General features: G+C 34.4%; 1 long non-coding RNA gene and 1 pseudogene across 1 annotated transcript; both read left to right on the forward strand.

The window, feature by feature from the left end:
- Positions 1-35,541: 35,541 nt before the first annotated feature.
- LOC145284981 (uncharacterized) lies at positions 35,542-113,432 on the forward strand. Its single transcript, XR_013868917.1, has 2 exons — positions 35,542-35,632; positions 112,996-113,432. It is a non-coding gene; the product is annotated as an uncharacterized LOC145284981 (long non-coding RNA).
- Positions 108,357-108,530, forward strand: LOC145285408 (U2 spliceosomal RNA; annotated as a pseudogene).
- Positions 113,433-144,179: the final 30,747 nt, after the last annotated feature.

The following is a 144,179-nucleotide window of genomic DNA, read 5'->3' on the forward strand; positions in this document are numbered from 1 at the left end:
TCGGCTGGTATCAGCGTTCTCGAAGCGTGCGCTATTGGTTTTCTAGACCCATCCGGCATAATATGTTGAATGCATGCTCCTAAGCCGTAGGAGCTAGCGTCACTAGCGACGACTATTTTTAAGTTTGTGTCAAAGTGCGTTAAGAATAATTCGGATGTTAATGCGCTCTTTATTTTGTCAAAAGCGGTTTGACATTCTTGCGTCCAGTTCCACGGTGTATCCTTTTTAAGCAGATTATTTAAGGGGGCTCGCAAGTTATGCATTCCTTCAATAAAAGATTGGTAATAATTTGCGAGTCCTAAGAAACTCTGCAAGGTTGTTACATTGTCGGGTGCTGGCATATTTTTTATTGCCTCAGATCTGTCTGGGTCTGGACGTCGTCCATGTTTGTTTATTATGTGTCCAAGATACTTAATCTCGCTCATACAAAAGTCACATTTACTTTCTTTTACTTTAAAGCCGAATTCTTGTATTCGAGTAAATACTTGTTTCAAATGTTCCTTATGTTCTTCTAGGGATTTGCTCCTGACAACAATGTCGTCCAGGTATGCACATGCGCACTCAATACCACTTAGCATGGTGTCCATCGCTTGCTGAAAGATGGCAGGCGCTACTTTGATTCCAAAAGGCAATCGGTTGTATTTGTATAATCCCTTATGCGTATTGATGCATAGTATTTTTGAGCAATTCTCCTCGACCGGTATTTGCAAATACGCGTCGCTCAAGTCTATCTTGGAGAAGATATTACCCCCATTCAACTTCGTGAATATTTCCTCTGGGCTTGGTAGGGGGTAATGGTGATCTTTTAATAGGGAGTTGACCCCGGTCGAAAAGTCTGCGCACACTCTAACTTCGTCATTCTTTTTCTTTACGTATACGGTGGGGGCTGCCCACTCGCTGTGTTCTATTTTTGATAGAATTCCCGTCTGTTCCAATCTATTTAATTCTTTATCAATCTTTTCCAACCCAGCGAACGGAACATTTCGCTTTTTTCTAAAAATTGGGCTGGCGTTTTCTTGAGGTTCAAACGAGGCCTTGAATTTATTGCAGCGACCTAAGTTAGTCGTGAATGCCTCAGGAAATAATTCTTTTAAATTTCTTTTATATTTACTGTTGTTGGAGAAGAACATTCTAATTTTTTACAGAATGTATTGATTGGCTTATCCCATAGTCCGAATTTCTCAATTAAATCTATTCCAAACAGATTTTCACTATTTTTTAGTACGAATATTTTTAATTTCTTCGAAATCCCTTTCAATTTTATCGGGAGGACAACTTCTCCTTCAAATTTTATACCACCACCAGTTACCGTCCGGGCTGCTTTACTAGTTTTCATCATGGCCGGTTTTCCGAACTTTTTCCATGTATTCAGGTTTATTATAGAAACATCGGAGCCGGAGTCGAGTTGTAACTTTATTGATGTTTTAAATATTTCCACTTTTACGTATTTTCGCCGATCTTTGTCTAATTTTGTATTTGATTTTGTTTGCTGTACTCTCTTTCTGCGTCACATCACGTGACCTCCTTGTTTACCTTAAATACCCTCTTCATATGAAGAGTCGAGTTCGTCTAACAACTCGCTACACTTCGACGTCTCGTCTCTGACATAAACTGTTCTCCTGTGAATTATTGTTGAAACCTGCCTTATCCCCGGAAAGGCATCTGACCACATACATACGTGGTGGCAGCGGCCAAAAATTCAAAAGAATTCAGCCTCCCTCAATAATACGTTTTACAAACGGAAGCAAATAAGTGCCCATTGACTAGGGGTCGGTGTACGGAAAGACTTTCTACAAAAAAAAAAAAAAAACACCACATTTCTATTAGTAACATAACATACATACGTATGTTCTTGTCGCACGAATCTTACCTTAAAGCTTAAAGAATTAATTTAATCAGACTGTTTCTTCACTTTTATTTTCTTTCAGATATTGATAGAAAATAACGGATGCCATTTGTTAATTCAAAAGTTTTCTTTACTAAACTTTTAAACTATTGAAAGGACGAAAGTAACAACAAAAAAAAAAAAAAACAATTTTTACTCTCACTCATATTACAGCAAAGATTATTAGAAATTTGAACTTTTATTTTTCGTTTATTTTTTCTAAAAGAAATTGAATTTTTACAATAGTCGATTTAATTATATGTTGTTGTTCTTATAACAACACACCTTTGAGTGAGTAAAAAAAAAAAAAAAAGTCTCCACCCTGATCTTTGATTAAAGTTTTCTACGGCTATTTTTTCAACTTGTTCAATTTCACGGTGATTAATTTGGAAACTTTTAAATTAAAATTAAAATAAAAGGATGTCTGCCTTCAGCACTAAACAAAGAATCCTCACTGAACACGAATCAAGAGGCTCGCTCGAAGCCTGGTGTGAGCAGTTATTATACCATATCTCAAATGAAGATAAATTCGAACGCTATTTGGAGGACCTTAAAACCTGGTGCAGTGTCGCAAGTGGCATCCCCACAGAGGCTTCATAACCGATGAACAAGAGGTTAATGGGAAAAGATTCTCGGCGGAAAAAAAGCCATTAACCTAAAAGTACTACTCGGCTTTATAAGCATCCATGCCCCTGTTGTTAGTAGTACCTTCGTAAAAGAAGAGGCGCACAGTATTGACGAAATCTTTGATAGACTCCGTCAATACTATGATTGTCGTAAATCCGGTACGACCATAATGAACATGTTTAAATTTAAATGTGGCGCCAATGAAACAAGAGAGGCTCTCTGGGAAAGATGCTACTCATTTATGGAAGACAGCTTGATTACAAAATCTTCAGCCATTAAACATTGCGGATCAAAATTAGAAAACGATGAATGCCTAACCCCTACATTACAGAACATCACGGTGATGATCTGGCTTGATGCAATCCATCGAGAACTACCATCCATTGTTAAACAAAGATTCGCGATCACTCTAAGGGACTCCACTCTATATTCTATTAGGGCGGAGATCAGTGATGCTATACCATCCCTATTACAAGAAATAAGGGACAGAGAAGGGAATATAGCATACTCTTCCATCAACAGAAGTAGAAGATCTGGAAACCAGAGAGGTCGCCTGACAAAAAGACCGAAATGATGCCTCTGCGATGCAGCAAACAGACCAGGTGCAGAGACTCACTACTTCCAAAACTGCCCTTTTATGCCAACATCAGATAGAAGATTTCTTCGATCTAAAATTACTGATATTGAAATCTTATCGGAATCTGAAGAAGAAGACGAAGACTTCGAGTACCACGAACCCAACAGTAGGATGGTCCGAGTTAAACAACCTCAGAACCCCAAAATCAACAAGGTAGATATTGTATCATCACCGTGTATGGAAGTAGAAACAAACAAAGAAAACTCGATCATTATACTGGACACCAGTGCGGAAACTAATTCAATTAGGAAAAGCGAGGCGAGACGTCTAAAACTAAATATCCTGCCCACCATCCACAAAGCTAATATGGCGGACGGTGTCTCCCCCATGGAAATAGAAGGGGAAGTACACTTCAATGTTTCGAGAAGGTGTCCAATCACAAATCAAGCCCACTGCTTTCGCTTCGACGGACTTGTAGTTAAGGACCTGAACTGTGCCATTCTGGGTGGCATGTCATTTATGGACAGGAATGACGTTTACCTTCGCGCAAACACCAACCACGTTTACCTCGGTGATTGCTGTGATTTCAAATACTTCAATATAAAAAGACACGCTAATGTTAAAGCAGCAACTATATTGCACGTCCCACGACAGACCTGCCTACTACCTGGTTCCAGCGTTGCCTTATCGATACCACCTGAATACCAGGATAAAATAGTTTCAGTAGAACCTAGATGCAATAACAATCAGGATGAATGGATCCAATGTGAGCTAGTGAAACCGGATCATGATATAATAACGCTCACCAACAAGTCCACCATACCCATACTTATCAAACGCCATGAGCAAGTATGTCAGATACGCCACACGACCCAATTATCACTATCCAGTGATACTTTGAAACCGACTCCAATAATTCTTACCAATGATTCCAAACAAACGGACAGGTCAGCAGAAATTTCTGTGGACCCCTCGAACATCCTTAGCCAGGAAGAAAAGACCATCTTCTTCACGACAAATAAGAAATATAATCAGGTATTTTCACCGGTAATCGGATGCTACAATGGAAGATCAGGAAATTTCCAACACAGGATTAATGTTGCCGTATCTCTACCACCACAAAGAAAGGGACGCATTCCATTATATAACCGGACAAATCTAGAGCGACTCCAAACCAAGATTGATGAACTATACGAACAAGGTGTCTTCGTACGCCCAGAAGACATAAACATCACAGCGGAATATGTAAACCCTTCATTCCTTGTTACCAAACCTTCAGGAGGCTTTCGGTTAGTGACTGCATTCACTGAACTGAGCCAGTACACCAAACCACAACCTGCTCTCATGCCCAAAGTAGATGACATCATAAGACATATTGCTCAGTTTAAATTCTTAATTAAAACTGACTTAAGTCAAGCATACTTTCAAATACCCTTGGCCAAATCATCAATGAAATATGTCGGCATCTGTACACCATTCCGTGGTATATATGTTTATACCAGAGCGATGATGGGTCTTCCAGGCTCTGAATCAGCTTTAGAACAATTAATGTCCAAAGTCCTAGGCGATCTAATGATAAAAGGATCGGTGGTAAAATTGGCTGATGACCTATATGTCGGGGCCAACACACCCCGGGAACTTAACAACGTATGGGAAGAAGTATTACAAACACTACATAAGAATAACTTGAAGTTATCCCCATCTAAAACGGTTTGCTGTCCAACATCGACAGAAATTCTGGGTTGGCGATGGACCAATGGAACCCTCAAAGCTACAAGTCATCGTCTAAATACCTTGGCTGCCTGCAATCTCCCTGAAACCATCAAAGAAATGAGATCATTCATAGGATCTTACAAATTCCTAAGTAAAGTTATACCTAAACATTCAGATTTTTTAGCACCTCTAGATAAAGTCTGCGCAATGGGCTCGTCAAACGACAGAATCAAATGGACATCAGATCTGGAAGACACATTCCTCAAAGTCAAAGAACACCTTAAACAAGCCAAAATCCTAACCTTACCTAGAAGAGAGGACCAACTACAGATAATCACGGACGCAGCTACAACCTCTGCCGGCTTAGCGGCATCCCTTTTCGTATTAAGAGGAAACAAACCCCACCTCGCAGGTCTATTCAACGCTCGTAAAGCATCCAACCAAGCAGGTTGGCTAGCTTGTGAGTTGGAAGCTCTGGGCATAGCGTTGGCTATCAAACACTTCGGCCCATATATAATTCAATCAGAAAACATCACCGAAGTACTCACGGATAGCCGACCCTGTGTACAAGCATATGAAAAACTCCAACGCGGCGCATTCTCGGCAAGCTCCAGAGTCACGACGTTCCTCAGTGTCATATCTCGATATCCTGTCAAATTATCCCATTTACCAGGTAAAAATAATATATCGGATTACGCCAGCCGAAATCCTATCCATTGCGAAGGAAAATGCCAAATCTGTAAATTCATCAGTGCCCTAGAGGAATCCGTGGTTAGAGAAGGCACCGTAAAAGACATACTAGCTGGTCACTGTCCTATCCCATACATGACTCGCAATACGTGGATTCAAGCTCAACAAGACTGTCCAGACTTACAACAAGTATATCGGCTACTACGCGATGGCAGAACTCCATCTAAAAAGAAGAAAGGGTTAACCACAATTAAAAGGTATTTACAACATTGTAAACTCTCATCAGCCCCTGCAGATGGGTTAATCATAGTTATGCGGGAAGAAGCCTTACGGCCTGCTAGACAAAGAATCGTCATTCCCCAAGGGGTATTAGATGGACTTTTGGTCGCTCTACATTTACAACTCCAACACGCCAGTAAACATCAGTTAAAACAAATCTTTAATATGGGATTCTATGCACTGGATACAGATAAAGCCATCAATCGCACCGTAGATAGTTGCCACACTTGCGTATCACTAAAGCAGGTACCAAGTCAGTTCAAAAATCAATCGTCAACAAAACCACCTGACAAAGTTGGGAGCTGGTACGCTAGTGATGTCATCAAACGTGAAGGACAACTGATATTATTAGTTCGAGAAAATGTTTCTTTATTGACACAGGCAACATTATTACTATCGGAGAGCAGTCAATCTCTTAAGGATGGCCTAATCACCACCATATCAAGATTCCGTCCCCCGTCAGGAGATGAAGTAAAAATCAGGGTCGATGGCGCTTCGGGATTTCAAGCCCTACTCACCGATAGTTCACTGGAATCGTTCCTTATCAAAATAGAGGTTTGAGAAATAAAGAACATTAACAAAAACCCTATTAGTGAACGTTCAATATCAGAATTCCATACAGAACTATGCAAATTGAAACCAAATGGTGGCAAAATAACAGACACTGAATTGGCCATAATAATTTCCAATATGAACAGCAAATTCAGAGAAAATGGCTACTCTTCACTAGAAATTTGGACAATGAGAGACCAAATCACAGGCGAAAAACTACCAATAGAATACAAAAGCCTGATTGAAGAGAAACACCGAAATAGATTAAAAAGACATGAATCCTCAGCTAAATATAAGGGCCGAAGCAGAACTACCGAAATAAACACCGATACTAAAGTTGGAGAGATCGTCTATCTATACCAAGATAGAGTTAAAACCAATGCTCGCAACAAATATATGGTGATGGAAGTTGAAGATCAGTATTGTACTGTACAAAAGTTTACAGATAAACAATTTCGGGGAAAAAGATATACAGTGAAGAAGTCTGACATTATCAAAGTTGAACAACACCATAACTACCACACCATTGATCAAAACAATACCGAAAGTGAATACGAAATAGATAGTCCCATACATGTCGAATCCGAATCATCAATAGATGAACAATCGGACTCTTCCAAGCACAGTGACACAGAAAACACACAAGATGACAGTATAGACCATAAAGATCCAACCGAAGAAACCCCCCTGGAAGTAACTCCCGAGGAAATTACTTATACGCGTCGTCCGTCACGGATCCGAAGACGTCCGAAGTTCTTGGAAGAAAATTATATATTATAAATTAGCTCAAACAAGTGCGTAAATTCGGATCATACCCGTACAACACGGAGGAAGAGGAAATAAAAGGACTCCGTCACATCACGTGACCTCCTTGTTTACCTTAAATACCCTCTTCATATGAAGAGTCGAGTTCGTCTAACAACTCGCTACACTTCGACGTCTCGTCTCTGACATAAACTGTTCTCCTGTGAATTATTGTTGAAACCTGCCTTATCCCCGGAAAGGCATCTGACCACATACATACGCTGGTGTAATCGTTATGTCTGCAGCAATCGCTTTTGTGTCCCACCTTCTTACAAATGTAGCATTTTTTCTTCTTATAAGGACAATCTGATTCCCAATGCTTTTCTGCACATCTCTTACAGTTATATCTAGGAAGAGGCTTGTTATATTGTGTACTATATTTATGGTTATTATCTTTGGAATATCCCGTTCCATTGCTTTTCTTTGTAAAGTTCTTGGTTGGTGCGTATGGTTTTCTAACTTTTCTTACATATGCCACTCCGGATTCTTCTATATTTTTTGAATCCTTTTTTAGTGTAATGGCCCTTTCACAGTCCTCTGCTAGTTTCTGGAGGGATAAATCTTGCTCAGATTCCAGCTTAGACAACACTCGTCTGCGTATTTCTGCATTTTGAGCGAAGATTAGACATTTAAAATCTTCTACCGTTAGTTCTGCAAGCTTAAAATTATCGCAGTTTTTATTGACAACTGATGCGTATGTCAAATAATCTTGGTTGTCCATCTTTCTTAGATTCATGCACAGCCATCTTTTATGAAAAAGAGATATATTTGGATTAAATAATTCTTTTAGTAATTTTACAGCTTCCATGAACTCTAATTCCGCAGTTTTTTAGGTAATATGTAATCTACGAATTTGCTGTGTTCTGATGTACCCAATTTTCTGAGTAAGAGGCTCACTTTCTGACTATTTGGCCAATTTTTGCAGTCCAGTTGAAAAACATCCTCGTATCTTGTGTAGTATGCTTCAAAATTCTTCTCTTCCTCAGGCACATAATGAAATGTGTCCATGCTATTAAAAATAGTTGTATGGGAGAAATTAACACTATCAACATTTTCTCGATTACTCTTTAGTAGTTCCAGTGTTTTAGCAAAACGTTCCTCTTGTCTTTCTTCATATTCCAATTGTAGTTTCTTATGCCTTTCTTCCTGTTCCAATTGCAGTTTTTCTGCTTTAATTGTGCCATTTTCTGCTTTTATTCTTGTTCCTGCTGCCATTTCAATAATCTGTCCTCTCTCTTTTCCTCGCGGTCAGCCTGTGCCTGTATTTGTGTTTGCAAAAGCTCGTTTTGTGTAGCTTGTCTGCGTTCATCCCGCTCAGCCTGTGCTTGTAAAAATTGCATGAACATTTTTGATAAGTCTTCCATGTTTTTTTTGTTTTTTTTGGGTTTTTTTTTTGTTTTTTTAGTGTGTAGTTAAAAAGATATTGTACCATGTACCATATACACCGGTTTGGGTTACAACAAAAAAGCAAATTGCTGTAAGCTCCTGTTTTCAATAATAATATCGCTGCTTGCAATAATATATTCTTTTTGCGAGTCACGCTGCAAAAAAAATAAAACAGGTTTGTCTGGAATCACGAAATGGAATTGACTTTCCGTTTTTAGGCACTTACTAATAAGTAACTCTTTCCACAAAATAAAAGTTTGTTTTTTTTTTTAATCGAGTCACAATTGAATAAATGTATGCAGTACATTTAGTTCTTTGAGTTTTTTTCTTTAGTATTTTAGTAATTAAAATATTAAATTGAGATTACCTTTTTTTTCGTGACGTTTTACTGTATTATCCGTTATTCAGTGACAACTTCAAGAAAAAAATCCTTTCCTTGAATTTTAGTTTTAGCTGTGGTATTTCCTTTTAGTACCGACGTCAACCAAAACATTAATTAAAAAGTCCTTTAGTTGTTGTTTTGTTTACGGAGAACAGTAATTAGAATCCACTGGTGAACTTTTTTCGTAGGTTACTTCCTTGCTTTTCGTAATACGGGTCTGACCTGTCGTTTTTTGCGACAGAACAAAGTTCGCTTTTCGTTTGCAAGTTGGTCCTTTAGTAAGATTTGTCGTGTAGCGACAAACAGAAATTCACTTTTACATTCGTTTGCAAGTCGGATTCCCAGAAAACGGCGTAAATTGTCGCTTTTGCCACGTTAGAGTTTGTTTTTTTTCACTTGAGTTGAAACTTCTCTTTAGCGTAAAATCCATTTGCTCGTCAACACTTTGCATTCCTTAAAAAAAATGGTCAACCTTTGCGTTGTACTTCTTTTCTTTTTTTTTTAAATAGTTCTTCGTCAAACTGTTATGTTTGACGCTTCATATCTCGTCGCCAACTGTTGTGGTTGCAAGGTTGAACAATAATTATTAAGGAAATACAATGAAGACGCAAATAACAAGATAACGCTATAATAAGTGTATTAAAGAAAAGGTATATTTACAATATGTACAAATGATGGTGTCGAGTCAGAAAGTCTTGGTGGGAGGACATGTACGCTCTTCGGCGTCACTTCCGGTGGCATTTGAGTAAGACACACAAACGCAAACCTAGGCTTGCCATTTATAGTGTTATGTTATTCGCATATGCAAATAAGTGGTTGCCACCACAACAAATAGATACGTTGGTGTAAAGTAGCAGTCAGTTCTTAGTTACAGTCTTCTAAAGGTTTAGAATGCAATTCTTACTACAGGCGATACTAAGAATAAAGTGAAAATTAAGTAAAAATTCTCCCTGGTCATGGTTGACGAAACGAGAACGATTCACCTGTAAAAAACGAATTCGGTCCAAAATTCCGTATAGATTCATGGGATCGACATAAAGATTCCCGAATGCAATAAGATGCATCTGATAAATGAAAGGGTTTAGCTCGGCCGAACTGCTGTGGGAAAACATCCAAAACGGAAAATACTTGTATTTATAATTTCGGTCGTTTCAATACATGTTATAAATATATTATTTGTTTCAATACACGTTATAAATATATTATATGTTTCAATACACGTTATCAATATTTGATTTGTTTTATTACACGTTATAAATATATTATTTGTTTCAATACACGTTATAAATATATTATTTGTTTCAATGCACGTTATAAATATGTTATTCGTTTCAATACATGTTATAAATATTTTATTTGTTTCAATACACGTTATAAATATATTATTGTTTCAATACGCTTATAAATATTTTATTTCTTTAAATACGCTTATAAATATTTTATTTGTTTTAATACACGTTATAAATATTTGATTTGTTTCAATACCTGTTATAAATATTTGATTTGTTTCAATACATGTTATAAATATTTTATTTGTTTCAATACACGTTATAAATATAGTATTTTTTTCAATACACGTTATAAATATAATATTTGTTTACATACATGTTATAAATATTTTATTTGTTTCAATACACGTTATAAATATATTATTTGGTTCAATACATGTTATAAATATTTTATTTGTTTCAATACACGTTATAAATATATTATTTGTTTCAATACACGTTATAAATACTTTATTTGTTTCAATACACGTTATAAATATTTGCTTTGTTTCAATACACGTTATAAATATTTGATTTGGTTCAGTACATGTTATAAATATTTTATTTGTTTTAATACATGTTATAAATATTTTATTTGTTTCAATACACGTTATAAATATTTCATTTGTTTCAATACATGTTATAAATATTTGATTTGGTTCAGTACATGTTATAAATATTTTATTTGTTTCAATACACGTTATAAATATTTCATTTGTTTCAATACACGTTATAAATATTTGATTTGGTTCAGTACATGTTATAAATATTTTATTTGTTTCAATACACGTTATAAATATATTATGTTTTTCAATACACGTTATAAATATTTGATTTGTTTCAATACATGTTATAAATATTTGATTTGTTTCAATACATGTTATAAATATTTGATTTGTTTCAATACATGTTATAAATATTTGATTTGTTTCAATACATGTTATAAATATTTGATTTGTTTCAATACATTTTACAAATATTTTATTTGTTTCAATACATGTTATAAATAGTCTATTTGTTTCAATACATGTTATAAATATTTTATTTGTTTCAATACATGTTACAAATATTTATTTTGTTTCAATACATGTTATAAATATATTATTTGTTTCAATACATGTTACAAATATTTTGTTTGTTTCAGTACATGTTACAAATATTTTATTTGTTTCAATACATGTTATAAATATATTATTTGTTTCAATACATGTTATAAATATTTAATTTATTTCAATACATGTTATAAATATATTATTTGTTTCAATACATGTTATAAATATTTTATTTGTTTCAATGCATGTTATAAATATTTTATTTGTTTCAATACATGTTACAAATATTTTATTTGTTTCAATACATGTTATAAATATTTTATTTGTTTCAATACACGTTATAAATATTTGATTTGTTTCAATACATGTCACAAATATTTATTTTGTTTCAATTCATGTTATAAATATATTATTTGTTTCAGTATATGTTTCAAATATTGTATTTGTTTCAATACATGTTGTAAATATTTTATTTGTTTCAATACACGTTATAAATATTTTATTTGTTTCAATACACGTTACAAATATTTTATTTGTTTCAATACATGTTATAAATATTTTATTTGTTTCCGTACATGTTACAAATATTTTATTTGTTTCAATACATGTTATAAATATTTTATTTGTTTCAATACATGTTATAAATATTTTATTTGTGTCAATACACGTTATAAATATTTTATTTGTTTCAATACCGGTTATAAATATTTTATTTGTTTCAATACACGTTATAAATATTTGATTTGTTTCAATACACTTTATAAATATTTTATTTGTTTCAATACACGTTATAAATATTTTATTTGTTTCAATACACGTTATAAATATATTATATGTTTCAATACACGTTATCAATATTTGATTTGTTTTATTACACGTTATAAATATATTATTTGTTTCAATACACGTTATAAATATATTATTTGTTTCAATGCACGTTATAAATATGTTATTCGTTTCAATACATGTTATAAATATTTTATTTGTTTCAATACACGTTATAAATATTTGATTTGTTTCAATACACGTTATAAATATATTATTTGTTTCAATACATGTTATAAATATTTGATTTGTTTCAATACACGTTATAAATATATTATTTGTTTCAATACACGTTATAAATATTTTATTTGTTTCGATAAACGTTAAAATATTTTCTTTCTTTCAATAAACGTTATAAATATTTGATTTGTTTTAATACAAGTTATAAATATTTTTTATTTTAATACAAATTTATATTAGCTTATTTGTTTCAATACAAGTTGTACATATTATATCTGTTTCAATAAACGCTATAAATATTTTATTTACTTCAGTAAACGTTATAACTATTTAAATAAACGTGAAAAATATTTAATTTATTTTAAGGCACGTTTTAAAAATGTTATTTAATTAAATACACACATACAAAAATATTTTATTTATTTTAAGGCACGTTATAAAAATGTTATTTAATTAAATACACACATACAAAAATATTTTATTTATTTTAAGGCACGTTATAAAACTGTTATTTAATTAAATACACACATACAAAAATATTTTATTTATTTTAAGGCACGTTACAAAAATGTTGTTTAATTAAATACACACATACAAAAATATTTTATTTTGTTAAATACATGTTATAAATATTTGATTTGTTTCAAAACACGTTATAAATATAGTATTTGTTTCAATACACGTTATAAATATATTATTTGTTTACATACATGTTATAAATATTTGATTCGTCTCAATACACGTTATAAATATAGTATTTTTTTCAATACACGTTATAAATATTTGATTTGTTTCAATACACGTTATAAATATATTATTTGTTTCAATACCGGTTATAAATATTTTATTTGTTTCAATACACCTTATAAATATATTATTTGTTTCAATACACGTTATAAATACTTTATTTGTTTCAATACACGTTATAAATGTTTGCTTTGTTTCAATACCGGTTATAAATATTTTATTTGTTTCAGTACATGTTATAAATATTTTATTTGTTTTAATACATGTTATAAATATTTGATTTGTTTCAATGCACGTCATAAATATTTGATTTGTTTCAATACATGTTATAAATATTTGATTTGTTTTAATACATGTTATAAATATCTTATTTGTTTCAATATGTGTTACAAATGTTTTATTTGTTTCAATACATGTTATAAATATTTTATTTGTTTCAATACATGTTATAAATATTTGATTTGTTTCAATACATGTTACAAATATTTATTTTGTTTCAATTCATGTTATAAATATATTATTTGTTTCAATACATGTTACAAATATTTTATTTGTTTCAATGCATGTTACAAATATTTTTTTTTGTTTCAATATATGTTATAAATATTTTATGTGTTTCAATACATGTTATAAATATTTTATTTGTTTCAATAAATGTTATAAATATTGGATTTGTTTCAATACATGTTATAAATATATTATTTGTTTCAATACGTGTTACAAATATTTTATTTGTTTCAATACATGTTATAAATATTTGATTTGTTTCAATACATGTTACAAATATTTATTCTGTTTCAATACATGTTATAAATATATTATTTGTTTCAATACATGTTATAAATATTTTATTTGTTTCAATGCATGTTATAAATATTGTATTTGTTTCAATACATGTTACAAATATTTTATTTGTTTCAATACATGTTACAAATATTTTATTTGTTTCAATAAACGTTATAAATATTTGATTTGTTTCAATACATGTTAGAAATATTTATTTTGCTTCAATACATGTTATAAATATATTATTTGTGTCAATACATGTTACAAATATTTTATTTGTTTCAATACATATTTTACATATTTTATTTGTTTCAATACACGTTATAAATATTTGATTTGGTTCAATACACGTTATAAATATTTTATTTGTTTAAATACATGTTATAAATATTTGATTTGTTTCAATACACTTTATAAAGATTTTATTTGTTTCAATACACGTTATAAATATATTATTTGTTTCAATACACGTTATAAATATTTTATTTTTTTATTACAGGTTATAAATATTTTATTTGTTATAATACACGTTATAAATATTTTATTTGTTTCAGTACATGTTATAAATATTTTTTTTGTTTCAATACATGTTATAATATATTATTTGTTTCAATACATGTTATAAATATTTTATTTGTTTCAGTACATGTTATAAATATTTTATTTGTTTCAATACACTTTATAAATATTTGATTTATTTCAATGCATGTTATAAATATATTATTTGTTTCAATACATGTTATAAATATTTTATTTGTTTCAATACATATTATAAATATTTTATTTGTTTCAATACACGTTGTAAATATTTTATTTGTTTCAGTACATGTTATAAATATTTTATTTGTTTCAATACACGTTATAAATATTTTATTTGTTTCAATACACGTTATAAATATATTATTTGTTTCAATACACGTTATAAATATTTTATTTGTTTCAATACACTTTATAAATATTTTATTATTTTCAATACACGTTATAAATTATTTATTTGTTTCAATACACGTTATAAATATTTTATTTGTTTCAATACATGTTATAAATATATTATTTGTGTCAATGCACGTTATTAATATTTGATTTGTTTCAATACACGTTATAAATATATTATTTCTTTCAATACATGTTATAAATATTTGATTTGTTTCAATACACGTTATAAATATATTATTTGTTTCAATACACGTTATAAATATTTTATTTGTTTCGATAAACGTTAAAATATTTTCTTTCTTTCAATAAACGTTATAAATATTTGATTTGTTTTAATACAAGTTATAAATATTTTTTATTTTAATACAAATTTATATTATCTTATTTGTTTCAATACAAGTTGTACATATTATATCTGTTTCAATAAACGGTATAAATATTTTATTTACTTCAGTAAACGTTATAACTATTTAATGTGTTTCATTACACATTATTACTATTGTTTTTGTTTAAATGCCCGTGATAAACATTTTATTTATTTTAATACATATCAAAATATTTAAATTGTTTCAACACACATTATAACTATTTTATTTATTTTAATAAACTTTATAAATATTTTATTTGTTTAAATGCACGTGATAATTATTTTATTTATTTTAATAAACGTTAAAATATTTAAATTGTTTCAACACACATTATTACTATGTCATATATTTTAATAAACTTTACAAATATTTTATTTGTTTAAATGCACGTGATAAATATTTTATTTATTTTAATAAGTGTTAAAATATTTAAATTGTTTCAGCACAAAATATAACTATTTCAAGTATTTTAATAAACTTTATAAATATTTTATTTGTTTAAATGCACGTGATAAACATTTGATTTATTTTAATAAACGTTAAAATATTTAAATTGTTTCAACACATATTATAACTATATCATATATTTTAATAAACTTTACAAATATTTTATTTGTTTAAATGCACGTGATAAACTTTTGATTTATTTTAATAAATATTAAAATATTTAAATTGTTTCAACACACATTATAACTATATCATATATTTTAATAAACTTTACAAATATTTTATTTGTTTAAATGCACGTGATAAATATTTTATTTATTTTAATAAACGTTAAAATATTTAAATTGTTTCAACACACATTATAACTATATCATGTATTTTAATAAACTTTATAAATATTTTATTTGTTTAAATGCACGTGATAAACATTTGATTTATTTTAATAAACGTTAAAATATTTAAATTGTTTCAACACACATTATAACTATATCATATATTTTAATAAACTTTATAAATATTTTATTTGTTTAAATTCACGTGATAAACATTTGATTTATTTTAATAAACGTTAAAATATTTAAATTGTTTCAACACACATTATAACTATATCATATATTTTAAATAAACTTTATAAATATTTTATTTGTTTAAATGCACGTTATAAACATTTGATTTATTTTAATAAACGTTAAAATATTTAAATTGTTTCAACACACATTATAACTATATCATATATTTTAATAAACTTTATAAATATTTTATTTGTTTAACTGCACGTGATAATTATTTTATTTATTTTAATAAACGTTAAAATATTTAAATTGTTTCAACACACATTATAACTATATCATATATTTTAATAAACTTTATAAATATTTTATTTGTTTAAATGCACGTGATAAACATTTTATTTATTTTAATAAATATTAAAATATTTAAATTGTTTCAACACACATTATAACTATTTCATGTATTTTAATAAACTTTATAAATATTTTATTAGTTTAAATGCACGTGATAAACATTTGATTTATATATTTTATTTGTTTTAATATACGTTATATATTTTATTTGTTTTAATATACGTTATATATTTTATTTCTTTTAATATACGTTATATATTTTATTTGTTTTAATATACGTTATATATTTTATTTCTTTTAATATACGTTATATATTTTATTTGTTTTAATATACGTTATATATTTTATTTGTTTTAATATACGTTATATATTTTATTTCTTTTAATATACGTTATATATTTTATTTCTTTTAATATACGTTATATATTTTATTTCTTTTAATATACGTTATATATTTTATTTGTTTTAATATACGTTATATATTTTATTTGTTTTAATATACGTTATATATTTTATTTGTTTTAATATACGTTATATATTTTATTTCTTTTAATATACGTTATATATTTTATTTGTTTTAATATACGTTATATATTTTATTTGTTTTAATATACGTTATATATTTTATTTGTTTTAATATACGTTATATATTTTATTTCTTTTAATATACGTTATATATTTTATTTGTTTTAATATACGTTTTATATTTTGTTTGTTTTAATATACGTTATATATTTTATTTGTTTTAATATACGTTATATATTTTATTTGTTTTAATATACGTTATATATTTTATTAGTGTTAATATACGTTATATATTTTATTTGTTTTAATATACGTTATATATTTTATTTGTTTTAATATACGTTATATATTTTATTTGCTTTAATATACGTTATATATTTTATTTGTTTTAATATACGTTATATATTTTATTTGTTTTAATATACGTTATATATTGTATTTGTGTTAATATACGTTATATATTTTATTTGTTTTAATATACGTTATATATTTTATTTGTTTTAATATACGTTATATATTTTATTTGTTGCAATACAGATTATGAATAATATCATTTACTTCACTACATATTAAAACATTTTATTTGTTTCAACACTACTTTCAACACTAAATATTTCATTTATTTCAAGACATATTAAAAAATATGTGATTTGTTTCAATACGAATTATCAATATTTTAATTGTTGCAATACACATTATAAATATTTTGTTTAGTCACAATATACGTCAAAACAATTTTATTTGTAGCAACACACGTTATTATTATTTTTTATTTAAATAAACGTGAAAAATATTTTATTTATTTTAAGGCACGTTATAAAAATGTTATTTAATTAAATACACACATACAAAAATATTTTATTTGGTGAAATACACGTGATAAATATTTTATTTATTTTAACGCACATTAAAATATTTTTGTTTCAATATGCATAAAAATATTTTATTTGTTTAAATATAGATTTAAAATATTATATTTGTTTCAGCACACTTTATAACCATTGAATTTTGTTTCAATGCACAGTATAATTTTTATTTGTTTCAATACGGAATAATGATGCATTTTATGTTACAATGCATATTATAAATAATTTAAATTTGTCTCAATGCACGTTATAAATATCTTGTTTGAATACACGAATGAATATTTTATTTTATTTAATACAAGTTATTAATTTGGGGGGGTTTACACACGTTAAAATGTTTTCTGTGTTTCAATACACGTTTTAAAGATGTTTTCTTTGTTTTAATACACGTTAAAATATTTTATTTGTTTTAACGCTTGAAACGTGACAACATTATGTTATGTTGGAAAATATTCGGAACAAGATGTTTGGCAATTTGCATAACTGAGTTTATTATGATTTATGTTGCTTTGTGCACAAATCAGATAAAATGAGAGGTTCTATATAAAAGAACGTTCAACAGAAGGAACTCTCAAATATTGGAGGAAGATAATTTTGATTAACAAACTAAACTGACTTTCTTAAACTAGGAAAACGCCTGTCAGAATAACTGTTTTTTGTTGATGTTTTTTTAAACACACTAGAAAACCAACTAAGTATCTCTTTGTTCTATTTGGAATCATAATATATATTTAATTGAATGCAATAATTGTTTTTGTTTGGTTTATCACTATTATTAAAAAAAATATGATTGTTCTTAAGCAAAAGTGTTTTTGCCTTTACTGTACATGTTAGAAATAACCTTTCAAATAATTTCTAATAGTAAATAAACGAAATCAAACAAGATGGCGACCGAATTTGACATGAAACAATATATGTTATACCTCAACATCAGAAAATGTGAATTTTAAGAAAAAATAATTAGCACTTGAATAATCAAACATGTGCTATATCTATTGTGATACAAACTTTTACACGTGGCGATGCGTCTTGGTGATAAGATGTATCTTGTTCTGTTTACTGATTATCATATTCTTAATAGGCCATTCGCTTTCGATTACATATTTATAATACTATTCAGTAGAATCACTTGTCCAGCATATTCACACTTATAATCACCATAATACCGCATTTACTTTCTTAACTAAAGCACTTGAAATATTCAGCAGTTCATATGTAAACTTTTGATGAGGAGAGTTGGATTCAAAATTATTTTTATATTGATTGTTATATTCACAGTATTACGGCTGATACAAACTCCGTTTGCATTCAGATTAGATTGTGTGAAGATACAAACGCTCTGGCTTAACACGTATCAAGCATTGATGTTATTGTTTTTTCTCTCCTTTTGCAAAACCCTATCATATTCTTCGGGGCCAAAAACAAAAAGAGCAATATTCTTCTACCAAAACAACCACAAGTAAATATTTGACGATATAAAAACTTAAAGCATAAGTCGAAAAGGGTTGATATGCCGTAAAGTATAATAATCAAACGAAATCTTAAGAGGAAAATTTTTACTTAGAAATCTTTATGTAAAATTTCAGGACCTCTACAAAATTTTATAATGAATCCTTTATTTAATTCACGAGGTAGCTTATTCTTATTCATCAATCATAGGGTGTAATAATTTATTATCGCTTGTAGTACGAATTGAACCTGCAGCCTTAGTAACGTGTCACTCAGTGCTAACTCTTAAGCAAGGTTTTTCAATATTTTATGATCAATTTACGTGAATAATTTTAATGAGAATTTAGGAAAGCATATTCTATATATGTGCGGCATATTATTTCTTACTATAAAACTATCATTAATTGTTCCTCTAGTCCGATTAGAAGGCTCCCAATTTAAAAAGATGCGCTTGAAGAAGTCGGGCGATTACATTGGCAGACGAGTTCTAAATATACCAGCCAAGATGAAAATAATAATCCGTGTAGTGAAGAAGTATTCCAAATTATCAACGCTCATCTCAAAAATGTAATAAAATATAATGAGAGACACTCCCAAATCTATTTTAGGACAGAATGACTACTGTATTCGGTCTTGACCGAAAAACAAGCACATCGATCTGTAGGTGTTTGCGAGATTTTTAAAAGAGGCTAAGTATAAACTGAAGCGCTTGAACTGGAGCAATATCTTTCTAAAATCAAAACAGAATAAAAGGAACATTGTATAACAAAGTGTAGGAAGTTATATATTTTGGATATCTAATAACAAATCAGTGAAGAAAATATATTCTTCATACATGTTAAACACATTAAACATGTTACAAAACGTAACATAATATATTATACTTGTAAAACATGTTATAAATATGTATTTTAAATGAGAAATTTTTAAAATTCTTTTTGTTATTGACATAAGCGCTGATGTCAAAACAAACATGCGAATCCGCCTTTCTGGTGACAGATAAGCGGAATGCGATGTAAAAGATAATTTTCATCTGACAATTTGAGAATTAAATTCACAACAAAAGACCATAACGTCACGATTCGTGACCAGTGGAGTATCTATTCAATTTTACGAAATGTACTTAAACTAATATATTAAACAAACAACATTTAAGTAAATCGCGATATATCCAGACAGTTGGCGAGATGGGTCAGAGGTAAGTAGTTTAGGCCCATTACCGTGGGGTCCCGATTTCAAATCTCGCTATATTCAGCCACTCTGATGAGTCATAGACGACGAAACACGTGTCAGTTGATAATTACATTTTAAAAATAATATATATATATATATATATATATATATATATATATATATATATATATATATATATATATGAATAAAAAATCAATACGAAATATATAAATGTTTACATCTTTTCTGTATTTATTTTCTATGTGCTGACGTGTAGGAACACAAAAAGTCTTTTGAAAAAAAAGATGAATGTTTCTTTTAAAAGCACATATTTTCGACCGATCTTTCGGTCTTCCTCAGTGTGAATGATGGAAACATGAGTGTAGAGTGGGCAGGGTTAGCAGCAGGAGGGGCTCAGTTATAGCCAATAAGGTTAAGATCTATTTGAATATGATCCTTCCAACATTTTTGACTTGGAATGGTCAGCAACTTGTGCGGCCTCTATTCAAAACCAGCTCTTTCATAAAACTTTGAATTGGACACCATCGCATCCCACGAACACCCTCGCATATGTGAACATACATGCATATACACCCGCACACTACCACATATGCTTCTTCAAGTACCCATACATACACAGGGTACGCCCACACACGTTTATAGACGTACGTACATATACACCTTTTCTTTCTATTTTTTTTTTTTACATTTTCACCCCAAACAAGGCACATTGCCACTTTGATATAGGGGGCTATTATTAAAGACATAAGCTACAGGGGTACTATGTGGGGAGTTGGGCAGCAAGATGTCGGTTCACGTTACACTTGAACTTCTGCATGTCAGTACAGTTAAGGAAGGGAATTCCAAAGTTTAGTGGTTCAGGGGAAGAAACTACTGGAGTAGAAGACTCTCTTACATCTACGGATCTCAACTGTGACGGGGTGGGATTTGGCTGCTTGTCGGGTTGGTCGGGGGTTTTCACGTCGAGGGGGTACAAGTACTTGCAGTTTATCGGAGCATTCGTCGTTAAAGTACTTGTAGAACAGGAAGAGGGATGCTACATTTCGTCGATGGGACAGAGGCTGAAGCTTAGATGACAGTTCAGGACCTTTGAACCATGTATAGGAGTAAGAGACTATTAGCAGATGCACTAGCCCAAATATGACAACAATACTCCATACATGGGCGAATGGTGGCCTTATAGAGGACAGGATACTTTCGGGCGTTAGTAGCTTTCTATCACGGTAGAGAGAACCTACCTTTTTCGCAGCGGTCCTTATAATGCTCTCAGTGTAATTCTTCCAATTTATGTTTCCTGTGAACGTTAGGCCGATGAGTTTAAAATATGTACTTTCAGATAAAGAGTCTTTGGCCATTGCTATTGGTGGTAGAGAAGGTTTCTTGTAGTTATTGAAGGAAACAAGTTTAACATTGAATGTGACCATCTATTCTTGTCTCCATTCCACCACAGATTGGAGGTCGTAAGCAGATGTAGGTGATAAGCTAAGTCGAATCTTCTCACCAGAAGCTTGAACTTATAAATTTATTATGGTTCTAGGTGCGAGACGGGGTCAAAGGATACTCTGTTTGTCTGGATTGTCTACACGCATGCGCGCGCACACACACACGAACACACACGCACACACATACACACACACACGTTTATTTATTTTTTAACCGCTTACTGTAGATTCTAGTGTCTTTAGTTAATTGATATACACACATATAATGTTAAAAAAATAATAACTTTCATTTCCTTAATTTCTTCCTATTTTTGTTCAGACATATTAAAATATTCGGACTGTTCTTTTTCTTTCTTTTCCCACACACACGCACACTTTTCAAATATATTAACGTCTATATGACGTTATAAAAAAATAAAAAATAAAAATAAAAATCTCACTCTCTTTCACAACACTATGCTGCCCTTTTTTTTTAATTTCCAACGACTTTTTCCGTTTCTGACATGGAACGGGGTCATACATTTCATTACATCAAAATATATTTTCAAATATTTGTACTGGTGCTTTGTTTTCTTAATTTCATTCATCCAGAGGAAGTCTCGAAATAAAGATGAAATGTTGATGGACACATAACTTGATTTGTTCCATTTTTATTTCTCTCTCTCTCTCTCTCTCTCTCTCTCTCTCTCTCTCTCTCTCTCTCTCTCTCTCTCTCTCTCTCTGTATATATATATATATATATATATATATATATATATATACTTATGAGGGAGTAGATATGAAATACAATTTTAGACAAAATGCAATATAGGCTTATGGAATAATCGTTAAGCTGGTATGACACTAGTAGAAATAAAAACACAAACATCAAGATATTTCGATCGATTTGTTCGACTACATTTATTTTTTAAAATGAACTTCATATAACAGAAATCAACATTTTCTACCATGGAATGTTGAAGATAAACCGAGCAGGGAGGAAGCGGTTATAAAATAAAGGGAAGTAAATGTAGTAGTTCATATATGCTTTTGTTTAGGTAACTTTGAGTTTAACCCAAATAAGTTTTCTCATAGTCACAGCATAGTATTGTGCATATTTCTGGATGTCTCAGAAAAGCGCGTGTTTTGCTTATGTATTTTTTAGTATGTTTTTATTTCTATTTTTTGAAATAAATCGAATATTTCTAAACCAATCTAGAAAAGGATGGAAAAAACATATTTGGTGGTTGCTAATAAACGGGTCAAACAAAGAATACAATTTTTCACTCAATGCATCCTATGAAAACATTATTGCAATATCTTGCCTTACTCCATCATTTTCTCCTGCTCTTTCCCCCTCTTAAATATCCATCATTACCCATCCTAACATACCTAACCGACCATCATCACTCCTTCTCTCAACAGTTCCCCTTCCCGGTTTATCTTCTACGTTTTACTATATAAAATGTTGTCCAGCTCTGTTGCGAGGTTCTGGAAGTTTGCCAGCGCCAACGTTTTTTGCTTTCAATACCATGCCATGAATACCATACCCATAATGTATCTGAGACTACCAATGAATAAATATTTGAAGAAGTACAGAACACTTAAAGTATAAAAACATTTTACTAAAATGGTCGGGTATGCTTACAAGGGACGACATAAGGTACGCAAAAGCTAAGAAAGAAATTCAAACGCTGGGGGCAACGCTTACGTGTGAATATAGCTAAGTTTAACTCAACTTAATTATATAACAAAAAAACGAAACCCATGTAAAATATTTTCTTATGTCAGTGAACAATCTAGTCTAACCGGATATAATAAAACATAATAAACTTTTGAAAAAACGACAGAAGTTATCGACTGTTGACTTTAAATAAGTGTTTTTTTCGAAACTTCTAGAGTAGATGTGATATTGTGTTAACTGCATTACATACTAAGCCCTATTAATTCCTTTTAATTCCAAACTATACATCAAATACGAGGGGCGTGCAATAAGTAATGCCCATGACCCACCTCTAGTTGTCTGATCTAGCTGAAATTTTGCATGTGCAATGATTTATATCTCTACGGGTTATGCGGCAAATTACAACTCTGAACTAATTGTGGTTTATGTTTTACAGGTGTTTGAACTGAGTCAGGTGTGATATGGACCCTGTTGAATGTCGAGCAGTGATCCGGTTTTGTATTTGAAAGGACGCACACCACAGGATACTTTTGATGAAATGAAAAAAAACTTATGGTGATAATGCCTCATCATATGATCTAGTAAAACGCTGGCATCGTGAATTCAAACATGGCCGAAAGTCTGTGGAAACAGCTCCCAGATCTGGTCGCCCCCCCCCCTTCTGCCATTGATGAGGCATTTGTCCGTCAAGTTAAAGCTGCCATTTTGGAAGATCGGCGCATTACTATTCGCCAAATAGTTCAAGATATCAAGATTATTACAGGGTCTGTGGAAACTATCATTCATGACCATTTATATATGCAAAAGGTGTCTGCCAGATGGATTTCCAGGTTGCTCACACCATTCCAAGAGCGAGAACGCGTTGAGTGCTCGAGGATGAATTTGGAGATGTGCCAAGAAGATGAGTCAAAGTTTTTCAAAGGACTGATTACACAGGATGAAACCTGGGTCCATCACTAGGATACAGAGACCAAAGCCCAGTCAATGCAGTGGAAGCACTTGGACTCACCACCTCCAAAGAAGGCAAGGGTTCAGACCTCCGCTGGCAAGGTCATGCTCACAGTCTTCTGTGACCAGAACGGAGTAGTGATGACAGATTTTCTGGCAAAGGGTACCACAATTACAGGAGCCTATTATGTTTCACTTTTGAGGAAATTAAGGGAAGCTATCAAAATAAAGAGGCGGGGCAAGATAAGTAAAGGTACCGGCCTCCTGCAGGACAACGCTCCGATCCACAACTCGCATGTCGCCAAATCAGAAGCACGGGCATGTGGTTATGAAATCCTCTCCCATCCTCCCTACTCTCCTGACCTTGCACCCTCTGACTTTCACCTCTTCCCAGCCATGAAGTTGTTTTTTGAAAGGAAAGCGTTTCCCAGATTTTTTTTTTACATGGAGGTCATCACTTATCAAGGCTCGGAAGCCACTCAGTGATAAGGGTTATTGCGTGTATAGTGATCAATGAGATAGTATTGTAGTAATCATTAGTTTGGAGATTTGATAGTGTCTTACTTAAGAGGGTGGTTTATCAGGAATTCGTTTATGTTGGACTTGAAGACATCCAAGTTGTAGTCAGGTGGGGAAACAGGCAAACGGAAGAGCGTTCCACAGTCGTGCACTGCTCATGGAATCTACGTTTGGATTTAGGCACAGATAAAGAGTGGAGGAAATTATTGACGGGTGTTTCTCGTGAAAGATTAGCGAGGAGGGACGAGAGATTGGAGCTCAGACGGGCACTTGCCATGGAAATAACGATAAAACAAAGACAGGCCCGCAACGTCTCTCATGTGGGAGAGAGGTTGCGGGGAAGAGAAAAGGGCATCCCTCACTAAGCTACGAAGTCTATTTTGTACTCTGTCGAGGCAGGATAGGCTGTTTTTAGCAGCTCCTCTCCAGATGTGGCAGCAGTACGCCATTCTTGGACGTACTTGGCTTTTATACAGATAGAGAATTGCATCAGTAGTGAGATATCTTCTGGGGCGGTAGAAGGATCCCACCATTTTCCCGGCGTCCTTGGCAACAGACCTGATGTACGTGTTCCATTTCAGATCAGGAGTAAAGGTCAAACCCAAAAGCTTGTCAAAACATGGAGCCTCCCAAAGACGAGAGCCATCCATTTCAATTGATGCCAGATGGGGATCAGAGCATTGATGATGTTAAGATAGGAGCTTGGTTTTGGATGCATTAAAAGTAACCAGCCACCTCTTCCCCCACTGTACCATACGCTCAAGATAATAGGAGAGAGAATCAGAGAGAACCTTGTCATTTACGGCCTTTGAAGTAAAAGTGTTGTGTTTTCTAATGTTGAATTTTTGTGCGATTGGTCCACCTTTTACCGTCACAGTCGTTTCTTTATTAATGCGTCATCTCTTATCAATGCAAAAAGCCACTCAAGGATAATGGTTAATAAAAGACGATAATGGTTAAACAATATATATACTCGTACGAGGTGCCTCAATAATTTTCCAGACTTTTTTCATATGGGCACTTTTATTAATAGTACACACATGAAACTCTAGTCCCCGTTGAATTAATTTCTCCGGCTGCAATGCACTTGAAAGATTCCAACAACTGCCATCAGGAGTCCAATGAAAGTCCTCTAGTGTTACCGTGTTAATGACTCTCGTCACAGTCTATTTCATCTCCTCAATTGTCTCATAACGACAGACACTAACGTTTTCCTTGAGCTTAGGGAACAACCAAAAGTCACAGGAAGTAAGGTCTGGACTGTACAGAGGGTTAGGAACTGTCTAGATGCTAACCTTGGTCAAACAGCCTGTGATACGGATGGAGTTGGGGGCTGGTGCATTATCTTGGTGGAAATGCCACTGACTCGAATTGAAGAATTCTGACATTTTTGGACGTAACTCCTTTAAAACCTCACCATGCTCGTGCTGTTAAAAAAGAATCAGAAGTTTCTGAGTGAAGCTTTCATCGCAGGTCAGCAAAACTTTAAGAACTACAGGATCTAAATTGTTCAGCTCGGTCATCTCTCTGCTGTCTCAATAACGTCTTTCTTTTTAATCTTCTCAATAACGTCTTTCTTTCTAATCTTCTCTAAGCACCCTTGAGACAAACTTCGCGCAAATCTTCCGTATCTTCAGTTCCTCGCGAATAATTGTGTGTACAGTTCCTACACTGACATCAAACTGTGCACTTATTGTCTCTATAGACACACGAAGGTCCTTATTCATGAAATTCTTTATTTGGCTAATCAACTTAGGTGTTCATGCTTCCTTACTCTTTCCACACTTTTCATCATCCCTCACAGACTCCCTGCCTTCTTTGAATCTCTTATATCACTCAAAAACTGATGCTCGATTCATGCAAGATGGTCCGAAAGCAGTTTACAGGATTCCATACGTTTCTGTAGCATTTTTTCCAAGTTTAAAATAGAATTTTATTGCATATCGTTCTTCTAACATGTCCTTACGTCCAGATTGCATTTTTGAAATTCAACACTGTTATAATTATGCTTTAGTATGGTGTATTTCAATTCCTGCCCTAGCTGTTCATTTGAACCTGAAATCATAAAAACTGGCCTCATAAGATGTCCAGTAATAACACACTGAATTTGCAATCTTTTAATGCCTGTACAAAAAAATTCTGGAAATTTATTGAAGGCACATTGTACATTGATCGTCAATTTGGTGTGAAATTTTTTATGAGAAGATTAAATACGATGAATTTTTTTAATACGAGGGTCATCTATAATATAAATCTCACCTGTCTTTTTAAATGTATGTATGCATGTATGTATGTTTGTATATCTGCCTAAAACTTTCGACAGAGGCGATGGATTTTCGGAAACTTGGCTAAAAACATCAATTTCTTCATCCTCAACTTGGCACTTTTCTACAGAGAGGGGTCACTTTTTCCGCCGATCTTTTCAAAGATCAGCCTGCCTTTTTGATTGACTTGCCTTAATTTAACCATCGCCACTTCCGGTTTGGTGATGAGCGCAACGGCAAAGACGTCACGTTTTCCTTTTGTTTGGTTGTTTTTTTTTTTGTTTGTTTTTTTTTTGTTTACTCTTTTTCCTCCTTAGCGGTACGGGTTCGAGCCTTCCTACCTACTACAAGTTTATTTTGCTCAACACACACCTCCAAATACCTAGGCTAGTTCAATATATAAGTGAAAGCTTTCATAATAAGGACCTAATACAGATAGACGCTTATTTTTAACATAGTCTCCCAAACTTGTCCCATCTGTGTATAAGCTTCCGTATTCCCTCAGCATGACAATTTTTGGATTGATGTCTCAGCCAGTCGCTTACAACACTTTTAACTTCATCGCGCTTTCAAATCCCATGTCTCTCGTGAACGCTTTCAAGGCACAAAACAAGTGAAAGTCCGAAAGGGCAAGGACTGTGATGTAAGAGAGATAAGTGAGCATTTACTAGCCCGGATCGTTGATGGTCAGCAACGTTTATGCTGCTATGTGAGGCCTTTCATTTCCATGATGTAAGATAACTCCTTTTGACTGATGACTCCTGCGTTTGTTCTTTATGTCTTTTTGACCTGCCTCAACAGTTCACAGTAGATGACACTATTCACGGTACTTCTTTTCTCGAACGGTATAATAATGATTGGTCTTTGATTATGCCAAAAAAAACATGAGTATAACCTTCTTCATGTACTGCTGGGACTAGAACTTCTTCTTCACTGGATAGCCCACATGCTTTCACTTCATGGACTGCAGTTTGAACTTAGGTTCATAGAGCCAAACCCATGTTTATTCACATATTGCCACCTTCTGTAGAAGTTTATGAATTATTCTTATAACGGGACAGACACTGCTGGGACAATTCGAAACTTCCCCGTTTTGCTCGATAGTAAGCATCTTTAGCACCCACCGGTAACTGATCTTTAAGTAGCCAAGGTCATCAGGGACAACCTTGTGTGTTGTCTCAACAGATGATATCAAAATCCTTGCAGTGTCATTCACTATTCTTCTTCTGTCAGACTGAATGAGGCCATTGACTGATTCGATCACCCCAGGAGACCTCACTTCTTTATATTTCTCATGCCTACCTTCATCTTCAATATTGCTCCGTCCTTCTTTACACAATTTAGCTCATTTGTAGACATTTTCGGCTGAAATATGTGGAACCATACATAGGTGACATTGAATTTAAACTTGTTTGCACCCTTCAGACCAAAAACTTGATAACTGACCGCTGCTCAATCCTGGAGCATGCTTCTTGCTCGGACATTTTTGTTAATCGCCAAAACTCTCAAAGTTTTTTCTTGAATCTGCAAAAGAAATTAAATTCACGTGAAAAAGTAAAACAATTTTTTAAAGTAAACTTATATTTGTATAAGAAATCCTTATACTAAAAATTACCTTATTTATTGAATGGCTCTCGTAGTTTCAGTTTTAGCGAGAGAGATGTTGAACAAGGTGGATGTGTATGATACCAAAATATGCACACAAGTAGACCATCAGCCGAGTCTTCATTTACAGGATTTTGGCCTCGTGAAAGCCCATCGTAGATACGCGATATAGCACTACAACCATCCCATATTATACAACTGATGATAGAGCGACCGTTCGAATTGCTACCAAAGACTTAGGGCTCTTGTACTGTCAGTCGGAATACAGCAGCCAAAATGTCAAACAAGTACCCTCAAACCTTTCAGGCAAGAATGGCCTAGTCCAACTACATGAAGATATGTGGCAATCAAGCACCCCCAAAATGCCCAGTTTATGACAAATATTTGTTGACATTTGATTTGAAAACGACTATGTTGTAATTTGCAAGAAACAAGCTCGCCGTAATGTGTTCCCCAACCGGGTCGCATGTGCAAAGAATCTGTGTTCATGGAAATTCCACCTGACGTTAGGTGCATTGATGAAATAACGTTTTCGGGAATTGTGATGGAGAAACAAGTTCTTGTTAATTGGCGATGTTATGTGTATGATAGCAAAACATGCACACACAAATGAACCAAAAGATTGTTTTTATTTTGAATTATTTACTGATATCGTTGAATTTTAATGAGCTAAAATGGATTAATTGTTTGCAGAAGAAGTCTTATTTTTATCATTTAATAACGGCTTCATTGATTATCTTCGTTAATAGGTTGTATAAAATCTCTATGCAACTTACTAAAAAAGATAATCAATGAAGCCGTTATTAAATGATAAATCAAGATAATCAAAGGGTTAGTGGTGGAAAGTGTTTCTGTGTAGAGATGTAGATTAAAGATTAGTCAGGCCTGTGTAAAGAGAAAGAGTTTATGTGTGTGTGTTGAAGTTATGGTCTGTAGAAATGATGTATTATTTGTTTTGTTAATAGTAGAAACATGCGTCACAAAAGATTATAGACAGTACTGTAGGAGGAGAAAGAGAGTTCGTGTGTGTACCGCATTTAAATCCGTGTGTGTTAGCTTGTTTGTATTCACGTCTTAGTCGAACCCCGAGCCCGAAAGCCAGGTGAGTTCTGTTGAGAGCCAAGAGAGAAGTTTGGAGGGGGATTAGGTCTGTTCCACGTGGAGTTGTTATCAGTCCAAGGTATGTGAAGAAATAGAGGGAGTTTGTTACCGGTTTAACCTTTTATAAACTCGATTACGTGACTGGGAGCTGGTTTCTGATTGGACAAGCCAGGAAGGAATTATATTTAAAATCACGAGCCGCGAGAATTCGCTCCTGCTGGTGTTCGTTGCAGTTTCGTTTGCTACAAAAGTTTTGTATTTCAATTACAAAATGTTGATACGCCGTAGAATAGATGCGGCTATTCGACTTTCTTGACTGTGGATATTTCATTGGTTATTCTCTGCTTTGTATTGTTTCCTCTTATTACTTTTAAAGTACTTCCATATCATTACAAAACCACATTGGCCCATATATGGAGGAGTTTCTCACTCTTAGACAGGTTCTAAAATGAGTCTTAAATCTAATAGATCCCGCACTATCAGCCAAGCCTCAGCTTCTGTCCCATCACTGCAATATCGTATCTCTGTGCCTGTTTTACAAGTACGTTAATGGGATGTGCTCTGGTTAACTTATATCACTTGTTTCCCCTCGACGTACATATATTCGATTAACCCGACCAGCAGCAAAATCCCACTGCGTTATTGCCGAGATTCCTAGATGTCGAAAAAACTTTACTCTAATAGTTTTTCTCTCGGACTGCTAGACTTCAGAATTCTCTTTCTGCTTACTTTTTCCCTGGTTGTACTAAAATGCAGAAATTTAAATATAATGCTAACAGACATCCTGTTGCTAAACTCCACACAATCCACTGTTAGCCATGATCCCAAACAGAAGAGCCTTACGTTCCAAATGACAAGATACCTTGTTTGGAGTAAAACATAGTAAAAAGAAAAACACTAATTTCTATCAAACAGTTTAAATTCTTTGATAATCTACATTATTTTACACCGCATTTTATTTATTGTAATCATGTATTGTAATCCTTAAATAAATTATTTTTTATCAAAACATTCTTTACTATTTTCTAATCTAATCATGACCCAAACCTTAACTTAACTGCTAGATACTCGAACGCTTTTTGTTTTTCTTTTAGAATTCGCTTCAGACAAGGCGAAAAGCCAAATAATGTAAGGCGTTAACAAGAACGAAGAATGATTATCGCAAAGACAGGAAATGCCTATTGACCTTAGTCTTGACCAAGTTTATAGGTAGGATGAACATTATAAACAAGAAGAGAGTTCCTACAGTTCTTGAAAAGAAGCTACTGGAATAGGAGTATTATTGCAACAAGTGAATTAGAAAGCAGTGAATTGATGGGAACCACTAGACCAACAAGTCAAACAAGCTCGAACAAAAAAAAAACAGATAAAAACAATTTTAATTATCCTAAAATGCTACGGTAAAAAATATATGCGAAATTTAACTTCCATTCTAATTTTTAAATAATTGTTTTTGTTTTTGGTGTCTTGTTGTTTTTTAGGTTGTTCACACGTGATCGTCTAAAAAAGTACAATCTAATTTTTCTTTAGGTGGTGATTCAGCGGGGGTATATCTGAAAAACAATTTTCTCATTTAAGCAAAGAAAATGTCACATCGTAGAAACAAGCATCCAAAAAGACAACTTATTCGAAGTTGCTCATGTCCAAAAACTATTGCTGAATAAACGAAACAAAACTACATTGTCCAATGGCTCTTTCAGTTTCCCTGCCTTTCTACGTCTGCTGCATGTGACATAATCTGGCATTTTAAATAAAGGTTTTCTGGGTTTTTAATTTTGATGTTAAGTCTTTCTTTTTGTTTTGGCTTTTATCCTATCGAATGAACCGGGATATTTGGAGAGATTTTTCTTATCGTGTTTGCGAGGGTAGTTGTTGTTGTTAAACAAAGCTACATTCCAAAGATTTATTTTTAAAATTTACATTTTTATTAACTTAGACATTTTACACATGATCCAAATTATAAAACCAGAGACAAAAATTCTATTAAATTGTACAAAAAGTGTATAAAAAGTGTATGAAAACATTCAACAATCAAACTTAATAATCGGTTCTACCTCCACTGCTTTTGATGACTTCAAAAGTTCTTTGGGGCATGCTAGAAATAAGGGTTCTCATTAAGGTGCGGGGGATCTTGCCCCAGTTTCTGAAGATGGCTTCACGAAGTTCATTTGTTGTTTAATATTGTTTGCCCTTTCGATAAACCTCTCCTGTTATCTATCCCCAAACATTTTCTATTGGGTTCAAGTCCGGTGAGTATGCAGGATGTCCCAAGAGATGGACTCCATTTTCTTGTAGAAAGCTCAAGGTCCGTCTTGTAGTGTGGATTGCAGCATCATCCTTTTGTGTTGGAATAACCATCCATCCCGACACAAACGCTGACCCTCCGTCATCAAAGATGTTTTTTGTAGCATGCTAACATAACAAACTGCTGTCTGACGACCTTGCACCAACTGGAGATCCATCATTTCTCTGTAAGAAAAGGCACCTCATACCATTACGGACCCTCCACTACTATGACGTGTGGAAAAATGTCAAGGGGCATGTTTTTTTCATGCCAATATCGCTGGAAGCCACCAGAACCAACTAAATTGATTTTTTCTCATCAGAAAACAGGACTTTCTTCCACTTCTCAACGTCCCAGGTTTGGTATTCACGACCAAATCTTTAGCGGTCCACTTTTTGACGTAGAAGCAATCGAGGAATTTGTTTACGCTTTTTATTTACCATGCCTTTTGGTCGTAAGTGTTGTCTGATGGTTATTGAACTGCAATCAGCATCTGTAACCGCCTCAATTCGACTAGAAGAAAGTCCTCTGTCATTCATAACAACCCATCGGCTTCTCCTACTCAATGCAGGAGAAATTTTGTGGGCCTACCAAAGGAGTTTGCTTTTCTATTATTCTCAGTGTTCTTTAGAAAGTTGCAAATAACATTTTTACTGCGATTTACCATAGCTCATATCGCTCGCTGTGACAAACCTTGCTTATGGAATCCTAGAATTCGAGAGCGCTCAACTGCATGGTAACACCTTTACACAGTGATTGCTAATCTCTAACTGAACTAAAAACATTAGAATTACCATAAGTCTAACAATTCATACCCTTGGTATTATAATTTTAATCGTGTGTAAAAAGCCTAATTTAATAAAAATGCAAATTTTTAAATAATTTTTTTTGAATGTGCCTTTTTGTTTGTATTATTAGTAATCTTGTCGGAAGAGTTTAAAATCTATCCTTTAAACAAAGGTTTCTTTTTAAATATTTTAAGTGGTCTTAAATTTTTGATCAGCAGTGTATTTATATATATATATATATATATATATATATATATATATATATATATATATATATATATATATGTGTGTGTGTGTGTGTATATATATAAATATATATATATTTATATAAAATGGGTTAATAAATTCCAACGAAAGAAAGATGTATATTTAAATAAGGGAGTAGTTACCAACAATGTGTATTTTTTAACATTATTTTATTATTCCGTGTCTTGGTTTTTCATTGAGAATTATGTTTGTATCATTGTAATAATGTTTTTAAGTCATTGAAATCGTTTACGTACGTTTCAGACGGTCTGATGTGTCCTCGTCAGAAATTATTTTCAAATATGTAAAAATGGCGATTTTCTAGTTAGTTTGAAGTTTTTCCAAGGGGTGGAGGCTTGTAAGTGTTTATTATACATTGGTATGCTGAATTTTTATTGCTTTTTTTTAACACACATATATACATATATAGAGAGTGAGGGGGAGAGAGAAGGAGATAGATAGATAGATAGATAGATAGATAGATAGATAGATAGATAGATAGATAGATAGAATTTGACAGAGATAAATAGAACATGTGATGCAAACAGAGATATAAAATACATAAATTGTATATTTATCTTTTTTCTTCTTCATTTGTCAAACAGATTTTACACTTTCACGCCAACATTCATAGTCATCCGAGCAGAAAAAAATCAGTTAATGTGAAATGCCTACATGCGTGGCCGAAGCGCACAGGTGTGTAATCGTGTTTTTATATAAATGTTCACTCTCTCTCTCTCTCTCTCTCTCTCTCTCTCTCTCTCTCTCTCTCTCTCTCTCTCTCTCTCTCTCTCTTTCTCTCTCTCTCTCTCTCTCCACCTTTTTCTCTATCTTTATTTCTCAACTTCTGTGAAGAAATATTATGTTTTAACCTTCGTTCTTTACTACATCGAATATCAACACTATGATCTACGCCTTCTGAACTTTTTGGCTTGTGATATTAGCTTCTAATACATACATCTCCTACACTTATTTGATCTGCACACTCATTATTTTATGCATATATTTAACTATATACATGTGTGCGTGCGTGTGCGCATGTAAATACGAGGAGTATTAAAACGAGGCAAATTAAAACTTAGAAACTTTATTGTACATAAACAAAAAATACAAGATAAAGTGAATTATTTCCGTGTTCCATAGAGTTTCAAAAAATGATTAACAAAAATTTTTACAGTCTGTCTATGACATTGTTCGTTAGTTGAAAAGATGTAGTAAACTAATAACAAGCTCGAATCAATGAAGCTGGTTGAAAATTCGTATAATCCATAAATTCAATTGCTGGTATCAGTACATTCATAGACTTGGTGTAAGAATATCCAAATCGGATTAATCTGTAGTTCTTGGAAGAGCTGAAAAATATGCTGCAAAATCTGAGAATATAAATAATTATAAGTTGATGAGGATTTTTTGATTTGTTTGAAAGCTAAAATGGATTTTTTAAATTTGTATAAAGTTTAGGAGTTAAAAGTTTTATTTGGCGTTTACATCGTGTGTAGGTTTACCTGATATTATTTCCATGTTTAAAAGTTTATTTGTGTTTTATCTCGAATGGTCAGCATTTTTATAAGGATAATATTAATCTATAAGTACTAACATTAATATATATATTCATATTTTTAATTTTTTAAATTTCAAATTCTGAATACATACATATATATATTATTATTATTATTATTATTATTATTATTATTATTATTATTATTATTATTATTATGTAAAGACATTCATATCTTGCTACGATGTGCCGACCGTTTCGATCATAATAGATCTCATCAGGCAATTTTAGAGGAGATAAACTTAGCCATTACTGGTGTGGAGCGAAGTTAAGGATCTTATGAATTTAAAATTAATTATAAAAATCTAATCTTATTTGAAGAAGGGGAGGTAAAAAGGATATTTTGGAGGAAAGATCAGAGGGAGTGGAAAAGGGGGCAGAAATATATAGAGGGGGTATGAACTTACTAAGAGAAAGAAATGGAGAAGTGAGGAGTGAGGAAAGTTGACACATAATAGAAGGTGGTGTCAGACAGCAACATTAACGATTTTATAAATCAAGAGATTAACCTGTCTAAACTATAAAAAATCATCTTCAAACACCCTGTTAAAAAATACAGCTATTTTACGGATTCCAAGGAGGATTGTCATTTTCGAGTGATTTCATATGACAAAAATAACGCCTCTGCTATAAAGTTAATTTACTCGCAATTTATATATAAAAAATCTTTGTAACATGCAACCACAATTAATCTTATAGCATTTTAATTAGGTAGTGAAGTCCTAATTTTGACAGCTTTTCTTCATAAGACTCGGTGGCGGCCAACAGTAGATGACTGTTACAAAAGCGTTCACAACTAGAAATGGATTTGATGTGAGTTGTTTTGTTTTTATTTCGAATTTTATCTGCTACATCGCTATGCATTTCTTTGTGGCGGAATTTTCATTTTATTTCTCATGAATCTATGAAGAAAATATGCAGTATTGACATTCATATATCGATTGTTCCCCATGGACGAAACATCTGTAAATGTACCGAGGTGTTTTTACAAAAAAGATTAGTAAGATGAATAAAATATTGGACTTGGAATCCAACAACTTTATATATATATATATATATATATATATATATATATATATATATATATATATATAAAACATACTGACAATAAATTATATATATATATATAAGTTTTGTCAGTGTGTTCAGTATTTACTTCGACAGTGCTCGATATGTAACGAGAGCTAAGTAGAAAAACTTACTATACATAAAAAATATATATGCATGCATGTATGTACACGGAGTAATCTGGGGCAATTCCATATAATACTTTTGGTTTTGTTGAATTCTGACTTTATTTAACAGCATAGAATAGATATAGTATATATAGTCATGACTGGAAAAGAGAAATGCGCAGAGATAAAGTTCAACTGTTAATTGTCTCTGACAAAAGACGAACTGCACAAGCCTTAGTTCATAGCAGAGGAGAAACTTTCAAAAATATTTTTTCTGACTTTGGAAGGAAACCATTCACCACGCCATCATTGAGTAATCACTGTTTCTTTGTAGCTTTGTGATCTCAGTGTCTGGCTCTGAGGTGTAAGCATCTGGCTGTCCTCCACGTACTGTTAGCTTCCTCTTACCGGTATTTTGAGTCTTTCTTCCCTTACCTTGATCTCGCCCTCGAGACCCTGTCCTTGTTTACTGCTTCCTCTTCTTCGTCTTTTTGAAGTTGCTGCAGGTCAAGCTCTCTCCATACTGACTTTAATAGCCTTTTGTCTGTTGGCATAATTTTCTTCTTTCAGGCCTAGCCGGCAGCATGGGTGTCAACTTTTTCATGAAGAAGTCCTTTATAGTCTTCTGCATTGGACAGAGTCATTGTATATCTTTGCAGAAGTGAGGGTGGATCATCTGTTGATGTGGAAAGCTCATCTGCACGTAATGTTGAAAGCACAGATAGCACATAGGTGCTTGATGTCTGGCTGGATGTAGGCGCCAGGCAGTCTGATGTTAGTCGGGGTGCAAGTCAATCACACAGTACTGCAGAGTCGTACACATAAGGTTATTCTGTGTGGGACCCTACGGCATTACCCAACAACATTTGAACCCAGTCTTGATGTCTGTTAAGAAGCAGGTTGATTGCCATAAGGACTTAGGAGAAAAAGTTATTTATATTGATAGGCATGCCTAGATTCTGCCAGGGAAACCGAACAATGACAAAATATAAAATAATAACAGATTCACTAGTAGTAAATGGCAGGAAAAAGCTAAAATATGTAAAAGGAAAAAACCTTTCATGTTAAATACCTGTTAGTTTGTGTGCTGGAATACTCCAGATTTGTGGAATTTTCCCAAACAGATGTTCATCTGACAAAGCATGAATTCAACATAAGGGCATCCCTAGACTCTTTTTAGCTTTCTTTTACGTTTATATATACATATATATATATATATATAACTCACAGTAAATAACTAACTTAGAACAGTAGATATATATATATATATATATATATATATATATATATAACTCACAGTAAATAACTTAGAACAGTAGATATATATATATATATATATATATATATATATATATATATATAACTCACAGTAAATAACTTAGAACAGTAGATATATATATATATATATATAACTCACAGTAAATAACTTAGAACAGTAGATATATATATATATATAACTCACAGTAAATAACTTAGAACAGTAGATATATATATATATATATATATATATATATATATATAACTCACAGTAAATAACTTAGAACAGTAGATATATATATATATATATAACTCACAGTAAATAACTTAGAACAGTAGATATATATGTATATATAACTCACAGTAAATAACTTAGAACAGTAGATATATATATATATATATATATATATATAACTCACAGTAAATAACTTAGAACAGTAGATATATATATATATATATATATATATATATATATATATAACTCACAGTAAATAACTTAGAACAGTAGATATATATATATATATATATATAATTTAAAGGAGATTAGAATAATAGTCTAAAGAGCTAAGTGTATTTTAATGTAATAGTGAAATTACTAGTTTAATTAAAATACAGGAAATGCTCGTTGTAATTTAGATATATAATAAGCTCGATAGTTAAATGTCCTAGAGCTAATTCAATATTAAGTAATGTGATTTATAATTTAAAAGTTTTAAAATTTTTAAAATTTAAAAATCAAAATTTAATTAAATTAAAAATCAGTTTCATAAGAAGGAACAACAACAAAGTCAATTATCTGTACGATCGTTTCGGAAATCCGTGCTTTTTATTTGTGGTATACATGAAGTCACGTAGAATAATTATACATAGTTTTTTTATAATATTCTACGTGACTTCATGTATACCACAAATAAAAAGCACGGATTTCCGAAACGATCGTACAGATAATTGACTTTGTTGTTGTTCCTTCTTATGAAACTGATTTTTAATTTAATTAAATTTTGATTTTTAAATTTTAAAAATTTTAAAACTTTTAAATTATAAATCACATTACTTAATATATATATATATATATATATATATATATATATATATATATATATATAACAGTAAATAACTTAGAACAGTAGAGAGGACATGAACACAAATATAAGAAAGACTTAAAAGTGCAATTGTTGTGCTTACCTTAGAATTGCTCATGATTATTGTTGGATCAATCTGATAGAATAGATAGCAGCATTTCTTGTACTTTGAGGGGAAATCACCAGCAACCCCATCTCCTTCTTGAGAAGAGTTCTCTAAAGTAATGAATAACTTTCCTAAAACTGAATAGATCTTCAGCTTCAAACGTATGGAATTGCCGCTAGTATGGAATCGCCCCAGGTTACCTTTGCACAGAAAGAAATTAATGAAAAAAGAATAAAATTAAATTTCTTTTCCTTCTTGATTTCTTTTAGTTTTTTATGAAAAAGGAAGTCAAAATTAAGACTATAAAAAACAATTTTTATTAAGAGCGAACCTCAGTCGTCAGGTCTGTAAAAAAAACGTGGAATAATCAAGAAATGTTTTCTAATACATTTTTTTTTTTACTTATGTGTTCATTTGTCTCTTTGAAGTTCGTTTGTTTAATATATCGGTTTGCAATATCACTTTGTCATTCTGTCAGACTCAAATTTTAAATCTACATATCTATAAAAGTGAAAGTGTGTGTGTGTGTGTGTGTGTGTGTGTGTGTGTGTGTGTGTGTGTGTGTGTGTGTGTGTGTGTGTGTGTGTGTACATTTCCCTACGAAATAACTCTGTCAATTTTTAGTCTACAGACTCGAAATTATACAGGGTACTGAGATTTGGAAAAATCTATGTGATCGGTTTTTAGCCAGAAATTTGGCGATTAAGGGGTCAAAGTTCAACGATTTGAGCTTTGAGAACTCTAGCAAACTTCTCCGACAATTTTGGGTCTACACCCTTGAAATTTTAGATATAGGTTCCGTGGACATGGATCTAACTTAATAACTTGATTTGAGGCCAAAAAAATAAATTTTCAGGGATCATAATAGGGGTCAAAGTTTAAAAAATTACCCCTTTTTTTTTGCTCAGCATACACCTCCAAACACCCGGGCAACGCCGGGCACCCATGCTAGTATATATATATATATATATATATATATATATATATATATATATATATATATATATATATATATATATAACTCACAGTAAATAACTTAGAACAGTAGAGAGGACATGAACACAAATATAAGAAAGACTTAAAAGTGCAATTGTTGTGCTTACCTTAGAATTGCTCATGATTATTGTTGGATCAATCTGATAGAATAGATAGCAGCATTTCTTGTACTTTGAGGGGAAATCACCAGCAACCCCATCTCCTTCTTGAGAAGAGTTCTCTAAAGTAATGAATAACTTTCCTAAAACTGAATAGATCTTCAGCTTCAAACGTATGGAATTGCCGCTAGTATGGAATCGCCCCAGGTTACCATATATATATATATATATATATATATATATATATATATATATATAAAATATAATATAATATAATATAAAGCTAAACGTCTGTGTGTGTGCGCGTGTGTGTGTGTGTGTGTGTGTGTGTGGTCACGAATAGGCTCCTATATGATTGACTATTAAAAAAAAAACTGATTAAATATAATGATAGAAGATGTATCGAGGATCAGGAATGGGTATGTTTGATCTGGCAGAACGGTGGTTCATTAAAATTGTGGGGTCTGCGTTCGTATGGAAATAAAAAATGAAAAAAAAAACGTTTACAAGTGTTTTTGATATAGATGTACATAAGAATACTTTCATAAGTGTGTTTCAACTTAAATACGGATGGTATAATAAAATTGTGGGGTCTGCGTTCGCGCCTGTACTCCATGGAAATATGGCACAAACTTTTACAAAGACTTTTCATATCTATCTGTGTAAGTATACTTTGATAATTATGTTTCAGTTTGAAGATACATGGTATAATAAAATTATGGGGTGTTCGTTCGCGTCTGACCTCCATAGAATGTAAATATGTGACAAAGTTTAACAAGGTTTTTTAAAAGGGGTGAGGGTCCACAATAAAACTTTAACTTTAATCTTAATTCACGTTAGCTTTTATTTATTTATTTTTAATTGAATCATATTGTGTCGAATAAATTCACCTCATAAATTTACGTTCTTATTAAAGTGAAAGCAAAAAAAAAGTCGGAACTTTAGACAATTCTCGACACAAATTTTGCATAACTCTGTTTTTTCCTTCTCCACTTGCACGTAGCACTCTTTCGAAAATAGATAAATAATAAAAATAAGAACGTTACTTGTTATCGTGTCAAAAGAAGGAAAAAATCCTGCTCACGTGATTACCTGTCTTTTTAAAACATTTACATAACCTTTTTATTTTTATTTATGTATCTGTTTAAGCTTTTTTTGTCAGTGTACTAGAAGGAATTCAGTTTATTACAACCCTTTCTGCGTGTTCTTTACATTACAATAGTACAACCCTGAATCCGATGGCGCATTACTACATCGTTCAATACTGTAAGACTGAAACGAAGTTGTTCTGCTTGAAAAGGGCGTCATTTTCTTCTTATTCATATTTATATCGATTCTTTGCTTTATAAAACTAAAGTAATTATGCGTTTACTTTTTTAATATCCAATTTTGCTGTTTCGGATTATTTTACTAAAGTAAGTAAATCTTCATTATTTTTCAAAACTGTTTTTGTTTCTTTGTTTTTCGATATTTCGTCGATATTATTTAGTAAGAGTGTTTAGCAGAAAAGCCAACAAACGACTACCCTAAAAAATAAATATACAAGAAATTAATGTTACCATAGTCAATAAAAGTCTAGTAAATGTTTTTTTTTGTTTTGAAATAGTTTTTAATGCTCTTTACTTGAAATAATTAAAACGAAATTTGAGGCGATAATTACTTAAATGAATTTTTATATGAACTGCACATGCTATAATCGAATATTCCTTAAGCACAAAATAACGGAAAACATTAAAATATGTTTATAAATATTCCTTACGTTGACGGAACTCTCTTAAATTCTTAACACAAAATGCTAAGATACCCCTCCTTCAAATTGAAAACGGGACTCTCCATTTCAAAGTCGCTGCCATTTTCATTTTTTTTTTAAACCGGTTCATGAATTAAAAAAAAACATTTTTTTACAAACTACTTAAAAATACAAACCAATTAACTTTTCTACCATAAAAGTAACTTTTATTGACTATGGTAACATTTATTTATTGTATATTTATATTATATATATATATATAACATTTTCTCTTTATAAGGAAACATCATTTTGTTGGTCACTCTTGGTTATTACTGGAAACAAAGTTGATATAAAAAAATATATTTTCGCGAAAATTATCTTACTTTCATCATATTTTGCTTAGGGTAAAATTTTTGATTATCAAAACCTATCTCTTTACAACCCCCACCTTTTCATAACCTATCATACTTTCATCAATCACAGTCCATTTTCTGTGGGCTGTTTTTGAACCCAGTCAACGACGGGTACATCTGCTAGTATATATATATATATATATATATATATATATATATATATATATATAAATGCATGTACATATATGCATCCACCTATATACACAAGTACAACTCATTTACATATATCCACAAAACTTATTTAGGACATACTATCTTTAATAGTTAAAGGGATTGACCTGTATTTGTCAAAATTGTCGGTTTGTGTATGTATGTATGTATGTATGTATGTATGTATGCATGCATGTATGTATGTATGTATGTCTGCTAAACACTTTCGACACACGCGACGGATCGTGATCAGATCAGTATCGTTTTGAAGCTCGATCTTTCAGACGACAAGTGTCGAAAAATTGACCAAAAACACCCTCAACTGGGCAATGTTCTACAAGGAGGGATCGGCTTTGCGTCAACATTTTCGCAAATTAATCATCTCGATTAGATTGACTACGCTTTATTTAAATGATATGGACTTCCGGTCGCGCAATGGAGATATCGGGTGAGACGTCACGTTTTTTAAACCTTATTTTCTCCTTCGCGTTACGGGTTCGAGTCTGCCTGCCTACTACCATTTTTTTAACAACACCTCTTTCCACCCGGGCAGCCTACTATTATTTTGATCCCCCGCCGCTACTACCACATTTTTACACCTTCCGGGGTTACACCATTTCGACACACTCGGGCAACGCCGGACACGCCCGCTACTACCACTTTTTTTAACACCTCTCTCCACCTGGGCTTTCTACCGAGGTTCCTTTTTTAACACCTCTCTCCACCTGGGCTTTCTACCGAGGTTCCTTTTTTTAAACATCTCTCGAGTTGCCTACTTACTTGACCACTTCTCATCACCCAGACAACGCCAGGCACCCCCGCTCATCTAATATATAACAGGCAAAATGTGTATTTGTATGCATTTTTATGTTTGCCAAAAACTTTTGACAGACGCATCTGACCGTAAGAAAATTGGTATCATAAAAAAGATCGATATTCGGATGAAAAATATCCAAAATTGGCCAAAAGGATTAATTTTGTGATTTTCAACTGGGCACTTTTTGCAAGGAGGGGTCACTTTTTGCGTACACATTTTTGCTAGTCATACGCCTATCAATCTCAACCTACGTTTATAAAACGTTATTTCGAAGGCCGTGACGTCATAAGTCGCCGTGGACGAGATAGCTTTCTTGTTAGCTTTTTCACCTCCTTTTCCTCTTTCGTGTTCAAATATAGCAAAGATAGAAAAAAAAATTCTTCCATTTGTCCTTTTGATGTCTAGAAAAATTTTATTCTAAAGATTTATTCTGATTGCAAGATTCATTTGAAGTCCTGAAGAGACATGGAAATTTTAAGACGTTGGTCGATCTGCGTAGACTTCTTTTATAATGGTTATATAATTTGATTTATTAAATTATATATAAGCTCTGCATACGCATTGAGCAATTTTGAAAATGATGATTGGTTCATGTTAACACTATACTTGAACTTACTTGAACTTATTTAATCAACACACACTCACACACACACATACACACACACACACACATATATATATATATATATATATATATATATATATATATATATATATATATACTAGCAAAAGTACCCGTCGTTGACTGGATTCAAAAACAGCCTACAGAAAATGGACTCTGATTTATGAAAGTATGATAGGTTATGAAAAGGAAGGGTTGTAAAGAGATAGCTTCGAATTTGGGGGTATCAAAACCAAAGCAAAATATGATGAAAGTAAAAATAAAATAGATAAAACCCATAATTTATTATACCATACCTGTTCACACTGAAACACTTACCACAATATTCTGTGGATCTATATTAAAAAACCTTGTTAAACTCTGTGACATATTTACATTCTATGGGGGTCAAGAGCGAACGAACACCCCATAATTTTATTATACCATATTTCTTAAACTGAAACATTATTATCAAAGTATACTTACGCAGATAGATATGAAAAGTCTTTATTAATGTTTGTGCTATATTTCCATTCTATGGAGGCCAGACGCGAACGCAGACCCCACAATTTTATTATATGATCCCTATTTAAGTTTAAACATACTTATCAAAGTATTCTTATGTACAACTATCTCAAAAACACTTGTAAACGCTTTTTTGTTTTCCATTTTTAAATTTTTTATTTCCATACTTTGTGGACCAGGCGCGAACGCAGACCCCACAATTTTAATGAACCACCGTTCTGCCAGATCAATCATACCCATTTATGTGTCTCGATACATCTTCTATCATTATATGTAATCAGTTTTTTAAAATAGTCAACAATATAGGAGTCTATTCGTGACCAGACACACACACACATTTAGCTTTATATATATATATATATATATATATATATATATATATATATATATATCCTGCTACGTTGCATTCCAATGACTAAACACTAAACAAAACAAAAAACAGACTTTAAAATCCGAATGAACAAATCAATAATCAGTCTTTAATCATATTTGTTTTATTTTTTACTGCGAATGTCTATATTTTTCCCTTTCACCTTCCGCACGTTTCGTAATTCTTAACAAAAATATTTTCTTTGGATTAATAAGTTGCTCTTCATCGATGTTCTCTAATTAATAATAATAAAAAAAATAGACACGCTATTCCAAAACAAACGAAAAGAAAAATAGACGATCAAGAAAAAGAAAAAATATTCCTAAGCCGCCATCTCATATTTAATAAGCAGAGGTCGAAATGTTATTTTTTTATTCAAAACTCAAAACCGGATAAAAGGGCAATGATTTTATTAAGCAGTTGGTAAATTATTGTTAGTCCTGGAGTTTAAGGAGTATAAATTGTTAGATATTAATCGAATGGCTAGATACGAAAATATCGTTAATTGGAAAAGTTACTCAACCGACCATGTGTCAACAATATTTTAATTTTCCCCTATTACTACCGTATACATAATTTCTACCATAGATAAACATATAAAAGCATTAATTCTACAAAAAAAAAGCATAAGATTATAGATAATTAGATTTTCTTATCTAAATTTAATATTATACATTAAATCACCGTTATATTACTCGAAATTATTTTTTAATGAAATCCGAAGGAACAAAATCATGTTGAAAAGGAACGGGGTTATTCCCCTTAATTTCCTTAAAAAAGTATACTTATAAATTATAAAATTTATATTTTCTTCTAAAATAAATTAGTTGGTTCTATGAAAAAAAAAAAGCTGCCAATGTTTTGAAACACCTGCTCTTGAATGGCATTCTCAAATTTATATTCAGTCTTTTTTATGGATTACTTGCGTCATTTTGTTTCGTTTTGTTGTGGCTTTTACGACAGGAAATACTGCGTTTTATTTTATCAATTGCAATTTATTCTAACAACAAATCAATTATCGCGTTTCTCACCGATTAAATTTTTACAAGAAAACATTTTCTGTGTTTAAAAAAGAAATAAAAGCGAAAAACAGATTGTCCAAACAGTGACGTCATTGGATTGTTAAAATACCTTCGCGGGTTGTTTTGATTGGTGAGGGGGCTGTCATGGCTATGCTTAAGCGAAAACGTTACCTGTCATCTGTAAATGGCCGTGAGGAACGTATGGTATGAGTTGGCGGGATCAAAATACAATGTCGGACATTGAGATTGACAGACACGCCGTGTTTCAAATGTCGCTAAGACAAAAGAACGTTCGACGCGTGTCATACGTAGTACATGGCGTTTCAAGTAAGAGTTGATATTAAACTATTAAAATTAGTTTGATTTTTGTGGTCTATAATAATAAACACGAAGAATTGTATCTTTCTTATAAAACAATTTTATCAAAACCTAGATACATCGTAACAATTACACACATACACACAGACACAGACACAGACAGACACACACACACACACACACACACACACACACATATATATATATATATATATATATATATATATATATATATATATATATATATATAGGGAGATGGTGTTTGATCAACACTGCTGGGGAAGCATGATTTAATATATTGTCTTGTTTTTAAATCCCAGAAAAAGTATTTCATGGTAAACAACTGATGATCCCTTTAAGAACATTTGTACTATTGGTTTGTTCATGTAAGTAAAACTATTCAGCGATACGGGAGATTATTTTACTTAATGACAAAGAAATGTTCCTAACGAAGGAAATTTGACATAAGGGCTATTGAGTTTTGGGAAAATCTTTTTAATCAGTTTTCGACCAGGAATTTGGCTGTAAAGGGGTTAAAGTTAAACAAGTTGTCTTTTGCAAACGCTACCAAACTCCTCCGTCAATTTTGGGTTTAAAGTAATAAACGATAACATAGTTAATATCTTGAAAATAGGATATAGAATTTTATGATGTATTTGTTATATATATATATATATATATATATATATATATATATATATATATATATATATATATATATTTGTGTATGACTCACAGATAGCCGCCGATAGCGTAGTGGTTAGGAGCTTTGACTGTCGTACATATATATATATATATATATATATATATATATATATATATATATATATAGCTGAAATGGTCTGTGTGTATACATTTCCCTACCAAACTACTCTGTCAATTTTCAATTTACAAACTTGAGATTTGACATAAGGGGTATTGAGTCTTGGGAAAATCTTTTTAATCAGTTTTCGACCAGAAATTTGGCTGTAAAGGGGTTAAAGTTAAACAATTTGTCCTTTGCAAACGCTACCAAACTCCTCCGTCAATTTTGGATTTAAACACTTAAAATATTAGCTGTGGGTTGCTTGGACATGAATCAAACTTTTTAATTCATTTGAGCATAAAACAATAAATGTTAAGGGGTCAAAATAACAAAGTTGACCTCTGCGGTCTCTACCAGATTACTCAGCCAAATGGTCTAAATATTTGAAATTTTACATGCAGTGTATTCAGATATAGGACAAGCTTTTTAATCACTTTTTGGCCGGAAATTTGGCTGCCAAGGGGTTAAAGTAAAAAAAAAAGTTGACCTCTGCGGTCTCTAGAAAACTATTCGGCTAATTTTAAATATTTTTTTATTTGAATATAAAATATTAACAACACAAAGTTTCTTTAAATAACTGAATAGTTTAATCCTACAGGTATAAATACTTTTAACTTTTAGGTCTTTATACTTGACTGGGAACAGAATGATCGTCCAAAAGATTTCGTTGATTGACTATATAAGCAAAACAATTTTTACTCGAACTGATCTATATATATATATATATATATATATATATATATATATATATATATATATATATATATATATAGATCGATCGATGCCTCCGCTCAGTCTCGAAAGACAAAGGATACCCCTGTAGGGGCAGTTGCGCGTGTAATTGTGAGGCAAGGGTCGCGCAATCCTTAGCCACACCTCTCCTGAATCGTCACTGTTTAGATCCAGTGGCAAGAAGATCAGGACGACTGGAAACAATATATATATATATATATATATATATATATATATATATATATATATATATATATATATATATATATATAATTCGCTGCATATTTTTTTATTTTACTTCAACACGGGCTACCATCAGTGCTAAAGTCTCGGATTTATTGGAACCATATTTTTATCACTACTATTATATAAAATGGACTTTGTGTGTGTGAGTTCGTTCCCTATAGACTCGGAAAAGGCTAGGCCTATTTTTTAAAAGTTCTACACGGCAGTACTTGAGTTAACTGAGAATGTTCTTTCGTAAGTTTTGTATCGGAATGCATTCGATAAGTATAGAAAATCAATATTCGAAAAACTCCGATTAAAGAAAGAAGTACGATTTTGATTAAAATTTACATTTTTTTTACAACCTATCATCACAAGTGCATTTAAGAGGTGTTGTCCACATACAAGCAGAAATGCCCAGCCTATAAAATAAACTGTCGGTTATTTTATAAGACAAGGACTCGTTTGAAATGAGTATCTATGTTTATAGAACAATTGAACCACGATACTTGAGTTTTGCATTTAAAAATGTCCTTTCGAGTTGAAACTCCAACTTGTGAGACATCAGCTTGGGGTTATTAGTTGGTTGGATGACTGCGTTCCTTGTCTAAATGAAGTAGGTCCATTTCACAGTCGGGTTTCAGTGCGGTTTGCTTGATCTTTGTTGGTTAATAGAGTTTCGTGTGTGCGGGGTATTTGCTCAGTTGGCAGAATGTTTGCCTCGCATACAAGAGGCTCGGGTTTCGAATCCTAAGTTCGGATGTGTCAAATTGATGAGCCCAAATGAGGGCGAAACTCGAATCTTGGACTTCCAGTTCGTTGACTGTCATGGCTCTTGTAGGCTACGACGTTGTTTGGCTGTGGAATTTATTATATATAATCTCTCACATTCTGAAAATCCTATCATCATTTACTCGTTAGTTTAGCATTGCTGGATGGCACCGTCTTTCCAGTTGAAACTCCTACTTGTGAGACATCGGCTTGGGGTTATTAGCTGGTTAGATGACTGCGTCTCTTGTCGAGACGAAGTAGGTCCATTTCACAGTCAGATTTCTGCGCGATTTGTTTGATCTATGTTAGTTAATAGAATTTCTTATGTGCGGGGCGTTGGCTCAGTTGGTAGAGTGCTTGCCTCACATGCAAGAGGCTCGGGTTTCGAATCATTAGTTCGAATGTGTCGTACTGATGATCCCATATGAGGGCGAAACTTGTCTTGGACTTCCGGTTCGTTGACTGTCATGGCTCTCGTAGGCTACGACGTTGTCTGGTTGTGGAATTTATTATATATATATATATATATATATATATATATATATATATATATATAGAAAATATATATGGCAATTAAGTAACACGGAATATTCCATGTTTCATTTTTGTGAAAATTTGTCAGGCTTATGTGAAAAGTTGTGTTTGTAGCGCGTTTATATATACGCTCATGCTATTGAGTTTTTTGCAAGCCAATTAGCTTTCTAGTTGCCACCGCGCCCATCCTGATCAGCCAATGAGCAAACACTTACAGGAAAAAGGCATAGTTGACCTCCGGTTCACCCTTCTCTTGCTGGCCTTCTTTCAGTCTAGGTTAGTTGAATATGTATTTTTTTAAACAACCACAACTTTTCGCATCAAACGCAGAATAATTTGTGTAGCTTAATTGCCATATATATTTTCATAACTTAATACCTAGGTCTACCTATGTATCGAGCACTGTTGAAGTAAACACTGAAAAATTTACGCATAAAATTATATCTTCGTATATTAATTTATGTGATTAAATGAAGTATATATATACATATATATATAAAGCTGAATGTTAGTATGTGTGTGTGTGCGTGTGTGCGTGTGTGTGTGTGTGTGTGTGTGTGTGTGTCTGGTCACGAATAGGTTCCTATATGATTGGCTATTTAAAAAAACTGATTGCATATAATGATAGAAGATTTATCGAGACACAGGAATCGGTATGTTTGATCTGGCAGAACGGTGGTTCATTAAAATTGTGGAGTCTGCGTTCGCGCCTGTGCACAAAGTATGAAAATAAAAAATTTAAAAATAAAAAAAAACGTTTACAAGTGTTTTTGATATAGATGTGTATAAGAATACTTTGATAAGTGGGTTTTAACTTAAATAGGGTTGGTATAATAAAATTGTGGGGTCTGCGTTCGCGTCTGGCCTCAATAGAATGGAAATAGGCACACACTTTAATAAAGACTTTTCGTATCTATCTGCGTAAGTATACTTTGATAATTATGTTTCAGTTTGAAGAAATGTGGTATAATAAAATTATGGGATGTTCATTCGTACCTGACCTCCATAGAATGGAAATATGTCACAGAGTTTAACAAGGTTTTTTTTAATATAGATCCACAGAATATCGTTATAAGTGTTTCAGTGTGAACAGGTATGGTATAATAAATTATGGGGTTTATCTATTTTATTTTTACTTTCATCATATTTTGCTTTAGTTTTGATACCCCGAATTCGAAGCTATCTCTTTACAACCCTTCCTTTTCATAACCTATCATACTTTAATAAATCAGAGTCCATTTTCTGTAGGCTGTTTTTGAACCCAGTCAACGACGGGTACTTTTTCCAGTATATATATAAAGAGAGAGAGAGTGTGTGTGTGTGTGTGTGTGTGTGTGTGTGTGTGTGTGTGTGTGTGTGTGTGTGTGTGTGTGTGTGTGTGTGTGTGTGTGTGTGTGTGTGTACATCCATCAATTAACTGTTAGAGGTTTATTTAAAAGAAAACATTTGAAAATGTCGGTACTTTATATTCATATTGAGATATATTTGATTATCACAATATTGTTTTTCGTGTTTGATTTCGAAAATATATAAATAATAAAATTTTGTGCAAATAAATGTAGATGGATTTATTCAGAATTAATGTACATTTTTTGTTATAAAATTCATTTTCTAGTAAAAGAAAAGAAAAAACAGAACAATGTGAATTGTTTGTTTTTGCAAGGGAATAACCGCTTATCAAGGCTCGAGTGCCACACGAGGATAAGTGTTAATGAATGTCAAGTTGTCAGTGAGACAATGCCGTAATCATCGATAGAAATTGATGTTGTAATAAGAGGGCTCGACATGGACTTGTTTACATTGAACTTGGATACAACCATGTTGTATTACGCTGGGAAGTAGCCCGCGTTATTGTGCTTCACACACGGGTTATTCTAGGAAAGAAATTTTGTTCATGGAATTTGTGTTTAATCTTAGGACGAGATAGAGAAAAGTGGAATTGTTGACAGTGGTTGTAGCTAGACGAGTGTTTGTTTGTTGAGGGGGGAAGGGGCATAGCTTGAATCTTGGTCGAGCACTTGCCATGAACCTAACAATACAACAAAGATATACCTTTCTTGTGCGAGAAAGAGGTTGTAAGGAAGAGAACAAGGTATCGCCTACTAGATTTTTATGCTGGTTTTGAACCCTATCAAAGCATTGAAAATGTTTACAATTCTGCAACAACAAAATACAAGTACGAACGAAGTGATTTACTAAACATTATAAAATTAGATGGCATAGATCATCTTTGCAGGTAAATCGCCTATTCATGCTTATTCGCACCTATTCATGCTTTGCTTATTCGCATAAATTGCACGTTTCATAATTGGATTATATGTTTTCAGTCGGATTCAAGTCGTAGCTTTGAAGTGGCCAATCCACGACTTTGTTCTCAATAAATCCAACAAACAACTCTGGTTAAACGAAACTACAACGTGCATTATCCTGTCGAAATACGTTTGCTTCATCTTCGCATTGTGATCCCTATTTATTGTACACGGTATCGTTGAGATAATCCTTTCGGCCAAGACATCAATAAAATATGCTACTGTTTTTGTTCCAACCATCACGCTCAGTCATTTCAACTCCAGTTAAGAACAAACACCTTTTGCGTGAATTCGTCCCATCTCAGAACAATGCCTCAGTTCATCGCTCCTTGTGCTGCTCCAAATTGAAACAGAAATAACATTGTTTTAAATGGCGAAAACAATATTTTCTCTGTCTAGTTTAGAATTTATGAAAATGATTTTTTATTTTGTCCTACTCCACATGATTCCTAAAATACTCACTAGTGTACCAATGCCTCGCGAAAAATATTGTGTAGCTTAATTGCCGTATTTATTTTCATAACTTACTGCTATACTATATCTATGTATGTATGTATGTATGAATGAACTCTTTTCTGGGTCAACGGCCAACTAGCACCGTGTATATTTGTGTTTGTGTATATGTGTATTGGGGTGGAGAGGGCTCCCGTAAGCCGTGGTGAAGGCAACCTTTCTAGGAGAAGCAAATCTCTGATTTAAAAAACCATAAAGCGGAAGACCAGTACCCGCATGAAGCTGGTCTGCAGTTTAATTTGTTGCTGGCTATCTTGCTCTTGCTTGTTGCTGGATCTCAACATTTTGAACCGAGAGAGAGACTTAGCTGTCGTACAAAGCTAAGACTCTGTAACATCATCTTTGTATAGATATTCCCTCAGGCATTTGGGCTCATGAATTTTAAATGTCCGAGGGAGTGGCACTCGTCTGACAAGAGACGTTGCAATCATCATGTATGTATGTATGTATGTATGTATACTACAGCCTCTTATTAATTGGATCTCATTTAATATCGGCACAAATATACCATTTGTATTCAATAAGTGACAATAAATAAATTAAATAAATAAAATATAAAATAAGAAAATCAAAATAAAAATAATCCGACCTTACCCATCCTGCACCAATCTTTATAACCAATAAAAAAATAACTATAAATACACCAAGCCTCAATAAAGAAAATGACAACAACAACAACAACAATCGCTCGGATGCACCGATTGAAAGCGCTTCAGAAAAATATGGCCGAACAACTACTGGGCGCTATAATATACAACATGCCAGCCGAAATAAACAAAAATAATACCGCTCGGCGAATTGAAAAGTTATCTAACAAAATCGGAGAAAAGAACTCAGTTGTGTTCACTCAGACGTGATTGAATACACACACACACACACACACACACACACACACACACACACACACACACACACACACACATATATATATATATATATATATATATATATAACAAGAGTATGAAATGAAGTCACAGAACTATATATTAGTAGATATAGAATGGATCATTTATTGAATAATGGAATATAAGTAAAATTTGGGGGATAGAAGTGACTCTTTATGCCAAGGCATTTCGAAGCCTGATGCTTCTCATCAGAAGAGTAGAGAAGGTGCTAGGTAGCATGGGGAAGATGTGACGTAGCGTAAGGTTCATTAAGGACGAAAAGGATTAAGAGGAATTATAGAATGTTTGGGGAAGCTTTATTGAATTATAAATAAATAAATAAAGGAGAAGGTTGTTATATATAGTATGATATATAAGATTGTATATGGTCTTTAACACAGTGTTGAGTTTAAGGCGTATATGTTTTAGGGTTAAATTGAGGGTGTATTTTTCTGCGTGGTGATTTATTTTAACGGTTTGTGGGGTGTCTATTATCTATGGAGTGGTATTTTTGACAGGTGCAACCTAAACGGCAAATGGCGGCTATAAAATCGCTTATTGCTGTATTTGTGTTGCATTAATGTTCTAAAGTTACATTTAAATAACAATTTTGCATTGTGCGGACTTTCTTTTGCCTCCTCAATTTGAAGTTAATTTTTTAATTGACGTGAACACTAGAATATTTCAATTAAAAGTCAAATATGAACAGGTAAAATTATAGAAAAATAAAAGCCCAATCAAATGAGGTATAGTTTTTTTTTTTAACAGTTACATTAAATGTAGCTTAAATTTGCAGTTTTTGAAAAAATTACAAGTGCGGACTTTCTTTTTGCCGCCTGTGTATATGGATATAGATATGTATATAAAGATATATAGATATATATGCATATGCATATATATGATGACAGTTTGTTGAAAAACAAAATAATTATGAAAGTCCCAGAATAAAAACAAATTGCATTTATAAACAAATACGATTTTCTGAATTGTTATATTAAATACTTTAAAGCTCAATGGTAAACATGTTAAGTTAAGGAGAGCTTTCATAATCCGATAGTTTATATAATTTATGAACCGATTACCATTGTAAATAATATAATCTAGTTCGAAAAGCCAACACTTGTTTGTCTGTATGTACGCGCGTCTCAAAAGATGGCTTTCATTATCACGATTACGCCATATTACCTTTTAAGCTTTTATGATTTGCCTCATCAGTATAGTTTATGAATTCCAACTCAGAACATCCCAAGAGCATATATCTTCAATCAGTTAAAAAAAGACAATATTTGATTGGATCGACCACATACAATAACCTTTAAATAGTTAACTTAAGTAGAACATATGAAATTAACATGAAAATCAAAGCCATATTTTAATATGGGAACTATTTAAAAAGTAACAATTTCTTTGGAATCAGATTTTAATCGACTGTTTTCTCTCATAAATATAACTTAATTTCGTAAAAAAAAATTAAAACTAAATTATATTCATCTCATACATATATATATATATATATATATATATATAAAAATTAAAACTAAATAATATTCATCTCATATATATATATATATATATATATATATATCATAAGCAAGAAAGAGTACACTTTCCTAGTTACAATTATATATTTGTATTTGATGTTTTTTTTATTCTAACGTTTCAGACATGATTCTAAATTTTACGTAGAACTCTAAATTCAGGGCCGATAAGCCCTTAACATCATTAGCATTTGTATAAACAAGAGTTAATAATTCTGTTGTTTTATATCTTACATAACATCTAATTTATTTCCAAATTAATAAAGGGAGATAACTCTTATAATTTCGCCTTTTTTAACCTTAGAAATTTAATGGATCCATTTTTATTTATAAAGCGAAATCAATATATCAGACATTTACATACAAAGAATTTTATATATTTTGAGTTTAATTACAAAACTAAACAATAAAACTCACGCTACTACATTTGCGAAACGCCATTATGAATTTAAAATCACATAGTTCATGCCTTCCGTAAACATGTTATGCCTAATATTTTCATGTACTAACAAGTCACTATTTATCAATGTATGTCACTTGAGAATAAGGGTTAATGAAATTGTTAAGAGGACAGTGAAACAACATAAGGATTGATAACAATGGCTAGAACTAGTTAGAAATTAGATTTTTAAAGACAACGATTCAACAAGACTTTTTAGCATCGAACTTAAAAACCACCCTACTATAGTCAACTTGGAAGCAGCCGAAGGTATTGTGTTCTACAAACGGATAATTTTTGGAAAAAAAAAAAACTTCACTCGTAGAAGGTTCGTATATTTCTAAGTACACAGAGGAACAGAAATAATCAGTATCTGTTGTAGCTAGACGAGTTCTTGTAAATGTTTGACATGGGAAACTATAGATTGGAGCTCAGTTGTACACCTATTCTGAAAATAACGATAGAGCAGAGAAAGACTAGCAACGTATCTTCTGTAAAAAAAGGTTTTATACTTGAAACTTGGTGTGAAGGTCAGTGCTTATCAAAACAGGTGTTTATTCAAGATGAGCAGCATTTATTTCAATTGAAGCATAGTGAGTATAGAAGCGTTGCTAGTAAAAGGATGTAAATAAGTTTTTAAACTTTCCTAATTACAATAAGTCGAAAGATAGAGAAATCTTGATCATTCATGTTTTTTAAAGTTTGAAGCAGATTGGCACTGATACTATGTATTTCAGATATTTTCCCGTTAGTGTAGGTCGAATTTTCACTTTTTTAAAAACAATCAATATGGCTAGGCCAAGAAAAGTTATGTATTAGTATAATAAATACTTACACAAAAAATTAGATCTCTTACTTGCACAGTTATTTGAGTAAATAACATTTATGTAAACGAATTAAAAAAATCTTTGTTTTTTATATGTTTACCTTATAAATTAGTTAGAAAATTACTAATTTCAATATATAAACCAAATATGTTATTTTGTTTTATTAAAATAAAATAATAAGGTAACAAGAATAAAGATAACTAGAATTAAAAAACTTACTCCCATAGCCATCGACAACTCCGACATTCATCTTTTAACCTTCTTTATTAAACTGAAACAGTGATAACATTTTAAAAAAATTAAAAGAACAGGCAATTTATTTTGTTATAGAAAGACAAAAACGAAAACAAAGGTGTACTCTCTTGATTAACATATTGCATTAAATTACTGTACGTAAGATCCCTTACAAACAAAGGAAGGCCTCATTTGATGACACAACACCTTTGCAATTTATGCCCATGTCTTGTTTCAAATCCATACACTTATTCAGAAGCTTCGTTGCTAATTTAACTGCCCTCTCAACACTTTGCGAATGTGAGGACAACTTTGGCAACTTAAACTTAGTTCCATTCATAATTGAATCCAAACTTTCATCTTCAGAAAAGGTTTCTGTAAAATCCGGTTCGCAAACTCCACTTTATTAAACGTTAATTAAATCAGACCAATTATTGGCATTAAAGTTGATTTGTCTTATTTTTAAAAAATCTTTTTTGTCTAGCTCCTAACTCCTGAAATAATATAAAAAATACTTTATTGCGCTAACTTTACAACAGATTTAGAAAGCGATTCAGCCGAAAAGTGCTGGAAACATTGGCGGAAGATCTTTAAAAATTTTATCGAGTCCAAATACATTCAGAAAAACCGGGACTTCCCATCAATAAGCATGTACTCCTAACCAACTACCTGTTTCGCACAGTCAACGAAATTATCTCGGATTGTGTTACCTACGAGGAAGCAATCTATGTACTGGACGCTACATACATAAAACCCAAAAATAAGATTTTCTAGTCACCTACTTGCAACTCGCCGGCAAGAAGCAGGCGAAACACTAGACCATTTCCTTAAGAGCCTTCGAATACTGGGCAAAGATTGCAACTTCTGTCCAATGACGGCATTAGAAGTCCAAGAGCAACACATTTTGAACGTCTTCATTAACGGCTTACGTAATCCTCAAGTAAGACGTCTTATTAAAAAGAAAACCCTTACACTGAGAACAGCTTACGAGCAAACCTATACCGCCGAATGTGCTATACAGCAGTCTAGTTTTTACTTACAGCCAGACACAGTGGGCGCCGCGCTAACCGAACCTGTTCCTACTACCCCCCCCCTCATGTCGATAGTTCGATGAAGTTTCAAAACCATCGGTCACTACCGCTTTAAAAAAGAACCCTTGCTATGTCTGTGGCTTATCTAAACACGAGTTTCATGCACTGCCAGAAACACTCGTTGTGGAAAACTTGGTCATTTTTCAAAGATATGCAAATCTTCGAAAATCCTATATAAAGTCACTCGTCAAAATACATTTGCAACTTTAGTCGCCACTCCAGACTGCCCTTCAAAAACTATTGTAAAAGTAAAAATTAACGGAAGACCTGATTCAGGATCGGAGTACTCAAACAGTTAGGCTCTTTAGTGAGAGCCTGTCTGTGAGCTCTAAAATACCTTGCTTCGAAATGTTTCCTTCTCAGAGGAGAGACCGTTCTTCGTCAGAGTCAGTTCCGTGGATGAACACATTTTTCCGGTGCTAGTCTTTCATCTATCAGGGATCTAGGTGTTGGCCCATACGAAGTGTTTGATGGAACCCCAACGGAGACAGTGTCATTAGACGTCATGTCAGGAGCATTCGTGGCGGTACACAATAGAGATCGTATGGCGTATAATGCGTCAGGAAGGAGATTTTTCTAATAATCAATCGAACATCTATTATTTGATGCAGCCAATTTAACTGTCTTCCAAATAATGCCGTTATGTCTTTCGCATTGGCCGCTACCCTTAGGTATATATATCATAAGCCAGAAAGAGTACAATTTCATAGTTACAGTTTGCAGTTTCTTAGGCATTATAATTTAGATATTTCCAGGATCAGTTACTTTGCTGACATCCAGGTCTTTGATAACAGCCACAACAGGTATATTGATGTTGCTCATGGTGTTTAACGTTCTGGAGGGAAAGTTATGCTGTACGCAGCTCTGATTGCTAAGGATAGAATTTCATGCAAAGTTTTCTATTTTTTTTTATTCCATTTTTACCCCAAACAAAGCACAGTGCCACTTTGACGTAAATGGCTACTACCAGGGACTTGCAAAAAGGTTTGGCTTTGTCGGGTGCTGCAGCAATGACCGTTGGAATATTGAAGGATAATAATTGTAATGACACTGTCTCCGTTGGGGTTCCATCAAAATATAGGAGAATTTAGTTAGCAAAGTCGAAATAGTGCAGAAAAATAAAGTAATAGAACGAGAAAAGCGAGTAATAAGGTACTGATTCGACCTTCTCTAACAATAAGATTTCATATGTTAACTACGTGCAGCAGCACTGGTTTTTAGTAAGCATGTGTCGAAGACGATGCTAAGTAAAATCTTTTACTCTTCCTGTACATCACACGACCTAACTGGTCTGATTCTCTTAATTTTTTTTTTCCGAATGTTTCTTTATATAAATATACTGTCTGAATTGACGTTTAATATTCGAATTTACAAACCGCCCCATGAAAGACACACATGACACAAAGATTTCGTTTTATGTCAGGGAGACAACGTACCTTAGAAGAACGCCGATGACTGGTAAAAATACGTATAAAATCAGCCTAATTTTTTTTACGTGGTAGTCACCACTTATCAAGGCCCGGAAGGTACTCGGGGATAAGGGTTATTGCGTGTACAGTAATCAATAGGATAATATCGTAGTAATCGGTAGTATTGGAGACTTGGTAAAGGGTCTTACTTAAGGGGATGGTTTATCATGAATTTGTTTATGTTGGACTTGAAAACATCCAAGTTGTAGTTAGGTTGGAAACAGGCATATGGAAGAGAATTCCACAGGCGTGCACTTCTAAGAAAGAAGCTTTGATCATGGAATCTACGTTTTGATTTAGGCACAGATAAAGAATGAGGGAATTTATTGACAGTGGTTTCAGCTAGACGGGTGTTTTTCGTGAAAGATTGGCGAGGGGTGACCAGATATAGGAGCTCATACGAGTACTTACCATGGAAATAACGATAATACAAAGGCAGTCTCACAACGTCTCTTCTGTGGGAGAGAGAGGTTGTAGGGAAGAAAAAAGGGCATCCCCCACAAGACCACGAAGTATATTTTGTACTCAGTCAAGGAAGGATAGGCTGTTTTTAGCAGCTCCTGTCCAGATGTGGCAGCAGTACTCCATATTTGGACGTACTTGGCTTTTATATAGATAGAGAATTACATTAGCAGTGAGATATCTTCTGGAGCGGTAGAAGTATCCTACCATTTTTCCAGCGACCTTGGCAACAGACTTGATGTATGTGTTCCATTTCTGGTCAGAACTAAAGCTTATCGTTTCAGGTCAGGAGAAGCTTATTAAAACATGGAGCCTCCCCTAGACGAGTCATCCATTTCAATTTGTGCCAGATGGAGATCAGAGCGTTGATGATGTAAAGATAGGAGCTTGGTTTTAGATGGATTAAAAGTAACCAGCCACCTCTTCCCCGACTCTACCATGCGCTCAAGATCAGACGAGAGAGAATCAGAGAGAACTTTGTACTTTACGGCCTTAGATGTGTTGCCATAGATGGTTGTGTCATCAGCATAGATGTCAATGAATGATTTAAGTATGTGTTTAGGGAGGTCATTGACGTAGATCAGGAAGAGAGTTAGGCCCAGGATGGACCCTTGAGGGACTCCAGCATTAATACTGTAGGGCCTCTGATTTCTGCCCATCAACCACTACTCTTATGAGCCTATCAGAGAGAAATGATTTAATGATTAAGAAAACATTTCCAGTTATACCGTAGCTGGAAATCTTGCGAAGTAGGCCTTTATCCCATACCTTATCGAAGGCCTCGATATGTCAAGAACAATTACTCTAGAAAGGAAGCCGTTGTCGAGATATTCACTAATCCTATGAGATATAACCGTTAGCACATCTGCTGTAGATCTGGCAGAGCTGAAACCATATTACATGTCACTAAGGAGGTTATTTCTGCTGAGGTGGTTGATTACTTCTTTATTTAATACTAGCAAAGATACCCGTGCTTCGCACGGAGCTTTGTTGCGCACTCGGGTACCAAAATCTGTGGGCACCTTTCCAGTAAGTTGATGTTGTAAGAGCAACGATTGCATAAGGTGATTAACATTTTAACTACCTCTTGTAGTGACTGAAATTCAATCAGGAACTTCACAAAACATTTTCATCAAAAAGGAAGGTTACTTGATGTTACATAGTAAATTTTTCATTGAAGTAATTTTCAACTCTTGCTTAAATTTTATCTTGCACATTCAATACTAAAAACTTACCACAATCAGATCATGTCAGTTTTTCCTCATATCCATTTCTCGAACTTTTCACTGAAGAGCCTCAGGGTAAACTACATTTCTGCTGCTTTGATTTGGAGCCAGAATGTAGAGTTTTTCTGAACTTCCTGTCCGGCTGATGGAGACGTAGAACATACCGTGACTGAAGCAGTCTGATGTCAAGTCTACGCCAATGGTGTTAAATGTCTGACCTTGACTTTTGTTTATGCTCATTGCAAAACACACCTTCACAGGAAATTGGAGTCTCCGGAATTTAAATGGAAGTTCTGAGTCCGATGGAACTAAGGGGATCCTTGGCAGTAGAACGGTTTCGCCTTTGTAGGGACCACAGGAAATGGTGGCCTCAAGTACATTGGTGTGCAATCTGGTGATAACACATCTGGTTCCGTTTGTTGTTTTTGGCGGTTCCAAGGATCGAAGAATCATGATTGGCGATCCAATTTTGAGATTTAAAATGTGTGGAGGCATTCCAGATATCTCCAAAGAGTTTAAAAACTCCACAGGGTAGTGAACAGCTTCATATTCATTAGTAGCCGAATCAACTGACTTGTATTGCTTTGTGTCTCCTGGAAATTCATCCATTATTGAATTGTTCAAATGATTCACATTGCTGTTTAATGGCGAAATAATAGCCCTCTCAGCAAGCCAATCCGGTGATTTTCAATTGTTTTGCAGGTCTGGGTACACTTTGTCTTTCAGTTGCTTCTGATTACCGACACATTTACCAAGCGCAGTTGGAATCTTAATTGTGTCAGGTGAAGAAGTGATAGGAAACTGACCATTACCGATTTGGAGAAGCAATTTTGAGAAGTCTGCTGCAGCTGTGTTATCAGAGATATAGGCTCTCATATTAGTAGTCAGTCTCTTCACTATAACGTGCCTCCAGAGATAGGATTGTTTCAAACTTGCATTGACAATGTTAGCCCTTGTGCCATTTTTAACCACTGGGGGGATTTGACGGAAATCACCGCAAAATAAGGTTGGAATGCCACCCATGGGATTCTTGTTTCCTGTGATGTCTTGCAGTGTTCGGTCAATTGCTTCATAAGCACTCTTGTGCGTCATTGGGGCTTCGTCTACAATGATTGCAGAGGTGTCTCTAATTACATTTGCCAAGGCTGAGTTACCAGTAATTTTGTAAACTGGCTGATCCGTTCGATGAGTATCCAAGGGTACTTTAAAAGTGCTGTGAAGAGTGCGGCCACCTTGTAGTAGAGTAGCAGCAATGCCACTGGATGCTGTTGCAAGCACAATCTTTCTCATGGATCTAATCTTTGCAAGGATCAAATTGATTACAAAAGTCTTGCCCGTACCACCTGGAGCATCAAGAAACATCATGTTTTTGTTCATTTCACCTTGTGCTTCCAACATTGCCATGAATGAATTGTAAACTTCTCTTTGAGAATCGGTCAGTTTTTCTTGCATATTTTCTGCTTGTAGGGAAAGTTCTTCAAGATTATAAGTAACTTCACGTTGATACTCTCTCGCGAGTCTTTCATCTCTCCCTTGCGTTGGTGCAGGTAATCCATAGCTTGCCAATGGTTGACCGCACATAAGGAGAACTTTTTCTTCAATTAGACAAAGAGTTTTATTGTAGATGTCCTCATTAAAATCTGCTTCTGGATTGTTAACTTCTTGCCTGTATCTGTGAAGAATGTCTTCAGATATTACATCACGAAAAGCCATCCAGATCTCAAGAGGATTTCTTGGCTCACAGGCTGTTAAAATTATCACAAATAGGCTTCGCAAATTTGAAGGTGATTGAGTGGCACTTGCCTCTCCTACTGCTTGATGCAAGTGATGGTCATTTTCTAGAAGGCCTTGAGCAAGGCACGTTGCTCTGTATGTTTCAAGCACCTTACCATTGTATGCTCGCAAATTTTGAAATGAAGTTGGACCAGCAACCTCATTGAGCAACAGGCGTAAGAAATAACACTCCCCTGCTTTTGGACTAATCGTGTAGATTCTCCCAATGCATGGTGCCTTCCATACATCATCATTTTCAGTACCTTCAACTTGTACCCCACGCATTCTTCTCATCCATTTCTTTGTCGATTTGTTCCAAGTGTAAAACTCAGGGACTTCTACGTATTTGAGACCCCTTGCAAAGTCATCCTCATGGCAGAGTTGAAAAAATGCTGTCAAAGTTGTGGCAGGCGGTGGACCTTGGGCTCGTTCCAGAGCAGTATCAGCTGAGAACATAACATGCTGCCCATTTTCAAGATGAACAGAAAGTTGTACAATTGGGGGGAAATGTTCATGGATGGGATGTTCCAATATCCTCCAGGCCGCCTCTGAACTGCCGACATACCTTGCATTCTGGAACTGCTGGATCTCATCCACAATGTGACTTTGTACTTGGCCTTGTTGGTTAGCTGCTCCATCAGTTCTTTGTAGTTCAAACACTGCTTGATCACATCCTTTATTCACGTATTTGAGGACATATTTGATGCTTTGGATCGAGCTGCAAATTTCTACGTTAATGTGAGCGTTGAACTGCTGAAGGAGGACCTTGTTGTACGGAACAATCCACTGGTTTGTTATTTCTTGATTAACATACCGACCATTTCTCTTCATCCTTATTGTACCAGTCTGGCCTCCATCTTCTGGTTTTCTTCGCCTGTACTTGGGGTAAGAGTCTTGGCCTTGCTCGGTACACTGAAGAAATTCTTTTGGGTATTTTTTGGAACATTTGTTGTCAATCATACATGGACAATTTGGATTAAATGGTCCACAAGGTCCATGCACCATATGTGCCATCACTTTAGCATGAAGATCAGGATCTTCCTCTTTGTCAGGGATCTCTGCAGATATGCAGAGATCCATTTTTTTCTGGTAGAAGTTTGTCCTCTGGGGCCTGCCAGGTGAGGATGTGTGCATGCGGCAGTCCTCTTTTTTGATATTCAATACTGTACAGGAAAGCCCTCAACCTGCCAAATCCTCCCTTTTTAATAAATTCAAGTAACTTTTTTAGCTTCTGCCTGAAAACCCTGGCAACAATATCTGGACGATCCTGAGGGTCTTGCCCTTGAAGACAATTTTCTGTAATTTCTGTCCACTTTGGATTTGTTGTGAACGTGATGAAGAGGTCGGCTCGGCCCATTCGCCGAACATATGCCATGGCATCACTTTGACGCTCAAACATGTATCGAGGGCCTCCTGTATAAGTTGCCGGAAGTACAACTCGTTGACCAAACTGTTCTGGATTCCCATCCTCCCTAAGAATTGAATCTCTCAAGTTGCTATAATTGTCAGCTCTCAGGGTCTGTTGCTCACGCCTCAGGAACTGTAAACGTTCTGTTTCAATCTTGCAGTACACATCCACCAGCCATTGTTGAAATAGCCTTCGGTACCAGAGAAAATAGTTTCCAGGCCGAGTCATTAAATGGTACGAATAAAATTGCTGTTGGGTAACTTTTCGCCCATTGTATGCCTTCATGTAGATGTTGTAAGATGGAGAACCATAGGGGTACATTAACGGGTACATTAAAGTATCGTAGAGGGGATGTAGTTCGGAGATCCGTTTTAATGTATCATTTCTAAAATGCAAGACAATATCCCGGTTAGCTGTTGGTTCATTCTCCATTAATATTCCAATCTCATACATTGTTGTTGGAGCATTGAATCGCCGTGGATGCTCTTCTTGCGGCCTTCGGTCTTCCCTTATGACAACTTTATGTTCTACCAAGTGTTCTTCTTCAATCCTCTCCTTTGTTGTTTTCAGCTGACAAATGAAGCTGTTGTTCTCATGTAAAAATTCAGTCAGATTTGGAGAATGTCTCTATTGAGTCTACTGTCACGTCCCCGATTATGTAGTTCCTCTTCCAGACTATCCAAGAAGTAGACTTGAATAAACTTTGCTGTTTCATCTTCAGGTGGTAAAAGACTCCCAATCTGGTGGCAAACCTGGCCTCGAATTCTAAAAGAAGGATTCCACCCATGTACTGTCGCAATTTTGTGACCAAATGATGTCATTGCAAAACAATTGTTATAACTGCGTAGATTTTGCAGAAAATCTTTAGAGATGGTACCATTGCCGGAGAGCAAATCTTGAAGCAACTGAGGCAGTGGTGGAAAGCTATCAAGCACAACTTTGCCAGAAGAACAACAACAACCAGGGGTTTCTCCTTTAAATTTTACAGCTGAGCAATGTTGACATACTTTGTCCATTTTTCCTATATCAGCTGTAGTGAGAGAGTCATTTTTGTTGTAGAGCAATCCTTTTCTATTGCAGTGTTCTATTTCATGGTGTCTCAAAGCAGTCATTCGTTGTCTAGCTGCCTCGTTTTCTGTCAATTGCTGGGGCAAAGTCATACTCTCTCTCCATGCAGCCTCTCGTTGTTGCCCTTGGTATAGGCGAAAGCTTCGTTGGGTTTCCGATTCATTCTGATGTCGTTGAGCCACTCTCAACTGACCTTGTGTACGTCTACTTACCTCATATAATTCATTCGATCGTAATATTGCTTCTCTTTCCAGTGCATATCTTTGCCTTTCTGGAATTTCATCTTGTGATGAATTTAACCGCCTTACAGCATGTCTAGTTCTGTCAGCTTCACGTTGGGTTTCTCTTTCCAAATCTGACAGTCTTGCTCTCCTTTCTCTTTGACGTATCCTGTTAAGTTCTAGACGTCTTTCTCTATCTGAATTGTTTTCATTGGAGCGAATTGCAGCAACTCTTAGTCTATTAGCTTCCAATCTTTCCATTCTTTCTTCCTCACTTTCGTTTCTACTTCGTTTGGGTGGCATAATTTCGGTTTTAAACGGAATTGTTTAACGATATTAATGATTGTAAATTAATTAAGCGTAAAGGTAATGTATACTAACTGAAATGGACGAACTATAAATAATATTTCTGAATAGTACAATTATAAACAATTATATTGTACCTATTTACTATGCCTCCCCACGGGACAGAGTTAGACACCAGGGTCGTTTTTTAACGTGGAGAAAAGGTACAAAAATAAAAATTGTCTCAGTCGTGAAGGATTTCTCCTCCACCGAAAGAGAACAAGAAAATGAAATGCAGCATCTGAAGAACAGATACTACACTTTGATCTTGACCAAAAGGAATGAATAAAAGCGACCTACGTGTGACTCATTACTTCCGGGTGTAAACGTCACAGTCTAAAAGTAATAATTAAAAAAAAGTAAATGTAAAATAAATGTAATACCAACTTAGGTTAACTAAGTAAACAGTACAATTAAAACAGTTCTATTAAAACAAATAATTACTAAGATCTAGGTAATTGTTAGTCTCATTGTTATGGTTTTAAAGAAAAAAATGTGTAAAAAAAAGTTCTGCTTTTGTGAGTACGTGTATTTCTTTTAAATTACATAACCTTTTTATTTTATTATTTATATCTCTTTTAAATTTATATATTTTGTTAGTAAACTGGAAGAAATTCAGTTGAATAAAACCTTGTTCGTGTTCTTTACGTTAAACTCATATTTTTATAAAAGGTTCATCCGGTTTAAAGAAAGCACTAAGTTTAAATAAGACTGGAAATAACTAATTCAATATATAAATAGAAAAATGAAATAAATATAAGCTTTAAGTCTTAAGATAGTAATAATCAAAATGTAATAAATTATTTGTAGTTCAAATCTATGATAAGACAGGCTTTCGAAATAGGCTCGACCAGAAAGATTAAATTGGAACGAAATTATAATCTCCGTGCCATTTTCAAAACAACCCCACAAAAGTAACGGTATCTTGCAGTTGGTTAAATGACAATGGTTGTAAGAAAAATGTAAAAGAAAATGCGCTTATCTGTTTATTTTGACCTGTTATATTTAATTAAAAAAAAAATTGGCTATAACTGGAAGAGAGCGTTATGTTTTGGGGGTTGTTTAAAAAATAGAATGGAAATAAAGTTAGTTCCGTTTTAATTGTCTTTAATTGCGGCAAGCGCTAACAAAATCGAAAAATCACTGTTTACATTCGAAATGTTAACTTTTATAGGTTTACAGGTTTGCTGACAAGGCTGGGGGTGTTTAATACAATTATTTTACTAAATTGATTTTTTTCATTTAAAAATAAAATTATTTCTTTTTTAATAAAGTTTTATTTTAAAATATTTGTTTTTGTTTATTTATATAAAATTACGATAGTTGAATTGTATTCTTTCAATTATATTGGCAAGTAAAATATAAAAGATTAAAACGGAACGAAATTGAAATTTCCATTACATTTTCAATACAATCCCAAAACATAAAGCTTTCCTCGCCAATGAATTGTTTTGATAATATACGTAAAGTGAAATAAATCGAATATAAAATTAAATGAAAATATATTAAATAATTAAATGTTAAATAGATTTTGTAAATAGTACAGTTGAAATGATTAGAATATTTCCAATATGTAATAAGGTCGAGGTAATTAGTTAAAGAGATTTAATATAATGTGATATGCAAATGAGCATAAGTCATTCGATATGGGGGTGGTTTGTAGACTAGTATATAAAGAAATTAGGCATAGATTCTTATGTCTCCTATAAAAGAAACATCCTAAAATGGGTTCTAATGTTTCTCTACCAGGAGAGATCTACCCTCTAACCTCCTTTATATTTCGTTGATGATGGAGAGCTGTACACACAGACAGAAACACACGAACCCTATTACTTTATAAAAATATAGATGGATTCCAGCAGCTTACTCATGACACACAGGAGACTTATTGGTCTGTACTGAGAGGGAGATTACTAATCACCTGCATTCTTAAATACAGGGCAAACTGATGAGGTTTCCAGGGTGTTGGAAAGCACTTCTCGCTAAGGAAACGCTTAAGCTGTTTTGTAAGTATAGGGGCAAGTTCTGGTTGAAGCTTTTTCAATACTATAATTGGAATGCCGTCAGGGCCAGTTGCTTTACTGGAATCAAGGTTCTTGATTAGCTTGGCGACCTTACGCACAGATATTTGTATGTTGCATAGCGTGTTGTCTGTTATAGGATGAAATACGGGGATTTGATGGCCTTCGTCGCATAGGGTAGAATTAGCTGCAAAGTTCTTGTCAAATCGGACTTCTAGGCATTCCCATGATACACAGAACAACGGATAGGCACGGTGACGCATGTTTTTAATACATGTACATCAGGTAATTGACCATAAAACTACCTACTCCTCCCAATGCAGGGGTTAAGGCATTAACCCCTTTTCAGTCCTTGAAGGAAGTAGATAATGCCTGAGAAAATTGCTTAAGAAATAAACAGAACCCGTACACCGATCATACTCTAATCCTAGCCCGACATGTCAATCACTATACACAGAGACATCTGTTTCTCTTGTGGCATCTTTAATACCTGCTTTATTGAGACGGACATTTTTTGGTGTAAATTTGTGTGAAGAATGTAATTTTTGTTTTTGACATAAATATATAATACAAATGCTAATGTAACCACAATAATGTTTCACGGTCCATAAACTTATGCAATGACGTTACGAAATAATATTGAACGTAAATGAGGAAATGCCAAACCCATGTCCTTTTTTGTGTTGAAAAAATGTTTATTTCCGATCCATTGCAAAATCACATTTGGACATCATTGTCTTTTTTTTAATATTTTAGCTTTGTCATTTATCTCTTTCTTTTGCCAGTCATCTTTTTTGTTTTCTTTATGCTAGGTGTGCATTTATGCCCCAGATTTCAGCAATACAACTGGTGGAACGCCATTGGTTCCATCTTGTGCACCAGAACGAAACATTTGAAACATGGGGCATTTTTATATTTCTGATTTTTTTAGATAATTTGTATCATTTATATTATTCGGTCTAGTGTTCACATCATGAGTTTTATTCATACAACGTTTCGTTCAATGTACGCCCACATTCTTTGGGGAATCTTACTGTCGAACTCAGCAAGGACCCGTGGTATCACAGATAAGATAGAATTTAGTTCTAAGTGATATGCATCCTAAGTTTGAACGTTTAATTCTCGGTGTGGGCGATACTAAGAATATAATAGCGAATTACATAAGACTACTACCCGATCATGACTGATAGAATGAGAGCATGCTACACCTGTGTGTTAAATAAAGGGTTACGTCGAAATTCTGTTCAGATTTCCGAGTCTGGCAGAAAATTCCGAGTTCAACAAAGAAGAAAGTTGGAAGTTACATCGGCCGAAACGTTGCGAGAATACCATCGCAGATGAGAACAATAGTCCGAATAACCCCAATAATATATAACAATATGAGTGATGTAATAACTATCGATGAAAAGTATGAAACAGGGTAACCGCGTTTAAAACAACATTAATAACATAGAAACATATAGATTTATTTTATCATTGTATAGTGGATGAATATGTTTGCAAAAAAAAAGTCCCAACGATAGAATTGAATTTAGCATCGATAAATACTTAGGAAAGACAAATTATGCTTTTATTTTTTTCCAAACCATTGGGAAATTCACAGAAGGAAAATCGATTTTTGGACAGAAAAACAAAACATTTAAAAAACGTAATTTACATTCATTTCGTACTAATCAGATGATTCTACAGGGTGTTTCAAAAGTCTTGGGAACATTACAAATGCGTATATCTCATGAACTATTCCAGGTAGAAAAATGAAACTGGTGTCATTTTAAAGCTTGCTTAATCAAGTTTTTGGTCATACTAATGATTTTCGTCTTATCTTTCCATGTGCAGTAATGGCGTTCTCTAAACAAGACAAGGCGTTTTGCGTCCTCCAATTTGCAAAGACTGAATCGTGGACATGTGTTCAGCGTGCATTTCGCAGGAAATTTAAAAAAGAAGTCCCTGAAAGGAAACCCATTGTCAGATGGCATGCTAAATTTGTGAAAGATGGGTGTTTGTGCCCAAGTAAGCGAACAGGTCGCCCTTCAACTTCAGAAGATGCAGTTGAGCAAGTCCGGAAGCCTTTCAGCAGAGCCCCCGTAAATCAGTGAGAAGAGCCAGCAGGGAACTTCAGCTTGCTCCAGCAACTGTCTGGCGTGTCTTAAGGAAACGACTGCAAATGGTACCTTACAAGCTCAAGTTGGTCCAAAAGTTGAAGGACACTGATAAGCCACTTCGCCGTGACTTTTGCATTGCAATGCAAGAGAAGTTGGAAGATAACGGCTTTGATGACCGGCTTGTTTTTAGCGATGAGGCGACCTTCTATCTGAATGGCAAAGTTAACAAGCATAGCACTCGCATATGGGGTACTGAGTGTGACTTTTTCCTTTGGGGCTTTGTCAAGCAACAAGTCTATGTGCCGCCCCTTCCAAGAGATATTGACGAACTAAAGGCTCGAATAACGGCAGTTGTGGGAACCATTGACGTCAAGATGCTGGAACGCGTTTGGCAGGAAATGGACTATCGACTAGATGTCTGCCGTGTGACGAATGGTGCTCATATTGAGCAAGTTTGAAGATTCCCCACAAAACTTGAAACTTTAACCTTTCCAACGGTACCAATTTAATTTTTTAACTCCTAATAGTTTTTGAGTTATTAAAAATCTTTATGTTCCCAAGACTTTTGAAACACCCTGTATTGTTGGCTTCCTCGGCATATTTCTAGAAAGGCATAGGGTATTTACAAAAGTGAAGGTTGTCAACATCATAAATGAAATTTCTGTGGAACAAACTGACTTCTTGGAACATCCAGGTCGTCAGTTTGCATAATTAACCACTTAGCCACCTTCATTTCTGATTGACGTTAATAAAACATTCATAAATATATCATTGGAAATTGTTTATCAAGTAAGAAATACAATATTGGGTGACGTATATGTCGCTAATTTTAAATGATGTATAAATAAATAATAAACTTTAAAGATGACACAAAGAACCAATATTGACGCGCATATGACCAACAGACTTAAAACATTTTTACCTTGTAGATATTGAAGATTATTTGCATGCATTTAACCTTTTCTTCGTATCGACATTAACAATTTACGAAAGAAAAATCGGCATTTATCATTTTTAAGACATGTTTTATAATGTAACATTATAAATGATCTCTTTCTCTTCTGTCATCAAACACCTTTCAGTTTTGACTAAGCCCGCATCCTGAGCAATAAATGTGGGCTCGAATGAGGCAAGTATTTAAGTGGATCTTAACATTCAATGCTGCCCAGTCTAAGCTTGTTTCTTTTAATAATTACAAGAAACTTCTCAACAATCAATAGCTATGGGTAATGATTAGGACTATGACAACAACATATTTTTTTCGTTGTATTAACTCTCGAGTATGTATCCGTTGATATCTGATATGCTTTTATATCGAGTGATGTGTTTATCGGTTGATTAACTGTGTTTATATATATTCGAGAGTAAAAACAACGAAACGAATACTGTTTTCATAGATCTAGTAATGATGCACTACCTGAAAGTACTTCGTTCAAACTCCTCGGTTAAAGTTCACAGGGAACATGTGTTCGAACAGACACATCGAGAGTATTGCCAAGCTGTTGCGAGGAAGGTGGGGGTCTCTCTACCGTGCTAAAAAGTTACTTACACCTGAAAGTATTCTGTACCTCTACAAGGCCACCATTCGCCCATGTATGGAGTATTGTTGTCACATTTGGGCTTGTGCATCTGCTACTAGTCTCCCACGCATGGACAGAGACGCCAACCTAATAGTCCCGAACTGTCATCTAAGCTTCAAGCTCTTTCCCATCGACGAAAGTTTGCATCCGTCTGCCTGTTTTACAAGTATTTTAATGGTATATTTTCCGACGAACTACAATCCCTTGTACCCTCTCGACGTAAATACCCCCCGACAAACCCGACAATCAGCAAAATCACACCCCTACACATTAGAGATCCCCAGATGCCAGAAAGTAATAGTTTCTTCCCCAGAACTGCTAGACCTTGGAATTCCCTTCCAGGGCCCGCTTTCCCAACTGTACTGACATGCAGAAGTTGAAGTGTAATGTAAACAAACATCTTGCTGCTTAACTCCCTACATAGTATACTTGCAATTATGTCCCAGATAGTAGCCCCTACACCAAAGCGGCACTGTGCTTTGTTGAGGCGAAAATACAATAAAAAATGTACTACCTAACCTAGTCCAAGCATGTTAAACATGCGGCCCGTGAGCAGAATGCGGTCCATTGGAAGCTTATTTGCAACCCACACAAACAGCAACTTTGAAAAAGTGGAGGAATATCAAAATATGAGGAGTGTCAGAAAATTAGAGAGAATTTATTATCTATCCTCACTGTAAGACTTTTTTTATTTATTTATTTTATGTTATGTTATTTATTTATTTTATTTATTATCTATTCTCACTTTAAGCCTCGTTATTTATTTATCTATTTTATTTATAATGTGTCTCACTTTAAGACTTTTAAATTTATTTCATTTATTTTATGTTATTTGTTTGCCTTATTTTATTTATCTATCATCACCTTAAAACTTTATTTATGTATTTTAGTTTATGTTGTTTGTCTTATTTTATTATTTTTTATTTTATCACTTTAAGACTTGTTTAATTCAACCAACTGATTGAAAACTTTAGAACATCACTGACACATTTTCCGAGTGTCACTATCTTTATTATAAATAAGTTACAGTCAATTACATTATGAAAACTCAGCAATAATTAGTATTAATTCATGTCAAAACTTTTTAGAGAACTAGGTTGTCTGACCATCACTTGTCATCTCTGATAAAACTAGAAATGTTCAGCTTGACAACCCAAATATATAAGAGGTATCAAGCGTTGGGATGAAAAGTGTTCGAATAAATATCTATTTTGAACTATATTGTTATTAGATTTAGTGATGTTACATTCAAATAAAATTGAAACATTTATTTAAATTTTCGTTATATTGAAATAAAGAACGTAGTAATATCTTATACCGTTATACTTTTTATTAAACTACGTGTATGTTTGAACGTGCATCCTTGAATTAGCTATTGCATGTCCCTAAATTAAAAGAAAAAAATCTCTAATCATTTTTATTAAATGACTTCAGTGATAATAGGACGATTGTGGCAATTATGACAACAGACTGACTCTCATGGTCCTCGCGTAACGCTGTGTTTGGCTCGCCTAATCGAGTTAGTGCTCTTATTTACCTTAGAAATTCAAACAAATTAAAAATCACTGCAAACATCCATGTGCGGCAGAATATTGCTTCTATCTTTTGTATGTTGTCGCAGTGTCCGCCGTGCATTCTCAATAATGAATGAGGATAGAGTGATGAAAAAAGCTCTGATGGTCCGAAAAAGTTTACCGGTTAGAATAGATACTAATTGTGAAATAGTTATCACTTAAGTTGTCTGTTGGTGAGTGCCAGTGGTGATCTGAGGACTCTGTATAGTATTGCCATCTCTAGAGCGCTCAGATAAACTGATAATCAAATGTTTTATGAATTGACGAAGCAACTAAAAAAGTGGACAGTTATGTTGTAGAATTGAATGAAATCGAATAAATAGGTTAAGTCATTCTTATTCATTGATGCACTCAAAGGCAGATTCCAGTCACAAATGATGATGACTCTGCATATTATGCCCAATTAAACCAACCTACATCTTAAGATTTAGTTATCATTTAAATTTTCGCGCTGTTTCAATTGATTTAATTACGTCGCCCGATCGTTTTCAAATTCATTTTTCTTTTTCATTGAACGTTAGAAGTATTTGTCTTTATTAGTGCCTTCCATATATAATGGAATTATAAATATTTACAATTATATCCTATTTACCTATAGTTAGTTGTTGGATTATATGGCATATCAACACTTTATTCTAGTGTGTATCGAATTGACCCGAAGTGGCATACATTCTAGATGAGTTAAACCAGCATTCATCCGAAAGAGGAAGTTTCTATGGAATAGTAATTCATAAGCGATCCCCACCCACTCATATGTATATCACTGTCAACGGAGATGACGTTATATTTTGACATTATTGTAACGAAGTGTCAAAATTCTCCCACATACAGCGTCTAGTATTCCCAAATGGTCATCCATCTGGTACTGACCAGACTCAACATTGCTTAACTTCAGTATACACATGGTTTGCAGTCGAATTTTTTTTTAATAAATGATGTTAACGATATACTGTACTAAACACATAGATACGACTCAAACATGTACTATCACAATATGTGAAAGTGTACCTGGGAGTAGTGGTAATTAAAGGACGACTCACCGTTGCGAATTTGTAACGAATCGTGTATGAGCGCGTGTGAAGATATCAGCAGCAGTCGAAAGATAGAAAATATTAGCAGCAGCAGTCGTTAAAGCACTTATGCAAATTAGCGAGTTTACGCGAGCTTGCATCACAAAAAGGACAACACGGTCGACGAGAGAAGATAAGTGCGCATCGAACAAAATGAACGTGTGAAACTCGAGGGCGAGAAAGCGCTGGCTGGTGCCGGCGTGGGTGGCGCCGACGGAAATTTTTAAGAAAAGCACAAGTGTGTGTATGTGTGTATGAAGGGACTTTTGAAAAATAATGAAATACGTTGTTTTGGTAGAACCATGAATAGATTCATTTCATTTGCACCTAAAGAAAATGCCGAGTCGAAGTTGTGTTTCGTTCCTATTTACCTTTTATTTGTTTGTTCCTTTGAAACGGTACCAGGCGGCATGGGGTTTCGAGAGAGATTTAAACTGTAGCGAGTCAGTTAAAAGTAACGGCCACGCCATGTTACAGATATAGTGCAAAATCACACCCATGAAAGGTTAATTTTAACTCCTGTGTGCCACCACTCTGTATCAGAATTGATTTAAGAATGGAAACGTCTTAGGGATGACTCCATACTTCTCAGAATTACCATATTTGAGCCACAACACTGGGTGTAGCTTATCATACTTTAAAACATGTTCTATTTTACCATTGCATACACTCTTATTAGTTGCATTATTATTATCGATGTTCTCATCTTGAACATTTTGATTGCTGCTACCTCCGACCTTCTTCATGTACGCCGGAAATTTTGAATTGGAACAGTTTATTCAATCAACGGGAGTAGTAACTCGAGTTCGTCAAGCCATGACCGGGTAGAAGCCATAAGTAATTCGCAATTGTATTTTCAGTGTCACTCGCACTGAGGAGTGAACCTTCAGAAGAGTGTACAACCTCCAGAAGAGTGTAACTTACAATTAAATTTCATCAAGTTCTTTAACCATTACGCCACGTGTCTTTGCGAAATCTCATGAAGGTTTCCGAGTTTGACAGATAGATTTTCGAGTTCGACAACATACATCTTAAGAAGGCCGGATGTTACATCGGCCGAAATATTGTAAAAATAATACTCAAAAGGAGAATAATAGTCCTAATAATCCAATACGAATTATCAATCCTCATCTCCAAAATTCAGAAAATTAACATTATATGAACTGTTATCGCCATTTTAGTATCGTTCTTTGGCTGACTTGAATTCCTTGCAAGTTAACAGATATTAACTCTTTTGGTTAGAGAAGGCATTGAAAGAATCTCACATATGTTCTCATTAATTCATTAATTTCGTATGAATCAGATGATTATATTGTTGGCATTTGTTTTCTCGATTTCTTTCTAATCAGATTCTTTTCTAGAAATAAAGTATTTACGGTAGGGATCACGTGAAGGTTGGCAACATCCCAAGTGAAAGTGATTCGGTGGAACGAACTGGATTCGAACTTGACACACCCTGGTTTTCAGACTATTTCGTTAGCCACTGTCATCTCCCTCTTATGGCATGACTCCACGCTACCCATAGTGCTCAAATTGTGATCTCATCACCGGATGTAGTTTAAAACCATACTCAGGTCTGTGGCCCAGATAAAATTATTGAAAGATTGGATACATTAAGTATAATAAACAAAAGAATTCAAATAATTTTCAAGCACGGAAACCGGAAACGGTTTTGGCAAGAAATTCAACTCTGTAATCCAGCCATACAGCGATACAACAATGACGTTGACAGAAAGCATTACTTATTTTTAATGACATCGTAAGCGGCAGTTATGAACACTAAAAACAGGCAAAGTCAAAACAAAGCTGAAACTCTGAATGGAAAAGAACTAATTCGAAAAAAAAACAAGGCAAACATTTTCCTTTGAATTTTTTCCCTTTCTATAAACTACCGTTGCTCATAAAAATAAAGTTCGAAATTAGTTCAAGCAAGTTTTATTATTTGGATCATTTCTTTCGAGAATTTTTTTCTCGATTTTTGATTAAACTTATTTTCTGTCACCATTTTTAGACGAGTCTCTTGCACTTCTATTTTATCTTATTTTAACATTTTATTTATCCAATGTTTTTATTTCTTTTGTTTAGTTTTCATTTTTTAATTTTTGATAAATTTCTTTAATTTTTATTCAGAATTATTCATATTATTAAGATGTGCAGAAATTTATGAGATCCCAGTAACATTAATTTAGCTCAAACGAGGCTCATTTATCGAGCTGTTTCAGCTGGCCACTTTGCTTATAATGGTTGAACATCGTTAAAATACTAACATTTCTCTGATGAATAAAGTTTCTTATATCGTTAGCCTTATCTAATAAAGTCTCAATTATTAATTAGTCGCATCTAAAATAAGATGCAATATGCGCGTTTAATTATTAAAACATGATCGACCGTAGTCAAGGGCAACCAAAAGGCTCCCTACTTATTCGCTGCTACATCGAGATGTTGCGTAGGCAGGAACCACTCCTCGCTAAGATTACTTCACTTACCTCTGGCCCTCACCTTATAATGCTGTGTGTTTGACAATGAGATGTAAAGTACTGTTTTAAATCTTTGGTATGATTTGACAAACGATTAAACTCTTGTCTCCCGGGATATTAGCGAGCATTCTTACCTTTATTGTAACGTTGTTATTACATTTTCACTCGGACCCACACGTTGTATATGAAAGTCTCGCAAAAAAAGCAAAGGAAATGAAAGAAGAAAATCGACTCTGCTTTTTTCTGAGTTGAAATAAAAGGCAGGTCTGTGGCTCAGATAAAATTATTGAAAGATTGGATACATTAAGTATAATAAGCAAAAGAATTCAAATAGTTTTCAAGCACGGAAACCGGAAACGGTTTTGGCAAGAAATTCAACTCTGTAATCCAGCCATACAGCGATACAACAATGACGTTGACAGAAAGCATTACTTATTTTTAATGACATCGTAAGCGGCAGTTATGAACACTAAAAACAAGCAAAGTCAAAACAAAGCTGAAACTCTGAATGGAAAAGAACTAATTCGAAAAAAAAAACAAGGCAAACATTTTCCTTTGAATTTTTTCCCTTTCTATAAACTACCGTTGCTCATAAAAATAAAGTTCGAAATTAGTTCAAGCAAGTTTTATTATTTGGATCATTTCAAAACTGCGCTTTCATTTTGATTTTACAAGTCCCTTAGTTTCACTTCCTGGCGAGATTTTCAACAGTCTCGCCGGTCCGTGCTTCGCGGGTTTTTCGAATGCTACTATGTCTTCAGCTCGCCCCACCACACACGGCTATCTGACCATTTTTTTTTTTTTTTTTTTTTTAATGTTTAAAGTTCGAATTGCATCTTGTTTCAGAGTTCCTCTCGCAGTGATTTGTGCTTCTGGTCTCTCACATGCTTTCATTTTTTCTTTCCGCTTTTCTTTTCCTTCCTTTCCACATGACATCACTTCCCGCCAAGGGTTGGTCATGTACACATGTGAGATATCGCTGCTGCTGCTGCTGCTGCTGCTGCTGCTGCGCACGCGTAAACAGCCTTCGTATACTACGTTATGTCGATAATGGCATTTCTAACTGACGTGTGATCGATCGATGGGTAAGATTTTTTGTGAAGATGTGAAGCTGTATTTAAAATAGATGTGTCTACGCGTTTAACTATAAACTATTATATTAACTATTATATAATCTATTTCAAACTTAGGCATTACCAATCGACAGATAATGTTGAATTTTTATATCATTGATGTATGTATAATCAATTAGCTTCTCTTCCATGCGTCTCTCATTCTCATTACTGTCTGAAGAAATGTATGTTTTACTTACACTCAAATATGTTGGAAATAGACTTAAAGATTTAAAACGCCTCATCAATGTTTCGCCATTTTTTTTTAGAAATGAGAGATGTATACGTAAATAAACAAAACTAAAATAAAAGTTCTTTTAGAAAGCGAGAAAAAATCTCTAACTGCATGTAATAGATATCATTTCCTTAAACCCATTCTTCGTCCCACTAATAAACGGATTGTACCTGACACCCCAATATTAGTAGCTAACTAGCCAGCCGATATGTACATTACAAGAGAAAGTTTCAATAATCCCACATTTAAATTCCACTTGTATTTTTTAGTTTTAATTTTAATTTGTTATCTTATTTCATTGTATTTATTTTTATATTTTCTGTTTTATTGTTTTTAGTGCCTTTGATTAATACAGAACTAATTAGCTTCCTCTTCCGTTCGTCTCTTATTCGCACTATAACCCTTGAAATGATCTTTCACATGAAAAAAGAATGTCCATAAAAAATTATTTTTCACTTTCCAAATCATACAAACTATATATTTATATATTAAACACATTTGCCTGACTTAGCTCCAAAAAAATTATCATTTTATTAATTATCAGTCAGTTTGTGTCTGACTACATTTACACCATTTTTTTTAATTTCTTTGTCTGCCAAATAATTTACGCCGCTAAAGTACATATTTCCCCTTTACTATATTTAGGTACTTTATACGTTATCAACAACTACAATATTTCCTTTAAACTGACGATCTCTATAGATTTTTAGATTATGCTGAATAAGGCAATCTATTTCAACTTTGACGGAAACAAGTGCTTTGCGAGATATAATGACCTGCATTATGTACTGTAATTCACTTTTCTACGCATGCGCGATAAAAAAAAAACAGTGTACTTCTCTCCGCATGACAATGCCACCCACCCCCAATTTTTTAATAGTCTTGCGAGTGGGTATGCTGACAACATATATCAAAGTTGAACTTGGGGCAAATACTTAGGCATTCCCACCCTCATAAAATGGAGTGTCTTCCGAAACCCGTTCTTAACATTAGGATGTTGAGCATTGGCTACCTACAACAACAACTGTAGTTTAATTTTTACGAGGAGGGGACATGCTTCCACCGGGAAACGCCAGTTAATGGTTCTGCTAGTTCTAAATCGAAACTTAAATTTATATATTTAATTTATTTTTATCTTTTATTCGTGTTACTTGTAGGGAATATTAAATATCTGGCATAAAACATAGATGTGAGATTATCCATTTCGGTATTATGAACTTGTACATCTTGTCAGGTTATCAATCTAGGAGAAGGAAAACTGTTATATAAAACTTGTGTTCCTAATTTCTTACGTTTTGGCATCGAATCATTGGGGGGGGTGCTTAGGCATATTCGACAAATTTCTTAGAGCGGGAAACTCGAAATAAATATCCTTCTATCTATTTGTGGGTTCTTGCACTTCTTTGTCTATTGGTCAAACGCAGAGATACCATTACAGAGACACCTCAAAGACACTCAGTCCTTGTCTTGTTTTCGTATTTTTCGCTTAGGATGTCTCTTACAAATCTGGTTCCTAATTCACATTCGTACATAATGTCTTAATGTTGCCATTAATGTGCATTGTTTGAGAATTGCAGTAAAGATTTTAAAAAATGCAACGTCGAACATAAAAAAGCTATTTCAAATTTATGCGTGAGAATCTGGTTGACAGACAGTGCTTTTGCTGAGACATATCTGAAATAAAATACGGCCATACAATTTTCGTGTTTTGGTAGGATCTCTTTAGCTCACTTGATTATTTTTTATTCGGGTTTCCTTACCTTTTGTTTTCTTTCTTTTTCTTTTCTGTGTTCTTACTTGTATATATCACCAATATCCTTCACCCCCTCACTTCCCCAATAATTTGTTTCACTTTCACTTTTATATATGACATATATGAAAGAGTAGAAGCTGGAAAGATTAAAGAAAAATATTTTTATTTCTTTCTCATCTTCTTTATTTATTTTTTACTAGATTTTTCTTTATTCTTTCTTTTTTTGGTGCATCATTGATTCTTGCTTTACTTCTATCGTTTCTTTTCGTTTATTTCGATTATTATTTTCAGTTTTTTGCTTTTTCGTTGTTGATATTGTCCTTGTTTTTTTTTTTTTACTCTTTTCCCTCTTTTCTCCACTTCTTTTTCCTTTTCTTTCTCTTTTATCGTCGATATTTTTTACGTTTCTTTTCATTTATTACGATTAGTTTTTTTTTTAGTTTTTTTTTTTTTATTTTTTCGTTGTTTATATTGATTTTGTTCTTCCTCTTCTCTTCTTCCTTTTTTCACACTTTTTATCTTTGTTGCTTTTGTTGTTTTTTATCCTTGTTTCCATTTTCTTTTTTCTCCTTTTCCTTCCTTTATTCCTTATATTGTTCTTCTTCTAAGTATTTCCAGACGTCGGATGCCAAATCCTTTCCCCCCATTCCTACGTTACACTTCTCAGTCGCCTTTGTCCACACCTGTTTCTACTGCGCGCGTGTGTGCGCATGTGTGTGTCTGAGGACTCACCAACCACCACCACCACCAATCCAGTCAAGTCAGCAAATTCCCAGCTGCTTTTATGTGCAATCTCCTCTAACAATCAGCAACATGCAAAACGTAAATCTAATTTTAATTTAAAACAATTTTAATCATATTTTTTTCATTTAACAAATAAAATGCAAACAAATTCCAGCAACAATAATAAATACGAAAAAAAGGGTGAAGGAAAGCGAAGAAAATTGCGCATTTGTTTTGACGACGGCGTCGCCTTTGTTGTCTTCATCAATCGGCACGAGTCTAGGAATGTGTACAGTTGAAAAGAATGCATTTTTTTCCGCTGTGTCTTCACATCCCGATGAAAGACTTTGTCCGTTGGTCAGTCGGTGGGTCTGTCATGCAATAGAAATAATATTTTGTTTGGTCTGTCACGCTTATGTTTAGGGAGGTGACAATGACTAAGTGGTTACCGACACAGACTGACAACCTGGGTGTGCCAAGTTCGAATCCCGTTCGTTCCACAGAAACTTTCGCTTGACAATGTTAGCAACATTTACATGGTCCCTCCTGTAATACCCTGTTTTTCTAGAAAAAATTCAAACTAGAAAGATATCAGGAAAACGAATGACAACAACAATAGAATAATCTGATTCATGCGAAATGAACGCAAGAATCTGTGGCGTAATGGATAAATTACTTGGTAAATTTTGTTGTAAGTGAAAATCTTAGGCGAAACTCAGAATATAACAGTGAATTACTTTGGATTTCTACCCGGTCAGGACTGACGGGACGAGAATATGCTACCTCCGTCGATTAGATAAACACTTCAGTTCGAAATTTCGAGCAGATTTCCCAAGTTCCACAGAAAGATTCCCGAATTCGACAAGATACACATGAAGAAGGTCAGAAACTACATCGGCCGAAAAATTGTTACGAAAATAACACTCAAAATGAGAACAGTAGTCCGAATAATTCAAACTAGCAGGACCCGATGAAATTCCACGAAACGGGAATTTTTTTTCAGTATTATTATTTCATTTTCACCCCAAACAAGGCACATTGCCACTTTGATGTAGGGGGCTACTATCAGGAACATAAGCTACAGGGGTACTATGCAGGGAGTTGAGCAGCAATATGTCGGTTCACGTTACACTTGAACTTCTGCATGTCAGTACAGTTGAGGAAGCAGGGACCCGGAAGGGAATTCCAAAGTCTAGCGGTTCTGGGGAAGAAACAACTGAAGTAGAAGGCTCTTTTATATCGCGAGATCTCTAGGGGTCGGATTTAGCTGCTTGTCGGGTTTGTCGGGGGTATTTACGTAGAGAGGGTACAAGTTCTTGCAGTTCGTTGGAGCATTCACCGTTAAAGTACTTGTAGAACAGGCAGAGGGATGTAACATTTCGTCGATGGGACAGAGGCTGAAGCTTAGATGACAGTTCAGGACCTATCATGTTGGCGACTCTGTTTTGAACCTTGTCTAGGAGCGAGAGACTAGTAGCAGATGCACCACCCCAAATATGACAACAATACTCCATACATGGGCGAATGGTGGCCGTATAGAGGTTCATGATACTTTGGGGCGTTAGTAGCTTTCTAGCATGATAGAGAGAACCTACCTTCTTCGCAGTGGTCCTAGCAATGCTTTTTTTTTTTTTTTACACAGTGATCACCACTTATCAAGGCCCGGAAGCCACTCAGGGATAAGGGTTATTGCAAGTACATTACGTTAGTGAGGAGATTTGCTGAAATGTTTACTTAAGGGGGCGGTTCATTAGGAATTTGTTAACATTGGACTTGAAGACATCCAAGTTGTAGTCCGGATGGAAGCAGGCAGACGGAACAGAGTTCCACAGGCGTGCACTTCTAAGAAAGAAGCTTTGTTCATGGAATCTGCGTTTTGATTTAGGCAGATATAGAGTGGGGGAAATTTTTCACAGTGGATTCAGCTAGACGGGTGTTTTTCGTGAAAGATTGGCAAGGGAGGACCAGAGATTGGAGTTCAGACGAGCATCTGCCATGGAAATAACGATAAAACAAGGACAGGCTCGCAACGTCTCTTCTGTGGGAGAGAGGTTGCAGGGTAGAGAAAAGGGCATCCCCCACTAAGCCACGAAGTCTATTTTGTACTCTGTCAAGGCAGGATAGGCTGTTTTTAGCAGCTCCTGCCCAGATATGGCAACAGTATTCCATCCTTGGACGTACTTGGCTTTTATATAGATAGAGAATTGCATCCGTAGTGAGATATCTTCTGGAGCGGTAGAAGGATCCCACCATCTTTCCAGCGACCTTGGCAACAGACTTGATGTACGTGTTCCATTTCAGATCAGGAGTAAAGGTCAAACCCAGAAGCTTGTCAAAACACGGGGCCTCACCCAGACGAGAGCCATCCATCACAATTGATGCCAGATGGGGATCAGAGCGTTCATGATGTAAGGATAGCAGTTTGGTTTTGGATGCATTAAAGGTAACCAGCCACATCTTCCCCCACTGAACCACGCGCTCGAGATCAGAGGAGAGAGAATCAGAGAGAACTTTGTCATTTACAGCCTTTGATGTGTTGCCGTAGATGGTCGTGTCATCAGCATAGATGTCAACGAATGATTTAAGTATGTGTTTAGGGAGGTCATTGATGTAGATCAGGAAGAGAGTTGGGCCCAGGATTGACCCCTGAGGGACTCCAGCATTTATATTGCAGACCTCCAATTTTTGTCCATCTACCACTACTCTTATGAGCCTATCGGAGAGAAATGATTTAATGATTGAGAAAACATTTCCAGTTATACCGTAGCTGGAAATCTTGTGAAGTAGACCCTTATGCCATACCTCGTCGAAGGCCTTTGATATGTCGAGAGCAATTGCTCTCAATGTAATTGTTCCAACTCATGTTTCTTGTGAACATCAAGCCGAAGAGTTTAAAAGATGTACTTTCAGATAAAGAGTATTTGGCCATTGCTATTGGTGTTAGAGAAGGTTTCTTTTAATTATTGAAGGAAACACGTTTAGTCTTGGCAGCATTGAATTTGACCATCCATTTTTGTCCCCATACAACTACAGATTGGAGGTCATCCTCTAGTGTTTCTGCCATATCTTTAGATATGTGTTCATTTGTTGTTGTTTTTTTTGGGGGGGGTCGTGTCTGTTATAGAGCGTGGTGTCATCAGCATATATACCCATCTCACAGACAATTTTGTCATGGAGGTATTTTATGAATATTAGGAATAATAGAGATCCAAGGATAGACCCTTGAAGCACTCCCGCATTTATATCATATTGTTTAGATGTGCGACCGTCCAGGACAACCTGGATTTTTCTCTTATATGTTTAATCAACAAATGTTTTGATAAGCTGATATTTTTTCTGGGTAGCTAAAAAATAGTTCTGGGACAAAAACTAATAACACGTAACATATATAAGATTATTAGCATTTCCATGAAAATAGTGCCCATTGTATTGTAAATATAGAACTGACACAAATGATATAGATTAATAAGAACTAATAAATCTCAGAAAGTAATATTGTACTACATAGTTCAATACAAATAATAAAATCAGATTGTAAGAGACAATTTTTAATTTACTCATTCAGTCCAACACCTCTTAGCAAAAATTTATTTTTTCGAATGTTCCCTTTTATGTAACGTTTCACTGATATGTGGAAATTACTACGAGTTCCTTTCTAACACCATTACAACAATGATATATTATTATTATTATTATTATTATTATTATTATTATTATTATTATTATTATGATATATCGAAAACTAGGTTACATCAAAGGAAGGGTCACTTTCATATTCTTGTCCAGGGCTGCTAGATTGGCCTTCTTGAAGCTAAGTTTCGCAAATTTGGCCTTTTTTTTTAAACAATTTGACCTTTGTTAATTGTATTTTGCACTTTTTCAATCGTAACGTACGAATTAACAAAATAAAGAACGATCAGAATATTATATAGTTGTTACGAATGAACTTAGGTTGAACAAATTTACTCTTTCTCTAAGATCAGCAGCATTAAGCTAGGTTTTGAGATTCACATTATACATACATCGTATCATTCTCATATCATGTCGCTCTATGCAACACATGTCTTCAACCCTCGACGGTCAGGTTTCACTTTTTATACATTATCACACTGTGTACATATGCTAATAAATTCTTCCTTTGCTTGAAAAATGGTCACGCTTTGTTGGTTAGTACTCATATCTGAGAGTATCGCGTCCCTCTACAATGTCAGTATACGTTAATGCATGGAGTATTGTTGTCACATCTGGGTTGGTGCATCCATGACTAGTCTATCTCTCTTAGATAGGATTCAAAAAAGGTCTGCAATAATATAGGTCCCAGTTTTTCAACTAAGCTTCAACCCCTGTCCCATCGCCGCAATGTTGCATCTCTGTGTTTGTTTTAAAAGTATTTTAGTGGAATGTGATCTGATGAACTAATTGTACTTGTGCCTCCTCGACGTACATCCGCTTAGCAACAAAATCTCACCTCTTCATTGCTGAGGTCCCTAAACCCAGAAAGTTTTCTACTTTAATAGCTTCTTCACTAGAACAGCTAGACTTTGGAATTCTATTCCTGCTACCTGCTTCCCTTACCATACTGATATGTAACGTGCATCAACATCTTACTTTTTCTTAGGCATAGTTCCAAATAGTAGCCTCTTACGTCCAAGTGGCGGTATGCCTTGTGAGGGATGAAGGTGAGTAAAAGGAAATATGCCTGTATTTGTTTTTGGTTTCAGTTGAAAGTTTCTCACGCTTACATATGAAATGACACTTCGTCGCTTATATTTAATATAGAATTTTCGTCGATTTATAGCGCCAAATTTAAAGTAGAACTTACGTCGCTAAACGCACAAATTGAATAGAAGCGTCTTAAGAATGTATCAGTTTTTTTTTGTTTTGTTTTTTTTTCTTGAATAACATGGTCGAATCTATTTTGAGTCGTGGAGGGAGAGGAATGAAAACGTTCGCATGTTTTTAGTTGTAGTCAGTATTGTATAAACATTCTTTTAATTTAATAGAAATACTGACCACTTTCATCACTTCCACCCTTTTTCCGCATCCACATTCCAGTGGTGTTAACAGTTTGGGGGCGTTTCTGGTACCTCAAGGATGCACACACGTTTTCAGCATGAGAGCTACTTATGACATGGCTAAGTTTAAATGATCTACCACCTACGAAAAATGCAAATCACATTATTTAATAATTATATTGTAAATTATTTTTATATGTACAGTATAAGCAGATGTACGTTATATTATTGCATCTACGTATATTACACAGTACAGCTGTGTATATTTTTGTCATTACCTTACTCTAATGACTCGCATGAGATGGAATCAGTCATGGATGCGTAGTCCGGATAGTAGCTGCTAATAGCCAGCCTCAACAGACTTGTTGGTACTCATCAGCCATGGTGGAGCGATATTTGGACTTATTGATCTTCATGGGAAAAAGGCTCACATAAATAAGTGAACCCAAATAATGCAGTCAACAAGCTAGCACATTTACTGATGTATTCTGTAAGTTTCATAATTGTTCAAGAGTCTGCATCAGCTGAATGTCGGCTTATAGTGTCAGAATCTCAACCCTCACTCGAGAAGAGTTCAGGTTGCGATTTTCGATCCGAGGGAAACAACTTCAGCATCTTTTTAGAAAGAGCATCCCATGAATGTAACGATTAGCTAGAGCAAAGCAAAGTCTTTAAAGCGTTTGTCGAACTTTGACAGACAATTGTCAATTTGTTTTTTCTAGCGTGCACTCTTAAGCTGCGCACATGACTGCTCTTGTGTCTCTGGCTCTGACGAGAGGTTCTGAAAGTTTGCCAGCACTAACGGTTTTTTTTTCAATACCATGCGACCCCCCCCTCACAAAGTCTCTTTGATCAACTAGTCGATCGTGATAGAGGTAAAGGGCAGACCTGGGTGACCCCACTTTGTCGCTTATTTTTGCCTTTTTATCTTTTTTTCAGCTTCCTTCACCTCTTTCACCTGCCTCGTGGCGATTGCTATTAAGGCGCTACAGATGATCTGTCAATCGGTCCTCTCCATCCTTCCCTGTCATCTGCACTCGCTCGCCTTCAATCCTGTCCATTCTGTGATGTTTTCTTCCCATCTCTTTTGTTATCTTTTTCTCTTTTTTTCCTCCTCTGACTGTTCCCTGGAGCACTGTCTTTAAAGCCTCTCCTCATTAAGTGGCCGAACCATTCTAGTTTGTACCTGCTGATTGTGGTAAGAAGATCTCCATAAAGACTAATGGCTTGCCTTATTCAGTTTTTGACTTCTCATTAATTATGCGGTCTTTTTAAAAGATGCCGTCGGCGCTTGTGGAAAAGGCATGCTTCTAGCTCCGGCCCCGTATCGAGGCGTCGATTGAGGCTAAAAGCGGCTACATTGAATAGATGTCAGCTCTACTACATAACCAAGTCACCTGAATTGATTTTTTCAATAAAAGTTTTAAAATAAAGCTGTAATGTTGTTTCCTTTAGGGGGGACACAACTTTATCGTTCTACTCTGCGTTTTCACATAGACTTGTTAATTCTTAAAGTTTAAAATGATTTTCATGGGTTGAAAATACTTTGCGTGAGCACCTTACTTACTTTAGGAAATGGGGATAAAAGCCAATTCCAACAGTACGAGGGGAAAAAATAGAGTTACTAATTTGAGCTACTTGCTTTTTAGCATTCATTCATCGGCATTTTTCATATGTAATATATTGCTGCTGGGCATTCTATAGACGTTCAGCGTGAATGGCAACCCCGCGATAATATTGTAGCCCTTTTGTTAAAAGTGTAAAAAGTATTTATCTAAGTAATCTGGTTAATGTAGTGTCAGAATATATCTGGTTATTACGGTTTATCTCAAATATTCTCATAGAAGTGTGTGACATATTTCCAGTGTATGGACGGGCCGGCCCGAACTGAAACTCCACAATATCATTATATCATCTTTAGACAGAACAGATAATACCGTTGGATTCTAGCCAGAAGATTAATAAGGTATATTTTAGTTTCATGTTCGGCCAAAAAGCGACATCATTTTTTTTTAATTATATTCTTTATTTTTACATTGCATCTTCGATAATCAGGAGATCTTATTTATTAAAAAGGTGGATAGAAAGTGATAATATACTACGAACATGAAATTAGCGAATCTATTTACTAATTTAACGTTTGTAGTATTTTATCACCTATCCTTCTTTTTAATAAATTGGATCTCCGGATCGAATAATTTAAAATCTGGAAAACTTGACACACATACATACGTACGTACGGTAAAGGTGCTACAATATTAATATGGAGATATTCTCTGAATGTGTACTTCACAAACAAAATTTGAAAATTCCAATTGATTTCATCGATTATATACTATATCTGACTGAATATTTTAGACTTTTCCAGGTATTTAACGTTTATTTTCACTGAATAATCAAACCGGATAATTATATAACGATAATGGCGCGTTTGTAAGAATTTAAAGATTCAACATTTTCTACACTCGAGGAATATGTAGTTATTCAGGGATTTTATTTATTTATGTACATTAACGCTATGTTTAAAAAAAAATTAATTCAAGCGCTTGTTGGCGATTTCATGATTATTTCCTTCTAAAATAGTAAAAAAGCACGCATATGAATAATAGGTGTTGATTACGAACATTTATATTAATATAATTATTCTTACTGTTCGCATTCAACATCGGTTTACGAAGAACAATCAACAGAAGAAAAGTTTGTACTTATTTGTGTACGACTTTACTATGAAGAACAAAGAATAGTGAGTTTTGTTATAATCATATTTATAAACGTTTGTTTGTATTTTGTTATTTTTATCATTTCTGGCCACTTATATTTCGACAGTCATTGTGAATGCTTCACTCCGTCGTTTTGGATATTAATTTACTGTCATTCACATACAAATGCAATAACGTATAAACTGTTAGAAATTCTTCTATCATATAAAAGGAACTTTGTCTGTGTGTATGTGTGTCTGTGTGCATGTGTGTTTGCGAGTTCGTTTCCTATGAACTCGAAAAGGTTGAGTCGATTTTTATGAAATTTCACACACGGGACTTTATGTGCTTGGTAGTGTTTTTAGATACGTTTTGTGTCGGAATGTCTTCGACAAGTATCAATAATCGATAATCGAAATAATCCGATGAAAGAAGGAACAGGCGATTTTGACCAAAGTTAACACCTTACAAATCCTAACAGTTTTTGATAAGTTTTATTACCACACAAGCCGAATACCCGACATATAAAGTCAACATTAGTTTCTTTGAGATAATAGGGGCGCGTTCGAAATTGTTTTTCTGTTTAAAGAACAAACCAATGGAAACTCGGTTCTTATTCAATAAAAAAAAAACAAGTCCATTGGATTCTCTAAGTTAGACAATGATAGATTAAGTCATATAAAGGCAGTATTTCATTCTGAATAGCAAGTAAATTAAGGATATTTTCCGACTGTGATTCTTGTCTCGATTATATATCATATCCAACCACACATTACTTTTGCTAAAAAACACGGCACAACATTATCAACTATTACGTCCTTATCTAAACAAACCTCAACTCAAACCTAGATGTGCTACTTTGAGACTACGAGTGCAACCACCTGCATTCGAACCCTGTCTACTCGTTCCATTTTAGAAACCAGAAGGCTGATTTCTAAACACCAAGTGATCAAGAATACTATTTGAAAATTGCACCAACTCTCTTTATCTTGGCGTAATCTTGGATCGCACTCTATTACTCAGGAAAACATTTAAAAAGACAAAAGTAAACGTCACCCCTCGGCACAACATCCTACAGAAACTAATCGATTGAAAGTGTAGAGTCACTACTTTGTTACTCTGTGTTATCTCTTTGTGGTGTATACTTTACCAAAGACCAACGCATGCCAAAAAGATAGACCCAGGATTGAACTCCCACACTCTCTGGCACCGTCGCAAAGGAACAAACAAACAAAAGTAAATAACTCCAACTCGGATTTTTTTCTGTTTTAGTAAAAGGCATTTATTAGTGTGACTTTCGAAACAATGCCTGATTCTTGTTTTTATTAATTTTACTGTTTATTTCGCCTACCACAAGATTAAGAAAACCCTGCTGTTTCAACACCAGCTTAAAAGTCTATCGCCGCCACCACGAAATCACACGTCCATCTCGCCCGATTTGCTTCTTTTCAAACACACGTCGGCCATAGACAGTCATTACTAGTCTTCGACTTTATGCGTCCATCTTTCTCGGTGCGCACTTTGCTTCTCCTCGACCACGTGCTGTCCTTTTTTTTTCCTTTTTCCTGTCACGCAAGCCCGCGCACACTTGTTAATTTACATACGTGTTCAAACGCTGCTACTAACACCTTTGCTAGCTAGCTATCCTTCGGCTGCTGCTGATATTTCCACACGCGCTCATACGCGCTCTGTTACAAATCGACGGCCCAACGATTGCAATCAAGAAGCTTCCTTAGAAACTGTCGTGTTGTATTACTACTTGCTCCAAATCCACACAAAGAGAACAAATATAGTATATAAAATATAATCAGTTAGATTCTCGAGGTTAGACCTGTATTGCATTGCATCTGAGCAATCGATGTTTGGTTCTTACTGACTAATCATTTACGGATTTTTTTCTCTGTATGCTTTGCATAATAAGTAGATGCCTGTTACTACAATAATTTCTTGTAGGTAAAACACTTAGAAAATTAAGTGTTAAACATTTAGTCTTTTGAAGTCATACGTATTTGTTTAATAAAGTTATACGATTCATGCAATCTTTTTTATGAAAAATAACAACTAATGAAATTTGATAAAGCAACCAAAAATTGTGTTCGGTAAAAATTAATCTATTACTCTGGTAATTAGCTATTCGAGATTAATAAGCGAACAACTAATAATTGAAAGACTGAGTCACCGAATAGAACGAAGAAATTATTTCTTTTTAATGTATGTATTAAATTTATATGCAATCCAATGAGTGTTCGCATTTGGAAAAGTAGAATTTGTTTAGAATAGAAGTGTGTTCGATAGAAAGAATCTATTAATTTTTTGTTATAATAAGCGACTCTATAAACTGCAGGCATGTGGAAATGCAAAACGAATTACTTTTATTATTCAATTAAAATCAGTTCGAGAAAAAAACTTTATGTAGAGAGACCTGCATTCATTTTGCTTCGAAATACAGAATACTGTATGTACAATTATTATTATTATTATTATTATTATTATTATTATTATTATTATTATTAATAATAATAATAATAATAATAATGATAATAATAATAATAATAATAATAATAATAATAATAATAATAATAATAATAATAATAATAATAATAATAATAATAATAATAATAATAATAATAATAATAATAACGGTGCTGCTTAATATGTGTATTTAAAAGCATTTTTGTGTGTGTGGGCGGCAGTTTTGATATATATGAGTGTAACAGTAAAAATCCTTTCGACTTTATGTATGATTATCTCAAAATATCGAAAAGGCTACACATTAAAAGTGATGAAATCCAGTCTAATTAATATTTTTTCTTTTGCTTTTTAAAAACACGACAAATAATCAGCCTAAAGCATGAACCTGGTTTCTTATTATTAAAATAGGGACAATCTGATTTACTTTATAAGATAAAGAATGTCGATATATAAAATGATTTCAGTTACAGAGCCGATGAGAACATGGCCGCTCGAACTCTAATCTTTAGCAGGGTTGTACCGTAAAGCTAAGCGATCCAAATCTTGTGATTGTTGACAATAGAGTCGTGTTTGACTCTGATCTACTGTTTCTCGTTGATGTCTTTCAGTAACTCGCAGCCTGTCGCGTTTATTCTGCTTCATTCTCAGCAGATCTAAAGACGTAGAACGTGAATGTTATACCTGCAATCGGGCATCGTCAGTTTTGCTACACGTCCCTGCTTCATAGGCACGTATTTATTCTTTTCTATGCTCGTTCGCTGATGAGTGTTATTCCTGAGTTTGATTGGCATCTACTCGTCGCATTGCTTTCGCTCTGCGAATACAACGACCTAAGTTTCATGTTCTGCTGGATATTTTAAACTAAGAGAATACAACAAGAGACTGTACTTAAGCCTTGGTGTTTACAAAAGACGAAAGGGAAACATGTGTGGGATTGATTTCACTATGAATATGTATAAGAGCATCCCCTCATAAATGTTTCATAATTCATTTTTTTCTGCATGAAAGTTCAGTGTCTTATCGATAATAAATCAATTTAAAAAAAATGAAAAGAAATTTTTTTAAAGAACGTCTGTTATTTAAGTCCACCCAAATTTAAGCTGCAGAGATGGCGCTGCAGAAATCTGCTAAAATTCGGAATGAAAATAAATTATTTAGTAAACCAACAAAATAAGAGGAAGAATGATAATAATTCAGTAAAATAAAAATTTAAAAAAACGAACAAACTTTTTGAAATCTTTCCAAAAGTTTGTTTGTTGTTTTTTTACTGAATTATTATCGATCTACTTTCTAATATCGTTTTACTTTCTAATAAACTAAATGGAAAAATACGGGAGATTGATTATGAACATGGATATACATATTTATAATCAATTTCCCGTATTTTCCCCGTATGATTTTCCGACTGCTTTGTGGCCACATATTTATTAAGAAAACGCAATTTCGCAGAAAAGAAAGTTGCGATTATTTTCCAAGGGTAGCAGAGTAGGGTAGCATTTTCCCAAACATATTTCAAATGAATATGTGTAATTCAATAATTATTTCAAATGAATATGTGTAATTCAATAATTATTTCAAATGAATATGTGTAATTCAATAATTATTTCAAATGAATATGTGTAATTCAATAATTATTTCAAATGAATATATGTAATTCAATAAATATTTCAAATGAATATGTGTAATTCAATAATTATTTCAAATGAATATGTGTAATTCAATAATTATTTCAAATGAATATGTGTAATTCAATAGCTTTGAAAACTGCTGTTTTTATTCAAATAAATATGCTTATTGGGCGTTGTTAGCGTGACATTTATTGGGTGGGTTTCTAGCAGCATTTTGTTTAATTGTCTATTTTAGAGCCGTTATCGAAACTTCAAAGATGTGAGAATCACATCGCGCTCAACATTACTTGTTTATCGAAGCGATTAAACGTTTTAAAGTAAGTAAAAACACTAAAAAGTTACTCATATAACTATAAGAGTCATTTATTTTTCCTTTGATAATTTTTTATATATTTGCTTTGCGCAATTTTCGTACCTTTTATCAAATAAATGTTTACATTTTTTTTCTTTAAAATAATTACGTTCCTTTGATCAATTTGAAAAACTATCTAAATAAACATTATTTAAAAATATATATGCGAAGCAATCATAAAACTAAATAAATAAATTTATAAAATCAATTTACGGATATGTTTCATCCATTTCTGAAAAAATATATATGTAAATAAATATATTATAATAAATATGTAAATAAACATACGTATTGGAAAAAAATACATTTGATACATTCATAAAAATAAACATATTTATCTTAAAAACATTTTACAGTTATTTCTATTTAATTTTACTGCAATTATCATCGTCTTTTCCTTTTTTTCGGTGTTAAAGCTAACATTTTGTGTTGTTAGTGTTATAAACTCTTCTTAAATTAAAGTAGTTGAAGAAAAATTATTTTTTGTTTGAAGAAAAATAGTCGCTTCTTTTTTCTTACAATTCCTTGAATTTTTTTCTTCAAAAACAAAACATAAAACCACTCTGCAATTATCGTCATATTTTCCTGCTTTTTGTGGATTGTTAAAATTTACAAATTTTTGTAATTAAACTTTATTACATTAAATTAAGTAATAGGAATTTATTATTTTTTGTTTGAAAGAAAAGGTAGTCGCTTATTTCTTTTCTTAAATTTTTCGAATATTTTGCTTAATAAAAATTACAATTCTTCTGCAATTATTGTCGTATTACCTTCTTTTTTCATGTTAAAACTTACATTTGACCGTGAAACAAAAAGGAATATTCAATAATATTTTTGTATTATTAATGTTATAAACTTTGACGTAGCTTTAGTGTCCAAAATTCTCGTATGAAAACCTGAACGAATCACGGGAAAAAAAGCCAAAGGGAGCATCTTATCCCCTGAAATATGTTATAATAATACATTATGTGATGTCGATTTTTTTTTACGTGAGAGTTTTATGCTGGATCGATAATAGTTCGATGAAAAAACGAAGCTTAAACTTTTTAAAGAATGTTTGCCGTTGAAGCGCACCGAAATAGAAAGCTTAAAAAAGGGGGAAAATATATAGTAAACCAGCAAAATAAATGGGATAAAGGTAACGAAAAAAAAGTTTTAAAAAATAAAGGAATATACTTTCTACTAAACTAACGAAAAAGTGTTTATCATAGAAAACAAAGGAACAAAAAAAATGTTAAGCAAAAGGTTCAAATAAAATATTGCTATTAATATTTTATGCGTGCGCATGGCTAAACAAAATAGTAAACCTTTGCCTGTCACGTTCGTTGTGTCTTAGCTATTTTCAAGACTTTGCAAATAATATTTTCAATCATTGATATTAAGTATACGAAAACACGCTCGTATTCGCTTAAAATGCTAGAGCAAAATTTTAGTTTAAAAACAATCAGTAAAGTGTTAGGAAAAATGAAGAAAAAACGATGTCTAAAAAAAACGATGTCTAAAAAAATGATGTCTAAAATAAACGATGTCTAAAAAAACGATGTCTAAAAAAACGATGTCTAAAAAAAGCGATGTCTAAAAAAACGATGTCTAAAAAAAACGATGTCTAAAAAAAACGATGTCTAAAAAAGCGATGTCTAAAAAAAAACGATGTCTAAAAAAATGATGTCTAAAAAAAAACGATGTCTAAAAAAATGATGTCTAAAATAAACGATGTCTAAAAAAACGATGTCTAAAAAAACGATGTCTAAAAAAAACGATGTCTAAAAAAACGATGTCTAAAAAAAACGATGTCTAAAAAAAACGATGTCTAAAAAAACGATGTCTAAAAAAAACGATGTCTAAAAAAAACGATGTCTAAAAAAACGATGTCTAAAAAAACGATGTCTAAAAAAATGATGTCTAAAAAAAAACGATGTCTAAAAAAAATGATGTCTAAAATAAACGATGTCTAAAAAAACGATGTCTAAAAAAACGATGTCTAAAAAAAACGATGTCTAAAAAAACGATGTCTAAAAAAAACGATGTCTAAAAAAAACGATGTCTAAAAAAGCGATGTCTAAAAAAAAAACGTGCCGCGTTGATTATAGGTCGGTTTTTTCTCGAGAAAAGTCGAGTTCGAAAAACTATTTTTTAATAGTGTAATGTTTTTATATTAAGTATTCGGTTAAAATGCTAAAGCAAAACTTCCAAACAATCGGCAAAAAAGTTTTTAGATTAGCGGTTAATAACAAACAAACAGATGTATTTTTATTTATATAGATGGTAACATAAAAATAATTACTTTATATAGTTCGGATCGAGTCTTATAAGAATTACATTCTGGAGCAAAATGATTAGGATGGTGATATGCCGTAAACAACCTAAAAACATTTTTCGAATAAAATCATTTTCATTAAAATTCCGCATTGTTTGCTGGGATATATAGCAAATTTGGAACTTCGGTTGGAATGTTGAGTTCAAAATAATAAGTTCCACCCGCGCTAATTTCGTATTATTTAAAACATTTCAAAACTTTATTCCATTTAAGGTTGTTTCGTGGATTTTTTGTTGTTTTCTTTTAACGTTATTTATGATTTGGAGACAAAAGAACGCACTTCGTTTTTACTTTTTGCTATGTTTTTCTCCTCAAACATCTATTTATATTTGTGTTAATTGTAATTTACATCTGAAGTTTTGTTGTGAAACTTAACGATCTCATGTCTTACAACGTGTTGCCTTCTTGGCTACGCCCAGAAAATATGGAAATATTTTACATTGAAAAACATGTTTTAAAGCTATCAGAGGGTGATTATGCACATTTTTCTATACTTGGCCACGTACGCTGCAAATCTACACTAGCGTTGAATGTTGTTATATAACAACAACACAATAATAGAAATAATAATAATAATGATGGTAATAATAATAATAATAATAATAATAATAAAGTTAATAATAACAATAACAAACATAACAATAAAAACAATAAAATTAATAATAATAATAATAATAATAATAATAATAATAATAATAATAATAATAATAATAATAATAATAATAATAATTGCCATAATAATAATAAACTGTGCCCCACCAAATGGCACCACACAAAATAGTCCTGATGCAAGTATTGAGAAGGAAGAGCCCTGTCCAGCCCTCCACTAGATGATTACAAAGAGTACTGAGACATTGGGGAGGCTTATTATCACCTAAATTTTAGTTAAGACCAATGGTCATTGGCAGCAAGAAACCAACAGTGGCTGTTATGATAACGCAAAGTTATTTGCAAAGATTATAGAAATAGATTGAGGATACTGGAAATCGGAGGAGATTTGTTGCTACACAAACTCCAGGGAACACCATCGGTTATTATCAATGAGCAATCTCTGATGAGGACCTGCGTGAAAATCCATAGTGAGTACTAATAATTATCTGTATTCTCATTAAGCATGTTCTGTCTGCTTGTTGGACATTTATAGGTTCCAAAACTGCTTGTTAGATTTGAACCAAATTTGGCATGAAGCACCCTTTAGACATCGGGCGTATTTTAGGTGCTATGAATACACTGTCACCACTATTATTATTTTAAATGATAAAAACGAAATGCACTTATCGATTCCCAAAGTATTGGAGAGAACTGCGCCAAATTTATCAATTATATGATATTTTTGCAGAATATTAACCGTGTTATCGTCGGAATTTTCCGTGTACATAAAATGCCGGAATGTACGGAAGGAAATTTTCAGAAGGGTTTTCCGCGTAAAGACTGGCCAGTTTTTTTTTTTCTCAATGAAAAATATATTATTCTGTTATTATGAAGATCATTCAATGAAAAATTAATTGAAAAATAAAACCAATATTTTTTGCTTTTGTTACAAAGAAAATTCAATGAATAATTATTGAATAATTTTTTACGAAACTTAAAAAATCAAAATTCATATCAACAAAAGAACAACCATTTTAAAATAAACTTTATCTATAAATATTTATTTTTTGAATAACAAACAACTGAAAGTAAATATAAAACAAGTATTTTTACATTATTTTTTTTCTTTTTTATTATTTTTGTTTGTTCAAATCAAGATAAATATTTAGTTGATTTATTTTTTAATAAAACTGATAATAGCAAATAAATCGTTCCTTAAATGATGTTGACTGATGTAATTTCCGTGGCTCAGCGTTTCTGAATCTTTAGGTGTTTTACGTATACTGCCCGGAAAATTCCGATGAGAGCAATCATCGATCGATATCAAGATAGCAAGATTCAGATTTGAATTAAGATTTAAATTCTTTCTTATTAATGAGTTCAACTTACGATAAAAGAAATACCATTTAAAATCGTTGCAAATCATTTCTTCGTTTACATATTTTAAAACTAAACATTAATCAGTAGTGAGTAATATCTACGTGACTACCGACAATTTATATATTTTGAGCTGCATTAGAGGAATCGAAAAGAACACATACACAGAAATATATATGCGTTGGGACTCGGCTGATCCAACACCAAATGTTTGTAAGGGGTTAAAGGGGGATTGGAATATTTCAGGATCTCTACTAGAATCTAGAAACATGCAGAATTTACAGGAATATTTGGAACGCTTGTTCTTTATTATGCCCGCACGTTTTAGCTTAACGAATCTTTCGGTGTTTTACGTATACTGCCCGGAAAATTCCGATGATAGCACGGTCTTCATTCTGCATAAGTACGGATCTTACTTTTACTGCCTATAAGTATATTATTATAAATGAGCACTTATATCTCCCAAATGTATTATATGAAATTATGAGGCGTTCATTGTATCATTTCAGCGATATATTTGTTGAAAGGACAGAAACCTTAGAGTAAATCACACTGTTGTTATTGTTGCGATTATAATGATTGTTGAGTGTGAGTGTGTGACGATGTAGGTAACAATGTAAACTCACTGAAATCTCTATCACTATCTCTCTCTCTCTCTCTCTCTCTCTCCATCTATCTGTCTATCTATCTATCTGTCTATCTATCTACTAATATATAAAAGTCACTCTGTGTGTCAGTTCGTTCCTTATAGGTTGCGAAACGGCTGGGCCTATCTTTTGCAAATTTCACACAAAGCTAATTTATAATTCATTCATATGCCAGTGTTCTTAGACATGTTTTGTACAAAAATTCATCCGATAAGTATCGATAAATATCGGAAATGGAAAAAAGCCGATCTTAAAAATAGCTTTTCTCGTTTATAGATAAAAAGAATAATTTTACAAGGGAATATTTTACGTTACACCGGCAAGAAAGATAATAACATTTCAGCAAATCATTTCTTCTTTTAAAAAAAAGAGGTTTGTTATGATCTGGAGATATAGCTTAGTAGTAGAGCATTCGACTACAGATCGAATGATTCACTTTTCAGGTTCGGGTGTACATTCCCATTTTATTTAAATTTTTTCTTATTAATCAGTTCAATTTACGATAAAAGAAGAAGTACCATTTAAAATCGTTGCAAATCATTCTTCGTTTACATATTTTAAAACTAAACATTAATCAGAAGTGAATTGTTCAGGGCATTCATCGTCAAGTCCTAGTATCAGCTGATATGATATTGTAAACAAACACAGACAGAATTTGGTAAATGATATCATTTTCATTTTTTCATCTTTTTATTTTCTTTATTTTTTAAATATTTTTTGCGAAGTTCCATCATTACTGATCACCACAGTGCTCTCACACCGACCACCTAACATACATTAATCCTTGTCCTCCAGTGGCTTTTGGGCCTTGATAAGGAGTGAATCCTTCTACTAAAAATGATATTTAATTTTTTTATTGAGTAGATTTAAACGCTGGGGATCTGGATGTGTGGGCATTAAACATTGCCCAATTAAGTCTGTTTCTGATTGTTTTTTTTTTAATGCGGACTGATTATTCATGTTATTTGGATTCTTCGAACTATGGTTCTCATATTAAGTGCTATTTCCAATTGCAATGACCCATGGCTTAGTGGATAAAGTATTTCGTTTTCAGTTGTGATATACACTCTTTTGAAGATTGAAAGTTCAATCTTAAGTGTGAACGACACTCCAAATACAATTGCGAATTGCTTATGAATGCTGCACAGTCATGTCTGACGGAACATACTACCCCTGTGGATAATAAAGTGTTTCGTTCAAAATGCAGGGCAGATTCCAGAGTTCAAGAGAAAAATTCTAATATTCGACAAGAGGGCCCTGGAGAAGATCAGAGATTACATCGACCGGAACATTGTGCAAATAACACTCAAAATGAGAATAGTCGTCCGAAAAGTAAATAATACGAACTGCCCACTTAAGTATGGCTCTCTTATGACGCAACCGTCTTAAGGAGTGATATTGCTCCCCATTGGGGAGGTTAAAATCCCCTAAAACTCTGAGTAAGACCGGGTAAATATGCTGAGATTGTCCGTTAAGCGTTAATCGAATCCCGGGCGCAGCGGGTGACCTATAAAAAGGGGCGAGTTTATTGTGCTTTGTAAAAAAATAGACAGATATTTTTATTGTTTAAAACAATGACAAGAAATGTCAGAATAATGTAGAAACGAGATAATGTACTTGTTGGCCTGAAGAACCTGGCCCAGATATTCTGGGTCTCTGAGTAGAGAAATTTAACAGAATTTGACCTCTTGGGGTCGTGTGAACGCACAGTTGAGACTTGGTCTTAGATTTACGAAACGGCAGATGATTTGTGGAAGTGCACACACGCAAATGGATCTGTGGATTTTCCTAGAAAACGTGTCTAGCCCTAGTTGGTTCAGCAGATCGCCAGAACCACCCCGTCACCTTAGTATAAGAACGGTCACCCAGGTCGAAATAGACAGGTTGAAGCCAAATCTCAAGAAAGATACACGCTCCCAGAACGCCCCAGACCCCACCATCTCCATTCATCCTGACCGCCATCAAGAGAACGCAGAATAAGATTTTGTTAGAACTTTAATATTTTGATGACCTGACGATGTACATATGTAAAAACCTGTAACTTTTGTGAAATTAACTTTTTCGTAGTTAGAAAACCTGACACTGTCTTCTTTCTTTTCCGGTGCGCATGCGAAGTTTTATTTTTGCTTTTCGGTAGAAATCAACACGAAGCTGAGGCGCTAAGAAATTATGTGAAGATCTCTCGGTAGAGATGATCACGTGCCACAGTTTTCGATGAGGTTAGAAACCAATTGCTGACCTTGAGCGGGAGATCCTGTCACATCTGTAACTAAGAGAATTGATTTCCTAGATCAATGCTTGTAGATGTTCGTAAAAACATCGGATCCTATTCCAGAAATAGTTTTCTTTTTTTATCAGATGTTTCGACTTAAAAGTTAAAATTCTCCTTTTTTTGTTTGTTTGTTTTTTTTTGTTCTGACTGTTTTTTGTATATTTGTTTGTTTGTTTGTTTGTTTTTCATTCATGTGCATTCTACTATTGGCTTAGTAGTATCTCCCTATAGTTAATATAGCTAAACGTAAGTAGTATCTACGTGACTACCGACAATTTATACATTTTCAGCTACATTAGAGGAATCGAAAAAAACACATATATACACAAATATACATGCGGTGGGACTCGGCTGATCCAACCCCAAATGTTTGTAAGGGGTTAAAGGGGGATTGGAATATTTAAGCGGGAGGGCATCTTCAGGATCTCTACTAGAAGCATGCAGAATTTACAGCAATATTGGGAAAGGTTGTTCTTTATTATGCCCGCAAGTTTTAGCTTAACGAATAAAATAAGCGAAACTAAGATTAAGGCGAAAATTGACAAAGCGTAGCACTACTGAAAAAACAGAAACATGATAGAAAAGTTCTAGAGTTCAGAATCTAACCCAGATGACACCAACCAAGAATGGATAAGCTGAAATGGAATAGCTAGAAATATGTACAGAACATGAAACAAGTCATCATCATCATCATCATCATCATCATCATCATCATCATCATGCAGTCCGTCAGTCTTGATGATGACTAGTCGGGGCCTCAGTGCTTTATCCTTCGGTGTTTGCGTAGTCCTCTTTCTGTGTGAAATGTCCGGTCACATGCACCGCATATGTGGGTGCCGGGGTTGTGTCGTCGATAGTCTCAGCTCTAAGGCTTCTCCAATCTTTCTCTCTATTCCTTCATTTCCTTTGTGGAGACCGTTCCGCCAGCTACTCCTTTCTTTGGCTTGTTCCTCCCAACTCCCGACATTGATGTTCATCATCTTCAGGTGCCGCTTTGTTACATCTTTGTAGCGAAGCTTTGGACCTCCTACCTTGCGGGTTCCATTTTCCAGTTCCCCGTAGATGATCTTTGGGATTTGGTTGTCTTCCATTCTAGCAATGTGTCCGGTCCATAGTAGTTACATAGTAGCAAGGGTAGTTTCCACGCTGTCTAGGTTTGCTCTCCTGAGAACTTCTATGTTTGATACGTAATCACTCCATTTGGCTCTTCATGATCAATCTCCTTATGTGTTCCCTATACAGAATGTAGGTCTCTGCTGAGGACAGCAAGGCTGGCAGGATGACGGTTTCTAGACTCTGCACTTTGTATCTAGCCAGATACCGGTCCTTTTCCAGAGCCGTTTTTCTAGCTTACAAAAGGAGGCACATAAACTGTGGATGCGGCAGCTTAGTTTTTTGTCAGCACGGTTGTCAAAGCTTAGAGTGCTTCCAATATATTTGAAGTGTTAAACATCTTTTAGCACCTCGCCGTTATTATATGCTCTTAGGAGTCGTTGTTATCTAGCGAGAGCTGATACATCACTTCTGTTTTCCCCATGTTGATTTGTAGGTCAATCTTCCTGGCTGTTTGAGAGAGAGTAACAACTATCCTTTGCATCTGAGCTTGATTGTGAGCTATCAGAGCAGTGTCGTCTGCGCACAGCAGTTCTGTTATCAGCTCCTTCCTAGTCTTGGTCTTGGCCTTCAGTCTTGCAAGGGTGAACAATTTGTAATTGGAAGACACCTTCTTCGATGATTTGATGAAGCAGTTTTGGAACGGTTGTCAGAAATAGGGTAAACAATACTGGGGCCAGTATGCACCATTGTTTGGTTGACGTGTGTAGCAGAATTAGCAGTAACCAAAATGAGAAATAGAGAGCTTACCTCGGATACGTCTGTTTTAGGCTGAGAGGAAGAGAGAGTTCCAAGATGGCGTCCATGGGATTTTATTAGCGTTTACCCAATGTAATTATCGTTGAATCACGTCTGCTCTCGCGCGATTATGCAAATACGTCGTTCCCGGCCGCTATAAAGGCAGGACACTGGAAAGGAAAGGAAGCGTTCCGCAGATTGTGTGTAGGTGATTCTGGCGAATAGATTGTGCTTGTTACGACCCACGTGTCTGCAAGAAGCGAGCTTTTGTTCCGTCTGTTTTTAGTTGTATTTTTTTGTTTGTTTTGCCTACTACATTTTTGTTTCAAGCTATTTCGGCGCGACTATGGCGAAGGTGCGGATAAGCAGCGATATTATCAAGCTGTTCTCTGGCGAGGGAGACGTTGTAGCGTGGCTGAAAAAAGTGAGACTTGTCGCACAACTTCAGCAGGTGGATGATGTAGCGAGTCTGCTACCTTTATATCTGGAAGGTGATGCACTGGCGCTCTACATGGAAATGGAGGATGACGATCAAAGAGAAATAGACCGGATTGAGGCCCGATTAAAGGAGGCATTTACCGACGACGCGGTTGCAGCATACAGAAAAATAACTATGGTTAGATGGGCTGGTGAACGTGTGGATATTTACGCCAACAAAATCAGGCAGTTGGTTGGATTGACCGGATTCACAGGAGATGGCTTAGAGAGACTCACAAAATTGACTTTCGTCACTGGGTTCCCTGACGCTATCTCAATTGCTCTTCAACAGGTGTCAAACATCAAAGTCCTGACCATGGGGGAACTAATGTCGAGAGCAAGAATTTTGACGACGACTGGGGAACACAATCAGGACGTGATTGCGGCCACACGCTCACCCAACAACCACAGGGCCCAGAATATTCCTGTTAGTGTGACCTGTTTCAAGTGCAATACGAAAGGCCACTTTGCAAAGGACTGTCGAAAACGTGGAACACTGTGTTACCGTGGCGGTTAGAATGGACACTGGGCTCGGAATTGCTCGGGAAACGAGCACGGGGAGGACGCATAAGCGCCAGTCTCCTTCCCCACCAAGATGCGAACACGACGCTCCCGGTGATAAGCATCCATGTTGACGGGACGCGATGTTTGGCGCTTATTGATACACGATGCTCTAGGACTATTTTACATGCAGACCGGTGTCGGTTTTGGAGAAAAACGAACGTAAATGTCAAAACGATTAGTGGAATGTCCCATGCGTGCTGCGGTGTTGGAGCGGTCTCTGTGTCCACTGACGAAAGTGTGTCTGCCAGAATCGATGTGTTGGTGGTGCGTGGCAAACCGCTGGGGTTTGACTTACTTCTAGGGATCAACGCCATAAAAGCTCTGGGCGGTGTCGTTGTCAACCCTACAGGATCAGTGCGGCTGGGTCTCGGACACGCTAACTGGAAAGGCGCGAGTGCGCACCAAAGCAGCAAGCGAGATGCTTATTAGGAGGCGACTAAGCACTCTAAAGGAGCTCGTGAAAGAGTACGGGCTGACAGTGGACGTGACGCTGGTTCCATCAGCACGAAACATTGCTGACCGATTGACTATAGAACCACAGACGTGGTTTGAGGCAATGAAAAAGAAAAACGGTCTTGACCCGGTGATAGGCGCGGTTCACACAGACGAGCTGGATGAGAGTCAAATCATGGCTATTCACAAAGGTAGTGGACATCCGGGGGTGCGACGCACTACCTACTTTGTCAGGAGAAGTTGCCCAACCACGACAAAAGCAACCGTTAAAACGGTCATACGGAAATGTGAGGAATGTCAGTCCATTGACCCAGCGCCAGTCAGGAAGAAAAAGGGAAAGCTGGAAGTTAACGAGAATTGGCAAATAATTGGAATGGATATTACGCATTATGGCACCTTCCATTTTTTAACTCCTACAGACTCTGGTCCATCGCGTTTCTCCATTTGGAGGAAATTGGCAAGGCAGGACTCGGCAAGCGTGATCCATCAATTGGAAACAGTGTTCCTCGAGTGTGGCTCGCCGCATGAAATCCTTTTAGACAATGACACGGCTTTCTGCAGCAACGCATTCCAAGCATTTGCACATAAATGGGGAGTTCATTTGCGATTCCGTTGTGCGTACGCTCCAGCCGGGAATGGCATAGCGGAGCGATGTCACCGTACAGTGAAACGAATAGCGGCTAGAATGCACTGTCCCATACAGGAAGCTGTCTACTGGTATAACATCACACCAAGAGACGACGCATCTCCCTTCACTGCGCCTGCCAGCAGGATTTATCGATACGAAGTTCGAGTAAAGGAGACCAATCTCGTAACTGCGTCCGCAGATCCCAAGGACAGCTCTTACCAGATCGCGTGCGGGTCAGAAGACAGCAAAATCGATGTACCACGAGGTTCGGCAAGGGTGAGGTGACCAAGGTAATCAACCCTCAATCGATTTTGGTGGACGGTGTGCCTCGCCACGTGAAAGATCTGCACCCTCGCCATTATATTGTTACATCGGAGGAAGAGGAAGACAGTACAATGTCTTCTGAACGAGCAGATAGCATAATGCAGGACGATGGAGAGCCATATAATGCACATACTGAAGAAGTGGAAGAGGGACCACCCGTCGGGTACTCCTTCGTAAAGACGAAGGAGTACCCGACAAAGACGGACACTGCCCCCCTGTCCCTGCCCTGATTGTGAAACACCGCCTATGGAACAGACTGGCGGCAATAACGGTGGTAATGAGGAAGATGACAAGGAGGAAGTGCTGCCTCCGGTTCTTCGAAGAAGTACCCGACAAAGACGACTGCCCCCCTGCCCCGTTTGTGATCATGAGATCAGGGGGGAGTGTAGCAGAATTAGCAGTAACCAAAATGAGAAATAGAGAGCTTACCTCGGATACGTCTGTTTTGGGCTGAGCGGAAGAGAGAGTTCCAAGATGGCGTCCATGGGATTTTATTAGTGTTTACCCAATGTAATTATTGTTGAATCACGTCTGCTCTCGCGCGATTATGCAAATATGTCGTTCCCGGCCATTATAAAGGCAGGACACTGGAAAGGAGAGGGAGCGTTCCGCAGATTGTGTGTAGGTGATTCTGGCGAGTAGATTGTGCTTGTTACGACCTACGTGTCTGCGAGAAGCGAGTTTTTGTTCCGTCTGTTTTTAGTTGTATTTTTTTTTGTTTGTTTTGCCTACTACATTTTTTTTCACTTCCAAGAGTTCGTTTTCTAGATTCTCTACTACAGTTCCTTCGTGAAATTGTTTGATGATTCCCACGAAGTAAATGGGGCATTCGAATACTTTAAGAAATTTCAACAGCATTTTTTGCTCAACCGTATCAAATGCTTTGCGGAAGTCTACAAAGACTATGTAGAGCTCCCGGCACTGTTCAATGGCTTTTTCTTTAATCTGCCGTAGGCTGAAAATCATATCTATTGTAGATCATTCACGCCTAAACCCGCACTGTGTTTCGGTTAGGCCCCTTTCCGCCAGTTTTGCTAGCCGAGCTTGCACCACTTTAGCCATTATTTTCCCGGCAATAGTCAGCAAGGATATACCTCGATAGTTGCTGCAGACCTTGTGGTCACCTTTGTTTTTATAGATTGGGGTGATCATGGCATCTTGGATTCTTGTGGCAGTGTTTCTTGTTACCAGCATTTTGCTATTAGTTGGGGAAGTTCTCTTCTGAGTTGTTCTCCGCCGAAAGTGTATATTTCAGCCGGTATACCGTCAATGCCTGTCGCTTTTAGTTTTGTTAATTGCTTCTCTTACTTCCCCAAGAGTTAATGTGTCATTCAGGCCCATCTGCTGGGGAAAGATTATGTAGCAAAAGTACAAGAGAACTGAACTCAAAGTAAATACGTAAGAAAACTGACGTCATTTAATGCTCCTCCCTCCACTCATAACAAAAACGCCGTTGTTCTAGTATCAGGTTAGTGCTAAAGAAAATAATTTGGAAGTGGAGACGGAAGTACACCATTGGACATCAACTACAAGGAAACGAAAAGTAATGGAATTCTGATTTCAAAGAAAACTAAGGATGTTAATAGCGATAACTTATTTATTTTACTAGAAAGAACTCATCGCTTATCAAAGTACAAAAGCCACTCGATGGTAGAAGTTAATAAGTGTCAGAGGACCGGTGAGACATAATTATGATGATCGGCTGTAGTGGAAATTGGACAGTGTTTGTTTGTCAGGTAATTGTTTACATTAAACTTGAAAACGGCCATGTTATAATAAGTTGAAAAGCAGCCCCGTGGTGTTGTGTTTCGAAGATAGGTAGTGCTAGGAAATGAACTTTGCTAATGAAATTTACATGTAGTTTTAGGCACAAATAGAGAGCAAGGGGAATTGTTGATAGTTGTTGGAGATACGAGTGTTTGCTGCAAATGTTCTACGGTGGGGGATCATAGATAGAAGCTCAGGTAAGCACTTGCCATGAAAATAACGATAGAGCAGATGTAGACTCGCTTGGTAAATGGCTCTTGCGAGAACACGATGATTTGCAATGGAGATCGAAAGAAAGGGAGAGTACTATATGTTTTTGCTAATGAGCGATTCTTGATAACGAATCGTGTCAGAACTCCTCGTAAATTCATATTTATTATGATTTTCTCGGATTATACGATGCTCGCACTAACATTATATAAATACAAACATGACAGACTTGTTCAATATATTCACTCGATCTATTGAGAGGTGACGACACGGACTGACGATCTGGATGTTTCACAAAACCCACTTTAACTTAATGGCAAACTTTACGTGGTTCAACTCATAAGTACTCGATATCTTTTTAGAAAGAATTCTATCTAGAAAAATGTCAGGGAAACCAATGCCAATAGTAGAATCTTTGGATTCATACTGTAACATAGAATGGACACGCGCAGGCAAATGCATGCAAAATGACGTCACCGGAAGGGAAAAATAAAGACTTTTAAAAGGAGTTAGAGACAGAAATAACGTTCGATATCACATCGGAGAAGACAATCATGTAGGTGACGTCATGGCCGTAACAAAAAGGAAATAAATGTCGTTGTTAAAAATTAGTTGAAGTTCTTTTCTATTCTTTGTTTCCGTTGCGACTGAAAGGATAACGTGTTGGTTCCCGGATTACGTTACAATATGATATGATATGATGCTGACTTGAGCCTTTGCAAACAATACAACGGCGAGAAAAAAATAATCATTAATAATGATTGCTACAGCAGTGAATTTTTACTTTCTTATAAAACACACTTTAAAGTTTATTAAACAATATGAAGGAGACTAGTATGATACATTAGTTAGAATTATTTGTGCTTACTTGATGTAAATTATAATTAAGTAAAGTTAGACTTTATTTATGTAAACGTTAAAGTCCAACGTTAACAAATTCCTAATGAACCGCCCCCCTTAAGTAAACACTTCATCAAATCTCCACACTAACGTAATGTACTTGCAATAACCCTTATCCCTGAGTGGCTTCCGGGCCTTGATAAGTGGTGATCACTGTGTAAAAAAAAAAAAATTTCATTGCTTAAAATATAAACAAATGATTTTGTGATATATAAATTTTGCTCATTTTTCTTTATTCTTCGTTGATTTTCCCGACGAAGATAAAAGATTTCTCGTCATTTTTTGGAACAAAATTAAAATATGAATACAATTTAATTTTTTGGAACAAAATTAAAATATGAATACAATTAAATTTTTTGGAACAAAATTAAAATATGAATACAATTAAATTTTTTGGAACAAAATTAAAATATGAATACAATTAAACAAAATTAAAATATGAATACAATTAAATTTTTTGGAACAAAATTAAAATATGAATACAATTAAACAAAATTAAAATATGAATACAATTAAACAAAATTAAAATATGAATACAATTAAACAATAATAGAACAAAAAAAAGTAACTAAAGAATGTGGTTCTTTTAGAAATTTTTTATCTCCCCTTCCTCATCTGAAAAATTTTGAAACGTGATTATTATAATCGTGTTCAACCCATACGAAGCACATTGCCACTGAGACGAAAGATGCTACTATAAATTAGAGAATATATCTGCAGGAACGCTCTAAGTAGGGAGTTGAGCAGCAAGATGTCTATTCTCACTACACTTAAATTTCTGCATGTTAGCACAATCGGGGAAGCAGGATACAGGAAGAGAATTCCAAATTTTCGCAATTTGAGGAAGAAAATTTTCGGAGTAGAAGGCTCTCCGGCATCGAGGGATCTTTACAGTGAAGGCGCGAGATTTTGTTGCTTGTCCGGGTATTTACAGCGAGGGGACACCAGCTCCTAATCATATTGTATTTATTACCTCGAAGCGAAATAAAATGATTGATTGAATGATTATAACTTTTATTTCAAGCAAATATCGCTAAAATATTTCAGATTTAAAATAAACTTCACGAAAAATATTGTACTCGATTCTTAACACGTATGCCTAAACATGAGAAAATGAGTGATATTACAGTTGAAAGGTGTACAAAGAAAAGTAACTCAACTAATCAATCGTGTGAGTATGGTTAAAGTGTAGTATCTGTTCTGTACTTAATTGAGAAAGAGTAATGCTTTACGAGTGAAGCACTTGTTAAAAAATTTTGATCTGATTCAGAGTTCCTCATTTTAGGAAGTGAGACTTACACTCACATTAAATCGATTTACTTTTGGTTTCCTGGGGAGTTAAATAAATATGAGCTTACAAAAGGGTCAAACGATATTCACTATCGTCATCAAGAGTCATTCATGAATTCATTGTTCTATTATTTTTAATGTTGCCCGGGTGTTCATAATATAAACTTATGTTTCTCGCTGTCGTAAAGTAGTTTGATGACGACCAGGTGCCACCTGTCCATCAAGTAATCCTTACCGAGCAAGGTGTTCTGATTCAGAACTCTATTCACGCTGTTTTTCGAATAAAAAAGTTTGATGTAGTTGCCATTACTTTCTTTGCTGTTGTACAGTCAGTAGGTTGCAGTTTCTTCCTGTCCGAGCAGTGACATACTGGACGATTATCCTGACAAATGTACTTAGAGGTATTTTCTGTTCAGCACAACGAAATACGAAACCATGAAAAGAATTATTTCTATCTACTTTCGTATTACATCAATCACCTGCTTTCCACGACCTCACGTTACCCTGATCGAGGTGGGGAGCTAAAAATGGGTTCTGGACCATGTCCAAGGGTCTCCCACAGACTAGTTGAGGGAAAGAGGCGCTTTACTTTTCCTTTGACAATAGTGGTTTCGCTAGCCATATATCATCTATAAGTATACACATTCTTAGATTTAACTACATTAATAAACAAAAGAATGATAGATAGCTTAATTGAGACAGTCAAATTAATAATTCGGTTACTGTGGAATAATTAGACTTCTTTCCTAATTGGAAAAGAAATGACAAATCATGTATTCTCGTAGTTTTAATGTAAATTATATTACGAATAAGCGGTACAAATTCAGAAATCATGTTAAAATTTAATTAACTTTTGAGAATATAAATGACGAATATTTTCCTAAGAATTTCATCTATTATCATTACTTTTTAGTCGCGTGTAAGCGACTCTATAAGTCACTCTGTCGGTCCGTAGGTCGGTCTGTCCATAACACTTTTGTGCTTGGCCTTTTTGGTTAAGATCAAAGGTCTGTTCTTAATAGATGCTGTTCTAAGCTTTTCTTGGCCTTTTGGCCAAGATCAAAGTGTAGTATCTGTCCGGCAGATACTGCAAGCAAAGACCATGGGGGCAACTCCACATATAAGACCTTGGTCAATGTAGGGGCAACCCTTCATACCAATTGTCACTATCCAGCTCCTCTACTCCTCGGGGAGTTGGTCCCCATTTTCCCTTAATAAAAAAAACATAAAAAATCGGCCTTGTGCCTAATTTGCTCAGTGGGGGAGCAAATAAATACAGATTTCTTGGCCTTTTGGGCAAGATCAAAGTATAGTATCTTTCCGGCAGATACTGCAAGCAAAGACCATATGTGGGGGGCAGCCCCACATATAAGACCTTGGTCAATGTAGGGGCAACCCTTCATACTAATTGTCACTGTCCAGTTCCTCTATTCCCCGGGGAGTTGGTCGCCATTTCCTCTTCACTCCTCACATAAAAAATCGGCCTTGTGCCTAATTTGCTCGGTGGGGAGCAAATAATACCATTTTCTTGGCCTTTTGGCCAAGATCAAAGTGTAGTATCTGTTCCGGCAGATGCTGCAAGCTATGACTAGCTATGACTAGCTATGACTAGCAAAGACCAGATGTGGGGGCAACCCCACATGCCTGACCATTAACCAGCTCCCATTTCCCACCTCTCGGGAGCTGGTCCCCTTTTTCCCTTCCCCCTCCCTTCACTCCTCACATTAAAAATCGGCCTTGTGCCTAATTTGCTCGGTGGGGGAGCAAATAAACACCATCTGTTCCGGCAGATACTACAAGCTATGACTAGCTAGGACTAGCTATGACTAGCAAAGACCAGATGTGGGGGCAACCCCACATGCCTGACGTTTAACCAGCTCCCACTTCCCACCTCTCGGGAGCTGGTCCCCTTTTTCCCCTTCCCCCTCCCTTCACTCCTCACATTAAAAATCGGCCTTGTGCCTAATTTGCTCGGTGGGGGAGCAAATAAATACCATCTGTTCCGGCAGATACTGCAAGCAAAGACCATATACGGGGGGCATCCCCACATATAAGACCTTGGTCAAGGTAGGGGCAACCCTTCATACCAATTGTCACTATCCAACTCCCCTACTCCGCGGGGAGTTGGTCCCCATTTCCCTTTCACTCCTCACATTAAAAATCGGCCTTGTGCCTAATTTGCTCGGTGGGGGAGCAAATAAGCCATTCAAGTAATTCTCCAGATTATTCAAGTTTTTTTTTGGAGGATTCCAGTTATTTTTTAAGCATTCAAGTCATTCTTAAGGTCATTCAGTTCATCCTTAAGTTCATTAAAGTCATTCTAAGTCATTTATTTAAGTCATTTCAGCCCATTTTTCGGTCATTTTAGTTTATCTTTAAGAATGTCATGTCAATCCTACATTCGCGCATTCATTCATTACACGTGAGTACGCGACTAATGGCTATCGGCCTTGTTTAAAAACAAGTCACCACTTATCAAGGTCCGGAGACTACCCGAGGATAAGGGCTAATGAGTGCACGGTACTCAATGGGACATATCGTAGTAATTGTTAGTAGTGGAAATTTGGTAAAGTGAATTACTTAATGGGGCGTTTCAACAAGAATTTGTTTACGTTGGACTTGAAGATGACCGTATTGTAACTGACAAGCAGGCAAACAGAAGAGAGTTCTACAGTTTTTTTTTTGTTTTGTTTTTTTTTCTTTTTACAGCAAATTGCCACTTTGGTGTAGGGGGCTACTATCAGGGACAACAACTACTGGGGTACTATGTAGGGATTTGGGCAGCAAGATGTCGGTTCACGCTGCACTTGAACTTCTGCACGTCAGTACTGTTGGGGAAGCAGGGACCTGGAATGGAATTCCAAAGTCTAGCGGTTCTGGGAAAGAAACTACTGGAGTAGAAAGATCTTTTACATCTAGGGATCTCTACAGTGTGGGGATGGGATTTTGCACCCTGTCGGGTATATCGAGGGTGTTCACGTCGTGGGGGCACAAGTGCTTGCAGTTCGTCAGAGCATTCGCCATTAAAATACTTGTAGAACAGGTAGAGGGATTCAACATTTCGTCGATGAGACAGAGGCTGAAGCTTAGATGCCAGTTCAGGGCCTATCAGATTTGCGACTCTTTTTTGAACCGTGTCAAGAAGCAAGAGACTAGTAGCCGATGCACCAGCCAAAATATGACAGCAATACTCCATACATAGGCGAATGGTTGCCTTATAGAATTACAGAATACTTTCGGGTGTTAGTAGTTTTCTAGCACGGTAGAGAGAGCCCACCTTTCTTGCAGCGACCCTGGCAATGCCCTCGATGTAATTATTCCAACTCATATTTCCTGTAACGTTAGGCCAAGGAGTTTGAAAGACGTACTCTCAGATAAAGAGTCGTTGGCCATTGCTATAGGTGGTAGAGAGGGTTTCTTGTAATTATTGAATGAAACTAGTTTAGTCTTGGCGGCATTGAATTTGACCAACCATTTTTGACCCCTACAGATTAGAGGTCTTCCTCTAGTGTTTCTGCCATTTCTTTAGAAATGTGTGCATTCGTCTCCCTGTCGTGCCTGTTATAGAGTGTAGTGTCATCAGCATATATACCGATCTCAGAGGCAATTTTGTCGGGGAGGTAATTTATGAATATCAGGAAAAATAGAGGTTCAAGAATAGACCCCTGGGGCACTCCCGCATTTATATCATATTGTTTAGATGTACGGCCGTCGAGGACAACCTGGAATTTTCTCTTATCTAAGAAGGATCTAATTATGTTAAGTATTCTACCAGTGATACCGTATGATCTAATTTTCCTGAGGAGACCCTCAGGCCATAACCTGTCAAAAGCCTTAGATATATCTAGAGCTACCACTCTGCCCTCCCCTGCTTTGTCTAGTGAATGGTATATACGTTCAGAGATTACAGTGAGGGTGTCTGCTGTGGAACGGGCTTGTCTAAATCCATATTGTTGGTCAGTCAGGAGTTTAGCATCTGTAAGGTGATGGACTAAAGCATGGTTAATTAAGGTCTCAAATATTTTGGCAAAAAGTGGGAGGAGGCTAATGGGGCGATAATTTGATGGGTCAGTCCTTTCGCCGGAATTCTTGAATACTAGTACAACAGAAGCAGTTTTCCAACAGCCCGGAAAGTAAGATTTATTAAGGCATTTGTTGTAGAGTTTGGAGAGAACTACTTCGGCTGAGCATTTTTTAATAGCACAGCTGGGATGAGATCGGGTCCACATGCTTTTGAAGTGTCAAGGTTTTTTTATGATAGCATGCACCTGAGCAGGGGTGATTTTCAGATCGTCTAGCGTGGCGTCTGTCCGCAAAGGAAAGTCAGGCAGTGGGTGGTTGGAAGGGTCCAGTGTGGAGTTTAAGGCAAACCGACTGGCAAGCATGTTAACCTTTTCGGTTGCTGAGCAAACAACCTCGTGATTGTTGGTTAGTGGGGGAATTGTTGATTGCCCATTATTTACTACACTGTTGTAGATTTTCCAGAAGTCTCGAGTTCCTAGTTTTTGTGCTTCGGTGCGTTTTTTAGTGGTTTCCGTAACTTCTCTCTTAGCTGTCGCTATTTCTTTCTTAACGTTATTTCTAGCTTCTATATACTTCAGTCTGTTTGAACTGGACTTATGTCGGTTAAATCTGCGGTATGCATGCTTCTTTTGAGCAATGGCAGATGCGCAAGTCGAAGTAAACCATTGGGGAGAGTGGGGCTTACTATAAAATTTCCGCATGGGAACATGCGCTTCGATTGCAGTTTTGAACCATTCAGTGGTCTCGTTTGCACTCTGTTCAGCAGGAAGAGAAAAAATATTTCCCCGAGGGGCATCTCTGATCAAATCTCCGATGGCTTCCCAGTCAGCGTCAGCCTTTTTATAATATCTCGTTGTTTTGAGCACTGGCTTTTCAATTTTTGCTCTAGAGTTCAGGGCGATTTCAACCATTATCACTGCATGATCAGCATTCCCAAGTGGGCTGTCAGCATTCGTTATACAATCATCAGGAAATGTGGTCAAAAACAGATCTAAAAGTTATGCGTGTTGTTCTTCCTGGTCAGGGAAACGGGTTGGAAAAGTAACAATTTGTGATAGGGAGTGAGATATAGAGAACTATGAGTTGTGCTAAGACAGAAGCTTTGTTCATGGAATCCGTGTTTTGCGAAAGTTTGGCAATTATATAACTTTTATTGAAGTAAAGTGAGTATCTCGATATTTTCATCGATAACTTTATTCCTGCAAAATCGATATTTTATTTGGCTTAGTCAGTTCATCTAGTGATTCCTTGCATCATACTGTTAAGATCACTAAACTGTAATTCGATTTAATTTCTTCCTGAAAATACTTTCACTAGATCGCAATTATTTCTATACATACACCATCGTAAAATGAACGTAACTATCTATTAGTAAATACCGAGTTCCTGTTTACTTTTCTCTCGATGAATGTAAATCTATACACAAGGCTTTAAATGTTGAAAAAATCTAGCTTCCAAAAGGTCACTGAACTAAAACAAAAACAACATGGCTTATAAACGTATTTTATGCGTGTTTTATTTTAAAATTTAAACAACGCTTATATCACGAAAAACACAACTCTGACTTTCATATCACGTGCGCCAAGCGTATTGTTCCGGCAATTTGAAAATATCAACGCAGACGAACAAGACGGGGATTCTGTACGAACTTTTTCTTCCATTTACCACCATGATGAGGGGGGAAAAAAAGAAAAAAGTGTATAAATTTTTGAAGATGGCGTCCATCGCTTAAATATTAATTTCAAACAAATAAATATTTGTTTATTTTACATAATATTGCATCGTGATTTGGTTTATAAACGTATTTCATACTATTTTATTTTGAAAACAAGTACTTTATTTATCATTGAAATTACCATACGATGATTGTTTTTTATTGTTTTCAGTAAAATAAATAATCACGAAGTTTTTGTTCGACACCTTACGGCGGTTTACGGAATATGCCAACGATAACGCCGTTCATATTCTGCATCAGTACCATTTGATAAAATTGACATATATATTTTTTTATTTATTTAAACTAAAGATGTCCAAAGTAAATAAACTTGCTATATAATTTATAAAAAAGCCAGTTGTTGATAAACGTTTTGCTTATCTTTATTACCTCTCAATCTTTTTTCTTTTCTTTTCTTTCAGCGAGATTTCAACAGTTTGCGAAAAAAGTGAATACAGGAAACACGAAGGAATTTCAGCAATGCTAAAAATGAATGGGCATTGAAAAAATAAAGCGTGCTGATCAGCTTTGGCCCTTCGAAAGTGAAATGAATGGGAAAAGCTGAACAAAGAATAATGCATGACGGCGCAAGGTCACACCTGTGCGCTGAGTTACATGATGAAGGCGGAGAAGGGGGTAGCATAAAAGAATACAAAGATGCCAACGCACCTGCGAAACGGGTTGAAATGCTATAAGCAATCGAGTGTCACCCTTAGATTCGGCGATCCTTCTCCTCACCCACACCCCTACGAACTTTTCTGTAAAACAACCGCTGCGATTCACGCCTTTGCCTTCTTTGAGACTACACTATTGATTATATTTGCCGTTCACTGCCAAGAAATGAAGTATTGAAGTTGTTGTTGTTGTTGTTATTATTATTATTATTATTCTTATTATTATTAATAATAATAATAATAATGATAATAATAATAATAATAATAATAATAATAATAATAGTTTTATTATTATTGGTACTTGTACTCACACTGACCAACATTAGAGTACTCACTGCGAATAATCGGTGGTTTTCCCTCGATACTGAGTGACAGCAAATCTCTCTAGATTTCCAGTACTCTCTCCCTCTGTTGATAAAATTTGCAACTGACTTTGCGTTATCACAACAGTCGCTTACCATTAATTTCTCACTGGAAGTGATCTGTGGTCTTCACTCGAATTTGGAGGGAGGCAAAATGCCTTCTCAAGATCCCAGTATTCTTTGCGCTCATCTAGTGATGGTCTGATTAGTATTTTCTCTACTCGATCCCTCCATCTTCCTTAACCTTCAATGACTATTTTGTGTGTTATAAGTCGAAGCTGATACCTTTTTTGAAGAAGGGTGGCACACAGTTTATAAAATTTCGTGCAGTTTCAGATTATTATTATTATTATTATTATTATTATTATTATTATTATTATTATTATTATTATTATTATTATCATTATTATTATTATTTACCCACTAGAAGTTTTCACGCAAACCATTTTTAATGAACGCCCATTGGCAAAAACGGATGGTGTTCCAAGAATTCTGAGTGACAAGTCTTCACAAATTTCTAGTGTCCGACCATTGGTCGTTAAAAATCGAAACGGAAATAACCTAGAATCTGAATCGTTAAGTTAATACCACGTGTATATACAAAATCACGTGATGACATCAATTCCATGAATTACGAGTCCTCACAGAGATGACACTAGGAAAATTTTGTGTAACTTACTTGTCATATTTTTCATAACTTATTATATATTTTTTCATAAGTTACTATATATTTTTTCATAACTTACTATATATTTTTCATAACTTACTATATATTTTTTCATAACTTAGTATATATTTTCATAAGTTACTATATATTTTTCATAAGTTACTATATATTTTTCATAACTTACTATATATTTTTTCATAAGTTACTATATATTTTTTCATAAGTTACTATATATTTTTTCATAACTTACTATATATATTTTCATAACTTACTACCTAGTTCTATTCACCCACTGAGTACTGGTGAAACAAATACTGAAAATCGATACATAATTATATCTCTATAGGATTTTATGTGAATAGACAAAAAAAAACGAAACAACAACAATATTATATTTTTAAAACGGATCAATAGAGGGCCGCATCGCTTTTTCAGTTGGGTGGATTTACTTGCTATAAGACGGGTTTTTTTATCATTTCTCGAAAATTCCGCGGATGACAAAACAAAATAAAATAAAGCACGAAAACAACAACAATATTACATTTTCAATTTTATATATTGTATCGTCTCATCACATTTATTAGCTCTGTGTCTTTTTTACCACTAGAGCGACTAAAGCAGGTCACCACCTATTAATTGAATAATGGGTAGACTGTATTCGTAAGTTTTGATAGGCTATCAATCCGGGAGAAGGAAAAATCCAATTCCAAACAGGGGTCGGTTGAACATGTCAGCCATGATAGGCAATCTAATCTAAGGGAAACAACTCCAAAAGAAAATTCAAGGTGGAGTCTGGTAGGTAGTTACTTAGACTAAACTGGCAACTCTAGCACTTGGAACAATCTCTGTCTCTTGCCATTTGATACGGATTTTTTTACAAACAAGAGATTGTGGACAACGCTGCGTAAGTTTTCTCCATTTTAAACTAATTCACACGCAAGTCGTGACATTGCATAAGTTGAGGGCCAACTATAGAACAAGTCATGTGGCGACAGGAGAGTGGCGACGCAGTAAGTGTGGATAAAATGGTGGCTGGAGCATGCAAACCTGCACACAGAGGGCGATATGGTCGTCTTGTTTTTGACCGCGGCAGCAGAGAAACTCAGCAAATCCCCAAGTGACTGAGCACCCCTCTTTAGGAATTCACTATTCAACTTTCATGAGAAAAGAGCTAGAAAAGGTGCCCTAAAAATTACTTGTTTCATCACACGCAATTGGAATGCCTGATTCAGTGGTCGACAGACAACAATCGTACTCTTCTTGACAACCCGAAAGCAAGTAGACTCGGGAGTCAAACCGTCCTGGTAGCTACAATATGGACATTACTGTTCTGTCTGAAACACGCATGGCTGAGGAAATTTAAGCATAGGGAACAAAGGCGATTATACCTTCTGGACCAGACGTAGTGTTGGAGAACGTCGAGAGACAAGAGTTGGATTTGCAATTAAAATCAAACACATTAGAAATTTGACCTCTCTACCTAGAGAGACTAATAATCGACTTTTGACAATTCGTTAACCCGTATGGAAAAAGAAGTCATGCCACACTACTGAATACATATGATCCCACGATCACTAATCCGGCAGGTGAAGGATAAGTTCTACCAAGAACTAGAAACCACCTCACAACAGTTCTGAAAGGAGACAAATTATTCATTATTGGTGACTTCAGAGCCAGAGTTGGTGCAGACTACCAAATCTGCAAAGTACCTATCGGTAGAATTGGAGTTGTGACAGTAACGGTCGCTACTCCTAAAGACCTGCATCGCTCATGATCATTTAATCACTAATACTGTGCACCCGAGATTCAGGTAGTGGCATCTCACTGTCTATGTAATCACCAGAAAGATAGACAGACATGACGTTCCGGTTATCAAGGCCATGTGCGATACGGAGTGCTGGACGGACCACAGACTTCTTATCTTATGGCTAAGACTCCGCATTGTAGCCAAGCTGCAGCTTCAGATAAAAACATAGTCAAACGCATTAACGTCTCCAAACTAAAAGTGGAAGCAAATGCATCTCACCTTGCGAATAATCTAAATGAAAAACTTGCTGACCTGCTATTTAGTCATTCAGATATTCAAGATGACTTGACAGCCATCAAAGAAGGTTTGCATATTTCATTGCTGGAAGTGCTTGGACAATTTCAGAGGATACCACAGGCCCCGTTTCAGGAGAATAATGACGAGATACAGAGTTGACAAGTAATTTCAAGACCCACAGAACAATTGCGTAATCACAGTCATTCTCGAAAGCGATGTACGAGCATCATATATATATATATATATATATATATATATATATATATATATATATATATATATATTAAAATTTTTCAACGTTATTTCACGCGGTTAATGGTAGCCGAATGGATTAGGTCTTCGCTAATCGAGCCAGAGATGTCTCGTGATGCGGGATTCGAATCGTTCGACTGGTATTAATCGTGACACCCTGCACTGAAGATTCCCGAAAGGATGAAACACTAGTGTCTGTAGGTATTTAATTATTATAGTAAAAAAATAATTATGACAACCCCTTTAAGAAATTCGTTTCTTATCGTTGAGCACTTTAAGTTGAATTAAAGTCGTTCAATTTAGCTCTTATGCATAGATCATTGTATAACGATTAGATCACTCTCTGACTGACGTAAATGAACATTTAAAATTAAAATGTTTAAATTCGACGTTATTTCACGCGGTTAATGGTTGCCGAATGGATTAGGTCTTCGCTAATCGAGCCAGAGATGTCTCGTGATGCGGGATTCGAATCGTTCGACCGGTATTAACGTGACACCCTGCACTGAAGACCCCCGAAAGGATGAAACACTAGTGTCTCATTATTATAGTAAAAAAATAATTATATATATATATATATATATATATATATATATATATATATATATATAGGGGTGCAAAACTAGGTATACACTGATATATACAGTTCGTTAAAATTTTGTGACGTAGTCGATAAATCGTGAGCCGTGTTGGGGATAAATAATATGAGAAAAGATGAGATTTCCAACAAAAGAACAAGAACGTTAAAAGAGAAAACTGCTTTTTAATTACAAAAGTTTCATAATTGTTGATATAAACGATATATTAATAAAAACCACGACTTAGGTTTATCAAAAATCAATGTGTGTGTGGGGGGGGGCATATATATATATATATATATATATATATATATATATATATATATGAGGGTTATGCAACCTGTCTGCATTGATAATTTTTCTTCCATTTGACAGTTTCTCACGTTTCAAACGAACTATTTAGAGACTAGAAATTCCACACATAATTTATAATGACGAAGTGAACAAAAAACAAAATACCTGACGATTCATCAAACCAGTTAACTGACAACATTCGCCCGTCATCACAGTTAAATATTCAGTGGCCACCTGGCAGCATGTGAACACCACACCTTTCGTTTAAAGTGCGCCACTCGTCTACGTAACAGCAAATTAAGACGTGTCAAAGTTACGGAGACGTTTTGGCAGACGACGTTATGCTAATTATATATATATATATATATATATATATATATATATATATATATATATATATATATGTGTGTGTGTGTGTGTGTGTGTGTGTGTGTGTGTGTGTGTGTGTGTGTGTGCATACATAATTCTATTTTGAAGATAAGCCAGTTAGGTTGAGTTAATCACATTCTTTTTTCTTCTTTTTAGTACAACATATATACGAGATATTTAAAGTCGATAGAACAGATGTTTAAGCACCTACACACATATACTTATTTACATATGCATGGTAAGTCTAAAACTAAACGAGACTTGGTGTTCTATGTGCTATGCGAGTCATATATATATATATATATATATATATATATATATATATATATATATATATATGATTAGTTTTTTTTGGAAAAAGAATTCCAGCAGAGTGCTCAATTAAAAGGAAAATCCAAATTTTAAGAGCGTACTTATATTTTTATTTTGTGTACAGAAAGTTGTTAGTTGAGACAGGTCATTGGTACCGTCGGTTTCAAGCCCGATAATAAGGCCCGTTTAAGGTATCCTTATCAAGCTCTCTTCAGCCAATATTCGTCTATCTTATAACCGGAAGTGTGAAGTATATATACCTCGCGAATCCACGTTCAAATCTCGTTTTGTTTAATCCCCCCCCTTTTTTTTTTATCTATCTATATCTATATATATATATATATATATATATATATATATATATATATATATATATATATATATATATATCGGGTAATGTAATACCTAATTTTCAACTTTGAATTATTTAAATTTAAGATCTAATTTCGAAAAAATGTTTTTTTTATATGAATCGATTTTAATTTGAACCCCATTTAATTTTAAAATCTCTTTCCTTATGTATAAAAACTTAAAAATCTGTATTGGTATCGGTTAAAAACTAAAAATTCGTTTAATTATATCGAACATTTAAAAATTTCCAAAAATACGTTTAAAGTTTTAAAAAATATATTTTTAATTATATCGAATCACGTTTAAAAATTTCGAAATACGTTTAAAAATTATTTTTTAAAAACCCAAATCTTTCAAGGTTTGGGTAAGTGAGTATTTATCTATCCTAAGTGATTTCCCTAGTTTATTAACATTATTATATTTTTCTATAGTTTTAAATTCGAAATAGATTATAAATTACATTTATAAAATATAATTTATATATATATATATATACATATATATATATATATATATGACATTAATTAAAAATCTATAATACAATTGCGATTAAAATCCAAGTTTACCGACTAATTATTTATGTATTTACAATTTTTTTTCCTTATATATATATATATATATAAACAACATCTAAGTGTTGTTCTTTTCATTGATCCAATTTATTAGGAGCCCCTTCCTTCTATGTATGCAACTTTTCAAAGCTTCACTCCTCACATTTAAACATTTTATTTTTGGGTCATGAATGGACCGGAGGATGTAGTATTTCTCTGCGTTACAGAGTGAGCATTGACTTAATTCCGGGACGTATGCTGGTCTATGCTCTATTTTTCTCCATTTTATGGAAAAGGGTGTATTTTTTTCTTTAAGCTCCCACACGCGGGTAGCTAATGCTGTATTCATCCTTGTTTTAGCTCTAAAGGAGCTCATATGTGCATAATATCTTTGTTTAAATTGGCTTTTTGTCATACCTATATATATTTCCGGTATATTTGTGGATTGTTCCGTTACTGTGGCCTCATAGACAAGGGATTCAGCTTTACAATTACCCTCCAGTGGACAGCTATTTTTGGTCCTGCAAGAGCAGCCTGCGTTATCTATCTTTTTTGGTTCTTTGGATATTATCGACTTTATTGATGGAGCTGTCGAGTAACTAACTTTCACCGTGTTTCTATTAAAAAGTTTATGTAGTCTATGTGTTCTTGGAAAATGTTTGTCTAGAAGGCTAAGAAAACAATGCCCTACTCTAGTTTTAGTGTTCAATGAAAACGGAGGTAAGAACCAGATTATTTTCCGTTTCCTCTTTCGTTTTATATTTTCTTTATTCTGGGTTTGTTGAAATTTTATGTTTTCATTGAACCCACTTTGATGCAGTGCGTCATTATAATATGGTGCTGCTTTCTCGAACACTTCAGCGTTCGAAGAAAGCCGTGAAATCCTTTGGCTAATGTTCGCTACCATATTTTTAAACACTGTGGGTGGGTGGCATGAACCCTTATTTATATACATGAGTTTTTCATTTAGTTTGTGAAAGGGTTTGTGTATTTTCTTCTCGAGATCTAGAGTGGCATCTAAAAAATCTACTCTATCTAAATTTGTCTGTATTATTATTTTAAAGCCTAGTTCCTTAAAAAATTCAGTTAGGTCTTTTCTAAGCCTGTCTAGTGCACATCCATTGTAGTCACGCGATAGGCAAAGTCCATCATCTCTATATAATCCAAAAAAGTGATCTGGGAATTTATATTTCATGGTCTCCAGTAGAAAAAGTCCAACCAGATCGCAGATATCCGCACTGTCATACGCCCCCATCGCGACGTCAAAGGGGTCTTCGGGGTTTGATTTTTTGACCCACGTTTTATCGTCAAAAAATAAAAGGGTCTGTCGAGCTTGCATGATTGTTTCCTTATCGAGCTCACTAATCTTTCTATATTTTGATGCGAAGATCAACGATTTTTCTAGGATTTCCTTAGTGATTGAAGGGTAAAAATCGACGATATCCAGTTGTGTAAACTTACATTTGTGTGGTTCAGTTATGTTTTTAAACCAGTCCAGTACCGCGCTAGTGTCTGCCCACAAATTAAGATTTGATTTTCTTTTTATCTCTTTTACTATTTCTCTAATTATAGACTTGCTAGCTAGACCGATTTCGCTTTTAGCCGGGTTTATTAACCTGCAGGTTGGCCTATTATTAAAATTTTCCTTGTGGTCTTTTAAAGTTATAAACACATTTTTCTTTGCTAACCTATTTACTCTGTATTCTATACCTAATTTTGTAGCAACTTCTGTAGCCTCTTGGTTAATAGATTTATAAGTATCTTTTCTTGCTACCTGGTATTTTTCTGTAATTGAGTTTAGTACAAGTTGTTTTTTCTGTTCCTTTTCCATTTTATATAAATTTTTCGTTTTATCTGAGAAAACAATCGTCTCATTTTCTCTTTTTATTTTTTTGATATCAGCTGTCATTGTTTTTTGAAATTGATTTGATCTATGTTTAAATTCAAGCTTAGCGATAATGTCTAGTAAATCTTTTTCAAAATTTTCTAATTCTTCCACTTTACTCGGGTATTTTATAGATTTATAGATTTATAGATTTAGGCTTTAAAATAATAATACAGACAAATTTAGATAGAGTAGATTTTTTAGATGCCACTCTAGATCTCGAGAAGAAAATACACAAACCCTTTCACAAACTAAATGAAAAACTCATGTATATAAATAAGGGTTCATGCCACCCACCCACAGTGTTTAAAAATATGGTAGCGAACATTAGCCAAAGGATTTCACGGCTTTCTTCGAACGCTGAAGTGTTCGAGAAAGCAGCACCATATTATAATGACGCACTGCATCAAAGTGGGTTCAATGAAAACATAAAATTTCAACAAACCCAGAATAAAGAAAATATAAAACGAAAGAGGAAACGGAAAATAATCTGGTTCTTACCTCCGTTTTCATTGAACACTAAAACTAGAGTAGGGCATTGTTTTCTTAGCCTTCTAGACAAACATTTTCCAAGAACACATAGACTACATAAACTTTTTAATAGAAACACGGTGAAAGTTAGTTACTCGACAGCTCCATCAATAAAGTCGATAATATCCAAAGAACCAAAAAAGATAGATAACGCAGGCTGCTCTTGCAGGACCAAAAATAGCTGTCCACTGGAGGGTAATTGTAAAGCTGAATCCCTTGTCTATGAGGCCACAGTAACGGAACAATCCACAAATATACCGGAAATATATATAGGTATGACAAAAGGCCAATTTAAACAAAGATATTATGCACATATGAGCTCCTTTAGAGCTAAAACAAGGATGAATACAGCATTAGCTACCCGCGTGTGGGAGCTTAAAGAAAAAATACACCCTTTTCCATAAAATGGAGAAAAATAGAGCATAGACCAGCATACGTCCCGGAATTAAGTCAATGCTCACTCTGTAACGCAGAGAAATACTACATCCTCCGGTCCATTCATGACCCAAAAATAAAATGTTTAAATGTGAGGAGTGAAGCTTTGAAAAGTTGCATACATAGAAGGAAGGGGCTCCTAATAAATTGGATCAATGAAAAGAACAACACTTAGATGTTGTTTATATATATATATATATAAGGAAAAAAAATTGTAAATACATAAATAATTAGTCGGTAAACTTGGATTTTAATCGCAATTGTATTATAGATTTTTAATTAATGTCATATATATATATATATATATATATATATAAATTATATTTTATAAATGTAATTTATAATCTATTTCGAATTTAAAACTATAGAAAAATATAATAATGTTAATAAACTAGGGAAATCACTTAGGATAGATAAATACTCACTTCCCCAAACCTTGAAAGATTTGGGTTTTTAAAAAATAATTTTTAAACGTATTTCGAAATTTTTAAACGTGATTCGATATAATTAAAAATATATTTTTTAAAACTTTAAACGTATTTTTGGAAATTTTTAAATGTTCGATATAATTAAACGAATTTTTAAGTTTTTAACCGATACCAATACAGATTTTTAAGTTTTTATACATAAGGAAAGAGATTTTAAAATTAAATGGGGTTCAAATTAAAATCGATTCATATAAAAAAAACATTTTTTCGAAATTAGATCTTAAATTTAAATAATTCAAAGTTGAAAATTAGGTATTACATTACCCGATATATATATATATATATATATATATATATATATATATATATATATATATATATATATATATATAGATATATATAGATATAGATAGCTAAAAAAAAAAAAGGGGGGGGATTAAACAAAACGAGATTTGAACGTGGATTCGCGAGGTATATATACTTCACACTTCCGGTTATAAGATAGACGAATATTGGCTGAAGAGAGCTTGATAAGGATACCTTAAACGGGCCTTATTATCGGGCTTGAAACCGACGGTACCAATGACCTGTCTCAACTAACAACTTTCTGTACACAAAATAAATATATATATATATATATATATATATATATATATATATATATATATTAGTGATGGGACGATTTCAATATTTTTCCTTATTCCGATATAATTACCGATTCCGTACTAAATTCCCGATTCTGATACAATTACCGATTCCGATTCCGAGTCTTTATAAATCTCTAAATATTAAACTATAAAATTGTTATTTTGTCGGATAACTGTAAAAAAATACATATTAAACATGCATCTATTTTCTCAAACTTACAAACACAATTGTGTGGTGGAGTGATATAAAAAGTTTAGTTTTACGGAAATTTAATCAATAAATATTTATTATTGTATTATTACTACTACCAGCAGTGAAAGATTTTTATTAAATCCAAATCATATAAAAAAAAAACAATAATTACTGGAATCGTTTTTGGCATCGGAATATAGACACCAATTTTTCCGATACCGATACCCCAAAAAGTCGCATCTCTCTCACCGGTGTTGGAATTACTAACGCTATCTATAGTGCTAATCGGTGTAAATTCCTCTGTTCAAGGAAGGTCGGTATAACATATATATATATATACATTTATATATACATATATATGCATATATATATATACATATATATATATATATATATATATATATATATAATTGCAACGTATTTCTGTGGGTTACATATGCAGTTTACTACAAATGACTACACGACTAATTGGATGAGACTCGAGGTGGGAATCGTAATGAAATGTACAGTATCGCATATACTTTTTGTTTTAGAGAAACAAATAATTTTCAAACCAGCAGGAAACAATGCAATCCCTCCTACATTAAGTTAAGGATGGTAAATGTCACCATTAAAGGTATACATGGCCGATATTACTGTCCTCACATCCAAAGAATCTGACACCCGCAAGTGACTCAGAATCGTGGATGAAATGATGGTTTGCTCCAGAATGACTTTCAAGCCTAAGAAGTCCAGAAACCCTTCCTTGAAAAAGGGAAAAGTGCATCAAGATATATGCTTTGCAGTGGATGGTCAGAAAATAGCTACTATCTCAGAAAAACCGATAAAATGCTTGAGAAGATGGTACGATAACACGTTGAAAGATTTCAAACAGGTTAAAGTGACAATGAAAACCGTTGATGAGAGACCAAAGATGATCGAGTGCCGTCCACTGCAAGGTAAATACAAGGCATGGTGTCTTTAACACATGTTTATCCCAATTCTGTCATGGCCTCTTCTCGTATATAAAGTAACCATAAACACGGTTGAGGCAATAGAAGCAAAAATCAGCAGATATACGATTATCAAACATAGCCCTATATAGCAAACAATCTAAACTAAAATTACCGCTTAAGTCTATTGCAGAGGAGTTCAAAACTGGAAAAGTCAGATTCCAGATGATGTTAGACAATTCCAGTGACACAGTTGTAAAGACAGTAAAACTCTCCCCTAAAACAGGAAGGAAATGGAAAGTCTGAGACTCTATAAATGAGGCGAAAGAAAATCTAGCTTTCAAAGAAGTCAATTTGCTCGCCCAGAAAGGGAAATTTGAACTCGAAATGAACAGCATTCAAACATGGTATACGGCTACAACCAAAGAGCGCCGAGATCTGGTCATTCAGGAAATAAGGAGCAAGGAGGAAAGCAAAAGTCTCGTAAAAGCCATTCAACAGTCACAGCAGGGACAATGGACAAACTGGGAAGAAGCTATGCAAAGATCCATTACGTGGAATGACATTTGGCAAATGTCAATGACTAACCTTGTATCAACTTTTAGGACAGATTGGAATTAAAGGTCGAAAAAGAATCGCAACTAGTAAACGCTTCATAGAGATAACTGAACAATGTACAATGTGGCTCTGGGTAAAAAGGAATACCGCATGAGTGGTAACAAGTGTTCTGTGATTAGATTTATTTATTTATTTAATTTTTTTCTTTCTTTTGTTGTTTAATTTATTTATACTTGTTCCTACTTATTTATTTTTATTTATTTTCTTTCTTTTTTTTTCTTGTCAAATGGAAGAAGGGAGATGATTCAATCTGTCCTTTATGTAAATAAAACCCCACAATGATGGAACATGTTCTTAATTCCTGCAAAGTGGTCATTGCTAATGGCCGATATACGTGGCGACACAAAAGGATACTGGAGGAACTGACCACAACAATAAGTAACCACATGAAGCCCGAAGCAGCTAACATAGGTCACAAGTTTTTTGCTGAGAGAGGAAAAATGTAGATCGGATCAAAACATATAACTGGCCCATTATAGTACATAGCAAAAATATTCTTAGAATCGATGATAATTGGATAGTCGCTGCAGATCTCCCTGGCTGGCAAAGTAATTATCCAAAAAATTATAAAAGGAAAGAGTCAACGGTCAGACATTGTTCGCTCGCCAAGAACAAGGAAAAGACTCATCTCGATTGAATTGACAGTACCTTATTAGATCCGGGTAGAAAGACATCAATACAAGATAGAGAAATATGAAGTCGTAAAAAGAAAGCTGACCGGTGAAGGTTACATTACAATCCTCCGAGCTGTTGAGATTGGAGCAAGAGGTTTCATTGCAGGCTCTTTGTATCAACTTTTAGGACAGATTGGAATTAAAGGTCGAAAAAGAATCGCAACTAGTAAACGCCTCATAGAGATAACTGAACAATGTACAATGTGGCTCTGGGCAAAAAGGAATACCGCATGAGTGGTAACAAGTGTTCACAGTGAAGTTACCTCTGTGATTAGATTTATTTATTAATTTAATTTTTTCTTTCTTTTGTTGTTTAATGTATTTATACTTGTTCCTACTTATTTATTTTTATTTATTTTCTTTCTTTTTTTTCTGTTTTTCTATTCTTTTCGATATGAACGCGTCTTAACTAGACGAATGTGTTAAACGCAGCCTTTGAAAATGTAAACGTCACGCACGCAAAGTCGTTGCTCGTTACAGGAAATGCTAAATCATTAAGCATGTTTTTATTGTATTGAACAAGTATTATGTGTCCTCCACCATTATCAATAATGTATCCCCCTCCTCCGATATAAATGCCATTCCGGTATAAATGTGTTCCCCAACGATCTGATATAAACACACGATATACACTGTCTCGATATATATGTTCCCGGACAACATAACATGTACATTGATTTGGTGCTGGCTCGTGACCGAAGCACTCCCCAAGGGTGCGCAAAAAAACAAAAACAACAAGAATTTAGTTACCGCGGAAATAAATAAATAAAAGCAAGAAAAATATAAGTCACAATTGAAAAATAGAGTCCTATGGTACGAAAAAATGCTAGACGAATTACCACATACATACACACAATGTCAAGAAAGAAAAGAAAGAGAACAAAAAGCTCATACACGAAAATCAGTATACATTAAAAATAAGAGACGATATTCCGCAAAAGAAAATAACAAAGAAAAAAGGTGAACACGAAAACAATTAAATAGAACTACGCATGATAAAAATGTGAATAGGTGCATTTGCGTAAATCATTGATAAAATACTACGACACTCGTGTTAATAATTGTCATTGTTTTGAAATCATGTGAGATTTGTTTATAAAAATTTATCAAACGAGAACGCAGACAAACATGTCATTGTCAGTTAGAAACCAGAAACAAGCTACTGTGTACTCTTATAAGGAATTTTGTTCGTATAAATATGATTTTGTTATAATTGGGCGAATAAAGATTAATGCACTTTTAAAAGACCCTACTATTATTGAAAAGGCACTTTTGTGTTTATAGTTGAATTTTTCAGCTTTCCAGGTGTTTTGGGGACAAAAGGGACAATGTTGAATGTTGAGTTTATATGGGGTCCTATGATGACGTAAAAGTATTGTGTTCCAGTATATTTAAAAGAACTTTTGTTGTTGTTTCTTCAAAAAAGAAAAAAAAACAGTGGAAACTGAAGAAATGTTATATTGAACTTTTGATGTCTAGAACAACATATTTTGAATTGTTATAAATTGTTAATGCATGTGAAAATGTTTATATAACGATGTATGTTTTGGAGAAAATTGTCGACATGTCTGAACAAATATTGTTGAAAAAAGGGTCTTTTAATTTGAATGTGTGAATGTGTTGTAAATGTTGTCTTCAGAAATTCAAGCCATAATTAAGTAGATATAAATTAAAACGAACAACACAGATTATAAACAAAAAAAATGAAACGATATTTAGACGAATGATTGGCCTAGAAATAATTTAGAATTTTAGAGAGGGGACAAAAAAAATACGTAAATGGGTATTTTGAGAAGTTTTCGGAAGATAGATTTTTTTGTTTTTGTCCATAACTGTTTTCGCAAGAAAGTTACTTGCCAGGGAACAGCATTGGGTGGATCTGTAGAAAAAAACAGATGGACATTTGCGATGCTGTACGATTAATTAAAACAGGCTTTAAATAACGGCTTCGAGTAAAATGGTAAATCTCCACAAAATAAGTTAAAAATGCAGACGTTGGAAGATAAGAAAAGTCTTCAAGTACATAGATGACGAAAGGAAGTCAGTGCAAGGGAAAATCATTCAGAGTAATAAGAGGGAAAAAGGAAAAATATGCCGTAAATACTTAGAAAGCAAAGATGTAACAAGATACCTAATAATTTTTTCAGAGATGAATGTATGTGAGATATCCTGTTTTGGGATCTTGGATGCTCTGATGGAAGAAAAAGGAAAAATCGCATAAAAGTTACCGTCATAGTTGAGAATTCAGTGCGCAAGTAGGAATTTTGCGCAGGGAAAGTGGGTTATTTAGTTAAGGGTGAAGTTTCCAGGTGTCTTTGTTGAGTTCTAAGAATCTAAGCGGGGAAATCCGAATGAATCAATATAATGAAACGGTATATCTTGATAATTAGAAGCCAACCACAAATATTAAAGTAAATGAGCTTTGATTTATGTCCCAAAAGAAATAAAATAGTTTAAAAATGAGACAAAGCTCTAATTAGTAAAACAACCATGCAAAATAAAGTGTCAGGACAAATGTGGATGAAGAATCGTTGAGTTGGGAAAGAGGTAAAATGGAACCTCGGTTTACGGCATAAGGGTGGCTGGATTAAACAGCTGATATAGAACATAGGAGGTACTACCCTACACCCAAAAGGAATATGCCAGCGAGATCGGATGGAGATTCTGGTCTTAAAAAATAATTAGAGAGTCAGTTGGAAAGGGCTGACTAAAAAGATTTTATGATGGCGCTTAATTTTTCTTAACCAAGTGGTTGTAAGAATATAAAGAAAAATGTAATGGGATTAAAAATGTGTACATTTTTGGAAAAATGAGAAGGGAATGAGTGTTACATGGAAAGGGATAGACCCCAGTAATTAGAGGAACAACGTAGTTTAAGTTGAAAATAATATTTGCTAAAAGGAAAAGGTTAGACTTGAACTCAGAATTCAAAACTTAAAACCGGTTACATATTGCAATTCTAGGAATGCAACCGATTGTTCATTGTTCTTAGAAATAACTTCTTAGAAATATATGAATTATTTCAGTTAAAACAATGGGCAATACAAGTTACATAATGATGAAATAAATAGGTTATAAATTTACAGTTCGTTAAGACATTTCTTTGTTACCAAACGTGATTAGGCGCATGTGTAATTTGAACACGTGAAAGAGTCACATTGTTGGCCACACCTCTGACGTCATAAAGAAGGGAATTCTTAATATATTGAGATGGGTTCGACTTAGTTAGTTAGTTAGAACAGTTAGAAGAGACTGAGAGAGTTGAGTCCGTTAGAATGGCAGCTGATGCTCCTTAGAGAGAAAGGGTGAAAGATAACACCATGTAATCGTAAAAGCTTGAATTTCTGATACATCAATCATCCGGACGATAGAATAAAGAATCATTATTTATATTTGTAAACTTCTCTTCGTCGTCGTCATTACAACTGAAAGGTAAAATGTGTTTTGTCTATCATCTTGTAAACGGACTTTGTATAAATCCCTCCGAGTATTATGTGTGTCCCCACCACCATCATCATTATTGACTCTCCCCTCTATCTGTGTTAACAAGAACTGTTGCATCATATCTCTCAGCTCCGTATTATAATATGATGAAAAACTTATCATCACAGTCGTCATGATGTAACAAGAATATAAATGTCTCAGTCTCTGTTATAAATGTATTCCCTCTTGTTAAAATGAATCCTGTCATATATCAACAGATATGTACACCCTTCGATATATATCTCATAATAAACACATCTTTGATATATGCACACACGACTATTTAACAGTTCATTCAAATGCAATTCAGAGAATTAAGCCTCGCATCAGCGAATGTGGCCGATACGCCAACAAGCCATAACAAGGAAAAGACTCATCTTTATTGAATTTACAATACCTTATAAGAGCTGGATAGAAAACATCAATAAAAGATAGAGAAACATGAAGATCTAAAATGTGGATTACTCAAAATACAGTTTGGATCATTTTACCACACTGCTATCAAGGACATTCACTTCGGATTTTACCGTGCAATTTGGATGTGAATTTTTATATCCTTTTCATTAACTTCCCTTACTCTATGACATTTAAATACTTAAACAAATTTTAATTGTGATTTTCCATGTCTCACTGACTTTAGCAAATAAGGTGTAAACCATTATAACTATTTGCTAATATTTTCTCCTCTGCGGAGATGGTAGACATCGAAATCCTATAGGATAAGGAGTTATAATATTTCAAATGTATTCTTTGTCTTACATACGAGGGGCGTACAATAAGTAATGCCCATGACCCACTTTCAATTGGCTGATCTAGCTGAAATTTTGCATGTGCAATGATTTATATCTCTACGAGTTATGTAGCAAATTACAGCTCTGAACTAATTGTAGTTTCTGTTTTACAGGTGTTTAAACTGAGTCAGGTGTGAAATGGAGCCTGTTGAATGTCGAGCAGTGATCCGGTTTTTGTATTTGAAAGGACGCACACATCAGGAGACTTTTGATGAAATGAAAGAAACTTATGGTGGTAATGCCCCATCATATGACCTTGTAAAACGCTTGCATCGTGACTTCAAACAAGGCCGGAATTCTGTGGAAACAGCTCCCAGACCTGGTCGCCTCCCTTCTGTCATTGATGAGGCATCTGTCCGTCAAGTTGAAGCTGACATTTTGGAAGATCGGCGCATTACTATTCGCCAAATAGCCCAGGATGTCAAGATTAGTACAGGGTCTGAGGAAAATATCATTCATGACCATTTACATATGCATAAGGTGTCTGCCAGATGGATTCACAGGTTGCTCACACCATTCCAGAAGCGAGAATGCGTCGAGTGCTCGAGGATGAATTTGGAGATGTGCCAAGAAGATGAGTCAAAGTTTTTCGAAAGACTGATTACACAGGATAAAACCTGGGTCCATCACTATGATCCAGAGACCAAATCCCAGTCAATGCAGTGGCAGCACGTGGACTCACCACCTCCAAAGAAGACAAGGGTGCGGCCCTCCGCTGGCAAGGTCATGACAGATTTCCTGGCAAAGGGTACCACAATTACAGGAGCCTATTATGCTTCACATCAGCAAAGGTACCCTCCTCCTGCAGGACAACGCTCCGGTCCACAACTCGCATGTCGCCAGGTCAGAAACACGGCGTGTGGTTATGAAACCCTCACCATCATCCCTACTCTCCTGACCTTGCACCCTCTGACTTTCCCCTCTTCTCAGCCATGAAGTTGTTTTTGAAAGGAAAGCGTTTCCCATATGATGCAGCCTTTATTTCTGAAGTCACGTCGTGGTTGGAGTACCAACCTGGGGTGTTATACAAAAACGGTCTCCAGAGCTGCATCAAACGATGGGAGAAATACATAACTCTGGGTGGTTTCTATGTAGAGAAAGACTAATAACTGTGCCAAGTTTCGTTGCTCTACTATGGGAAGTGGGTCAGGGGCATTACTTATTGCACGCCCCTCGTATGTATGTATGTGTATTATATATCGTGTATGTATATATGTATATATGTGTGTATGTTTACAGATATGTATGTGTGTATGTATACATGTATATTTGCGTTTATATATATATATATATATATATATATATATATATATATATATGCCAATGACCGTCTTGTGTATGTTTATATATGTATATGTATGTGTATGTATGTTTAATATGTATTGTGTATGTGTGTATGCATGTATGTGGGCTATATGTATGTGTGCATGTGTATATATGTATGTATGCGTGCATGTATATATATGTATGCATACCAGTGACCGTCTTCAGTGTCATGTGTGCTTGATCGTGTGAAGTCATTTTCGGATCATGAACTTTCAGTGTCTGAGGAAGTGGCACTCGTCTGACAAGACGTTGCAATCATCATCATGTATGTATGTATATCGATGCCTCCATTCAGTCTCGAGAGACAATGGGCGCCTCTATAAGGGTAGCTTAATCGTTACTGCTTGACTGACTCGAAACAATGTCGAAACAAGCTGAGAGCAGATACAACACCGTGGAATTCCCAAATGGTAACCCATTTTAGTATTGACCAGGCTCAACGTTTCTAAACTTCGGTGATCTTACGGGAACCGGTGAATAAACGTGATTATGCCGTATATACGTTGCTTTTTAGCGATGATCAAATATTCCGTAGTTTTCCCTTAGAAATATTGTCCATATTTTTTTACCTAAAAAAATAAATATGTTATTTTTATTTTTACTTTTACTTTTAAATAGAGAGAGAAATAAAAGGGAACAAACTGAGTTATGTGTTCATCAACGTTTCGTCTTTATTTCGAGATTTCTTTTGGATGAAATAAAGACGAAGCGCTGGTGTTCCTTTTTATTTCTCTATTTTGTCGGAATGCTATTTCAATTATTCTCATCATGTATATATATATATGTGTGTGTGTGTGTGTGTGTGTGTGTGTGTGTGTGTGTGTGTGTTCACATATGTGTGTGTGTGTGTGCGCGCGCGCGCGCAGCTATTCTTCGGTATAACTAGACTTGGCGAGTATTCCAAACTGAGATTCTAAACCTCAACATGTTCTTATTCAGAAAGTTAAATCATCGGGAACTGTGGTCAGAAATAGACCTAGAAGTGAGGCTTGTTGGTCGTGTCGATCTGGGAGAGGGGTCGGGACCATAACTGTCTGTGATACGGAATGGGATATAGAGAAGCTATGTGTCATACTGCCAGCTGAATCCTTTTTTTTTTGCATAGGCCTCACCACTTATCATGGCCAAGAGGCCACTCGAGGATAATAGTTAAAGAGTGTACAATAGACAATTGGACAATATAGTAATCGTTAATGATGGAAATTCGGTAAATTTGTTAACTTATATGGAACGGCTCATTAAAAATTGTTTACGTTAGACGTGCAGTTCCAAGAAAAGAGCTTTGTTCATTAAATCTACATTTAGGTTTAGGCACAGATACAGAGTGGGAGAAATTGTTGATAGTGTTTTCTGCTAGACGGGTGTTTCTTGTGAAAGTTTGGCGAGGGGGACCGTAGATTGGAGCTCAGTCGAGCATTGCCATGAAAATAAAGATAAAGCAGAGACAAACTCGCAACATCTCTTCTGTGAGATAGAGGTTGTAGGAAAGAGAAACGGACATCCTCTACGAGGTTACGAAGTCTATTTTGAACTCTATCAAGTCAGGATAAGTCCTTTCTAGCAGCTCCTGCCTAGATGTGACAACAGTACTTCATCCTTTGACGTACCTGGCTCTTATATAGATAGAGAATTGCATCAGCAGTGAGATATCTACTGGGTCGATAGAAGGATCCCACCATTTTCCCAGCGGCCTTGGCAACGGATTTAATGCATGTGTTCTATTTCAGATCAGGAGTAAAGGTCAGGCCCAGAAGCTTGTCAAAACATGAGGCCTCCTCAAGACGAAATCAATTCATTTTAATTGATGCCATAGGGGGGAGGACAGAGCGTTGATGATGTAAAGATAAAAGCTTGGTTTTAGATGCATTTCCCCATTGTACCACTTGCTCAAGATCAGAGGAGAGAGAATCGGAGAGAACTTGGTCGTTTACGGTCTTAGATGTGCTACCATAGACAGTAGTGTTATCAGCATGAATGTCTACGAATGATGTAAGGATGTGATTTGGAAGATCATTAATGTCGATCAGGAAGAGAGTTGGGCCCAGGATGAATCTGTGTAATAGAAAAACAAAGCCAATTATTGTGGCGGATATTAAAGTCACCAAATACACGTACTTGAGCGCTAGTGTCAAGGGAGAGTGCTGCATCTACGCTGTCAGATACTTGGTTGATTAGGGTACAGGCCTGGGTTGAAGGAGAATGGTAGAAAAATATAAGTATCTAACGCTATGTTGCAGGTTAACTTCAAAGAACATTAAGGTCTGGTCGTCTGATTCTAGTTTGGATACTCTAATCAAGGGGAAGGTGTTTTGAATATAGACTGCAAGCCGTGCATGTATCTGTTTGGGTTATTACGATAGAGTGGGAGATAACCAGACATGTTAAAGTTGTTAGAGGAGATGGGGGGATGTAGGTTAGTTTCATTTCGCGCTAATATATGCCGGAAGTTTGCTCTAAGAAATGATTCAACATAATCTAAGTTACTTCTAAGCCCGTAGATATTCGTGAATGCAAGCCTCAACGGAGGCGGTAAATTTATTTTGATTGTGCCTGGTTTGGTGGTGTTTTTTCTTTGAGCTGTCATTTAATTTAATAGTTTCAGTTGTAGGGTGAGAAGTGCTGGACAAAGTGGATGTGTAAAATAAAAAATATAGTAGGCTATCAGCCGACTCTTCATTCACAATATTGTATAACATTATAATAATAATAATTACATATATACGTATAGAATATAAAGTATATATAAATGTATGTATATGTAATATTAATTATATATATTTATTTATATACTACTAGCATTTCAGCGTTGCCCGGGTGTTTGGAGGTGTGTGTTGAGAAAAAAAAACTGGTAGTAGAAACGCAGGCTCGAACCCATACCGCGAAGGAGGAAAAGAACGTGAAAAAAAAACGTGACGTATTTTCTGTTACGATCACCGGCAAACCGTAAGTAACGTACGATTAAATTAAGGTAAGACAATCGAAAAGACGGGATGACTTTCAAAAATATCGGAGAAAAAACGACTCCTCCCTGTTGAAATGTGCCCAGTTGAGGGTGAAGATATTAATGTTTTTAGCAGATTTTTCTTTATTTGTCGTCTGCAGGATGGAGTTTCAAAACGATACTGACCTTGTGAAAATTCGTCGCCTATGTCGAAAGTTTTAAGCAGGCATGCAAACATATATACATACATTTATATATTGGTAGCTAAAATTTTCGACTGAAACCAATTAAAAAGCTTGCCGTATCTCTGAATACCCTTTATGTCAAATTTCAAATGTTTAGACCAGAAATTGTCTGAGTAATTTGGTAGAGACCGCAGAGGTTAAATTTTTTTAGCTTTGACCCTATTATGGCCCCTTAATATTTATTGTTTTGGGCTCAAATCAAGTTATTAAGTTAGATCGATGTCCAAGGAATCTATATCTAAAATTTCAATCGTTTGTACCCAAAATTAGCGGAGGAGTTTGGTAGAGTTCTCAAAGATTAAATCGCTGAACTTTGACCCCTTAACAGCCAAATTTGTGGCCGAAAACGGATTACAAAATATTTTCCAAATCTCAGTACTCTGTATATTAAATTTCAAGTCTGTGGGCTGAAAATTGACAGAGTTATTGCGTAGGGAAATGTACACAGACAGACACACAGACACACAGAAACACACACAGATAGACAGACAGACACTCATTTTCACTTTTATAGATATACTAGCATATATTCCGTTCACTGGAAGCCCAAACAACATTCAACAGACCCGGACAAATTTCTAATAACTTCTCAGATATAAGCATGTTATATTAAAATTAAAATATAAACTTAGGAAAAACAAGCAAAGAGGGGAGAGAGGAGGGGGGACGGAAATAAAAGGGAATTTTATGACACATTGACCCTGGATGGTCTCAGACAGAAACAGGAGCCTCTCGCCTGTTAAAGATAATATCTGTACTAACACCAACATGAAAATGAATAAAGTCACCGATAAATAAGTAAATAAACAAATACTAAAATGAATAAACTAACAAATTCACACCCGACTCAACCCTGTTCTCCATGAATCTTCACACTCAGAATTAAAAAAAAAGAAAAAAAAACTTCTTTTGCTGAAAATTAATTTTCGCTCTTCATTTTGAATTCCGTTTTCGGAAATAAGGGTTGTTACCTGATGAGGTCTCTAGTTGGTAAATACTGGTAGACCGAAACATGCTCATGACTGTGTAGCAACAAACTACTGCTTATGTAAAGACAAATATATATTAATTATGTATATAGTATGTTTATCCAAACATTATTGGCTACATATTCGCATACATGTTTCTGTAGTGTATCTTTTCAGAGAGTCTAACTCCTCAGGCCAAAATATCATTAGAGAGAAATTAATTTTTTGGCCTGACCAAATAGGCTCTATGCCAATAATGTCTGTATAAATATTTTATTTGTTACTATAAGCATGCTCTGTTTATTCATGGAGCACTATTTGATACACACAAGAGTTTCAGTGGATTTACATTTAGGAATCAAAATGTACACAACCACTATATATATATATATATATATATATATATATATATATATATATATATATATGATGAAAATAATGGAAATAGTATTCCGACAAAATAGAGAAATAAAAAGGAACAAACCGTATTATGTGTTCATCAACGTTTCGTCTTTATTTCGAGGAAAGTCTCGAAATAAAGACGAAACGTTGATGAACACATAATACGGTTTGTTCCTTTTTATTTCTCTCTCTCTCTCTCTCTCTCTCTCTCTCTCTCTCTCTCTCTCTTACACTATATATATATATATATATATATATATATATATATATATAGTAAAATGTGAAGTTCTGAATCGATAAATTAAAATCTTTCAAAATCATGACATAAAAGTTTTATATGGCATTAAGAGAATTGGCTGAAAAATTGTCATATAAAAATTATTCGTTTTACAATTTAAAAAAACTGAAAAAAAAATATAATAGAATTTTCAACTTTCTCAGACGGAATGAAAAATTTCAATGTTTGCAATATTTTCAATCAATTGCTATTTCATTTACGCACATTTTTTTTACAGCTAACGTGTTATAACACACATGCACAAAAAGTTTGATCGGATTTTAATGCATGTATTAAAAAAAAACATTGACGAAATAAAACTATTATCCTAAGCCACACTTGAGACTAAAATATTGTTTTTCCTTTCGATAAATAAAAGTTGTATTTTAGTTAGTGAAAGCGAAATATTGATTGAACATTTCATTCATTATTAAGAATTATGTAACATTTACCTTTTTTACAATTTTAAAAACTTAAAACATTATACAAAATTTTCAACTTTCTGAGTTTTTTGACTTGGGAGTCATTACTTATCAACACCCGAAGACCATTCGAGGATAAGGTGTTATGAATGTAAGGTTGTTGTGTAGTAATAGTTAACGGTATGAATTGGGTAGAATTTGATTATTTATAGAGAATGGGGAAATCGTATATAGTGGTTGCAGTTGGGCGAATGTTTTTTGAAAGTTTAGCAAAGGGAGGACCATAGATTGGAGTTTAGTCGAGTACTTGCCATGAAAATAACGATTTTGACAATATTATCAATTACGATCATAAATTATTTCAAGTTTTAATTAAATATATTTTTAAAATATAACAAAACAGGGCTAGCTCTCCGTTAAATAAGCATGTTATATATTTATAATGCATATATTAATACGATAGCGTGTGTGTTATTTTGTAACACTTACATCTTTTTTTCTTTCGAGTGACAGTCGTCTAATTGTTATGCCCTTCCATTTCTTGTAATAAATAATTTTACCAAAGATTCTTCATAAGTTTTGGTTTCGGTTTCGAATACAGTTGATAGCACTCAAGTTGCATATATATATATATATATATATATATATATATATATATATATATATATATATTCTTCATAAGTTTTGGTTTCGGTTTCGAATACAATATATATACACACACACACACATATATATATATATATATATATATATATATATATTCTTCATAAGTTTTGGTTTCGGTTTCGATTCAAGCTGATGCACCTAAGTAATGTGGATATATTTTTATTGTTTAAATCACAACTTTATAATATATAAGAATCAATAGATAATCGACTCTAAAATAATATATATGAAATCTGCATAAATTAAAATATCGTATTTAAGCGTATTTTACGACTAGGTTACACCTGACGTTCCTACTAGCTTAGATAAATACTTTTGCAGTTTTAACAAAAGAGTTACAATAATATCAGAGCGTCTTTATTTATGCTGAACATTCACAGAATGCCAATATCAATATATTACATATGAAAGAATCCGCTATGGGACTTATACAGGTCCCGCTAGTTCTTGTATTATATTGCTTTTATGATCTACTGTTCTGTCGAAATTACATCGTTTTCTTATTTCTAAAAATATGAATGTCTTTTTGCTCTACTTTTAATTAGAAATAAAACATTTTTTCGGAATAATATGCAAATATAAATATCTCTTAAGTTGTTGTTCTGCGTTTTTTAATCCTTACGCCGGGGTATAATCTGCTTGTAGGAACTAATTTTTGCTTAATTAAAAAATGTATAGTCCGTTGTGTTTACCAAAAACGAAAATCTGATGTGGAAGCTCCGTCTCAATCTCCGACCACACTTCCAAAGTTGAGTACCAAGTAACCTTTTCGACTGCCTTTCTTTCATGTCTAAATCCTAAAACATTAAAAAAAAAAAAAAAAAGCATGGGATTTTAATGAATCAAAATAACGTAGAATCTTATGTACCTCGCTGGAATTTTAATTAAGTCGTGCAAGAAATTTGTTGTAGCAAAATATTCGTTTTTATGAAAAGAGAACTGTTGATAGCCGGAAGTGGATTGGAGAAAAAAGAAGAAGAAGAAGAAGAAGAAGAAGAAGAAGAAGAAGAAGAAGAAGAAGAAAAAAGAATCCTTAACGTTCTTTTTTGCTGTGCGAGGTATGGGCGAAAGAGAAGCTTGTGAATTGTGTCGTCTCACGTGATATATTGGGGTATATAATTATTAGGGCTATGGCAACAGCATATTCTTTTCATTGTTTTGACTCTCGACTATATATCCGACACAGTTAGAGACAGTTAATTAACTGAGAACCACATCACTCTATGTAAAAGCATATAAGATGTCAACGGATACACACTCGAGAGTAAATAATGATCCTCTTAGCTTATGACACTATAGATTTTTTTCGTTTGCTTTTGTTTTGATGTCTATTTCTTCATCACGATAGTGAACCTACTCATAACTTTTTGAGCCTTCGACATTTCATGAGTGAGAAGAACTTCGCCGTATTGAAATAATAATAATCGTTTGATCTTGCTCTACGTGACTTTTTGCTTTAAGCTAAAATGTGACTATTTTGAAGAAGTGATTTTCCAGAATAGCTAACAAAATAAAAAGAGGTGAAAAAATAATTACACAACAAATATATGTTATCAAAGGCAATATAAGTTACTATTTTACCAACTTGGAAAAGTCCTGTGTGTCACAACGTATTTTAAAGTGTGTTTTTTACTTGAAAGCAAAGGTAGTATAAAGTCTGTGAAGTTAGAACAAAAAAAAATCGAAAATTAAACAAAATTCTGATAGAAACACATCTAATAAATGTCACTAACTGTGCGAAAATGTAATGTTCTACCACAATAGACGAGACACAAAATATTATTTCAGACGAATAAATGTTTTCTATTCATTATTGCAATTGGTCAATTGACTTTTAGTTAATATGCGCATGCGTTAAAAGAGTGTGAAATTTTTTTTTTTACTGCTCTTTACAGTTCTTGTTTTGAACTATGAAAGCGTTGAAACGTCCAAATAGTTTTTATTACGTATAATTTGGATTAATCGAACTATTGTTCTCATTTTTAATGCCATTTGTAGAACGTTTCGGTCAACATAAAGGTCTTTCCCAATATTAAATACGGTGGCTTATACACCTGAAGAAGGTTGGAGTTTACATCGACCGAAACTTTGTGCAATTAACGCTCAATATGTGAACAGTAGTTCGATTAATCCAAATAATACTAACACTCATTCCCCTGTTCTACAAGTATTTTAATGGTGAATGCGCCGACGAACTACAAGACCTTGTAAACCCCCCCCCCGACGTAAATACCCCCGACAAACCCAACAAGCAGCAAAATCCCACCCTACACAGTAGAGATCCGTTGGTGTAAGAAAGCCTTCTACTCCAATAGTTTCTTCCCAAGAACTGCTACACTTTGGAACTCCCTTCCGGGATTCTGCTTTCCCAACTGTACTGACATGCAGAAGTTCAAGTGTAATATGAATAGACATCTTGCTGCTCAACTCCCTACATAGTATCCCTGCAACGTATGTCCCCGATAGCAGCCCCCTACATCAAAGTGATACTGTGCCTTGTTTGGGGTGAAAATGGAATTTTTAAAAAGTGTCATAAGCTAATGCATCTTATGAGGTAGAGTCAGAATGTCACTTATTCTTTGATCGATCTAATCCCGTAGACAAAAAATACGGATAGAATTCTTTTTCTGATTCACTTTAGTCCTATTCTTGATGAGTGTTTCAGAAATTGTGAATTTGTTTCGTTTACTGTCATCAATTTTTATATTTTATCCTCTCCACGATATTCTCTTTGCTGTTGGCACATTTCAGCGCCAGAACGAGAGTGAGTAATCTCTACAGTAATAGATTCGTGAAGAAGAGTTCTGCTCGGTTTTGGAACGAGTTGACGAGAATTATGAACGTTTTGCGTTGTAATCATTTATTCAAACATAATTGGATTATATTTCTGAAATGTTCGTTGTAAGCAGGACTAAAATGATTAACTATATTAATATTACGATAGAAAAATGCGAGCATGAAAAGTAATATGGTTAAGCTTTAACATGGAAAAGTAAAGGACTAGTTTTAAAACTGCAAAAGAAAAGGACAAGATATTCTGGTAAAAAATATTATAAATTTATAATTTAAAATATTGCAGCATTAAGAATTGATTATATGATATTTTAAATTGAATTCTAAAAAAGAATTCTTAATGCTGTGAAGCTTTAAAGCAGTTCTAAATGACGTAAACTGCCACTTAACCATGTAGACACCGTAGCGTATAATTTACTTCCACCTGTACTGTATTGTACTTATCAAAAATGACGTTACTTGTATCTATTGAATACACATAACCCTTATGCCATCTAAAATATCCAGAGTTTGTAGAACAATTTTTAGTTAATTCGTAATATCAAACCATTCTGTAACGCATTATCCTATTCCTAAGCTAACATAAAATTAAAGGAAGAAAATTTTATTTTACTTTTTATTTTTTACTTATTTATTTATTTTCTCAATTATAAATTTAAAGGAAAAACATTAAGCCATATTAACTCCTTCCAATAGACCTGTTTGCAAATATAGCTGCTTCCACTCCATGAATTCTTACTCACCCCCTCCTCCAATGAAATAGCAATGTCCCGTAATCACTTTGAGGAGCATAATCTCTCAGTAGATATATAACCTTTATAAACTAACCCAGTGACAACACTAACCACCCTCGCGGGGTCGCAGAAATACCTGGATTAGGACACAGGCGCTGGGCAAACCCTCTCGTTACTGATTGGCCCGTAGATCTTTCCAGGTCATCCGTCTAGGAGAAGGAAAACTCTGAAGCTAAACCTAAGGGGAGGAAGGCCTCTCCAGTCTTGGATGGCAACCTCCCTAGAGCTGGTGACTCAAACAAATTACCGGTCTGCAAACCTAAACTGCTTAAGGAGTAGATAGGCACTGTCTATCGCCCGGCTTCCATACTCCTTCTTTGTCTATTATCCAGGCGTAGAGGTCGAACCACCGGAAGTCGACAGAAACACTCGGTGGTCGATCTTGTTTCCTGACTAGGGCAATGAACGCCGTTTTTGCCCACTTCCGACACATCCCAACCCTTAAACTGGACACTTGGGAGTGCTTGAATACCGTAATGCCAGTGCAAGCAGATTGGGTTGACCATCATCTGATGGGTTGAGGGTACCGGATAGACAGTTCCTGGCTGCTGTTCCCGACTAGTAGTACAGGAGCCCTAACTTTGTTAGCGCTTAGAGCGGCTGCTCCATCAACAGTTGTATAATATTGGGATTTTTGTAGTGTCATGTCGCGCATGGAAAAGGACCCTACACTCGTCCCTGATGGGCTATTCTGAGGCCACAACCCTAGTAGATAGAGGAACAGCTGATGATCTGCCTGTGTTGCATGTCTGATGTTCTGCATAACCACTGGCTCAGCACCCCTTACCTAAACTGAAACTCTTAAAAATAAAAATGACAGTACATTAAAAAAAAATGACGCTAAAACCAGGCCAAACTCAAACAAAAACAACCTGCCTTCTTGAGGCTCGCATTTACGAACATCCGTGGGCTTAGAACTAATTTAAATGATGTTGAAGCATTTCTCCTAACAAACACCCCGGATATTTTAGCACTAAGTGAGACTAATCTACACTCCTCCATCCCCTCTAACTACTTTAAAATACCCGGATATCTCCCACTCTGCCGTAAGGACTCTGACAGACATATGCACGGGCTTGGAGTCTACATTCGAAACATGTAGAGAATTGGGTGAAAAGATGGAGTGTGATTTTGCGATAATTTTACGCCACCTTAAGTCGATAGGATTCACACAAAAACATGGACTTGAATTTTTTTTTTTTTTGTTGTTAAAATTCTTCGATGAGATTTATTAAAACTTGCGCCATTTTTTCGGTCGTTTTTTTTTTTTTTTAATTTTTCCATCACGTTTGCTGTTGTTTTTTTCCGATTTTATAAGGTTTTAACATTATTATCATTTCTTTTTCCGTTCTCTTATTCTTTATTTTGCATCACGTTCGCTGTTTTTTTTTTTTTCGATTTGAAAAAAAAAGTTATAAAATTTAAGCAGGGTTATTACGTTGGCTTATTCTTTATTTTCCATTTTGTTTTGATTTACCCCTCCCCCACACCTGCTAACACCCGGGCAACTCCAGGTATCCCCGTTAGTATAAAATAAAAGCAAAGGTCACACAAAATACATTTAGAAAAGCCGAACGTTATTGATAGGAAGTTCGTACGATATTGGTCGCGTGATGATTTACTTACAAATTAGAACAATTAGCATAAAAGTTGTTTTTTCAAACTTGAGTTAATACAAAACCTGGCGTATATTTTAGCAAGTATTTTCTATAATTAAAATATGTAGAAAAAAGCCTTATCGAAATAAACGTTGATTAACTCAGCTTTACTATAATGATACATAGATATAACTACGTAGACATACATAAATGCATATATGATTTTGTTGATGTAGTCACACATATAAACATATATGTATATATATACATATATGTTTAAATATATGTATACATACAAATATACGCGCTCATATTTATGCATAACTATACACAGACGCACATATATACAAATGTATTTCTTTTTATTTTATTATGAACATCAAATTGAATGCACAATGCTATGTATAAAAAACTGTATATATGTGTGTGTCTGTGTGTGTGTATAAACATCTTTATATATACAAAAAATATCCATATACATATGAAAATATATATATATATATATATATACTAACATATATATTCAAACATATATATATATAAAACATATATATGAAGTATATATATACGTTTTATATATATATATATATATATATATATATATATATGTATATATGTGTATATATGTATCTACAAATATATATATATATATGCTATAAAAAGTTTAATAACAAGCAAAACAATCGAGCAAGAATGTTCATATGTCTTTTCCACAATTTAGAAATGACATTTTTTCACAATATTTCATATTTTCTCAGCTGCTGAGGGCAATAATAACTTTTTGACTTGAACGTTTCTAAAATAAAATAAAAAAAACTTCGACTTTTTTATCGAGTTTGTTTACAAAACCTACTTTATTTCTCGTGCGAGTAAAATGCAAACTGAATTACGACCCTTTACCCTTACCCTAACCCTTACCTTTACTTTAACCGAATTGCTTTACTTATAAAATCTTGTTCGTGATGTACATAGTATGGTCGCTAGAAAAGTGGCAAAGTTGAGTTTGTAATTTTATTGCTTTATTTTTTTTTTGTTATTTGATTGTTTATTTCTAAATTGGAATTTTTAATTTGATGATTATTTTTATTCTATTGTTTAAATTTTTATTGTTTAGCTTAATTTTCTGGTTAAATTTTTAATTTTATTGTTTAAAATGTTTAATTTTATTTTATAAATCTTTAATTTTATTGTTAAATTTTTAATTTTATTGTTAAATTTTTAATTATATTGTTTAATATGATAAATATATATGATATAATAAATAAATTGCTACGTAGAAGACCATCAATCTGGCTTTAAACTGGAGGCTACAGATTGTGGACATTAGAACAGACCCCGCAACAGTGGCATCATGGATTGAATCGGAGGTGTCCGATGATAAGCAAATCAAGACAAAAGGAGCAGCAGAGATGCTTATAAAGCGTCGACTTGGAGTTCTTGAAGACTTGATCCGAGAGTTCGGACTGACAGTAACTGCCATCCTGCTTTCATCACAGAAAAAATAAAGCAGAGGAGCTGACCAGAGTGAAGAAAGCCTGGCTAAGGAAAAAGAAAGACATGGCCCCGGTATATTGCGCAATAGAGCATGTAAAAGACTTGCATAAGATGCATCATTTTGGAGAGAAATGGACTTTATACATAGCAAGATCGCACATCACACTGCAAGATGTCCAAGAGGTGGTGGAACAATGTAGGGAATCTCAATCAATTGATCTTGCGCCGATTAGACACGAAAATAAGAAATTGCATGTTGACGAAAATTGGCGGCGATTGGCTATTGACATCACGCATTATCAATATGAACCGTATTTTACTATGATTGTCTGTGGACCAGGGAGAGTAGGGATATGGCGAAAAATCAGGAATGAAATGGCAGAAGAGATGAAGAGAGTTGTCGAGGAGGTGTTTATAGAGAAGAGGCCAGTGGAAGTGGTTTTGGTCGATAACAGTATGTCTTTTCGCTCGGAAGTTTATAGAGACTTATAGGCAAAGTGGAACGTTAGGCTATATTTTAGAACTGCATACCGCCCAAGTGGTAATGGAATTATAGGGAGGCACTATCGCACTTTAAAGGCTGTGGTATCAAGAAGCCAAATTTCGCCC

This window comes from Euprymna scolopes, chromosome 9 (genome assembly GCF_053919585.1).
Source record: "Euprymna scolopes isolate OS-2025 chromosome 9, ASM5391958v1, whole genome shotgun sequence".
Lineage (NCBI taxonomy): Eukaryota > Metazoa > Mollusca > Cephalopoda > Sepiida > Sepiolidae > Euprymna > Euprymna scolopes.